At 39.2% G+C, this 116,978-nt stretch overlaps 1 protein-coding gene and 1 long non-coding RNA gene across 4 annotated transcripts; one reads left to right on the top strand and one right to left on the bottom strand.

The window, feature by feature from the left end:
* Positions 1 to 41,831: 41,831 nt before the first annotated feature.
* LOC140000750 (uncharacterized) lies at positions 41,832 to 46,777 on the bottom strand. The gene is made up of 2 exons (XR_011805942.1): positions 46,118 to 46,777; positions 41,832 to 45,926 (listed from the first exon to the last, which is right to left on the bottom strand). It is a non-coding gene; the product is annotated as an uncharacterized lncRNA (long non-coding RNA).
* Positions 46,778 to 62,070: 15,293 nt separating this feature from the next.
* On the top strand, positions 62,071 to 96,066 carry PJA2 (praja ring finger ubiquitin ligase 2). 3 transcript variants are annotated; one of them, XM_072031189.1, is made up of 10 exons: positions 62,072 to 62,255; positions 72,640 to 72,825; positions 74,887 to 75,072; positions 76,959 to 78,024; positions 81,028 to 81,186; positions 82,705 to 82,884; positions 83,900 to 84,011; positions 91,141 to 91,255; positions 91,589 to 91,707; positions 93,034 to 96,066. In XM_072031189.1, the coding sequence occupies exons 2-10, from the start codon at positions 72,693 to 72,695 to the stop codon at positions 93,082 to 93,084; spliced, it is 2,121 nt and encodes a 706-aa protein (XP_071887290.1). In that variant the 5' UTR covers positions 62,072 to 62,255; positions 72,640 to 72,692; the 3' UTR covers positions 93,085 to 96,066. The 3 variants fall into 3 exon arrangements, with proteins under 3 accessions (XP_071887292.1, XP_071887290.1, XP_071887291.1); XM_072031191.1 differs by lacking the exon at positions 82,705 to 82,884 and having other exon boundaries at positions 62,071 to 62,253; positions 72,643 to 72,825; XM_072031190.1 differs by lacking the exon at positions 82,705 to 82,884.
* Positions 96,067 to 116,978: the final 20,912 nt, after the last annotated feature.

The raw sequence follows: 116,978 nt of genomic DNA, 5'->3' as shown, positions 1-116,978 counted from the left end.
TGGGGGTCTATTGCACATGTAATGGCTATACAATCAAACGTTGAGGTACTGTTAATGAACATCCAGAGCTAAGGGCAAGGTACAGTTAAAACACCCTGACTAATCAGATACCAAAGGGACATGACACAATGGAGAATTAAGCACATAATGAAAATATCAGCAAGTTCACTGTGCACTAAATAAAAGAGGAAAATGGAAACGTGAGCTTCTTTGATGTGTTTTGCAGCCAAACTATTGAAATCTACATGGCTGTATGCAGGATCATGTAGGATCAGATGAGCATTTCAAGGGGCTTGGGGGGACAAGAGAGGGGCAGGAAGGATTGGTATACTTTCAGTGTAACCAGAGTTTAAAATTTAAATTGGTACTTGTCTTCCTTTGCAGTTTGTAACCTTTGATTCAGGAGGGAAAAGTAAATGTGAAAGTATCCAAGTGTGTCCATGACACAAAATTTCCATCATGATCTTGAGTATATGTTAGAAAATTTTTAAATCTTTTTCCATTTCTCTTTGGTCTACAGAGTAGCTGGGTGAGACGTAAATAGTGTTAAATGGAAAGGTTAGACAAAATATAGGGGTGGACATTAAAATGAGAGGAATTAAAGACCAGTTGCTCTCATCAGTCCTAACATGGTGTCACAGTTGTAGGTTAAAACAACTGTACTTTACCTCTGCCCAGTTACACATCAGACATTGTAAACTGATGCATATGAAGCAAATGTTATGGGTTAACACCTTGTTTTAACTACAGCAAAGATTTTTATTGGGTCTCTAGCCCAGGAAGGAAATAGCAAGCTAAAGGCAAAGGACCCAAATAGCACACAGTCAATAATAGCCTGCAGTAAATTTACTCGGAGAAATTAAATATATACTGTAACACATAGTTACTTAATCAATGCCAGGGAAAGTAAAGCATCTCTGAAAAGTCAAATACTTACAGCTATTTTCACCTTACAGTGAAATGGAAATTGAAGGTGAATGAGATCATGTGCCTGACATTTGTGCAGTAGGCTTTTTGGAGGGATTTTGCTGGGACTGGGTTGCAGAAGGTGTATGAAGAGCCCAGCCTCTGTGTTTTCATGAGCTGTTCTGGGGATTGCTATGTCTCCAAACAATTCTGTTTGCACCAAGGCCTGCAGAGTTTGCATCAGTTTCCTTCTCTGTCATTCCTTGGAAAATGTCTGTTACTCCTTATGCACACATCTCAGTAATTTCTGGTACCTGAAACACGTCCAGCCCTTACCTCTGAGCAATATGTGCCTGACATTACTAATTCCCGGTGGCCTCAATTCTGAATATCTGCACAGGCCACCCCTGTTAAAATAACAATAATAATAATCTACATACATTTGGTTTACTCCATTCACATTTTGCTGTACGTAGCTACACACTGCAAGCCAAAAAATTGCATCTGTTACCTCTTGCTGAGCAGAAGTCAAGACAATGTGTTTACCCTGAGGGAAAGCTAAGACCTAGCTTACCACCTGGAATGAAAGGCACATCCAAGGTGATTTTAATTCTGACAAATGCAGTCATAAGCTGCTTTGATGGAATCTGGTCACCTGGCAAGTCGGAAAGTTCAGAGGATTGCTTGCAACAGTAAGGAAAAATAACCTTTGAATTTCCTGTAGAATAGGATGGAATATTTTGAGAATATCTGTGATGCCAACAGATTTCTTTTGAAGAGCTGGATTGAGCTGTCAGCCAAAATGTAAGTCATCTTATAAAAACAGCAAGGAATTCAACTGAAATGAATAACAAAAGGAAAAAAAAAGGGGGGGGGGGGGGAGAGGGGAGAATGGAGGGGAGCAAGAAATGGTGAATTCCATTATTGCACAGTGTCTTTTTGTGGGTTTGTCCAAGTGATACCAACAAAAGATGGGCAGGAGTTGGTGACATATCCATGTTACTCTTTGCTACTGACCTTTTTCTTGTTCTGCTTAGGTGTTCACTTCTGAAAGCAGGAAACTTCTTCAGTGTGTGCAGAGTCCAGGAGACAAAACATTTTCTTTAGCTGTGTTTTCTCTTGGTCACAACAATAACTAGTCATTTTAAGTTTGGATTATATTAAGTTCTTTATGTAGTCCACAGGAAACCCTTCTGGAGTAAGAAATTACATATATCCAACATTTATGGCTCCCCATACTTGTAACACAAATCTTGCAAGGAAAGAAAGAGGGTAGAGGAACTTAAATCATTATAATCATAATTTAAATCATTAAGCATGAAATATTGTTTCAACAAAACTTATTTTCTCATTTTTCATGAGTAATTTTTGGTTACTTTTACAAAAGAAGACTGATTCTCATTAGCTGGTAAAATCATTGTACAGGTTGTTTACAGCTAATAGCGACTTTACAGTCAATATGAAACCTTTTACCATCAAAAAGGATCCATCATATTTGTCTAAGCAGCTATACTATTTGACATTAATTTTACCTACCTTTAAATGTTTTTGTTTTATTAATTAGAAAATCATTCTTCTCTACTTTTCTGATGAAGTACTTAACTTTTCTTTGTTGATGTCTGTATCTACAGAATTTATGGAAACATAGTAAATGAGATGGAATTAGAAAAAATACTTGAATAAATATTTTGGTATTTTATTCATAATTGGAAAGACAACTTTAAACAATTCATGTAATATAATGTAGTTATCTAATATCCTAATAGTTTATATTTTGAACTGACATGATAAAAACAAATTGTTGTGTATAGTTAGAAAAATGAGGCAATCAATATTCCCATAAAGTTTTTTAAAACTAGCAAGTCTTAATTTTTTCATGCTTTCATCATGTAGGTGCAGAAAGGGGAAAAGGAAAAAAAAAAAAAAAAAAAAGCCTACCTGCTTCTTAAATTCCCAATTCCCAGTAGTTTTCATAATTGTGGAATGAGTCTTAAGGCTGAACAGAATGAATAAATTAAAATGAGAAAAATATTTTATTAACATCATTAGAAGAAGCTATTCGTAACTAGAAAAGTCTGAAAAGATATACATATTATGCATGTCTCAGATTAGATTCAGTGGAAAGGATAGTTTTTACTTTGTTTCTTGCTTGGCTTTGTGACTAATTTCAGAAATAACTTCCTGACTTACCATTTTCTGATAAGCCAATACATGTCAAATTCTACAAACAGATTTACGTAAATCAGAAACCTGAATTATTCAACAGCATAGAGGTCTGTTTTCCTGCTATTCTGAAATTTCAGATATACTCTTACTAATGTTACAGAAAATGGTGGCTGATATGCCATCAAGAATGCTATAAAGCAAAGCATGTTCTGCATCCTTTTCCCTTTGATGCTCTGTATCTATCTAAAACCTGCAAGATGTTGATGCTGTAAAATAATTTACTCTTCACACTTGTTATACTTTAATAATGACTGTAGACCACCTGGTTTAACCAGTTAATTTTAGAGACAACCAGGGAATATATAGCTGTGGCTATAGCATATGGAATATGTATTTAAATGAATTATGTATTTTAAAGGCATAATAAATGAAGTAGCAAAGAAAATGATTGAGGGAGTTGACCAGTGGCCCAGACCCCAGGCTGTACTGCAGCATTTGTGCAAGATATAGCTTCTGTAATGTGTCTCTGCAGCTGATTCCAGCCACTTTATTATTATTATTATTATTATTATCATCATCATCATTATTATTGTTATAACTTTGTAATGATTTGACTGCTCTGACTAACACTTACTTTGCTACATTATTAATGCAACGTGTCCTTATACAGTCCAAAGATCAGTTGCAAAGTTCAGTAGTGAATCTTCATTGCCAGCCTCCCAACTACTGTAGTAACTCTTATATCTATGGGAACAACTGATATAGTGCAGGAGTTTTTCATTGCAAGGTGGGTTCTATTTTCATCTGTCAGAAACTGAAAGCTAACTTGGTCATCTGCAAATGTCTTCTCATGTCACTGTTTCTCCAAAAATCATAAAGATGTATTCTATAAATTTACTTTGACAAGTACAAGAAGACAATCAGAAAAAGTCAATATGGATTTACCAAAGGAAAATTGAGCTTGATCAGCTTGACTGCTTTCTACAACAACTGGCCACGTGGATGAGGGAAGGGTGGTGGATGTAACATGGATTCAGTTTGGTAAGGCTTTGGATACTGCATTCCACAGCATTCTCATTTGGAAGCTGAGTTGAAATAGACAGGATAAACAGTTGTCAGATGGACTGAAAATTGTCTGGACAGCCAGGATCTCTAGGAAGTAATCAATAGTTTGATGTCTGGCTAGAATACCTACTCATCCGGGATTACTGAGGTGTGTATTGTTCAATAACTCCATCAGGGACCTGGGTAATGGGACAGAACTCATCTGCAGCAAATTTGTAGATAATGCTAAATCCAAAGTGGCTGGCACACCAAACAGTGGTGTTACATTCCAAAGACACCTGAGAATTTTAAAGAATAAACCAACAAGGGATTGCTTCCACCACAAGAAAAGCAAAGATCTGCATCTTGGGCTGAAAAACCTCTTCCATCAATGAAGATGGGGAACCAACTGGCCGTGTAGCAGCTTTGCTGGAAAGGACCTGGGCTGCATTCAGAAGAGTATTGCCAGCAGTTCTAGGGAGGTGGTCCTCTCCCTCTCCTCAGTCCTGGTGAGGCCACATCTGGAGTATCGTGTCCAGTTCTGGGCTCCTCAGTACAAGAGGGACATGCAGCTCCTGGAGAAAGTCCAGAGGAAGGCTACAAAGATGATTCAGGGACTGGAGCACCAGTCACATGAGGACAGGCTGAGAAAACTGGGCCTGTTTAGCCTGGAAAAGAGAAGACTGAGGGAAAGCCTCATTAATGTGTACAAATATCTGAAGGAAGGGTGGATCGAACCAGTCTCTTCAGTTGTGTCCAGCGGCAGGATGAGAGGCAGTAGGCACAACTGATGCACAGGAGGTTCTGGCTCAAAATGAGAGGGCACTTTTTAATGTGACAGTGACAGAGCACTGGGACAGGTTGCCCAGAGAGGCTGTGAAGTCTCCTTCTCTGGAGATATTCAAAACCTGCCTGGATGCCATTCTGCACAATGTGCTCTAGGTGATCCTGCTTGGCAGGGTGGTTGGACTAGATGATCTTCAGAGATCTCTTCCAACCTCAGCCATTCTGTGATTCTGTGGCTGGGGGTTACAGCAGATTATGTGCCTGCAGTGCACTTTAATCCTGGACCAGTTTGATCCAGTAGATCAAGTTATCTTCCATGTGGCTAAGGTGAGACTGTGCCTAGAATACAGTGTCCAGTTTAGGGTCCCATCTACAAGCAGGATGTTGAGAAATTGGAAGGAATCCTTTGGAGGTCTACAGAGATGCCTAACAACATGTGGCATTGGAGGAACTGTAGTGAGAACTGGGCTTGCCTGACTAATCAGGCAAAGAGGAGGTAAAGAGGCTATTTAATGTCTTCCTACAAGTACCTGAGCAAGTGTTTTAAAGATGACAAAACAAATTATTCTCTATAGAAGCAGAAGGAAAGATAAGGGGCAACAGCCTTATTTCATCTTGGAAGTTCAGATTGGGCGTAAAGTTGAACTTCTTCAATAGGAGAGCAATGTAGCACTGGAAGGGGTATTGGTACCCATAGAGATGTGGAAAGCCCATCCTTAAATTTCTCAAAGCTTAGCTGTGTCACCCATTTTTATGTTCCTATAATCCTACTTCAAGCAGAAAAGAGAACTAATGACATCTGTAGGTACCCTCCAACCAACATTTTTGTGAGTCTGTGATTCCTCCAGACTATGGTTTCAGCACAGGTTATTTTAATGCTGAAGGTGGATACAGTCTTCTTCATTTCTCTCTCCACTTTTTTTCTCATGACAGCCTGGTGGGGACTATTACAGTTTTCAGTTTGTTTTTCATGATTTTATTTTCAAACTGAAAATCTTAGGTATTTTCAGATGAAACTACAGGAAGTTCCAGACCAGCTACTTTAATAAGCTGATATAGTTAGTATCACAGAATTGAAAATTGGATAATCTCAGGAGAAAAAAATATCAAACAAACAAAAAAACGAGTAATCTGAAAAAAAAAAAAAAAAAAAAAAAGATCTCTGTAATCAGTGGTACAGTATTTTATTTGGAAGAGATAACAAAAACCTAATATGTTCATAAAATGTGCTCTTAAAAATATAGTGGATAAAGAATGCAAAATCTTGGCTGTAATAGTGGGAAGAAATTTGTGTAATTTGTAACCAGGTAAAATAATTTTGGAATTGATTTGAAATTTGCAGCTGTAATCACTGCATGCAAAAGAAATTCATTCTTGTTCATTCAGTTGATGATATTGTAACACTTGAAAAATATTGAGTTGTTTTTTTCTAATTCAGATAGAGCCAAGACATCCTTCTGAAAACAAAACAGTTTCTGAATATACATTGATTATCTATTAAAATAAATGTATCTCCAGACAAACAATGTTTTTCTTTCTAAAATATTTGGTGCTGTTTAATAGAATATAGTGTAAAGGATTTAAAACTAATATTTAATATTTGTAAAAAAACTATAAAATACCACACAGTGCTCAACACCTTACATGATAAAATACATAAATCCTATTTCAGTAAGTTCTATTTTTCAGATCCTAGAAAATCTGAAAAGAAAATCTTGGTAAGGGAAAGCTGCAGTAGATGCTAAGAAAAGGAAAGCTCTCAGTTTCTAATTCTAACCTTATTAATCAACTGTGCACTGGAGCTGCACAGTGCAGTGGCATTCATACATAATGAGAAATGGGGAAATCATTCTCAGCAGACACACAGCATGGAGAGTGCTGGACTATTTTAAAAGCTCACTAATGAGGATCAGGGACTTTCTAGTTCCCTTGCAGAGTTTCTATTCTCTTTTGTTTAATTGTGCTAGTGAGGAGTACTATTAACTTTCTTCTTCAGCCCGTGCTTTACAAAGGCATGGGTAAATCCAACTGAATCAACTCCTAATTTTGTCTGTCTCACTGGTATGTACTGATGTGTACGTTGGAAATGACCTAACAAGCATCCAAAATCTTGCTTTAAGACTCTTTTAGGACCACTTGAGTACCTGGGTGATAATCTCTCAGTAAATCATGAGGAATATTTGAGCATCAAGAGATATGCTCTCCAGATGATGTTTTCAGGAAACAGGTTCGTGGATTTTTCATTCAAGGTATTAACTATCTCAGCATAAAATGATATAATATGTTGTAATATATTTTTATATGGGGAGATGTTAATTGCTGCCATTGGTCTCAGCTGGATATAGCTTAACTGTAGACTGAATGTAAGTGGAAAGAGCAAAAATTCTTTTTTATGTAATGATTACCATTGGGACACTTGGATACATGTGGATGTGACTGAGAATGCTTTTCTGGGAAGAATTACAACCAAAGGAGTTTATGCAGTAGGGTTCCAGGTGGAGCCACAGCTAACCTACCAGGTAGAGCTGCTGCTATCATAATTGCAAGTTATCTGGCTACAACAAAGCTTTGTCAATTTTTACCTGTAGCTAATTTTGGCTAAGTGAAAGGATGCAAAAATAATAGATAAATACCTTTACTTCAAATGTTATTTAAAATTTAATGAAGACATAGAATAACTTTTTTCGTAAGTACGAAAATATATACGTATATAGATATACATACAAGCACATATAGATCAAACAGTATAAAGCTAATCTAAAGTTAGGATCCACATTAATTTATATTGATCAGTTTAGTCAAATTTTCCCTACCTGTAAGTAATAGGACTATGTCAAATTCTGGCTACATAAATTATCACAATATTACCTTCACTAATATTTGTAGCAGTAATGCTCTATAATTTATTATTAAGTTAAAATGCACTAAACTTCAAATTTCAGATAACCTGAAATTGGGTTGCAAAAAATCAAACCATGTCAAGCTTGACCAGAGAACCTCTGTGTCAGTCACTACAAATTATAGTGTCGTGGGTTGATCAAACCCAGTACAACAGGGAGTGTAGGAACAGGCAAACTCATCCCTTTCTGATACCACCAAACTGAATGGTGTGGTCAGCAAGTTGAAGGGAAGGGATGCCATTCAGAGGGACCTGGACAGGCTTCAGAGGTGGACCCATACAATCACGAGTTTTAACAAGGCCAAGTGTAAGGTCTTGCACCTGGTCAGGGCAATCCCAAGCACAAATACAGGCTGGGCACAGAATGGATTGTGAATAGCCCTGAGGGTGTTGGTGGATGAGAAGCTCAACATGAGCTGGCAGTGTGTGCTTGCAGCCCAGAAAGCCAACCATAGCAACCTGGGCTGCATCAAAAGTAGCATGGTCAGCAGAGCGAGGGAAGTGATTGTCCCCTTGTACTCTGCCCTCTTAAGACCCAACCTGGAGTGCTGTATTCAGCTCTGGGACCCCCAGCACAAGGGCATAGACCTGTTAGAGTTGGTTCTGAGGAAGGCCATGAGGATGGTTATAGGACTAGTACACCTCTCCGCAGGCTGAGGGAGTTGGGGTTGTTCAGCCTGGAGAAGAGAAGGCTCCAGGAATACCTTATGGCATCCTTCCAGTACCAAAAGGGGGTCTGTGGGAAAGCTGGGGAAGGGCTCTTTGTTAGGGAGTGTTTTGGCAAAACAAGCAGTAACAGTGTTAAACTGAAAACGGGTTTAGATTAGATATAAAGAAAAAAATCTTTACTCTGAGAGCGGTGAGGCACCAGAACAGAGAAGCTGTGGATGCCCCATCCCTGGAAGTGCTCAAGGCGAGGCTGGATGGGGCTTTGAGCAACCTGCTCTAGTGGGAGGTGTCCCTACCCATGGCAGCAGGGTTGGAACTAGATGGTCTTGAAGGTCTCTTCCAACCCAAACCATTCTGTGATTCTATGATCCTTTCCAGACCTAGAGCTACATAAACCATCTGTGTTAAAGTAAGTTAATTGATTATGATCACATTTAAGAGTACCCAATAAAATTTCCGAAAGTGTTGAGTCAGTACTATCTCTGATACATGCGTAATGATGAAGTAACAGTAGAAACAAAGTTAGTTTTTAGTCAAATACAAAACCTCATGTTTATACATAGGTACAGAGTATATAGGCAGCAGGTAAATAGTTTTAATAAACTTTAATAACAGAGTATCAAAAGTGCAGGAAGATCATGATGTAAGAACAAGCTGATTAATGGAACAATTTTTTCAGCAATCTATTGAAATAAAGGGGTATATTAAAATGAACAGAAAAATGAACCATGTAATGTACTTAACTTTTAAAAAGTAAATTAAGAAAATCTCTGAGATATCAAAATAAAAGCAGATATATTAAAAGAAAACAAACAAACAAACAAAACAAAACAAAACAAAACAAACAAAAAAACCACACAAATAAGAGATAAATCACTACCCAGAGTAAAAGCTAGGAAGGAAATGGTTTAAGATTTTAAAAAAAAAAAAAAAAAAAAAAAAAAAGAAGATACAAATAGCTATATTACGTTCTGGTTTTGTTTAACTGATTCATTGATTCATTTAGTTGTGTCAGAAAAGACCACAAGGAGTTTTACAGAGACTCATGAAGTGGACTGGAAATGACAGAGGGAATTCAGTGATGATAAATGCAGCAGTAATGCACACTGAAGGGGAAAAATGAGCCACTTGTACTTCTTAAGTCTAAATTAACCGTATTAACTCACAAGGACATGGCCATTACTCTGGACAACATTACAATGAGAAACTGCAGATGGAGAAATGAAAAGATACAAACAAACATAAGAAGTGGTGATAAAGAAAATTACAGAGAAATTATCTTCAGCTAAAAAGACTGGGACAGATGCTTACTTGAAATCACTTATTGTAAGCAGATTGGTAACAGCAAACAAACAAACAAAAAAACTTTTATGTAATTAATTTCCATATTTTCTCTTTAAATATTTTCCTGACTACTTATTCATTCTTATTGATTCATATAAGCATTAAAACATACTGACTTCTGAGAAAATTGAACCTTTAAGCTTATATAGTTTCTTCCTTTTCTAAAATTTACACCTTAAACCTACTATTATTTAATTAAATACTCCATAGCTTCATTGATATTTGTTCACATTATTTTATTTTTTTAATTTTTACTATTCTAGAAAATGTTCAACAAATCATCTACATTTATTACATTTGTGTGTTCTTTATTATTGCCTTTTCTTATTACATTCAGGCTTTTTACACTAAATTTGGGTCACTATACATTTTGACAGAAATAGGAATTCAAATGAAATGTACCAAGATACATTTTAAATTCTTCTAAAGCCAATGGAAATTGGTATATTTTCAAAGTGAGAGGATTGAAAAATGAGCAATGACCAGGAAAATAAAATAAAATAAAATAAAATAAAATAAAAGACAAAAAAACACCCAGATGTTAAACACATCTTCAAGAAGATAAGTAGAAGAATATGGAAAAATATGGGAATGTAGATCTATGTGTGGAAACCTGTTCTTTACTGGCCTGATTACTTCTTGTGATGAAATGGCAGCACTGTGTACAGTTGGAGATATACTGATGTAATTTATATTGACTTCCTATGCAGTATCCCATAGCATTGTATTATCCAAACTGTGGGCTAGGAGGAGGGCCAAAAAGAAGCTCAGGGAGATCAATGAAGAAACAAGCCGAGTTTTGCACTTGTGTTCTGCAACAACAGCAGATGCAGCTGGCTAGGGAGCAGTTCTGTAGAAGGAGCTGGTGGGCAATCTGAGCAGGAGTGAGCAGTGTGCCCTTGCAACACGAGTGTAGACAGACAGACCTATAGTGGCTGTTCTTCTTTAATTGTCCAGAAGTAGAAAACCAGAATTTTGGCTTACTCTGTTTCCAGCCTAACTCAAAAATTATGAAGAACTTCTCTACATGGAAAATGAGAGAGAGAGACAGAGAGAGAAGTATTAACTCTGAAATAGTTCACTACAGCAAAAATATTGGCAAAGTGTTTTCTACATATAAGGATTGAAAAAGATTTTTTTTTTTTTTGCATGAAACAAGTAGATAATTTGCAATGCTGAAAAGACTGAAAATAACATAGGTACTTGAGCAATGTACTATGCTGGGATATAGTCACAGAGCTTGAGGCGAATTTAGAAATTACATGTTTCCTAGCTTGCTGATTCTTTATATAGTTATGGATCCTTTAATATTCATATTTGAGTAAGGTCATAGAGGTAGCATATAATGATTTATTCAAGGTTGTAGAAGTTTCAGGCCTCAACTTTGCCATATTTTTGCATTTAATTTTAAATTCTCAGTCTTTCAAAAGGTATCAATTTATTTTAAAGAAAAATAGTGCTAGTTCTTTGGTCTGATTTCAGTGCATCTGCTATGAAACAGAATGTTTGGAAATTAGAAAAGATTCAGCAGAGGGAGAAGGTGAATTTGTACAGGTATGCAAACTCTGATTTGTAGAGAATTACAAACTGTTTATCTGCAAAGAGGGGAGGATGGCATCAATGTACTCGGCAGTCCTCCAGGCTCCTACCTCCATTTCCTCCTGTGACAGAGAGTCCAATGCACTGCTCTGATGCACTCCTCCCTTCTCTTGTCAGCCGGTCCTGTCCATGCATCCACAGTTAGCCAAGCTCCTGTCATTTGCTGTGCTCTGCTGTCATGACAGCAAGAATACCCTGAGAATACCCTCAGTACAGCAATACAATACTTGTTGTTGTTTTACTGTTATTTGCATTTCCTTTGAAACGTTAAATCTGTATCTCATCCTATACCCATTCTGTAGAAAAAGCCCATTCTAAGCCTATGGATGAAAGCGTTCAGGATTTGCTAGAGCATCTTGCTGTCAGACAGCTAATTTTTTTTCTTTAATCAGGAAGCTTTAAATTTTATTAAATATACTTGTGATCTCTGCAACCAGTTTTCTATCACTATCCATCTGTGAAGAAAAGGATGAGTGAGACAAGCAGCCAGCAGTCATATTATCAGTTTTCAGGCTGCATTTTAAATCACATACAAATTAAAGAAATCTTGTTAGCAATTGTGTAATTGATTATGTTGTTTGTTCAGATCTTTTTCCTCTTAACAGTGTCACAGAGGGACTGTGATTGTATGCAGTTTGACTCAGACACAGTGATAGGTTCTATGTTTTTGCTAGCCATAAATGTATGTTAAAACTGAAGCTCAAACACCTAATTTTGTCTCCACGACTGGCAAGCACAAGGTAATTCAGTGCAAAAGAGTCTTCTACTGAGCCTGTGTGAAATAAATTACCTCCCCGAAGGTTTCATCCTAACGTCTAGTAGTCAGATACTAATTTAAACCTCAAAGAATGCAAGTTTTTAACTTTCTCAATGTTTGTTGGCCATCATTTTTAATTGTGCTACAGGCATGATTTATGTAGCAACTTTGAAAAAAACTTCTATGTATCCTTCATATCTTATGGCAATGAATTCTGTTCCTTAATTACGTGTTTCAATATCTGCAATCTTGTTTCATTGCAGGGTTTACAGCTTGTGATACCACACTACATGGACACCTTTAAAAGTAGTTTCATGAGATATACTGTTTTGTTTCCTGTGCATCTTCATACTTTGTCATTTCACATTTCCCATCATAGAATTTAGGAGATATGCAGAGAGAAAGAGGAACACCAAGGAGTAGAGAAAAATGCAGAATATTAAAAAGGTCACAACAGCATGGCACACTATTTTAATTCATAAAATGTGAGACAGTCCAAATGCTTCCTGACACCTCATTCTAATGACAAATACTGTAATAAGAAACATAAATGGCAAAATTATTCCATTCACTTGACAAAGATTATGAAAGCGGGAAGAGGTGCAAAATTAATCAGTTCTTTTTTGTATAATTTTATTCACGTAGTGGTCTTTAGACATTTTATTTAGAATGAATAAATAACATATCTAACTTAGCCATTAACTATAATAAAAGAAAATGGGGAGAGATCTTCCTTAAATTGATTATTCTAATTTTTAAATAAAAATCATTAAGGAACTAGATTATTGCTAAACCATTTTCTGCTCATTTCAGTATAACTTTCTTTCTGGCACAGTGTGTTGTATTAACTTCCTTCTTTCCAGGAAATGCTCCAGTGGAGCAAGAATCACATTTAACTTGAGAGGGCAAAATTGATCAGAACTAAATTAATAGGTTTCTTACTCTGCTTGCTAGTATGCTGCCAGACTGTTCTTCACTCTCCTAAATACACTAGAGAGAATATTTTTATTTGTGCCCAGTCATGTTTTATCCAGTTTTGAAGACAGCATCAAGCAGGATTTTTGTTAATAACGATGTCATTTTCAATGCAATCTATTTGTTGGAATGGGAACTTTGCTAACAAAACATATAGTAAGAAGAAAGTGCATGCTCTTCAAGCAGCCCCACTAACGTAGCTGCTGACACTGAACTGATTAAGAACTCTTTAACATTGCAGCTGAACCTTGACATAGACCTACCGTAGTCACCTTTTTGACTTTGTTAACTCCTGTTTGTATGTATATTGCAATTGTTTTAAGCTATTTTATCATAATGCCTGTTTACAAGACAAAACTCTGTTGGCTGTGATGAGCTTGTCCAGGTATATTACACATACATGTTGCTCAGGTGCTCCAGCCACTCATGCCTGTTGGATTTGGCCAGCCATGTTCCCTGAAGAACATGTTGAGCTCTGGGAAATGTGTGTACCTGCTCAGTGAAGAGCACAGGTGTTCATGTAGGAGATTCACTTCCTAGGGAGACTAGAATCTTAAATTACTTTTGGGAAGATTGAAAAAAAAAAAAAAAAAAGCTGCATTTCTCAGTTATCCTTTAAAACAGTCTTCATGGTAATAACATACACAAACACACACACACACACACACACACAAAAGTGAGAGAAGGATAAATAGTCTTCCTGAATATGACCCCTATGAATAAATAAGAATAGCTGGATGGATGAAATGTGATTTGAAGTTTTCTATCTGTAACCTTTACCTGACAACTCAGTCAACTAATATTCCTTTCCATCTTCTCCAAACCACTTTCTCCAGAAGAGAAGATCCTCAGGCAAACTCCTTCTTCTAGACAAACTAGACACCAGATCTGGAAACCCTGTAATTTTGAGAGAGAGAATTCAAGGAGAGTTAAGTACTTAAACACTAGTTCAGGGTTTTATGTAAGTAGCCACCTGCCTTCCAAATTCTGAACTGCTTGTAAACAGCCAAGAGGTTAGTGATACAGACAAGCATCAGGAAGAAACATCAGCTGCTAAAAGTAAATACTGATGCCTTTTCAAGACATATGTTCTGTAGTTACATTGCATCCTTTCACTGCTGGGGTAGATCTACTGAACCCCACTTTTTTATGGCAAAGTTGCCATGCCATTCATCTGAGCTGTCAAGAAAGCCCCACAAAACATGCTTGTGCGCAGTAAAAGAACTTGAACTCTGGTATAACAAAAAATCACATTTCAAGACTGCACAGTCACTGCAAGCTTAATGATTCTAAAATTACTTTCTGATTCCTTAACTTGTTTTGTATAAATTTTCCTGTCACCATGGTATTTTTAGTTTACTCTCATCCTACATGTATCTTCACCCACTTCTCTGTGCACGATGCAAGGTAAACGGGACAGAAATATAATGGAGTCTTGAGTCAAACATCTTATCTGATGTTGAGTATAAACAGGAATGGGAACAAAAAGTGCTTTCATATTGCTGGTCGAAGTTCTACAAGCTTGGGCTAAGAATGCACACAGGCTTATGATCTTTTCTCTAGCCATACTGATTCACTTGTTTTATATGTTTCTCAGACTGAGCAACAAGGCTGGCTCTCCTTGATTCTTATAACATTAAGAGGTTTTTGAGAAACAGCATACCTCTCTGTCTTTTTACCCTGTAAGGAGACATGCAAGGCTTTCCCTCTTACCTGCCAGTTTTTCTTCCTCTTAAAGAGTAAGCTGTAACACAAGCATAACAAGGCTGTGGCTATTAATCAATGTATTGATGTCTCTCACACCTTGTCTCTCACATATGATAAACAGTGGAGTGAAGTTGCTGGGTAATCTATTTCCTTCTTTATGGCAAAAACAAAGCAAGAAAGAGCTGCTAATTCCCTCACAGGGATTCCCTGGGGTGCAAGTACAATCTTGCTCAACTCCCATACTTAGCAGGTCAATGGCCATACGGGTGCCATCAATAATCACAAAACAACAAAATAATTCATGCTGGAAGGGAGTTCAGGAGATCTCCAGTCCAAATGCTTGCTCATAGCAGCTCTGAGGTCAGAGTGGTTGTCCAGGGCTTTGTGCAGCTGTGTCTGGAAAATCTCTAAGGATAGAACACACAACCTCGCTGGGCAATCTGTGGTACTGCTTAAATGTCTTCACAGGGAGAAAGGTTTTCCTTACATCTAGTCAGAGCCTCTATTGTTCTTATTTATGTCCATTGCATCTTATCTTCCTGCCATGCACTGCTGTGAAGATCCCTGCTCCATCTTCTCAACTATCTCTTTGTCAGTGTTGGTTCTTTAGTATCCCCCAAACCTGTTCTTGATGCTGAGTGAGCCCAATTTCTTTGGCCTCTTCTTATACAGCACCTGCTCCATCTACTAATCATCTTGGTGGCTATCCATTCGACTCAATACACTTGACCTTTTCTTGCATTTGGGCACCCAGAACTGGATGCAGTACACACTGATCTCAAGAATGCTGTGGAAAGGGAGATAATCCCTCCCTCTGTGATCTTGGTAATACAGCTCAAGGTAACAGTGATCTATATTGACACATGATGTTCTTCCTTCTAAGGTTCAGGACTCTGAGCTGAATGTGTGAATATCATGAGGTTCGTCTTGGCCGGTTTCTCCAGCCTGTCTAGGTCTCCATTCAATGGCAGCTCTGCAGTCCTATCCGTCTCCCCAACTCTCCAAAGAAAAGGAGATGAAATTCACACAGCCAGAAAAGCTGGCCATTTTTACTACTGCAAATAGCAGTTCTTTATAGAGAAGCTCATAATTCATGTTCATTTCCACTTGATGAGGATTCATAAACTTGTTCAGTATACCGCATCCCCCATACAAAATTGCATAAATTCTTCCTGCTCCTATACACACATGACATGGAACCCACTAAGTCATATTTTTATTCATCTGCACACATTGCAATTTGGTCAATAAAATAAACCTACTCCTCGTTTGTCAGTAAGGATTTAATATCAAGCACTTTGCACTACTGTAACCTTATAAAACTACAAGCTAGAATGTGAGCATGGGGAATAGACGTACATTGTTTAATAGTTATTTATATGAAGCATCTCATATAAATCAGTGAAAGTATTCACATAATTAAAGAGATTACAATCTAGTTCTGGAAAGCTATTATATTTGCAAAGTATTGCACACAAATTTTAGGGGTATGTTACAAGTACCAAGAAGTAATGAGATCTAAATATAATCATCCATTCTGTTATACTTTGAGATTATTTTGAAACAGAATGTTTTTTTCTTTTTCCTATTTCATGAATTCATATAAATCCATTTAGACAAATTCAACTTTTTGAAATGGACAGGCTGGATTTCAGTTATGCAAATCAAGCTACAATAACTTCATATATGTGAAATATAAATATGCATGTAGATTTGAAAACCCCTCTTTATCTCTCAGAGAAACGTTTTGAAAAGAAAAAGCCACATATCCAAAAGAAAAGACATGTAAGATCTATGAAGCACCAGTAGCAATATTCTAGATAAAATAAATAAATAAATAAAACAAATGGTAATGACTTCTCTCCAAAATGGGTTTATACACAAAGTAATTTTTCATCTCCACCTCTTCCTCCTTTTCCTCCTGCAACTACATGGACAGGGCATTGATCTTTACTGCAACTCCCTCCTCAAATAGTAGAGGCCTGTCCAGCTCCCCCAGTTTGGAAAGTCCCATTTCTTAATTCTGTAGCTCCCATCTTGAACATGGATGGTGTTTCTCCTTCCTTCTAACAAGCATTCTCCTGAGTTGTAATAATTCGTTTTTCCTTAGTGAACTTCATGAGCTTTCAAAGCTCTTCTTGCTATGCCCTGTACATTTCTCATAATTTTGCCCCTCTGTTATTGCAGCAGTGTTGTAATGCATGAAGTTTTACTAGTGTGTGGGCCCATTATCATTTGAACAACACTGCTACAACTACCAGTTCAGCCACAGCAAACTCTGGTCAGCAGAATCTGTGGAGCAGTGACTAAAAACTCTGTGTGGAGCTAGAGAAACAGCTCTGTGTGCACCTCTTACTGTCTCTTCTTAAATAAGATGACCACAGAAGCTAAGGAGAGGACAAGAGAGCTAGCATGGTGCCTTTCTGGCGCCAATAAGAGAGAATAAGAGGAATGTCAGCATTTGCTGAGAACCTTCTATCAGAGCTCAGTTTCCCCAAAGGCAGAACCAGACAGTGTGGCGCAGACTGCATCAGTCAGCAAAGACAGAATAAAGGAAAATTAAGTACTCCCTATTCCCCAGTGACTGGTGTTGGGACCCATCCTTATTACTCTCTTTATTGATGATTTGGATGAGAAAATTGAGTGCACCCTCGGTAGACACCAAGCTGGGGGGAAGTATCGATCTGACAGAGGGTAGGAAGGCTCTTCAGAGGGACCTGGTCAGGTTTGGTTGATGGACAGAGGCCAATGGGATGAGTTCTGTGTCCTACACTTTGGTCACAACAACCCCATGCAATGCTACAGGCTTGGGGCAGAGTGGCTAGAAAGCTGGACAAAGGAAAAGGATCTGGGGGTGATGGTTGACCTGAACATGAGCCAGCAGCGTGCCCAGGTTTCCAGGAAGGCCAAAGGTATCCTGGCTTGTATGAGGAATAGTGTGGCCAGCAGGAGCAGGGAGGTGATCATCCTCCTGTACTCTGCTCTCGTGAGGCCGCACCTCAAGTACTGTGTTCAGTTTTAGGCCCCTCACTGCAAGAAGGACATCGAGGCCCTGGAACGTGTCCAGAGAAGGGCAACAAAGCCGGTGAAGGGCTTGGAACACAAGTCCTGTGAGGAGCAGCTGAGGAAACTGGGGTTGTTTGGTCTGGAGAAGAGGAGAACTCTCTCTCAGGGGAGACCTCATTGCACTCTACAACTACCTGAAAGGAAGATGTGGGGAGCTGGGGGTCAGCCTCTTCTTACAGGTAACTAGCGGGAACGGCCTCAAGTTGTGCCAGAGGATGTTCCAGCTGGAAATGAGGAGACATTTATTCTCAGAAAGAGCAGTCAGGCACTGGGACGGGTTACCCAGGGAGATGGTGGTGTCACCATCCCTGGGGGTGTTTAAGAAGAGGTTGGACCTGGTGCTTAGGGACACAGTGTAGTGGGTGACATTGGTGGTAGGGGGACGGTTGGACCAGATGATCTTGGAGGTCTTTCCAGCCTTAATGATTCTACGATACTATGATAGATAACCTAGATGAGGTTATGCTATTATCCATGTTACCCCTGTTTTCCTAATCCAGCCAATATTTTCTCAGACTTTCTTGTATGGATTACAGCTGTGACTGTGACCATCGTCTGTTCACCTTCTTTTCTTCCTCTGTCCTAAATGCTTGAAAACAGTTGCTTTAAGAAAGACAATCCTTTCTCATCACAGGGTTAAAATGATATCTCAGTAGTTGCTTTCCTACTCCACCCAAGATATTAATCCCTAATTTTACAGAGTTCATCATGTTGAGGCCAGATCCTTCTTCAGAAAATAATAATGCCTCACAGGGGGTCTCCAGACTTTACTACAACAAATGCAAGTTTCCCTTCTTATTTACAGAATTTCCCCATCTACTTTCCTCATATTGGTCTCCTCTTGGTTCTCCCACAGCTACACAGAACTATTCTTTGTTTTCTGTTTTCTCCTATATTGGCTGTATTCCCCTTTGTCACTTCCTGTTTTTAATCTCTCCCTCACCTCTCTGTTCATGTTCAAGTAATACAGACCACACTCACCTTCTCAAGTTTCATTACTTTCTTCTGATGGTAATATAACTCAGATGACTCAATTACACAACATTTACCTCTTTTACATTTTAACTTCCATTTCTTTCTAATCTAGCAGTCCACTTCATTGTCACTTTCTGCCTACACTAGAGTCACTGTTGTCAGTTCTGCAAGGTCTTATCTTGCTATTACTCTTGTGTTTCAGAGGCATTTTATGAAACTGTGTATGAATGTCATTATACAAAAATAAATTGAATTGTTACTTTTGTTGTTCATTTCTGAAGAAATGTGTCTTATGGAAAAAAATATAGTCTTCGAAGTCTTCACAGGATTAGAATTTTCAGGGTGTTTTTAAGGGCGTATTTTAAGCATTGTCAACAGTGGATGAGCGCAGAAATATGTATAAAAGCTTTACATGTATATATAATTTAACCCAGTATATTGAAATAGCAACATATAAATTAGAGATAATCTGAACTAGTGGGAATTGCTATTACAGTGACTTTGTGGGGAGAAAAAAAAAAATAGACAGTTAATCAGATGAATGTTATTTTCTATCAATTGCTACAGCAACCACTTAGCTTCATAGTATTATAAAAATCTTACAAAACCCCATTAAGCAAATGGACATGCTTATGGTATTCTTGCACTTTTATTGAAAAAATGGAAGGGTCTGTAACACATACTTACTAATGTATGGTAAACCAAAATACAGGCAATCATAAGCAAGTTTGAATGCCTAAAGAATAATGGATGTTAAGTGGAATAAAAAGGTATAACTTCATATATATATAGTATAAAGAGACCCAGACTGTCACACATGAAGTCAGAGGAGGATGCAGAAATGGCATACATTTAAATATAATAACAATATTGAAAATGGTTATCAATGTGAGAAAAAAAGAAAAGTTATAAAAAAAAATAAAAAAAAATCCTGCTTCATTACATTTTAAAATACTGTAATGGAAAGAACCAAAAATACCACTTTGAGAAGATATTCACACACTTCTCCACAGAGGTGGGATAACAAATGAAGTGGCAACAAACTCCCAAAAGCAGAATAGCGGTGGAGGGCTGATATCTGATTTGGTTTCTCTCTTGCATCAGGTGCTGCAGAGATACAGGATACACCAATAGAAAAGCTTTAGATCTCCTCAGTATAATCACCTTACACAAATTTTGAATGAAGATTTCCTTTACATATAGGAGATTTGGGTCTCTGTGTATCATGTTGCAGCTCCATAAACCTTCTATGAAGCTGGAGAGAAAAGGAACGTGTGTGGTAGATGAAAAATTATTTGAAATAAATTATATAGAGTAAATTTTACAGTTGTAGGTTTGGAGATGTTGGAGTCTGTAATCTAACTTTTCTTCTACTATTATCTCATTCTTTGGAAAGAAATATTATTTCACTGTCCTGTCCCCTCAGCAGCCTGTCTCTCTCACCAAAGGTGGAGAAGAGGTGTTTCTCCTTTCGTAGTGTTGCCAAACTGCTAAGAAAGGTTGATTTAATGTCTTTGATACAAAACACGATGTGGTTGTGCTACATTGTTCTTAGAACATTTCCCCTTGGTGGCTAGACCATAAAATTTCATTTCTTCCTTTCTGTCTTCCCACCAACAGAGACCGAAACTTCCCACCAACGGAGACTGAAACTCTTGTGTAAGAGTTTACAGCTCTTTACTTTACTACATAATGCAAGAAAACACAATAACTCTTGAGGCAGAAAGGCTTTTTCTGTGCAAGCACCGGAACCACAGAAATCAAGGGACTGGCTTAAATGGCACAGTCTACATTTTGTCATTTGCAAATTTACAACACCTCTATATTTATTATTATTGTTTTTAAACCTAAGTTTTGCCCCTTGCATGAAAGAAAGAATGAGATGACCATAGCTATATTATTGCTGAAGTGTAGAGTGATTCACTAGTCTGTAAAGAGGAAATATAAATACAGCTTTAATTTTTAAAATATTCCAAAGACTGCTTGGAATTGCAGGGAAGCAGGTGCCATAATTACCCCCAAAATTGTTCTGATGCCAGCATATGTTAACAACTCAGAATAAGATACTTGTCATCATCAGTGTGTTACAGACATATCCGCACAATATAATCCATGTCAAACAATGGATTATAGGTAGCTGCTACAGGAAGGGGTTTCTATATATATCTAAAAAGAACCTTCAACAAACTATTTTTAGAATGATTCATATCATGCTTTCTGGAGTCCAGGCTTTATACAACATACCTGTTAGGAAATAGTAAGCTGCCTTGAGACACAGTATAATAGCTTTTCAATTTTTTAGCACCTTCGGAAAAGATTTCCTAAGTACTGAATGCTTCATTTAGTATGGCAGAACTTACTCTCTGACTAAAATGACCAGTTGCTCAAATGTACTTTTCAACTGATGCATAACAGCAAAAGAAAACAAGCAAAAACAACTGTAAATTATCAAAAAGAAACATGTTTATGTAAGATATCATTATGTAACTACCTGTTTTCACTGTAATACCAAGCCAAATACCATAGACCATCTGCATGCATAAAATATTTCCACCTACGTGGCATAATGCTTTGATAATCCTTTACGGACTCCTTTTTGGTTTGAAATGTGAATATGATCTAACTGATGTGCTTTCACTTTAATTTCAGTGATGATTTTGTCCTGACCAATCTCAGTTCACTGTCATTTCTTCTAGGCAAGCACATTCAAGGAAATTTGCTCTTTTAGGATTAAAAATATCCTAACCATAGGACTAAGAGCTTTTATGCATTATAGCTGTTTTACAGATGAATAATGGTAAGATTTGAGTCTATTCTTATGATACTCCTTCTAAAAACCACCAGTAAAGTTCACTAGGAGGTGGCACTCTGGCAACGAATTCCATGCAGAGATGTAATGGAGATGTTCTGCTTCATTCAGAAAAGTTGTTCTTCTCAGAACTAGCTTTAGAATTCATGGAAGACAATTGAAATTTCCATGCCAGTGAGAGCAAGATAGAGACAGCTGGTGGGATGTAATGGCCCTTTCAAATCTTAGGGTCCAAACATGAAGTATTTTATACATGCCTGTGTTCTCTTCATGGGATACTAAAAGACTTGTTCCAGTAGCTACTATTTAGGCATAGGAATGGATACTTTTTGAGAACTAGGAGTCCTCAGACTTGCATTGTTACAGAACATAATTTCTTTGCTTTTCTCAGCCTTTCTGTCTGCTGTAGTAGTGACTGTCAAGTTTTTCTTAAAAAATAAAAAATAAAAATAATAAAAATAAAAATAAAAAGGCATTTAATGATAATCTTGAAAGGACTGTTATCTGAATGTCCTTCATATGGTGGTGACAGCCTTCATGCAATCTCCATAAGACCTAGCCTTAATCTCCATAAGACATAGCTTTAGTCTTAAAGCCAGTCCCTATATCTCCTGCAGAACTGATTCTCTTTTCCCTCTTTGGCAGAACTACACATTTCATTTTAAAGAGTGGCTGTACTGTATCCTGTAATAATGAGAATTTTCCAGAAAAGGAGATAAGTAGAAAGTGGAGAGTTGAGCAACTAACTCAGTTCTAAATGATAAAAAGATAAAAAGATACTGTTCTTTTTTTGTGTGTGTTGTTTTTTCTGTTCCCAAAATGATCTTCAAAAATCAATTTTCAGCAGGTAGACATCTGGATGTATATGTCAAAATTGAGACAAGAATTATAGACCTGAAAAAACAAATCAAACAAATCAATACTTACCTAGTAGGCATTTCAACATAAATGCCTACCTTGCATGTGACACCTTCAGTTACTTATTGTGCAAGAATAATTTTTTGTATGGTTTTGTACATACATCTGCTGTTGACAGACATCAAGGCTGACCAGAGCTTTTAGCCATAGTTCTACCTGACAGTGAAGAACCGTTTATTTGTATTTGTGCAAGAATATGAACAGCAATCCCCATTCCAAATAATCTTCTAATTTTAACAAAAGACAAATGTATGGTTTTAATCTATATTTACAATTCCTGCAACATTAGTATAATTTCATCAAATTTATGACATCAGACCAGGGAGTCAAATCCTTATCTATTTTTTATAATCATTTTAAATAATATTCAAAAACTGTAATTTACTCACATCCTTATTTTTATGAATGGCATGGTTCCATCAGTCCTTCCCTTCACAATGAGCAGTACATTAATCCACTACCAGACCCAGTGACCTCAGTGGGATTTCCTCTCCAATCTAGCTTCAGTGCAGCAAAGCAAAAACATTACAGGCCTGTCCTGTGCCCTGAGTCATGAAGTTGTGATGTGAACTTCTAAAAGTAATTGTAAACAACTAAAAGTAAGCACTCATAGTAGCTAACATCAGTAAAATGATTTCAAAATCATAATTATGAGTCTACCGGTCCAGAGTAAGGAACTAAGGAGTTTCTGAGGAGTTTCAGCAGTGAGTGACATACATATTGAACTTGACCCTTTGACTCATAAGGTCCAGTCTTCTGAACAAGACTAAAGAGAAATCAGCAGTAGAAATCTGTTCCGAACACTCTATAGACTTGTCAAAAGGAGATGGCATCTTCAGTGTGGCCATACATTTAATTTTGAGGACAACTGTGGAGGTGTGACAGTGCAACAGGGGATGGAGATCTCTCAAGGTCTTTTGTTTCAGTGATTTACGTTTAAACTATCTTCAGCAAGTCTAACTTTCCCTAGATCAAACTGAAATGGAGTAATTAACTGCAGCTGTCTCCCTGAAGAGCTATGCTCTGTTTGGGCTGAGGTGAGTTCAAATGGACTATGAGAACATAAAATGAATCATAATGAATCACACCAAGTATCCTGTCCTTCCAATGCAGTATCCTATCTCAGACCTGCAGCCTAAGTGCAGATGTGTAGGGAAGCACACAAGAAAAGAGTAAACTATTAGTGATAACTCCCAAGAACAGGTCCCTGCTTCCAGTGCTTTGCAGGTCAAGAAGGCAGTGCCTTCCAGGGTGTGAGGTTTTCCTCCCATGCAGAAAAAAGCACATGAAGCTTAGGTCAAATCTAACATAATCAAACAGCACTGTTGAATTGACTTGTAATACTTGTTATAAAATAACCTAAAAAGGCATCTTTACACCTACCAAAAAACCCCTTTTTGTTGTTTGCAGATTTTCTATTACATAAAGATGTAAGATGTACATCCTCAGGTAACCATCATAAACTCTATTCAAAGATTACAAACTGTAAAATTTCACTAAGAGCCTCTAGATCATAAGTTTAGGGTAAATCACAGGTTTAGATACACCAAGTCATACTCAACTCTGTGTTACGTACTTGAAATCTCATGGATTAATTTAGCACAGACTTAGTGTGATTTTTAGAAAAGTTCACCCAGAGAGCAAATGCTTCATGTTGGATGACATATTTAAGTCCTTTATTGTTTCTGACAAATCACTTTGCTGCCAAAGCATTTGAAAAGTTCACAGCTCTTCTGTCTCCAAGGTGCAGTATATTTATCATTCAATCCTTCACTGGACTTCAAGATAAAAAAGTTCTTCAGGTTCATACTCAAAAGCATGATTATTAAATTTTCAGGCTCTAAAAAATTATAAAATTATTTCTGAAGTTATTTTTCAGTGAGTTTTGTATAAACTAGAAGTAAACAAGCTGATTGGGCAAATATCTGAATCAAGACTCAGAAGCCTTATGCCTCGCTACTGTTGACAGAGCAGCCAAAACGTTTGTGTGAATGGAGACTGCAGACCTATACATGCAGTGCAAACATTTTTGCTTTTGTATTATTCTTTCTGTGTACGCAGACATACACATCTATATTAATATGCATATATAAACACATACTGTTATGCATATATATGCATATAGATATATATAAATATTAGAAATATCTGTCAGCATTTTTGTTAACACCTGTGTTTAAAGTATTTCTGCCACTAGCTGGCCTATTCACAAAATAAGAAATGACAAAAAGCCCTGGTTGATTATCATCTAAGTTTCATGCTGTCGTATTTCCCTCACTTTTTATGAGCTCTCGAGAAATATGCTTTATAGAATGCTGAACTATAAATATACACGCACAGCTGGATGTATCACATCTTTATTAAAATAGTCTGTGATCTTTCCCTAAATTAGTTACTTTTTTATCAGCATATCAGAAGCTAAGAAGGACAAATGAAACCATATTGTACCATTTTTTTTAACTTCAGATACAATTGTTAATCTTGCCTGCTTTCCAATCAGATTTGAAAATTGTTACAAGCAAGCTTAATTACCTTTGCAATAAAAGCGATTAATTTTCTTCAGAGACTTCACCATAGCAATTCAGAAATCTATAACATATAACAATCGCTGAGACTCACGCTGTAAATGTTAGAAGGGCCATTCAAAGCACAGCATAAATAAATGACTTACTGACTAATGGAGAACTGCCTAACACAGGAGAGTCTTCATCCTTACTTGGGCGTATTTCTAATATTATAGTCTACAATGCAATAGCAGAAAAAGATAACAAGTACACTGCAGCATTTTTGATTATGCTTGGGAAAAATAATTTATTCAAACAGAGAAACCTAAATGATTGAATCACCTCTTCAGAAAATAAGAAAATCAAAAACTTCCACGGCTATTACATCCAGTATGGCTACACTGCTGTTGCCTGCTGAACTTTTCATAGACTTTAAGAAAAATGCTCTGTTTTATAGAATTCAAACACGTGAGAATTTCCCTGTGACCAAAGGAATCCCTGTAAACACAGTCATGCATGCATATGCACACCTGTGTGCACATATGCCTCACCTTCGTCCTCCCATCTGTGTTCCTTCCCTCTGCCTACCCACCCCAGAAAGGAGCTTCTCCCATGGACATTGATGCTAACATTGGTGCACAGAGTGGCTATTATCCGAGTCCCAGGAGTTCATTATTCATAACAGCTAGGGTGGAGGTGAGGGAAGGAATTATAGAGGAGGGAAGAGACAAGAAGGAAAGGAGAGGGGGTAATTATTTTCATGGAAATTGGCAGGTGATGGAAATTGGCAGGTGTAGTCCTGAACTTCTCCACTATTTCCTCTCTTCCGTTCTGTAAATGGAAGGAGAATCAAATGGTTTGTGTAGTTGAATTATATCCTGGAAAAGGCATAAAAGATTGCAGGACAAAAAGGTGCCATTGAAGAAGAGGCACAGACAGATCAGAGGTGGTGGTAAGAAAAGAGCAATGCTACGTGCAAGACTCACGTAGTGTGACTGGGCACTAGGGAGACAAATAGATAATACCTAAATGCATAATAGATAAGACATTATAAATACATAATAAATAGTACAATGGCAACTACCTACCAACGCCTACCAATTTAGCCCCTGAGTGTGAAAACAATGTTGTTTTTTGGTCTTCATGGACTTTGAGTATTTTGTAACATCAGGTTAGACTTGGATCAGAATCTTACAGCAGATTTTCTAAAAGCTCATGGGAAGTTTCAATAGTGTGCTCATGTTTGCTCAGGCAGCTACTAGATTTACTAGATTTGCATGTGCAAATATTTGAGTTCTGTGCACATTCACGGAAAAGTAGTCATACAGACTGGTATTAAAATACAGTACAGAACAGAAACTCTCACCCAACTTGATTTCAGAGTGTGCCGCTTACGGTAATGCTGTTCAGATTGTGATTAGCAGAAGTTCTAGCTTTCAGCAAAAGCCCTTGGCCTCAAGTAAGAAATGAAAGAAGTGAAGGGCATGATGCAAGACTTCTGCTTTACTTTTAATTATGTAGAATTAAAATGTTATGCCATAAGTGTTTTCAAGAATAGACCAATAGAATAGGATTTTCCACTTTTGAGCAGAAAGAGAGAAAAAACAAACAAACAAAAAACATGACAATGAGTTCCTGTAGTTTGTAACTGGACCAATCACTCATGTAATAAGATCTTTGTACAGAATGCAGGTTACATACCTAGTTTGTTGGCTATGAAAAGCAAGAGCCCTGAAAAGTTACAGGATATATTGATATATTGTTGTGGCTACAGAGGTGGGGGGAGAGGGAGACAATTTTAAATCTGCTTTACATTTTTAACCCATTAGTTCTCATCTAACAGTAAATCTATATCAAGATATTTACTGCAGTGTTTGCTTCTGCTTTTGTTTTTTTCATAAAACAAACAGCAACAAAAAATACATGAAAGTGCAGGCTTTGTAATTTTGCATTTAAAAAAAAAAAAAAGATTACTAGCTTTTGCACTATACAGGACTTTTATAAGCCATGTACAAATAATAGTGTGTTGACCAGCCACATATGAGACCTCTGTGTTTTACAATGGATGTGTGACTGATAAACATAAAAAATCTGTTTGCAATGGTTTATCTCTGGTTTACATGGCAAAATTGCTTTATGATTCTCATGTTGGCCAGTTTTTAGGAAAATGTGTCCAAACGCAGTAAGGTGACAGGCTCTTGCTGCCCATGACAATATTAATGTCAATAAACATTTTTTAAGCTTTTTCATCTGTCAGTCCAGATAGTGTCTGCCCAGTGACTGACTGCTGTTAGATACAGCAATAATTCTACAAACAAACATTGCAAGTGTCCATCTGTGTCTTACAGGCACAGTACTCATAATTCAGCAACAGTACTCGAATGAATTTTAAAGTCCCCAAGGTCTAGAATGAGGAAAGGATTGCTGGGAGAGATTACACCCCATGTTATACTAACTGATACTGTTGGGAAAAAACAAGCTACCTGACATACAATCCATTCTTCAAGTCTAAAAGAGAAACAGCAGGTTTCTTTTCAGGCTGAGAACAATTGCTATGACTGTAAACTAATTCTTTCAACCAGTTATACCAGTTATAAAACCAAGGAAAAGGAAAAAAAAAAGGGGGGGGGGGGGGGGGGGGGAGGGGAGAGGGAGGGGAGAATAAGTAGATTAAAAAAAAAGAGAGAGAGGGAGAGAGAGAGACAGTTTGCTTATATAAGGGAGCAAAGAAGCTTATTATTAACAAGGGAAAAGGTGTGATAGTCATTAGTATTTGGAGACAACATGAGAGGTCTTTGGTAGCTGGGCCCTGATAAGGGTGAGTAATTAGCTGGTGTTGGCTTGTGGAAGAAATTCTAATGCATGATAAAGCCAAGGCCTGAGTTTATAATTTTCAACCCAATGTAATTAGAATATTTTATTTTCTAGGCTACATTGACTCACTGGTTTCAGCAGTGTTATAACTGAGTGGCCCATGACAGAAGTGTATTCCAGTACTATTTTATTTTCAGCTAAAGAGGAATAAATTACTGTTTTAGCTTTCCCTCATGAAGTAGATCATCTTCCACAGTCACATCCAGTGAGCTGTTTTCCTTAGGTAATAGGTAACCAGAGATTTTCCCACACCTACCTCTTTCTTTTCTCTACACCCATTGTTCCAATGAAGATGGAAAATTTTCAACAAATAGTCCCACTGGTTTCCTCCCACAACCATCACTGACATCTGATCTACTTATTTAACAAAGTGAGTAAGAGGACTGAAGACTTTGCTTTGTTGTTTCCTCAGTTAAATGACTCTTGGAACAAATGTAGATCAGTATGTTTAGCTGAGCTCTCTACAGCCATGATTGCTAATGACACTTAGAAAAGTGTATTATCACCATAATCATAATCATTTGTTTGTATATTTTGGATTCTCTGTCAATGACAGCTGTCCACACAGAAAATGCCCAAACTCAGTGGCAATTTCTCTTTTTTAATTTGGTTTCACCATGTTCAGTCAAAGTTGCAAAGTTTTCTAATTAGCACTTAGGTACTTCAGAGTGGCTGATATGTGTAGCTCTTGTTTTTTATTGTTCTCATTGCTCATGTTGTTACTTGAACAACAGTTTAAAGCAAGTTTTTAATGACTTTCTTTTTTTTTTTTTTTTTCTCCTGCTAGAGGATAAACAATATAGTGAATAAATAAAACTTCTTGTGTAAGTAAAAGAAGTTGGAATGAACTCCTTACCAGCAAAACTGCACTAGTCCTCCTTCCACAAAGGCTTGCTTCTTGGCAAAGCACATGCCACATTTTAATTCTGCTATCTTCAGCTTAGCTCTTTGTTCCTGACCACCATATTCTGGACCTTACTAATGCTAGTATAAACTATTTTTTAGACAGATCTATTGGGCAAGGAAGGGGTGAGGAGTGAGGGTGAGAGCTGGGGGTGGGCTGTTTAAAATACAGGATATCGGCAACCATTAAAGTTTTTTTTTTTCCAGTTACAAAGGAGCAAACCTCAAGAAATGTAATTTTGAAAGTGAATGCTAAACTTCAGACATTTATAAGTAACTTTGAAAATTAGCTTTTCATATTAGCACTATGAGATAGCACTGGTAAGAAAAAATAACCATTAATCTTTTTAAATAGTATATCACCAGATGTCCTTTCTCAACTATTTGGTATCCATATGGCAGCCTTTCTTAAGTGTAAGTGTATTTGTCCATATACAAAAGCAATCTCATTGCATATTCTGGACTATCAAAACATGACAGAAAAAATGAATGTGCCCTTTTCTGTGCTCTCTTCCCTTTAAATCTTCTTCCTCAAAATAGCAGATACTTTCAACTATATATTCATGGACTGACTCCACAAGTTAATTATCAGTGTTCTGGATCATTGTAAATGAAACCTAAAGGCCAGTCCAATCTACTGAGCTGCAAGAGGAGTCATTTATTTTATAATGTATGAGATATCTAAATATACTGTCCTTCCTGTGTAATTACAGAAAGTTTTCTGATGCAATTTAGTTTCAGCTGGCTCTGTATTTGATGAAAAACTTATGTAATATAATGATGAAGTACATTAAGTATATGCATGTAATTTGCAAAACATCCGAAAAAGATGGACTATTTTGTCTGAAGGTAATAATGTCCACTATAATCACACTACACCCAGGAATATGAAAGGAATATTAGATTAAAAATACACACATATATGTATTTCAGCAAACAGATAAAAGCTAAGAGAACCAGTGCAAGTTTTGATATATATTCTTGCTGTGATAACTATTTATCTATGCCTCAGATGACTCTGTAACTCTTTCCTACAGCCAACACAACCCAAACTGTTGCTTGTACAGTTCACATTCTGCAGTCCAATGCGATTCTTAGGTGATTCGTTCTGAGTTATGTTCACAAATGGGAGGCAGAAGCTGACACCCTGACTTTGAACAGTTTGATGTTCATTTGGAACATGAGAAAAACCTCGTGGTTCTGTGATGGAGCCAAGGCAAGATTTTAAAATGCTGACTGACAGCTTTTGTGACTCACTGGGAAGTCTGCAGAGCCAGCACAGAGACGATGCAACACAACACCAGTCTTAACTGTGCTTTCACCTCAGGCTGGCAAGCAATGCAAGATTAAGCAGAACAAGTGGCATCCAAAAAGAAGCACACATAGGTAATTATGCAAAGCCAAATCTCACTCAGCAGTGGTAATACTGCTGTCCTCCAGAGATTGCTGCTTCACTATTGTATACAGAAAGGATACAGTATAAATAGCCACTCTCCAGGAACTTGCAGGCTGAAGACAGCATGCAATGCTTTGTGCAAACCAACAATCAAGGCAATGGCTAAGGCACCTATTCAAAACTATCTCCTCCAGAATGTCTGCTATAATGACTCCCACAAACTGTCCCAGAAATATATATTCCAAAATATGGAGTAATGCTAAACCAGTGATTACTGGCTATTGCCTCCTAATCATACCGTGCAGCTGCACAGAATAGTAACATTAATTTGAAGTTTATCCATGCAATAACAATGCTCCTGGAAAATGTATGCACATTGCTTCACATCAAAAATGTGCACAACTGGTCAGTCTCCCAACAGGTAAGTTTAACAGGAGCAGTAACAACTGTTTATACAAAGACAGCTTTAACGTTTGATAAAATATAATGCCTTCTTTCAAAGGAAAGGGCTACACTGATATATTCTGTTGAACAAGGTAGAGAGGCTATGGCAGCAATGACTAAAGCAATAAAGATCAATAAAAGTGACAGTACTATTCAAAAATGAATGTGATTTTCTAGTAGAACAAAATGGTTTGCAATAGGTACTATAAAATGTAATTGAAAGTTCTGTATATACCTACATTAGGGGCTCAATTCTTTGGAAAATGCTATAGTTATTCTAAATGGCAATTCATGTCTCAAAGGTACTTAAATTAATAATTGTTCAGTGCTGATTATATGAAAAATCATACTATATTTAAGAAGATTTAAGAAGTAATGAGTATTGGTTTAAGAGAAACAGAAAGTAACAGTGCTGTGGAAATCCTCATTACAAGTTATCCTGTGGACTGCTTTGGAAGCACATGCCACTGCACATTGATTACAATCAAGCTTATTTCTCTATTGTTATTAAGTAAGTACACCTATTCCTACAACGTTTACTACTACTACTGCTTCACAGCTACAACTGCCATTGATAATAATAACGCAAGGTAAGAAGAAGAGTTTAATTTAAGTAAACAATTTTCTGTTTTCTATCATGGTGCTTCTATCATTCTAGCAATTTACAGGAAGGAATAGCATAGCTAATTGATCCCTTCACAATCCAAAGACCTATTAGCCTCTAAGCTTAATTGTATATATCAGTACAGCAAAGAGCAGAAATCCTTTATTTAAAATGTTGACTTCTGAGAATTTGAAGGCAGAACAAGAGCTGACAAATAATGAAAATTGCTCAAAAGCCATTAGGTGTTATTATGAATGGAAATCTGTTCCATCTACTGCAATGAAGTGATCGTGTATGGCCTTAAATTAAATAAGATAATTGTCGTACAAACAGCGAATCCAGAAAGTGTGCTCTTTGCACTGTTTCTGCTGTCAGAAGAATTTAACAAGTGGGAACTCAAAATGAGATAATGAAAGCATTACTTAAAATTACATTATTTAAATAAGAAATGAGGCTAGTTCTCTCATGTACAGAGAGAGCACACAAGGACTTAAAAAAGAGGCCTTGAGGGATTAGTCTGCCAGCCCAATTCAGCCTCCAATGGGGGCCAAAAGGAGACAGCTAGCACAGGACAGCTAGAGTGGAGCCATGCAGAAACGTTTGGTCTCACTCCCTGCCACCTCCCAACCCCATCCCCAGCACCTCTGTGTTCAACAGCCCTGCAGGATTTTGGAGAGCAGGGCACGAGTACAGAAACTCGGCAGAAAACTCCTGATAGGCAGACAATCTCTGCATAGAGAAATTATCTCTAGGGAACAATATTTGTGTTATTTTATTAGGAAGAGAAGATTAAAGACTAGGGCTTGAATTTTATCAGTCAGATGTCCAAAATACACTTGGAGCTTTATTCTAAAAATGTGAGCAGGCTCACACAGATTTTGTAGAATGGTTTCTGCTTCCTAGGAACAAATTTCTGGTCAGTTTTGTTGAGGATGATGAATACTATATCCCGTTGAGGGACTCAGAGTCCAGGACAGCTTTACCAAGTGTCAAAAGGCCACATGTTTGTTCACAGATCCGTAGCTAACATGTGGGTTTTATCATTTACCCTTGCACAGTGATACCAGCAGCGGTCCTAATCCTGGTTTACAGGGCATACCTGCTGAGAACACTAATATGGCATCTCAATGGTAAATCAATTTTAAAGGAAGCTTTTGCAGGGGGTCTGCAGGACACAGTTTAATTATATTAAGATTAGTTTACTGTCAGCCTAACTGATAATGCTGACAGTCTCACTAAGTCAGGCAAATATCTGCATATCCGCTTCACTGAACTTGCAGAAAGAGGCCAAAATAATCAAGAACTTTCTAGATAAATTGCATGTTCCCAGTGAAAGAATGGTTAATATATCTACTTCATAGCACAGCTAAGGGGAAATGGAAGGAAAGGGAATTTACATTATTTAAATCTGGACAATATCTATTTGAAATTTGGAATTTACCTAATTTTCATCAAGTCTATGATTTACTACTACAATTCTGTACTACTATACATGGCAAACTCTTAAGAAAGGAATAAAATGAGTGTTTATATACTTTGAGGGTGAGAACCTAAATTAATATGGAAACAGAAGGAAACCCCATGGATTTCAAAGCAAAGCAAGTACTCTCAAGCAGACTCTGAACATTTGTCCTGCGCTAGCTGAATAAAGGACAGACCCAGGTATCTCAAGGGCATTCATTCCTTCAGGCACCCATGAAACAGCCTGAACATAAGAAGCTTTTCACCTTTAGGTTCATCCAGGATAAGGCAGAAAATTAGGATCACCTTTCAAAATCCTAGCTGTAGATCAAGGTACTTATAGCCCACCACTAAATCCCACTTCAGGCAATTAATCTCCTCTTGAATCTAGCCTATCTCATGTCCCCACGAGTTCTCTGAATTGTCCACCCCAGCTTTGTGGGGCCCTGGTATCTGCATTCACCAGCAGGTGCTGCAAAGGAGTTAAATGGATTAGTGACTTTTCTTCTACAGAGTAGAAGAAAACACAGAGTCTGCTCACAGTGCCTTTTTTTTTTTTTTTTTTTTTTTTTCCTTAAACCTTCAAGAATGAGTGATTCATCTCTGAGCTTCATTATATGGAGTTTTGTTGGCCTGGGGGAACTATATACATTGTCAATGCTAGGGTGAATTTTCTTAATGATACAGAAGCACAAGGCCATGAGGTAGATAAAGTAACCACTCAGATGGAAAACCTTGTGAAAAAAAATACTAGTCTCTAGGCTCAGGCAAATAATTTGAAGAAATATACAATTGAGAAAGATGGAGACTTTTTTGAAGATGCAAAATTGTAATTTGAAGTTAATATATTTTCCAAGAGTTTGAGAGAATGGTTCTAACATTAGAGATTTTCAAGCTGCTAATATAATACAATATTTATAAGATCTTTGAAATATTTTTAAGTGAATGTTTGGAAACCTTGATGATTTCATATGTTTGATAATGATAGTGTAGTAATTACAAATGATTTTGTTTCCACTGAAGATTATGAATGATCAAGACCTAGAGGAAAAGTAGTTTTTCAGAATTCAGAAGGAAAAAGGAGATATATCCAATCTGTATTACTTCTCCTTCAGATCCTTTCCAGTGGCTTATGAGCACCAGAGTGGAATTGTATGTTTTGAATTATATTTTCCTGAATGTTTCAGAAAAAAAGTATAATAATAATTAAAAAAAAAAATAAAAGTATAAAAGAAACTGTCAACTTTTTCTGAAGCAATAAAGCAAAACTGCAAAGTTCTAAGCCCAAAACTACTGTTCTGTGAAAATTGTCATCTGAAAAGCTGATCCTGGTCAAGATCTCATTATGTCAGCCACTGTCTATGGCAGAAAAACAACCATTTTACCTAGCAGGCAACAGAAGGAGAGGAAAAAAAAAATATTAAAAAATCTCTGTTATTGCAGTCATGCAATTATGTGATGTCATCCATGTATATAGATAAAATAATAAAGGTAGTAAAGGTAAAGCAAAATATGATTTTGGAAAAATCATTGAGGTCTTGCAGAAATACTGAGAAACAGATTAAATCCATGTTTCCAGTGGATGTTCAGGTGCTTCTGTAAAATTAACTTTATATATAAACACAAATCAGTGTTTAACTGCCAGATGGTTAATGAAGGCCAGCCAGGCAACTCCTATAATTCACAATAATGAGTATGGTAATGAGCCTGCATTATAAACTGAACAGCCGAGTGATACATAGTGCCTACTTGAAGTAACAAAGCATTTGAAGAGTTTGATATTAGTGAAAAATCTTGCATTTATAAACACACACACACACACGCAACAAGGGAGAGTAAGTGATAAATTTGGTTAAGCTGAATGAAAGAAAGGATCTTCAAAGTTTTTTGCAAACACTGTAAATAAATATAATTTCCATTAATAGACAGCAACTAAAATTAAAATGAAGTGACAGAAATTTAAACGTAAAATTAGTTCCACCAATGCTTCCCATAATGAACAGCTTTTCCATTCCAGTGTTTTCTGTTTTCATTGGCTTTGCTAATGGCAACACAGACTCCTACTACTTATTTAGGGCTTCATTCTTACTAAAGCTAGGTTTGGTACAACCATTTCTAGTACTTGCCTGTGATGATAGGTAGGTATAATCAATCAGCATATGCTGATATAAGATGACACTTGATGATTCTTCCTATTCTGAAGGCAAAATTGTCCCACTGTAGCCTCTGCATAATTATACTTCTTTCAAAACAAAACAAAAACAAACAAAGCAAAATAAAAAAAAACATGTAGCATTGTTTTCTCCGTTATGGAAAGGGACCAGCCTGCATCACACACAGATCATGACTCAAACACTTAGGAGATAGCAGGGTAAAAGGTGATGTTGAGCCACAGTCCTGTGCATTTTACCTGAAAGCTGATTCCGTGTGAAGGTGGTTCCACTTCCTCTGTTCATGGGTTGCCTTGGTGGGAACTGCAAGCTCTCCAGCTGTGAAAATGCTGTTGCCCTTCCTTAGACACAGACTTCTGTCTTCAGACCATGCTTGGATGGCTGCCTTTATCATTGTAGAAGATGCCTTCACCTTGACCTTCACTTTTTTTTTTTTTTCCAGCTTTTTAGCCTTCTGAAATATACAAGTGATTTAACACTTCTGTTCTGCCTTTCCTTCAGAGTAATCTCCATTGTCGCCAAAACTGCAGTAAAACAAAGGCTTCCTCTGTCTTCTTTCATTGTCATCAAGATTTTAACATCTTTTTTTACCAGTACCTACTTCATTTATTGGCTAGCTGTTCATGCTAGATATGTCCCTAAGAAGAGATAAATCACAAGGTGCTGGTATTGACATCAATCTATATCAATATGTTAATAAGGGTAGGCTCAGCAGATCTATACTGGTACCAGTTCTAACATCATTATTCTTAAAGCATTTACCCATAAAATATCTCAAAAAAGATTGTATTTGATAAAAAAAATCAATAAAAGTCTTCTATTTGGGCAATAGAAACGGAGGCTTAAATGCAAAATTTACACTGGATTCAGTAACCCATGTATCACTGCTTGAACTTCTTAATTTTTACCCAAAATTCTTGCCCTACATCTTCTTGATTGCTTAAAGCCATTCAAGTATCTGTAATTAATCAGTTTATTATCTTAATGCCAGCAACTTACAAACTTTCAGTTCATTTGGTTTGGTCTGCTTGGTCACTTCCTTACACCTCGTATAGCCATCACTGTTAGAGCCTGCAGGTTTCTCTGCAGTCTGGGCTGGTGAGAAACATGTTTGACACCATTTACTAGGAGTCAGTTTGGAAATGAAACTGCTGTTGAAAATAGACAAGTGGCACCCTGCTTCTTCAAACAGCTCTGTAATCTGCCTCCCTTTACTATTCTACATTCCTTCTTCTTACCTTTCTGTCTTGTTAGACAGATGCTGTGGCACTGTATTGTCAATAGAAAGCAGTTTAAAAAATAAAATCCTGAATAAAATACTACACCTCTGCAAAATGCATGCTCTCAGAATAAGAGTTCAATATTCCTTTTGGACTCCTTTCACAGAAAGGTATCAGGGTGCCAAAATTTTGTTTTCTTAGCCTTATCCTTGGATTAGACCCCTAGACAAAAGCCCCATTATTTTAAAGAAGTGTCAAAGCAAGAACAGTGGGGTGATCGGCTTTGTGCAGTACATTTCCTTTAGCCATACTGTTCTTCCATTTCCTTCCCCCCTCTCCTTGTCATTATTAGGCACTTCAGGACCCCACTTTTCTGTCTGCCTCATTAATCCTTTTCTTGTGTTTCATATCTTATTTCAGTCATTTCTGTACATTATTGTATGCTGTTTGTATTTGCTTGATCTGCACAGCATGCCTTCCATTACACAGTTTGTTTTCCTTTTGTTTCAAGCCATGTGGTTTCCCTGGATTCCTTTCTGGATGTTGGTTGCTTTGTTGTTTCTCAGCATTTCTACATGACTCATTTCATTTTGGCTTTTGATTCTGTTCTTCAGGTTTGGTATATATTTTAGATGTATTATATCACAAAATATGCATAATTTACTTCAAAAGTGATGACTGCCGTTATTATATTAATTGATTTACTTTTAATCTACATGTACCAAGGCAATTTTGAATATTAGCAATATGAATTCAAGCAGGACTTGATGGAAAGAGGATATTATTGTACCAGTGCTATTAAAGGACTATATAAACGCTTTTTCAATACCTTCCATATACAAACAATTTAAATAGAATACATCGAATTTGGTGACTGCAAAATTTATATGTAAATTAATGAAAAATACTAATCTTCTATAGGAGGAATAATGATTGGTTATGATTGGTATACCTCTAGGACAAACCTGAGAGGTGTTTAAAAATCCTATCAGTAATAATCTGCAAGATTTCAGTAGCTGCCTAAGAAAAGGGTCATATAAGAAGGATAATACATTACTGACTGAAATAGTTTAAAAGCAACTTCGGACAGAAATCTTTATCCAAAATACTGATGTGTTAGCTTTGTTTTCTTCCTTTACTGCACATCTACCATTCCAACTTTCTCCCCCTTTTGTTTTTTCTTATTCCCCCTCCTTTTATCTCCCTCTTCTTCTTAAGATTTCTCTATTTCTCATTTTATTTCTAGGTACTGATTGCTCTGAGACCCTTTTAATACACTACAGGTCTTTTATCACATTTTGGTTTTACAAAAAGGAGGAAAGAAAATGAAACAAAACAAAATGAAAGAATGGCATGGACATCTAAGACATCACCTTGAATCAGTGTTCCAATGACAGAAACTCTCAGTTTCATAGAACTATACGAACCCTTCTCAGCATCATTTTTCCCTGAGTTGTTTTTTATCTTGTTAGAACATATACGCATTGTTTTCTGGTTCACATGCATTTTCCCATTTGATTGAAGTAATAATCTGTTGCATTCTAATCCTAATGTATTTATAGGAGTACACACTACTACTACCACTACCAGAGACATTTTCTAATACATTTTATATATTGTGTGTATGATATTTTGTAAAATATAATGTATAAATTTTTGAAGAAATATAATTAACCTCATGGAGAACAAAATTAATGGTGCTGCTGCTATTGTTATTATGTTTGTGTAATGAGCTTGGGTGTCCTGGTAATGTTGTGCTATGTACAAATACAGAGAAAACAAGCTGCCTTTGTTTTGAAGAACTTAGAATATATACATTTCATTCAGGTATACATGTTCCACTATAAAGTGACATGGGTTTTCTATACTAAGTTATTTGTAAATAAATTATGTCCATACTGAATGACTCAATACAAAATATTTTTAAAGGGAAATTCAATGGGATTTAGTATCACTACATGGGATTTTAGACTGTGGGATATGGTCTCCCTTGAAATTCAAGCCTCGTGATTTGTAAAATCATATTTTATTAAATGTTCAGAGTTGTGAACCTAAAATAAGTTGTCATTGTTGCCTTTCAGTGTTATTGGTATAATCAACTTGCTGTGTTTGAGGGAAGTAAGGGATAAGCTATTTTTTCTTTAATGCCTTTCTAAATTTTCTGACATACTTCGATTGAATACACATGATCATATTTTCTTTACCTTTCAGACATTTTTACTCAGACCATTGCCTGTTAGAATGGAATAAGAGATGAGTATAACTATCTCATAAAAACAGTGTTATTTTTTCAAGAGCATTAATTACTGTATATATAATTTAAAATGTTTAAAATTAATTGTGACGGATAGGAGAAAATTAAAAATGGATTCAGAATACAGACTTTCTTGTATGTAATTTGTGAAGGAGGAAAGCAGGAGAAAAGATTGTTTGCTGTCTTATAATGATTAGATAAAAAGCAAGAATAATTACCAGCTCAGTGGGTAGGCTGGTACAAAGGAAGAAACACTCATCAAGCAGTTGTTTTTTCAGCTTCGGCAGATTGTGCACATAAACACACACACACACACCCCTTGGTGAGTTTTGCTATCCTGTAAAATCTAATGAATTATCTTCATGGCACATTTTGATGAATTTTGTTCCATATGATTGGTTGATGCCACTTCAGTTTTTAAATTGTCTCAGACTTTACTAGTAGCTGCCATTCAAATTAAGGTTAACAAGGTAGGTACAGAAAAGACAAGTGTATTTTCCCAAGTCTTTCCAAATCAAGCTTGTTACCAGCATGAAATACAATGATGACTCTATGAATAATTCTTAATAATCTCGAGTATAAAATGCAGACCAATCTGGAGAAACTGCAGTGACATAAGCTTCTGTTTCCCCACTTAGTATTCTGGAGTTAGTTCACATCAGATATTATTTCTTTTATCAACTATTTATTCAAGTAAATTTCAAAGTAGACCTAGGAGTTCTGCAAATATGGTACAGAGTAAACACATTAATATTAAACACTATGTTATTGTATCAGAATTTCCTTGATGTACCTAATATTCTTTGTCAAAATGCTCTGAAGGGTATTGCATACATGGCTCACCAGGACAGGACATTTGGAAAAACAGGTTACAGAAATCCTGACGTGGTATCCAAGACAGCAATGACCAAATCAATACAAAAGACCAAATTATATATTTGAATATAACAACATAATTACACAGAAGAAATGCTGAATTAAACTGTCACCATGGAGGAAATAAAGAAGCGAGTGTTGAATGCAACTCCCTGCTCTAAAAAAATAAAAATAAAAAAAATAATAAAAAAAAAATCTTGAGCAGCCAGTAGTAACGCAAATACAGAATTAGGCTTTTCAAGTAGAATAGTTGAATGGCTACAGCCCAGCTGAACAATGCATGTCTGCTAGCAGTAAAATTCACCCATGAGGGTTGCACAGATTCTTGAGTCTGAATCCAACAAAACACTAAGCTCCCTGTCTCCTATGGCTTTTGAGGTTTCAAATGGCTACAATTCTTGTTTGTGTGGTGGACATCATTACATGTAAGAAGAAGAGTTGACATTAGCAGAAAGTAACACTGAAAACATACCAGCAAAGACTGGAGATGAGGAGCAGGATTTTAAAAGTGTCCATCTTCCAGTCATTTCCTCCTAGCAATAAGCATTGGGACTGCAGATTCAAGGGTTAATGTCAGGACAGCAGAAACACTGAAATTCAAGGTTAATATCACCTTGGTATCAAAGCAAGCTTTAACATCGTTTGTCCCATGTCTTCTGTTCTCTGTCGCTTAAACCAATGCTTTATTCTCTTTAAACAAGAGTAATGTGCAATATAAGCCCAAGACTGTGCATACTCTTTCATTCCTTCTCTTTCATTCCTTTTTTTTTCTCCTAGCTCCATAAAAACTTTCATGTCCTGTAATAGCTTAAGGAACAAAACTATTTTTCCACTAAAATATACGGTATAATTTAATTAATAGACTGACCATGCTTCTTTAAATGAAAGATCAAAATTATGTACCTAATCCCTTTCTCATTGGTACCAATTTTAAACCAATCCTGTGTGTATTGTATGACATTTTGCTGCTATATCAGTTTGTTCTTCTCAGGGAGGCACAGCTCATGCTTGAATTTAAATAAATCTTTGAAGTTAGAAACACTCAGACCCAGAATTTGTTACAGGAAAATGCCCAGCAGCTGAATGATTTCCAGATATTTCTTTGTTTAAAAATAAACTCGTCTCTCACCCATAGCTAGCATTACGGTAGGGAGAAGAGATGGGTGTGAAGCATAAGACAATAATCCTTGAGCAGATGAGGAAAGCAAAAGATTTTCCCAAAACAGAAGTATAATCTGTCTTCTATCATCTCACATAATCTATGCAAATTTGCACTGTTCAGCAGACCAGTAAATGTGGTCACACTAAAGATGGATGTTCCATGCAGGGAAAGGCAATGCTTATCCAGATGCTGCAAAGCTATCTTAATTTGTGGCTCCTTTAGACCAAGAACAAGGCAGATTGCCCGCAACCATAACTACTAGTTCAAATGTCAAACTTCTGTCTTAAATGTATTACAGAGGCGGCAGTAGCTGACAGGCAATCCAAGTGTAGAGGATAAGTGGATAATGGAAATTCCAGGAGAGATCCTTTACAACAGTTGAGGAATGCCAAAGGTGAAAAGAAAAGCTAAAGTCACTTGGGTGAGAATGTTTGTGAATACTGCTGTGACAATGCTGTAAATAGCGCAAATTCAGTATTGTTTCTGTCATCTTCCTGTTCCCCTGCCAGCCTTGAAATTCACAATTCTTTTCCATTTTTGCCTACATTACTGGAAATGCACACTACGGCAACAACATCAAGTGAACATATGATCCATTCAGCAAAAAATAAGAAAAGTAGCCATGGATTCTCAGGTACTGTCTCATGTCCAAATGCACAGAAATTCTACTGCTTGCCAAGGTAATACAGAAAGCTGTAAGACCCTTTTATTTATGGTGGTCCTACATAGTCAGTCCTTCAAGAGTCAGCACCAGTGCCTGTTGGGCTCACGGGGCCAGGTGGCAGAACACAACACTTCAAATAGCTCTAAATCGTGCACTGTTTTGTGTGGCATGTTTGGATACAGTAATGCCAATGGAGAGATCTGACCTCACGTTGCTTCTGGAAGGTCATTCCCATTTGTACAAGTCACCATTGAGGGAGCAAGTGAAGATTTATTTACTTTTCCTTTTTATCTAAGAAGTTGGACAGGAGAGCTGCGGAAATTTTTAGAGAAGTCCTGCTGTGAAGCACATGGGTAGGACAGAACAGCTCAGCTAGACAGCATCATTTTTAAAATGAATTCCCTTGTTTAATGTGAGTTTTAACCATTATCACACTGACAGCTGGGGTGCTGAATAAGCCTGTTTGTGATATGAACTTGCATTTGCATGTGTACGTGCTTATGTGTAATTTACATAGGTTTTTTTGAAATACATCACAATTTGCATCACTTTTTCTAAAGTGCTTGCAATATACCAGATGGAATAATTGTGTTACTTGTCTAAGGATTACTTTAAAACAAGATCTAGTACAGTGTTTTATTTATAATGACAGAGAAAAATAAAAAGACATGAAGGATCTGTATGAAATACTATTTTATTTTATCACAGTTCTCATATGACATTTTACCTCTGTGAACAATTGTTGCTCATCTTCTCTCTGGACTGAAAAACACCTTTCTGCATATCCCAGGTTGCATTATAACAAGGTCAAATGCCCTCTATAAGCACAAAATATAGAAATGGTCATTGGAAATGTCATGCTCCAACAACAGTCTCAGTTTCTTCAAAAGAAAATACAAGTACACCTGCAGCAAATGGTTTAAGGAGAAAAAATATTGTTTAAGAAAAATCTATGTTTTATGAAGAAGAGCTCAGTATATCTGAGTCCACTTTAAATGAGCTTCTTGAAGAGAAACTTAACTACATGTAGATTGGCTTCAGACATCTTCCTTCAGATACCCACACTACCTCTTAAAAAGCCGTACCGGGCACTTTTACAAAACATTAAAGCAAAAGTATCCCCCAGTTTTGCTGCAGAGTACACTGACCAGAAGACAGACTGATATGCTTTACACACAAAAATAAAATTGCCAAAGACATCTCCTTACACCACCTGATCCTCTCACAAAGCTGTGTGAAGTTAACCAAAGTCTAAATTTTAATTGCTATTATTATACTTCCCCCTGTAACTTCTGAAGGCCTAAAAAGTGCAAGCCCACCTACACACCTCTTCCTGGTATGCTAAGCATAAGCTCTCTCCTCAGATGGAAAGAAATAAGCAAGGCTCTGCAGACTGTCACATAGCTAAAATGATGACAGTACTCCATGTGTTTTATAGATTCTTTGGAGGAGGTTCCACATCTTTTAAGATTTGCATAATCTGCAGGAAAAACAAGGGCAAATAATCCTTCTGAAACTGTTTTGCTAGGCTATCCTAAGAAAAGGAATGGAATTACTAAAAATTGTTCTAAGAACTTCTGGAGAAGCTAACAACCTTACAAAGTATCACATCACCCAGCTTCTTTGCCCAAATGAACTATAACTTTTGCAAATAGATTTTGACTATAAATGCATTTATTTTAATTAAAATTTGCAGTAGATTAGGGATGAGGTAATCTGTGTATTTGTTGTAAATTTAAACAAATTACTGCCTTACTTCTGGTATACGTAACTATTTTCACATATGCTCCTTAGAATTTTATAGTGATTTCCTGTATAACAGTGCTGAGTCACAAGGACATCACTATTCATGGATACAAGCACTGAAAATGAGATACTCCTTTCCGGCAGCAAATAGCAGATCATGTCTTTTTCATCATTTATCTCTCCTTAGTATTTACCTACAATGCAAGCAAAATTTATGTAAGAAAACAAATATAAAGTCCTAAAGCAAGTCTTCTTAAAAAAACACCACTAAAAGATACCATGTTCACTCTGCAGAAATGATGCCAAAGGCAACAGCTGTAAAAATCTATCATTCCTCATGTTTTTGTGAAGCTGAGAATATGTATAGACTATTAGCTTGAGTGTCATGCCACTATTCCTGAATACAGCAGTATTATTCAGAGGGAATTAGCTGTAACTATACCAGTAGGAGGGTATTTGCATGATGAAAGGAGTACAGATGTTCAAAAAGACTTTTTAACGTTTGGGGAACTGAGAGTTTGTTAGACCAAATCTGTAGCAAACTGGTACTGGTGTTCTTTCTTTTAAAGGCAGTACTGCATATAGCAGTAGGATAACACACGTGTAACACACAGCATCGACAAAATATAGGAAAAGCTTAATTTACAGTGCTATTTTACTTTAAACACTACTTTTGCAAAGCAGCTTTCATTTTCCCAGGAAGGCCATTCCGTTTTGTTTTGTTTCTGATTAAAATGCTCAGAAAAAATAGCTTATCCTGGAAGAATCTCTTTGGAAAAATTTATGTTTTCTAGGTAGACACAGTCCTAGTCAGAATATTTGTTCAAGAAAACATGAGGAGACTAAACACCCGTGGGGAGATCAGGAACAAATTGTTTGGATGTCAGGACAGCACTCTGCTGCCTTCTTGACTTTTTCTAACTCCTACCCATTCCTCCCTTATTGATAGCAGTAATTTGCAGACTGTAAAGTATGACCTTTGGAACAGCACCAGCACTGGGCACCACAGCTGTTACCCGACCTCTGCTCCCAGTAATGAGACCAGTCAACTTTTGGAAGATAGGGACGGTAAGGAAGAGCAAGATAGCTATGAAATAAACAGTCTACAGCACAGAGCCATCTGTCAGCCACTTTGGTAAAATGTTTCTCGGTTTCAATGCCCTGATTGCTTGTGATTAACATACTTTGCCTCTCTCTCAATCCATCATCTGTAAGGAGAAAACACTCTACACAGAGAGTAACAACAAAAGGTATAGACTGCAGAAAACATATAAAATGTAATTTAGTGAATAAATTATTCTATCACAGATAGAATTGAGGCAGAAAGCAACCAGAGGCACTGACAAGGGAAAAGGGGTATGTTATACAATACAGTCTGAAAGAAGGTGGGATGTGTTAAGTTAGCAAGATACAGATGGCAGGAAATGTAGAGAAGAAAACGATGACATTAATGGCTTGCACAGTCTGCAAAGGAAAAAAAAAAAAAAAAAAGGAAGCAGGTTGAAAAAAAAAAAAAGAAAGGAAGACAGAAAGAAAACAGAAGTGATGCTGCAGAGGCAAGTTAGAGGTTATATACATGAGGTAAACTGCAGAAAATCCGTATAGATTTTTATAAGGAGGAGGTGGTTTTGAGCTGTATTCTTAAAGGACCAGGGAGTCATTTCAAGGTGATCTGCTTCTATTCTTAGTCTGAGCGATAAGATTGGTTGCGGTGTTCTGCAGGTAAGAAGATGAAAGAGGAGGACTTAGACAAAAAGGTAATAAAAGGGAAATAAAGGGAATGTAAAGACAAATAGGCCTGAGGATTTCAATGCTGTTGGACACTGCATCGGACCAGAATGCACGCTGACAGTGGGAAAAGAAGCACAGTTTGGCATCTTGGACTCCATGGCTAAGTGAAGTCAGAGACAAGTAAAGCTGCCGCATAGAGTTCTCCTTACTTCGTAATATGACATCTATAGCATTTTCCAAGATTAATTCCAAAATGAAGCCAGCAAACCAAGCAGCAACAGAACACAAATAAATCTTGCCAGCTATCCGCACTATCTGCTAATTGTGAATGGGTTCTGCAACTGCCAGAATGTGCATTAATCAGATTCCAACATTATTTAACAACCTCTGGGTTTAACAACCTATCTCTAGTCTAAAAATATATCTTGAGTATGAAACAGCATAGTATAATTAAAAATTTCCTGAAGTAATACATAGTGTTTACATTTGTATTTTACACAGTATAGCCTCAACACTTCTGAATATTGATGTTTTCACCATGTGCTTGCCTCCTGCAAGACCAAACACTTTGGAGTATCCAGAAGTCAGTAAGAAACAGTATAAGTCTAAGAAAGAGTTAATGTACTACTGACATACGTATTATTTCTAGCTCTCTCACACTTCTTAGTAGACTGAAGTTGTGTTTTGTTGCTTTAATGATATTTACTCAGCTAAAGAATTGTATGCAAACTTTGTTCTGCAGTTAAAAAAAATCACATTTCTAAAATAAATTTCTTACCAGTTTTTCAAAAGTGCCTTTTTCCCTTCTTGGAAACACACCTGATATTTATTTTGTTTTCAGCTTCCTGGTTTACAGACTTCTCAGCATATTAACTTTTTGGCCTTTCAGACATATGTCTGTTGACCTTATGTACTGTTGCCTTTATGAGTTTTTACCATATGTCCGGATCCCACAGCAACTGCATCAGTGGATTACCGCAAAGGCGGTAGAGATAAGAAGTGACATCATGCACCATTGTTACGGCCCTTGCTAACTCAGCAACACAAACATCCACGCATTCAGACACTTGATGGATTTCCTCTCCGTGCTGTGCTCCAGCTGTAGCTGACACGACTTACAGGGCGGTCATCGAATTACCCGCACGCTGAATTCTCCAGTAGCAGTTCTAATTCTGATATGAAACGCTCCTGTTAGGTATTTATGTGGTACGCTGAGAGCTGTAATCTCTATGTGTAATCCTCTTTCTGTGGTGACGTAGCGTTTGAGTTGGACGCCTGATACAGTGTTCCTCTCGTCTATGGACAAAAAAAAAAAAAAAGGCAGCTAAATCATCACAGGGTCATAAAATTACTGCTGAAATATTAAGCTGTTTGGATCACAATACTGATACTTTCCATGTTCAAAACAAAGCATAACAAAATAAAACAAAATGAAACAAACAAAAAACCAAACAAACAGGGCATGAATTATGTTTCCCAATCCCTACCCTTGGAGAAGTGAACGTGTTAGGTATGTTTATCAAAAAGCCGTGGCACTCTGCTCACAGAAGGGCGTGCAAGTGCCGCACACGCACAGGTCTCCCCATTACCCTTCACTACTCCTGTGTGTGTGTGCAGTGGCCCTGAACTTCACGCCCTTTGCAAGAAAAGCCCAGAAGCAGAAGTTCTGTCCATAAGGGTGTCTTTTTCCCAGCCCCGTGTCACACTCAGCACCCCACACACACAGCAAGGGAAATCCTCGCCTCCCCGGGGCGGCCTCCCCCGGCCCCCCGCTCACAAAATGGCGCCCCCGGGCCCAGGAGGCGGGGGTGGGGAAGGGGGGGGGCGGCTGGGCCCGGCCGGGTCTCTCCCCTGGTCGCTTTCCGAAGGGCTTTTGGGACGGGCTGACCCCTTCCCCTTCCTTTGGGGCCGATCAGGGGCATCAGCGGCTGCCACAGCAGCCTCGCGGCGCCACCTTGCGGGCGGCGGGGCCGGGGGAAGGGAGGGAGGGAGGGAGGGCGGCCGGGGGCGCGGCGCCCTGAGGAGAGTCTCGGGGATGGCAGCAGCCCCCGGGGGGGCACCGGGCAGGGCTGTAGCTCGCTTTTTTTTGCAGCCCTGCCCGCTGGCTCCAAGCTCTGCTAAGGCGTCCCGGTGGGGCTGTGGTTCTCTGGAGGTGAAGGTGTCTTTGGTTTTCCCTTGGCTGCCCCCTTGGAGGGTTAGTGTGGGGGGCGGCCAGCTGGTGTTGCCTCTGCACCTCTGCAACCCAAGAGCTCGATGTGGTGCTCAATGCCTTCGTCTCTGGAGGAAACCTCACGGCTTTGTGTCATTTAGTAGCTGGATGCTTTGGAGCATCATGGTAATCCATCGGCTGTGTGAGATACTTAGCTTGATCCTTTGGTATTAGCCTTCCTTCTTGGAAATGGAAGGGGTAACCTGCCTGTGGGGCTGTGCTGGAAACTGTGGCAGGGCTGGCTAACAGGCCCACCAGGCAGCACAGCAACTCACATCTTGGCCCTCCGCACACCGACAGCTGCAGCACATGGGGGCACGGGCCTCCAGCACCATAACAGGCTGCAATTTGAACAGGAATCTGCAGGAGGAGAGCTGACCATCACTGAGAGGTTGCAGGAACACGCTGCGTGCTGAATGCTTTGGAAAAAGCCATTCCACTTCAAAAATCTTCACTGAGCATATGCGTCCAGTCACAAGCAAACATTCTCACATTAGTCTGTTGTGCTGTAAGAATTCCCTTGACCTGCCTCGGTATCTTTGTACATCATGAGCTCTTCAGGACTAGGACAAACAGCCGTGTTTTGTTCTGTCTAAGAAAGGAAACAGAAAACACACAATAGTTGATAACAGATAATAAAAATATTGACATGGTGTTATCATGTGTACATATTCCCAAGGGCTAAGGAATTTTTCCAGATCTGTACATGTCTGGAAACCAGAGATGCTTGCAAATGTTCTCTGTTTTTAAAATGCCAATTCTTCACTGTGAAAACCTCCACAGAAATGTTCCAATTCAGGATGAATAAATATATAAATAAATAAATATTAATAGATAAAGTAACTAAGGTATTTGAAAGTTCAGTAATTTTGGAAAGCAATGTTTTATATTCTTCTGTATAGTATTTTTTTTCCTTTTTTTTTTTTTTTTTTTTTTTTTTCCACATTCGGAATCTATTTGTGGAGATCTGCTAATATTGTGAGATATCTCCTCTTATTTTATTAGAATTTTCTTTGTAATAGTGGACTTTGTGTTTTCTACATTCACTATGGACAGAGAGCTTCTAAAACCTGCAAATTATCTGCATATTACAATGTTGCACAGTATTGCAGTATGTTCCCTGGTTTATTTTTATAAGCAATAAAACATGGGAAATTCTGCAAGCCAGCTTTCTCTGTGATTTGTTGGTTAATTTCTCTCTAAAGCCTTTTTCTGAGGGTAGATAGGGAGTCTAGTACCACCACATTTATTTTCTCTTCTGATTTATGCATGGACAATTGTACTGGATCTCATTCTTTAATGTTATCTCTGGGACACACACAGGACTGACTGCTGTCTCGTCAAATCTGCCCAGTGCTGCAACTTCTTAATCAGAGCTGACCGGTAACTTTTCCATATACTTGGAGGGTGGAAAATACCTGAACTTAACATGCTTATAAAGGTAGAATGGTTGCTGGTAGACTTCTCTATGTTGAAACTGAATGAGTTGTTGCTGCAATGAAAACATTCTTCACTACTTAGTTTTCAGATCATATATTAAAATATTGTTACTGAGAAAATAAACACATTATGTTGGAAAGAGTCAGGAAGCAGTAAAAAGAGATAAAGAAAGTTGAGCATAAATTTTCATGTTACAGCAATTGTTTTAAGTGAGATAATTGTGTTTTGTATCCTTATTAACTGGCTCAGTTTGAATAAGCAATCTGACTGGCCAGGGAAGATTAAGAGCTCAATAAATAAAAAAATATTCAGGTTGTGTATGTATTCCACTTTCTTTGCCAGAAAACAAATTAGCTTTAAACATGTAATAGAATAAATAAAATAGGCTTGGCTTTTGTAGTAGGATCTGAAAGGGTTATAGAATTTAGACAGACCTTTCAGATTCTGCTAACAATCTCCTGAAGTTTTACATGGAAAAGATATGGCCACACTCAGGAGTTTCAGGAGGATAGGGTAGTGTCTTACAATCAATAGTATAGTAGGTTATCAACAAACATAACAAGATGGCTTGATTGGTGGTTGGTCAATATGTATATCCAGTTTAATATTTTCAAGTTGTCATACACAATGACTGTATAAAAATCAATTACTTTTTTCTTCAAGATTTAGCAAAATTGCCATCTGGTTTGCTAGTTACATCAATAAAATATTACAGGTGCTGTTACTGAAACAGAATGAAGATAAGTAGCAAGATAATTCCTATAATAGCTCCTAGACAGATTTTTGTTGCCCAAAAAAAATCAATCTCCAGCAAATGAATTATGCCATCCTATTTATTTTTTGAAAGCTTACATTCTGAATGTTCAGACCCTGTGCTAATTATGATGTTTGTATCATTTTAAAATCAGTTGTTCTATGAAGACAAGTACTGACGGGTCTGGTCTCCTGTGGATGAAAAAAATGATGCTGAACTAACATGGGAGTTATCTGATGTGGGGCACACTATGCTGCTCTCTTCTCAGTGAAATCTGTCCTACTCACTACCTTCAAAACACACAGAAACCTTAAAACTCTGAGGCAGACAGACAAAAAATATGGATTAATTAGGAAAGCAAACTGCAGACATGTCAAGTTTTACCATGGAATTTGAGTATTATAACTTTCTACTAGTTTGGCAACATCATTTTGGGGATCTGTTTGCTTTTAAACGAAGTGATATCTGAGAACTGTCAGATTTTACTTTCTTCATAAACCAGCTTTCATTACAAAATATTTGCCTTTCTTAGACTTATTTTAATAAAAGGGATAAAAATGTCAGTGGAAAACCATCAACTTCATTTCCAGTTCCAACACGAGTGCACACTTTGTAACTTCAGCCAGACTACATACCTGATACGTTTCTGCTGTGCGGTTCTGAGTAAGGAGGACTCTGTGGTGGTGTTTTTTTTTGTGCAGGAATGTTATCAGTGCTAGGCAGTTGTCCTGAGTTCCCTAGGGTGGTAACAGCTGAGGCTACATAACTACAGGCTGGATATCTATAGGGAGACATCCAAATTCCTTCATAGCTATTTGCTTGAAAAACTCATTCAAACACTACCTGTAAACACTACCTGTATAGTGTACACTACTCTTGTAGTGTAAAAATTCAGGTAGTCTTGATTTTGAGAAGAACTGCACACTGGAAGTTATGAGAGGCTAGAACCTATTAAATGTAAACTACCTATTTTGGTGCTAAAGGGACTTTCATGCCTATCTCAAGCCTGTATGAAAATCTTAATCATAATGTCTACTGGTCAGATCACCATAGGTGATAAGGCATTCACCATCTAAAATATGTTTATTAGGGCCTTTGTTAAACTAGGACATATTTTGGTACATATGGTTGTGGACATAGTTAAAAAATTCTTTACAGCACCCAAATTCAGTAACAGTAAAATGCTATAATAATGAGAAAAAAAAAAAAAAAAAAAAAAGATCCCAAGTCCTACGCAGTAGTTTCCCTCACTCTACAGTCTGGAGATTTCATAACTTGAGTATTGAAGACTGGAAATGGAAAAAAAAAAAAAAAAAAAAAAAAAAAGCTCTGTTCATTCTACCTAGAAAAAAAAAAAAATCAATTTTCTTGTTGACACAGACATACACATCCTCACAAAAAGCAGGCAGTTTCGAACTAATCTTTTTTTTTTTTTTTTTTTTTAATATTTTCTGAACAACCGTTGCATATTAGACTTTGAAATACATGCTTGCCCCAACTAAATGACTCATAGTTTTTTGCTAGGTTAGGATCCAGTCATTACCCAGAGCACCTACTAAATGAAAGAATGTCTTAACACATTAGACCTGCCTTCTCTCCTTCAAGAAGGAGAAAAAAGTATCTTGAGCAATTGTGTATTCAAGAGTGTCAATAAAAAAAAGCTGAAAAAAAAACATCGTTTGGAACTTGGAAAAATAAAAAGTCCCAACTTTAATGTCAGTTATACAAATACAACTCCCAGGATCGTACTGTCTTTGCCAAAAATATAGTCAGAAGTAAAAATGCATCAACACTGTCTATTCTTCAGCTTGCATCTCGGCACTTTAGAGCAGAATTTGGTTCAATATTTATAAATATATCTGACAGATCACCAATAAGCTAAGACAAACTTCCCTTCCATGATGGGTTAAGCTAAAATACCAGGCTGTGAGCTGAAGTTCTTGAGACACAGGCACATTTTCCATTACCTCAGGAAAGGTATTCTTTATCTTCTCTGAGCTTGGGCATGGTAATCTTTATCTTCTCAGACAGAGCAGCAAAAATCCTTGTACTGTGCAAATTCAGAAGACACTTTTATTGAGCTTTATAGGAGATAGAGACTTTTCCAAAACTTTTGCTCCTTGTCCTTGATTAGGCTAAGATTTATTTTTTATTTTAATGATTTCCATGGTACCAAGAATGTTAACATAGCAGACCTCATAAATCATTCTGCTCCTAACAGATTAAAACTCATTATTTATCTCTAGAGAGCTCTGGGCCAGGGCAGATTGGCAGAGGTGCAGGACTGGGTGCAGACACAGCTGCTGCACATCTTTGGTGTTGCTCAGACAAAGGCCAGCCCCACAGCCACAGTGGAGAAGCTGCCCCCGAGGGAAAGGAAGAGAAAGTCCTTGCTTTTAGCTTCCTTCACTCCAACTCTCAGGGAAAGAGAAGCTCACCATGGACACAGGTCCAGGCCTCAACTAATAGCCTTGACTTTGTCAACTCAGAGCCAGAAGGGGGGCATGCTCACAGAACTGCCAAATGAGACCATGTGCCAAAATTTTTGAGATGTAACACACGCATACACACACTGTACTTCAGTCAGCTCCAGTGGACACTGACTGAGTTATTCCAATTAATCTGGGCTTTGGTATTAGAAATATTTTTTATTCTATTCTGAAGAACAAAAATTAACCATTTTGGAGCAAATGCTAGGTCTTTCCAGTTCTGCTGCTTAGCTTACTATAAAGTATCAAAACTGTAAACTTTTAGAATGAGCACCCAAAACATCTTTGTATATATTTAAAAACTAATCCTATTGTCATTTCATTTTTTGAGCTGACAAACTTGATCAATCATTGTGACAGTATTCATTTCTGTAGCTGTGCTTACAGCATGCTTGTCACCACTATATTGTACTACAGTATTAGACTGATAAATCTCAGAAATTTGGTAGAGGGAATCAGTCTTGCCTATTTATAAGCTTTTACCTCACTCCTTTGTTGCATTTCTCATGCATATTTTTAAAGTTTGTTGTGTGCCAAAAATATATCAAGTTCAAGGCAACAGAAGTAACTTCTACAGTAGATGAAGCGTAAATTGAAAAGCAAGTAGTTATCTTTCAGCAGTGTACTCTTTTTTTTTTTTTTCCTCCTCCTTCACAACAGAAAAAGTTTATTGCATCTGTTTAATTGTACTGTAATTTAGGAAGAAAGTCCAGGGAGCACTTTCCAAAGCTGACCACAAGCGTAAAAAATACAGGAATCTAGGGAGACAGTAGCTTTTGCCTTTTTCATGTATAGACATCCATACATCTGTTTGAATGTTTACCTGATAAGGAATGTTTTCCTGACTAAAGACCTTCAAATTTTAAGCTTAGTGTGGGCTGTGTTGACCAATAAACAGGCATTATGTTTGTATATTGATTAGGAGAGTCCCAGGTCTGTATCTCTAACTAGCAAAACTCCTATTTGTATAGTAACTTTTGTGGAATTTCATGGTTTGTTTGTCTCTTTGTTTGTTTCTTTTTTTGTTGTTTTGTTTTGTTGGTGGTTTTTGTTTGTTTGTTGATGTTTTCATTTATTTTGCTTTGGTTTTAGAATACAGCACTGTTTGCTAGAATGTAAACAGATTTAACTCATCACTAATGAATGAAATGAATTAATCTGAGATTTGCACAGAATTGAAGTTATAAAATGTTTTTATTTATAGAATACTTAAGACTATAGAAAGGATGTGTGCAGTATTTTGTTCATACTTTATAGCTTGAGCATGGTGTGCTACTTTATTGTGAGATATAAATACATGCAATTTAGAGTATATTCAGCCTCTTTAATGAAACTTTAATTTGTTTCAGTTGCCCTGGGAATTTTTCAGTAGTTATGTTTCATTTACTACCCTTAGTTATCCTGCAGAGCTCATTTTTTTTTTTAAACCCATACCAAAAGATGCATTAGGAGGCCTGGGCAATAGAAGCATGACCAACTCACTAATACATAGAATGTAATTGATACAAGTTCCCACCTTACATTTAAGAACATATGTAGTTTTAACAAAATGTTGCCTAATTAACCTCTATATTCACTAAGAGTACATGAGGTCAGAGTTGATAATCCCAGAAATCTGTGTTTGTAGTTTAGATTCAGTGGGTGGCAAAGACAGTAAAAGGCTCAAATGGTGTCATGAAAATTCACAGCCTCTTCAAAATACATGAGAAAACTGTCATAAGCAGGAACAGGGATTTCTCCCCACCCCATTTTCTTATGAGGCGTAGATAAAATCACTGTTACTACACTGACACGTAACTAGTTAGTTGCAAGTAACTGCAATATAAAAGATACAGTTATAAGGAATTAGGTTATCAGCTATGACTAAAAGCTACATCTCGCCATTAAAGCATTTTTTATATGGTTATTCTTTAATAACTAGTTTCACTTTTCAGACAGGTTTCAGGACTTTTTGATGCCTTGTAGCCATGTTTTAGCATCTGAGTAGATTATCTGGGCTCTGTGACTTATTGCAGGTGACCTGGAATAAAATAATTTTCCATTTGTTCCCACTTTTTTTTTTCTTTTTTTTTTTTTTTTTTTTTGGGGGGGGGGGGAGAGGATAAAAAAAGGTCTGAAATAGCAGATAGCTTATATAGAATATAGTAGGCTGAGCCCTAGTGCTGTGGAAAGAACAATAAGTGATTTAGGCATATGAAAGAGAAAATATTTTTATTAGGGTAGTTTAAAACCTTTGATTACTTGTTTATTCTTCTATTTTGTTGATTCAAATACAGATAGAAATGTTTTGTTACAAAGAAATTCCCATTCTGAAACAAGGCCAAACATGATAAAATTTTTCAGATCTCTTTTGCAGTGACACCAGGAATCAAAGGACCTCAGGGAAGTACTCTGAAGTACAAAGGTAGAGGTAATACTGTCATAATGGAAAAAAAATATAATATTTTAATCAATTAAAATATTGATTATTGAATTAAAATATTTTATTCAATAAAATAATTTTAAATCTCAAATTCTGATCATGGACTTGTAATCCTTCTTTCCATACTTATGGCAATGCAGTTATTATTTATCCTATTGTAAACCTAAACCTTATATACATTATGTATGTAAAGAACAAGGTATATCTTGTAACATCCTAATCCTTGTTCGTAAGCATAGCTACTGATAATATTACTTATAAGCAAGGCTACTTTGCAGCAATACATCTTGCCTAATTTTACAATGTTTCAGCAAAATTATTTTAGCTAACTTAAAATGTTCTGCCTTCATTTTATTAAAATGAATCTTTTCCTGTTCTTGAGTGGCAGGTGAATTTTAGCACAATGGGCTTGCCTTAAGATTATCTGCTTTCCACTGGAACACAAAAAGCTTTCATTCATTTATACCCATCTGAGTTTGGGGGGAGTGGGGGGATGTACCTGCAAGCAAGCAGCACACACAGGACCCTGTCCCCAAGGGGCACAGCACCATCCTCTCCTGCCCTGGGGCTGGCAGAGCCAGCAAGCCCTGGTACAGGCCCACAGGAAACATCCCCAGGCCACCAGCACATGCACATCCACTTTCCCCATCCCCAACGCAGCCCCTCTGCCTGCCCGGCACCCCTGCTCACACACCAGGCCTCTTGCCCCCCACATGGGGTCCCTGCTCACCCACTGCTCCCATTTGGGGCTGGCTGCGCACACCAGTGCCCACATACTCATCCCACCAGCACCCGCACTCACAACACCCTGAGTAACAGCACGGTCCCCTGTGCTGGGCCAGCTCAAAGTTTGCTGGTGAATGTGGGTCCCCCACAAATGCCACGGGCAGAATCAGGTGCTGCCTCCAGTCCTTCCTCCTTTACCCTTAGCTTCCCAACAGAACAGGTCCCGATCAGATAACCTTGCTGGGTAAGTCTTCTCACCCTTTCCCATGCCCTCATCAGTCTATGTGGCTGACCAGGTTTCTTTGCCATCACTGCCTGCCTTATCCTTTGCTGGTCATTTTTGTGTCCCTGTGTTTTCTTGTTTATGGTTTCTTCCTTTTGTTATTACCCTTTGTTGCACTGAAAAATATCCTTGACCAAACAGCTGTAAAGCAGCAGATGCTCTCCCTCCACATACTTAAAGTTTGCAAAAGAATTTTTTAGAGGAACATACCAACACATTGTTTTTCATGTCTGCCTTTTACTACTCTGTCATATTTTTATTTGAATTCCTCTAGGAAAGTGGATGAACTTGATGGATGACCATAATATTCCTCTCCTGTTATAAAGCCTAATAATCGAGAGTTGGGAAAAGAGGTGACACTCTGGATGTGGTGGTGTTCTGTATGTTCGTGATAGGCATGGCACCAGTACGTCCAGCTACAGCTTGGCTTCCTGAGCAAAAAGCTTGATTTGAATATCACCAACATCGAAAACATTACAAAATTCTGTGTGGCTCTCCCTTATATACATGTTAAATAATGCACGCATGTCAAATCTTCCTACAAAATCACAAAATGGCTTGAGCTGGAAGGGACTTGAGCTGAGTTTGTTTTGTGTGTGACAATAATCGTTGAGTGATCTCCCTGTCCTTATCTTGACCTTTAAGCCCCTTTCCATCATATTTTTCCCCCTTTCTCTTTGAGGAGGAGGAGGGAGTAAGAGAGGGGCTGTGGTGGAGCTCAGCTGTCCAGCTGAGTAAAACCACCACAGGCATCCACAACTTCTCTGGGAAACCTGCTTCAGTGTTTCTAGGAAGAAATCTAAATATCTAATCTAAATCTACCCTTTTAAAGTTTAAAACTTTTATTCCTGCCCTATTACAATACCCCCTGACAAAGAGTCCCTCCCCAACTTTTCTGTAGGCCCCTTTTAGGTACTGGAAGGCTGCTATAAGGTCTCCCTGAGGCCTGCTCTTCTCCAGGCTGAACAACCCCAACCCACTCAGCCTGTCTTCATAGGAGAGGTGCTCCAGCCCTCTGACCATTCTTTGTGGCCCTTCTCTGGACTTGTTTGAATACATCCATATCCTTCTTGTGCTGGGGTCCCCAGAGCTGAATGCAATGCTCCAGGGGAGTCTCATGCAAGTGGAGCAGAAGAGGACAATCACCTCCCTTGCCCTGCTGGCCACGCTGCTTTTGCTGCAGCCCGGGGTACAGTTGGCTTTCTGGGCTGCAAACATGGATTGCCAGCTCATGTTGAGCTTTTTGTCTACCAGCACTCCCAGGCCATTCTCCTTAGGGCTGCTTTCAATCCATTCTCCACCCAGCCTGTATTTGTGCTTGGGATTGCCCTGGCCAAGTTGCAGGACTTTGCACTTGGCTTCGTTAAAATTCCTGATATCTGCACAGACTCACCTCTCAAACCTGTCCAGGTCCCTCCCTTCCCTTCAGCATGTCGACTGCTCTGCACAGCTTGGTGCCATCAGCAAACTGGCTGAGGATGAACTCACTCCCACTGTCCATGTCACTGACAAAGATATTGAATGATGCTGGCTCTGATACTAATCCTGAGGAACACCACTCATTATGGATCTCCATTTGGACATTGAGACATTGACCACAACTCTGAGTACAACTATCCTGCCAATCCCTTACCCAGCAAGTGGTCCATCTGTCAAATCCATGTCTCTCCAATTTTGAGACAAGGGTGTCATGTGGGACAGTTACAAACACTTCACACAAGTCCAGGTGTTTATTGATGTTTATTTATGTATTTATTTAATCTTTTGAATACCATATGAATGACAGCATGGATGCTTCAGCAGTGTGAAGGTGTCTTATTCAATCACTTAAAATACATTAGAAAGAAGCTGTTAGTCCACAGATATTTGGATTATGTCTTTACTGCAATATAATCATCAATCAGAAAAGCAAATTTTCACGAAGAATTCACTGCTGCTTCCCCGCTGAGGACACAATCTCAAGATGTTTGCACAGTGGTAGGATCCTTCCAATTGGACTGATTGTTTCTGCCAAATCTCTTTATATTTGCATGGTGTGCTGGGTTGATGTACCAAGAAGAGTACTCACAGAGGCTAATTTTAACCCATGGTGATTAATTTTTCCTTTTTCTTCATATACCAATCTGTAGGGTGGCTCTGTAAGAGGGTAATTTGCAACATGAGCCTAACTTGAAGATCTGTATCCTCTGCTGCTGAGGCATCTAGGCTCTACTGGTTGTAGAGGCAGTCTACAAACACTAGCCTATCTTGATCTTTCTCAGGAATTCACATTGCCTCAACACACCTGAGTTTGGCCTGTCTGTCTATCAATCTGTCTACATACATACTTATCAGTACACTTTCATAATGGTCTTGAACTCTGTTCAGCCAGGCCACTCTTCTTCCACTCTGGCTCATCTTTTGCCATGTGGGGAAGGCCTGCTCCTGTGCCTTTAGAGTTTCTTTCTTGAAGCGTGTTCAGCCTTCCTGGACTCCTTTGCCCCTCAGGACTGCCTTCTGGGTTGTTGCATTAAGGGGTGTAGCCGATTAAGCGTTATGGGCCCAGCTGGATTCAGGGTACTGAGCTATCACAATCACAGATTCACCAATAACACATTAACCATTAGGGGGCTGGTTGGATTCAGAGCACTGAACTACCATGGTCACGGATTCACCAATAACATATAACCACCCTTTAGTTGCGTTTGATGAGAACCGTCACAACTATGAACAATGCAATCCAGTGCAATTTATTACAGCAACAGGTACACAGGTTCTTTGGATTGCCGGCAATAGTGACTGTCTGCAAAAGCAAGCTAGCATGCATGAAATACACAGGTGACACAGGTGTGCAGCCTGGAGATTAATGTATTAAAAGGCACAAAGACTCTATAGAGATTTCTAAGTTTCCGTGGAGACACACGGTATAACCAAGTGTTCAGATCTCACCCAAAGGTGTCCCAGTTTGGGGGGAAGAGAGGCTCAGCCCGTCGACTGATTCCAGGGGTCAGGAGGTCCTTGGGATGGTATATTTCCTTGGGATGGTATCTCTCCTGGTGGTGGTATCTTCCCTAATGATGGTATCTTCCCTGACATTCCCTCTCTCTTAGGCCGATTTATATTATTTTCTATCGTTTAGGTGGAGCTTGAGTGACTCTGCTCAAGCATATCTTAGCTATGATTGGTGAAAAGTTCTCCCATCTCCGTTTAATCTACCCTGTGACTATAGTCACTCAAGCTTTATGACATCTGGAATATGTCGGGGATATCACGTACATTCTCAGAATGAGTTTTATCAAGTGTATGTACATTGTGTAGGGATGCTAAACGTTTCACCATAAACCAAATTTTAACGTACAAACTAATTGTCAGTATAAAGCATAATACAGTGAGTGTAAACAGAACAACAACAGGGTGAAGCATCTTGTTGAAGATTCCTGTGGAAGCTGGTGACCATCCAAACAAAGTGTCCCACCAACTGTGTCTTTCATCTCTCTTCACTCTTTCCATCACTCTGTGTATTTCTTGTACATCATGATGGACAGTAATCAGAGTCTTTTGTCCGTTTTCTCAAACTTGTGTCATCAGCCGCTTCAAGTCCTCATGCACCAGCAATTTTTTCAGTAAGGTGAGGTTCATTCCAGTAAAAGTAGGCAGCAGATCATGAAGCAGAATATAATTGGACACAATAAATTGATGAAAGGTGACAGGAGCTGTGTAACTAAAACCACATCCTAGAATTTTGGTAAAATTACACAAAAATTACAAAAAAAAATACACACAAAAAAAAAAAAACAACACAATTATTAGAGTGATCACTTGTATTTACAATAGTATTATCTATGACTATAGAATCACAATGGGTTCTCATGCAAACACAGCATTTCCCAATATATAGAAGTACAGTTTCAAGGGTTTCATTAGGATGTATCTCAAAGTGGCAAATACTTTGTTCAGTGTCAAGACAAATGTCTTGGGTGTGTTACTCTCACAGATGAAGCCTTTTTGTTCACACACAATACATGCAATTGTTTGCCACTTTCCTCCCTTTTGATGGGCCCATACTTTATGCTGCTCAGGATAAAGTATAGTTCCATTACAATTGAGTCCTACTGCAATGACTGGATATACATCGTATATGGTGGCATTGCTTATACTAAGTATAAAGGCAACAATTTTACCATTTTCTGCATAATAGGTAAAATTGACTAATTGCCACCATGCTTGAAACTCCTTTTCAAATTCTGAAGCATTATCCCAAATCAGTTTTCGAATTTCAGTGGGCAAAGTTTCTCCTTCTCTAATGATAGCTGCTGCTACAGATTGTATCCATAACTGCACTTGGATGCAGCTCAAGGCAAGGGAGGTATTGCCTTGAGTTTTTCCAAGGGAATTTACAATTAATTGATGATCATTTTTTTCAATTTGTATTGGTTTTTCCAATTTCCTTAGGTCATCTGTAGTAGCAGTTATTCTACTCATTAGGACCTCAGCATCAATGCCATTTAATATACCTAATCCTATTCCCAACAACACAATTGCATCTACCCTTTTTAAAGATCAGCTAGGGTTAAAGAGGACTTGTTGTTGTCCCACATTTTTAATTATGTGAGGACCAGGGTTGAAGATGGAAGGACTTAGACCAATGGGAGGCCGAGTTGGTTCATTTTCAAATATCTGCGGGGGCAGAGGCTTCTAATTCTTTGCAGTCGATGATGTTTCTGTATTACCCATAAATTCAGATAGTAACTCTGTGCCTCTGTAACCCCAAAGTACACAATTACAGGTTTAGTGAAAGTAAAATTGTACCAGCAATCAAAATTTGGTTCAGTTATTTTGGTACAATCAGTACTATAACGTTGTGATCTGGTAGAATCTGCATGAACTGTCCTAATTTCAGTCGGCCTATTGTAAGTGGATCCGTTAGTTATTCAGCAACCAATTTGTATTGTCTGGCCAGACATGGCTTGAAGTTCAGCCATTCTTAGGGAACCATTCCAACTCCATTCATCTTTTGAAAATACTTTATCCCCATGTAAAACTAAAGCAGAGAGATTTGGATCCTTTTTGTTCTGAGGTGTTCTGATTGCGCTATACCGTGATAATGCCTGGTTAGATGCCACGGTGAAACACCTCAGCTCCATGCACAACCCCAGTAGCTAAGTTTCCTTTAAGGTCTGTAATTGCATTAAGGTCAGGGTAAAGCATAGCATTAGTAATCCAAACTGTTGATTCGTCATCCTCCAGCTGTCCATACACAGTTCACTCAGGATTCCTGTGAACACAAAAGAAAATAAAATATGCTTGGTTGTATTCAACCAGCAGGGTTAGATAGAGGGTGAAATAGCAATCTTTGACTTCCCATGTGCAGAGATATTTGGGAGTAGTTAGCTCCATTGCTACCGTTAGATGCACAGAAGGTTTTCACTATCTCTGCCATGTTTGAACTGCGGCAGTCAAAGGTGTAGTGTTAGCATTCAGCTGTCTGTAATCCACCGTAAAATGCCATTGCCTGGTTGGTTTCTTTACCGGCCACACTGGTGAATTGTAAGGTGAGTGGGTCCTTTTAATAATGCCTCGTTCTTCCAATTCTGTTACCACCCTGTCAATCCCCGTAAGTGCTGCTGCTGACAACAGATATTGCCGACCATTAATGATTTTAGCAGGGGATAAGAGTATGGATGTTTGTAACAGACTCAGTCTCACTGCGCCTGAATCCCTTTGATGTGTCATGAAACTCCACACAGTTCCATCAGGGAGTTTCCACATACAGCCACGCAGCATGTCAAATCCTAAAATATTAGTATATGCAGCACCAACTAATACTTCTACCCTTGTTAATTTTCATTCCTCTGGCAGCCAGAGTGAAATTTTTGCAGTGGGGCATTGTTTTTCCACACCATCGATCCCTGTGAATTTAACCCTGTGTTGATCAGGTGTTATGCTCAGGGTTTGTCCTGTCTCACGTGTAACTACTGACATTTGGGTCCTGTGTGACAATAAGAAAAATTACCAATATTTTTGGGGGTCCAAAGGGAATGGCAATGATAGGGTCGGAGTGTTCATAAGAAAGCCATTGAATTGCTAATACCTGCCTAGCAGGGTGGCTCACTGCCCTCCCCAGGGATAGGAGGGTTTTTTTTTGCTGAGCTTCTGCCTCCTCAGTTGGGCTTGGTGCAGAAGTTGCAGTTTCCTTAAGGGCTGGGGGTTTTCTGGTTAGGCGATTCTCCCCAGCTGGAATATTTTTCTTACTCAGAAGTTGGACTAATGTACGGAGGTCCTCCATAGAGGCACCACACAAGAATGGTCGGAGTACACCCAAAGCTAGGGCCTTATGCTACAATTCACCCTGTTCCCTATTAGGTTTGAACCTCTTTGAATTTGGGGTTTCTGGGATTCCGAGTGTGGATTTGGTAGACTCACCAAGAGTGGTCTTGGGACTTAATACTAGATGAACTTATCCAGCCCATTGAGTGTCTGTACTTGTCTATGCCTTGTACAAATTCACTCCAGGTGGGAATGGGGGAGTTTGGATTCCACCTATGACCACGATCATCATCCCTACGAGCAGCTAGTATGCAATCCTGCATATTCGCTACAAACATCTTAAGATAATCAGGGAGTCCACGGATGACAGAGGTTAATTGACCCGGGTCAATAGGAGCTAACATTGGGGATTTCCTGAATTCATCTCTTTCATATATCACCTGAATGCCCTGATGGTGGTATCCCCCCCAACATCCCCTCTCTCTTAGGCCAATTTATATTATTTTCTGTCTTTTAGGTGGAGCGTGAGTGGCTCTGCTCAAGCATATCTTTAGCTATGATTGGTGAAAATTTCCCCCATCTCCGTTTAAAGTAATAGGCTTCTAGAAGTTCAGGGCGCATGCTCAGTGAGGGGTGGTCGCACCTTGGAGGCGGGTAGCTTTTGGGATGGAGGTGTGTTTTGGTATTACAATGATATTATAATGAGCTAAAGTGCACCGGGGTACCCAGCCCCGCCCCTCCCCGCCCCGCCCCGCCCCCGGCCCCGCGGCCGGCCGGGCTCACACCGCCCCTTCCCACATACCCCCTCCTAGGTCCCGCCCCCCGCCTCTGATTGGCCACTGCGCCTTCTCCCTGGCCTGCCATTGGCTGCCGCCGGCCGCCCGTAGGGGTAGGGCTGGTGGCGCGCCCGCGGCGGCGGTGGCGGCTCCGGGACGGGTGCTGGGGAAGTGTCCCCGTGCCCCGCGGCAGCAGCGGCAGCAGCAGCAGTGCCAGCGTCACACTGCGCCGGGGCGATGCGGCTGTGAGAGGGGCGCCGTGGGGACAGGCTGCCTGGGTGTGAGTACGGCCGGGCTGCCAGCTGGGCTCTCTGGGGTTGTGCACGCACTCGGGGCGGCAGGCGTGAAATTTGCCGCTCAGGTTCTCATCACAGTGCTTCTGAGCAGTGCTCTGGGCAAAGCGCAGCGAGCAAATTGATGCGTTCGCTGGTGCGTTAGCGAGCCCTCTGCGCTGCTGTGGATGGGGCTGTAAAACTCGGGCAGAGCTCACTACAGTGCTGTAGGGAGGCCTCGGCAGCCTGCTGCTTACACACTCAGTGGTGTGTTTGGGCAGGTCCCGGTTGTGTTTGTCACCTGAAACTGATACGAACACCTTAAAAACTCAGTTCATTTTAGCGTTGTTTCAAGATATTATACAAAAGCCTTTGAACGTGTCCTAAATATAAATCCACATCGCTGGGGGAGGGCAATGCTTGCTCAGAGCACTGGTGGGGGAGCGATGCTCTGCATGTCCCTAAGACACCTGCAGGCATGAGCTCCGCGTGGGGCTTTCTGACAGCGTTTGGGGTTTGGGCCTGTGTGCCCCAACTGGCACGAATCGCCCTTAATGCTGTGTTTGACAGGAACATCCTGAAGTGCTCGGAGTAACGCTGTACTTGTTTAGTACAGGGGCGCTTCCTGAGCTGTCAAACTTCTGCTCCCTCAAAGGCCAGTCTGCTTGGCTGTTTCCGTGGTACCTGTGGAGCAGGTTGTAAGTTATTTATACTGGAAACAGAGGTAATTATTAACAAGCTTGTACCGATGAGTGGAATAATCTGTAAGGACAGCAGAGTGGGCACACGAATTCCTCGAAGCCTGTGTCACCGTGGAGGAAGATGTTTGGAGATCCTGCTGCCAATAGTATTTAATGTTCTGAGCAGTTGTTTTGAAACAGCTTTTCCAATCTGATTAATTTCAAGCGTGATATTCTGGTACCATTATGCAGTGTTTCAGGTAGCCAAGTGCGTGACTATGGAAGCGGAAAGAATTCCAACTGGCACATACTTGTGTTCTTTCATAGGTATTTAAAATTATTAAAAAGTGGTCTGAAAAGTCTCTGGTGTTTTAGCTGCTAAAATACACTCTGGTTTTCGTGTATTGCTTCAACATCTGCAACATCTTTGTGTTAGATGCTGTGCAGGAAGAAAAAATCCAAGGTGTTAACTGATTGAATATAAAATGACGTAACTACTTGATAACATAGAAAAGCAAAGTACAGAGAAACGCATCTGATGCTGATGGTGGACTGCGGATGATTGCTCAGGAGATTAGTGGTAATCAGCTACACCAAAATGTCCTTCCCCATCAGCTTAGTGTCAGAGGTTAAATAAACCTGAAATAATCAAGAGAAGTTTCCATAACTCGAATGGTTTCTAAACATCAGCAAAAGCCCAAATAAACCTTTTGTTTTAATGGCTCTGTGGTTGACATTGCATCATAAACAGGCACGTCTCCATCAAATGTTTGGTGAGCAAGATATTTGTAGCTTGGTAGCAGCTTCAGAAAACTGGCCAGGTATGAATTTTAAGCGGTTCTTCCAGTCAGGAGTCTGCAACAGTAATTTTTTTGACTCTTAAAAATTGACTCCTAGCTACTAAATCTATAACGTGTCTCTAAGACTGGCATAAGAGGCTTTCGGTGAAAGGCGATTGTTTTTTAAAAGGAGACAACAAGAAAATCAAGTATTTGTACCATACCCAGTGTAATTGTTTCCATCTCATAGAGCACTTCAGAAGTTTGTGAGAAGTAAAATGAGAAGATGTGCAGGAGATTTTTCCCTCTCTGCTGTAGTAAAGGATGACGTGAACCCCATTTCTATGCTCTTGTAGCATATACATCTGGAGTTCAGGTGGGCTCTCCTGGGGGGTGGTAGGGCCGTGGGAGTGGGGGGGACCTCAGGAGGGTCCAGCCCAGCCGCTCTGCTCTGCCAGCACTGGGTGTTTGTATGAGCCCTGCTCTCTGGGCTGCAGCATGACAATCTTCATCCCCCCCTTCCCCCCCTGCAATCCCTCTAAGCCGTATGGTGTTACTGCAGGTAGAAACATTTCCCTTTTGTCGCTTGTGTTGTTTCTGAATGTCAGGGAAGTCTTCCTTGCTGCAATTTAAGACCAACTTCTTTTTTTTTTTTTTTTTTCCCCCTCTGTGTGTGTATGGGCAGGTATGGTGTTTAAAGCTCTTTGCAGAATGCTAGATCCAGTTTTAACACTGATCAGCACAGAAGGATTGCTTTGCATGCCTTGCAGCCCTCACTCTAATACCTAATAAACTTGGTTGCTGTTTGCTGCGACGGAGCAGGAGTATTGACTGGTGTAACATGTGGGCCTCTGCAGTCCTGTGGAGCTGCACATCACCCATTATTCTTGCTTTGGCAGTTTGCTCCATTGCTTAACCCCACCTGACAGCAATGTCCTGCTCTTCTCTTTTTCTCAATCTCTCCCCAGGTGCATTAGGATCACTTCACATTATACTTCTGAACTTCAAAAATCTGAAAGGCCCAACCAACTTCAGGAGAGCTCTCCTGTCTGTCAGCTGAATCAGAGGCTTTTGTTAGCCCTGTATCCAAGGAACACAGTACTGCTTGTGAAAGGAAAATGTTGTTCAAAACAGTGAGTTTTCACTGCTCTTTGGGGAAAAAACAAAAAACAAGCAAACAAAAAAAACACTTCTGAAAACTGCTTTCGGTACTTCTTGTAGCAGATGAGGGTTCATTCGGTTTTGGGTTAACTTGAATTTAATAGAGGCAGTTATGTAAGATGAGAGAGATGACAATGGAAAAATACATCTTTGGGCATGATCTGCTGCTGACTTGTATCACTCCGAAGAGTTTCGAGCACTTGAACTTCCACCCTGTGATTCTGTTGTCATCTCCTTTTTGCTGTGTTTGCAGGGAGAGGGGAAGTGACTGTTCCAACTTCTTAACGTATGTTGAGGTTACCTACACTGACAAAACATAAACCTGAACCTTCTCTGCTTAAACTGTTCAAAAAGTTTTTGACACTTTGTTTAGTTCTGGCTTCTACTTGTGGCCTTTTCAGCTCTAAAGAGATGCATCCTCATCTCAGAAGTTTGTAATTGGAACTGAAATTGAAAATCACAGTATGAAAGTCAGAGGCAAAGGGAAAAGAGGATGGATTGGGGTGGGGGAAGGCTTTGGTGGTGTTCGCTTAGTGCACAAGTAATTCTGAGTGTGAGAGAAAAGGAGATAAACCGTGTGCTGGCGGTCTGAAAAAAAAGGAGTGAATTTCTGGATATCAAATTAAAAACAGGAGATGAGAACTCCTTCCACACCGTTATTTTGGTACACGTTCAGCGTGTGAAGATTGCAGTGCTGGGAAAGGAAGGGAGGAGAGACGCACGGGTTTGGCAGGTGGCTGGGATGGAGCTCGCCGTCCCGCAGCATCCCACGCAGCGCTGTGCCCTGCACCTGCGGCCCCAGGCCCCAGTTGTTTTGTCTGCAGTGGGGCAGAGCTGGCACAGCACCAGGGCTGGCCCCCAGCCCTACAGAGCCAGCAGGATGGGGTGGGCAGCCCGAGGGGGGCAGGCACCAAGGCAGCTGGCCCAAACTTCCCAAAGCAACATTTGGGGAAGGGGCTCTTGTTAGGGAAGCGCCTGTCCCCCCATGCAACTGCGACACATTGAGGCCCTCCTTCCCGAGACATGGACAAAATTTACTCCTTGTTGGAAAGGACAGAGTAATTGATTTCTCCTTTTTCTTCTGCACAGTCTTTGCTTTTCTTTTCCTCTGATTAGACCGCTCCTGATCTTAACCATGAGTTGTTTTGTTGTGTGTTTTTTTTTTTGCCATCCTATTTTCTCACCCTGTCCTGCGAAGGGGGAGTGAGACAGCGGTGTGGTGGAGCTGATCTGCCCATCAGTTGTTAAACCACTGTACACATCACTGCAGGGGTTGCTGCCAAAGCTAGGCTTCTTATTTTTGAAGCTGTAATGCTCATTTTGTAAGGCAGGGTGGGACTTGTTCTTAATTGGTTAGTGCATGCGATACATACACCATCCTTATCTTTAAAAGCTTTTAGTGCTTCAGTTCCTTAATCTTTCCTGTCTCTTGAGTTGAGTTTTAATGTAGAATTTCTGCTGAAGCTATTCCTCGGGATAAAAACTGGAAAAGCAATTATTATGGTAAGCCAGAGCTGGCAGTTGGTAGGACAGATTTGCATGTCCTACCAAAGTCAGGGTTGAGTCAAAGTCAAGGCAGAGGAAAGTGATGCGTTCAGACTATTTTCAGTTCTGTCTCACTTTACAAGAAAGTAAAGTGAGTGAGTCTCACTTTACAAGAAAGTAAAGTGAGTGGGGCTAAAATATGAGCAAGGGAGTGTGAAGAAACCAGGCATAATGCAGAAGTTGAACACATGTTTGGACCAGCTAACTGGTAGGAGGACAGTGGAAAAATCAGTGCTGGAATGGTTACAGATCAGTACTCAGTGGAGAGTTGATGGCTAAGGGATGCAGGAATTTGGTAGCAGTGTTTGTGGTTTGCCGGTGATTCCTGCTTCTGGCTGTTTGCTTCTCGCTCTGTTCTGTCACGGCAGCTGTGCTGATGCAACTGTCATCTAAGCATAAAAAAATGGAAAAAAAAAAAGACCTTAATGAGGGGGGATTTGGTGAAGCTTAGTAAGTTCAGTTGGTCCAATTTACAGCTTGGCAGCCAGCTATGGTAACCACATCTGAAGCAGCATCAGAACAAGCCTGCCTGACCCTGGCAGCTTGTCTGCAGTGAACAGAGAGCGGTGCAGGGGATTCTCTGCACCCATGTTGGCTGGAAAAGCCTGGGTGAAGCTTAGGAGTCATGCAGGATCTTCAGCTTTAGGAGAATGTCTAGGGATAGAAAGGGGCTGTGTCAAGATGCTGGTTTGTAGCAGCTCACCAGTTCTGACTCAGACCCATTCTACATGGGAGGTGGTGACTGGGATCCACTTGCAAAGGGAGTTCTGGACTTGAACTAGTTCTGTGTTTCTCCCTTTTGCATCTTAACTAAATACCAATTGCCCTGTGGCTATATTTAAAGCATTTTGTTCAAAGCAACCATTTAGAGTTTCCTGCATATATTTGAATTCACTGTTACTTGTGCAGTACCAGTGCCTGTTCCCCTTAAAGAACTTTGGCAAACTTTTTTACAATTTGGATAGAGTTGTGATTGTATATGCTGAGTATCAGCATATACATCATTAATTGATATTAAGGGTATGCAGTCAATGCCCTAGATATTAACCATCTTCTTTTAGTGTGCCTATTGACTAATGCAGAAATAGAACTATTTGTATGATTATGCCTTAATGGATTGCAATATATCAGAAAATAAATTTTGCACTTACGGCACAAAAATGAATATATAAAACTGCACATTTTCAGAAAAATCCTAAATGGAAACTGTATTTAGTATTAAAGTGTAAAGAAGCCACTATCAATTGAAACATCTCATTGGTGTTCTTTCCCTCTATTTTGCTATTTGCAAAGTGATTCAGATCAGTATCAGAATATTTTGCAGTGGCCTTTCTTCTAGGAGTCTTTCATTTTAAAGTATGTGTGTGTGGGGGATAACTTCTTTTTGTTTGCTAGTAGTATTTGGTTTTGTTCATATATTTATTACCTTCTTAGGCAATTCCAAGGGATGCCTGCTCTGTTAACATAGTCTAATACATGAGCATTTGTATGGTATTATGCTTTCTAAGACAAATTGTATTCATCAGCAAGAAAAAAATAGGAGTGTTAAGCCTTCCTCAAATTCATCTGTAGACCTCTGCTGTTGACACAAAAAGCTTTTTTTTCTGAAACAGCATTTTAGGATTTCTGTCATCTAAATCGTTGATTACTTTTGCCTAAAATACATATGGTTAGGAATGTGCTTCATCCATGATCACCAAGCATTACCATGCTATTAAATCTCTAGGAAATGGTATAGTTTTGGATGTCTCCTTTTCCTTCCGTCTGTTCCTCTGTTTTCCCAAAGAACAATCTTGGTGCTCTATCTGATTTAATACTCCTTGGAAACTGGGACCTTGGTGCAGTGTAAGGGTGTGCTGGACCTGAGTCCATCTCTTCCCTTTCTGCCCCAGTAATGCCCAGCCTTCCTCTCTTTGCCTGTTTCCAGATGCCTGCCTGTGTGCTGCAGCTCTTATTGTCCATCCGCAGTTATTGAAGAGAGAAGGATAAGCTCAGTCTGGCTCTGACCTCTTTACCCTCCTGCTGCTGGAGCTGAAAGGCCATGCAGCAAGCCCTGTTGCAGGGAGCGTGGGGAGGGCCATCTGTGAGGGCACACAGAGCAGACACTGAGGGAAGCATCTCAGAAGTGTGAGAACCTAATTCTGGTACTGCATGCGCATAGGATCACATTGCCACCCGGTGTTGTTATTTTACTGTCACTAGCATCGATCCTGCTTATATCAAAATTGATAGTCAGGCTTGTAGTGCCCATTAGGTACAAACACGTTGGCACCAAGTGTGCGTGCGTGCTTCTAAGCTAAGAGTTTAGTTTAAATGACTTCACAGGGCTCTTCACAATTAATTATTTGATGTGTTCTTGGAGTTCAAAAAATATAAACTTGATGTAGGTAGTGTTTTCATTAGCTCTCTAAATAACGTTAAATGCTGAATAATTTTTGTCATTCAAGTGGACAAGGTGACAAAAAGCATCTTTTTTCTTCACAAATAAACATTCAGATATCTTTAATCGCCTGTACTGTATTTCCAAAGTTAGGCCCACAGTGGAGGAACAAATACATGGTTCATATTTGCAGAAGGGATCCTTTACACTACTGGGTTCCTGGAGACCTAAATTGGTCAGTCTGTTTGGAGGTGTGTTGCCTTCAGGGGGCAGTGGCGACCTGGTTCAGGGACGGCACGGCGACCAACCCCAGGCCGCTCGGTCCATCGGCTCACAGACACCAATGTGGTGGATGGCAAATGGCATTTATTGTCGAGTCACATGGCGTTATACACCCGAGGCCCATAGCCGTCACTTCTGCTTGCTTACATCACAGACCACGCGCTACTGTCCATCAAGGGAGGGACTCCACCTTTCCGTACAGCGCCACATCTTCTGGCCGCCAGACCCTAACTACCCACAGAAGTGTAACCAGGTGATGTTTCAGACGTTAATGAAGTCATTGCTTTCCGCAATCTGAGCTTTTCATTGTGCATTTTGGGAACCACTCTCCTGGGTTCTGTGTCTTCCTTAAATCCATATCCAATAATTTTAAACTTCTCTGCTTAATAACTGCTGTTAATGAGCCTTTGAGGAGTTCAGGTGACAGTAGTATCCTTCTGAAACAATGGAGGTATGGGTATAAACATCTTTAGCTTGACATGTAATTAATGTCTTTAGCCTGTTTCACATGCCTCAATTACTTAATCACTGGTTTGTGGCATCAGAAGAGAAGCACATCCTCTCATCCTTGCCTTGGGTATTATGAAGATATATCCAAGAGTTCGCTTTTGCAGAACTCTGTCTAGTCAGCAGCAGTTGAATGTGTTTTGAACAGGCCTAGAAAACTGAGCTTTGTCTGCCAGGTAGAGCAATGGCCACTTCTATGGTTGGCTTAGCTGGGGGAAGAAACTGAGAAAATTTATTACGTGTTGCAAGGAACTTGACTGTGCGAAGGATTGCTTGCAGACAGGTGTATAGATTTAGATGCCTAAATGCTGCCCGTTTGAGGCATGTAGGTTCCTTATATTGTTAACTAGGTAGATCTTTCCTCTTGCCTTAATCCAAATGTGAAATCCAAACATGCAGTAAAAGGTGAAAGCTTTCACTATTTTGATCTAATAAACCTCTTTCAGGACAGAATAGCTGCATGATGTATCTTTTAAGAACAACTGAATACAAGATGTATATTCTGCATATGGAGGAATTACTTGGGGAAAAAAAAAGGCATTGCATCCAGCTTTAAAGGTTTTACTTGCTGTGAACATCAATCACAGAATCACAGAATTTCTAGGTTGGAAGAGACCTCAAGATCATCGAGTCCAACCTCTGAGCTAACACTAACAGTCCCCACTAAACCATATCCCTAAGCTCTACATCTAAATGTCTTTTAAAGACTTCCAGGGATGGTGACTCCACCACTTCCCTGGGCAGCCTGTTCCAACGTCTAACAACCCTTTCGGTAAAGAAGTTCTTCCTAACATCCAACCTAAAACTCCCCTGGTGCATCTTAAGCCCATTCCCCCTCGTGCTGTCACCAGGCACGTGGGAGAACAGACCAACCCCCACCTCGCTACAGCCTCCTTTAAGGTATCTGTAAAGAGCAATAAGGTCGCCCCTGAGCCTCCTTTTCTCCAGGCTGAACAAGCCCAGCTCCCTCAGCCGCTCCTCGTAGGACTTGTTCTCCAGGCCCCTCACCAGCTTCGTCGCCCTTCTCTGGACTCGCTCAAGCACCTCGATGTCCTTCTTGTAGCGAGGGGCCCAAAACTGAACACAGTACTCGAGGTGCGGCCTCACCAGAGCCGAGTACAGGGGGACGATCACCTCCCTAGCCCTGCTGACCACACTGTTTCTTATGCAAGTCAGGATGCTGTTGGCCTTCTTGGCCACCTGAGCACACTGCTGGCTCATATTCAGCCGACTGTCCACCATCACTCCCAGGTCCTTCTCTGCCAGGCAGCTTTCCAACCACTCATCTCCCAGCCTGTAGCTCTGCTTGGGGTTATTGCGCCCCAGGTGCAGGACCCGGCACTTGGCCTAGTTGAACTTCATGCAGTTGACCTCAGCCTATCAGTGCAGCCTATCCAGATCCTCCTGCAGAGCCTTCCTTCCCTCGAGCAGATCGACACACGCGCATAGCTTGGTGTCATCTGCAAACTTACTGAGGGTGCACTCAATGCCCTCATCCAGATCATCGATGAAGATATTAAAGAGGACCGGCCCCAGCACCGAGCCCTGGGGAACGCCACTAGTGACCGGCCTCCAACTGGACTTGACTCCATTCACCACGACTCTTTGGGCCCGGCTATCCAGCCAGTTTCTAACCCAACGAAGCGTACGCCAGTCCAAGCCAAGAGCAGCCAGTTTCTTGAGGAGAATGCTGTGGGAGACGGTGTCAAAAGCCTTGCTGAAGTCAAGGTAGACCACACCCACAGCCTTTCCCTCGTCCACCCAGCGCGTCACTTTGTCATAGAAGGAGATCACGTTCGTCAAGCAGGATCTGCCTTCCATAAACCCATACTGACTGGGCCTGATCGCCTGCTTGCCCTGCAAGTGCCGCGTGATGACACTCAAGATAATCTGCTCCATGAGCTTCCCTGGCACTGAGGTCAAACTGACCGGCCTGTAGTTCCCCGGGTCTGCCCTCCGGCCCTTCTTGTAGATGGGCGTCACGTTTGCTAGCCGCCAGTCAACTGGGACCTCCCCCGGTAGCCAGGACTGCTGATAAATGATGGATAGGGGCTTGGCCAGCTCCTCTACCCGTTCTCTCAGTACCCTTGGGTGGATCCCATCCGGCCCCATCGACTTGTGCACATCCAAGTGCCGTACCAGGTCACCAACCATTTCTTCGTGGATAGTGAGGGCCACATCCCCTTCCACCAGCTCAGGGTACCGGGTATCCAGACAACAACCCGTATGGCCGCTAAAGACTGAGGCAAAGAAGGCATTAAGCCTTCTAATTGAAGGCATTCAATTTTTAAAAATAAAAAATAAAGAGTTGAATTCCAGGAGTTTGACTCTCTTGGGTGGACATCTGTTCATGAAGAATACTGATGTTTTAGAGAACAAACTAAAACAAACTAACAATTAAGTAGTGTCACTGTGTTTACACTTTTTTGTTGTTGTTTCAACCAGTTGAAGTAGTATGGTAATAACAGGAATCATACATGGGCTGTTGCCTTGTATGGCCATGCCTGAACTATGTAATGCACTTGGACTTCTCTTCTAGAAGGTGCAATTTGATTATTTGTGCTTTTCCTGTCACGTGGACAAGACAGCTAGTGCTAGCTGTATTGTGCTGCATTAACTGAAATCTCTTCTGTTATAACACTCAGAAATGTCTTGCAAGATGACATATGTATCATGGTGTAGAGGCGTATCACATCCAAAGAAGAAATGAGGTCGTGTAGTATCTGAACTTAATTTCAGTTTTTTGTTAAGTCTGTTACTTGCTTCAAGCATGTTAAGACGAGGGAAATACTGGTACTTGTCAATATTTAGTGTAGATCAGAATCCTGTTATGTGCTTTCATATATACACAGAGCATGTTAAGTTCTTAAAAAAAACGTATGTTAGTGAATTTCAAAACTTCAGTGAAGAGAAACGGGAAATTCCTTGCTAAAACAGAGGAAAAAAACAATCAAACTGGGGAGGAAGAAAACTTTAAGATAATGCTGTCTGACACAGTCTTCTTGTTTGTTTCTTCTTTTGTTTGGTTTTGTTTTTCTTCCTCCATAACCTTGTCTAGCAGCGGGCCAAGAAGCTGGAAAACCTGCGTTGCCAAAACCAGTAGGTGGTATTATGGATAGAAGGTCTGAAACAAGACGTCCTTATATCAGCATTATGCCATCTTTGAATTGCCAAGATGGATGTGTATGCCAACACAGTGGAGAACACAAGAGATTGAACAATGTTCAGGAAGAGACTTCTTCACGTATGTGCATCTCTCTGTATATATTCCATTTAACTGCAACTTGAGGTGCTTGGGGGTGGGGAAGGGAAGGTGCACAGGAAAATGTGGAGAAGGGAAGAGAGTAGCCACATAGTAGTATGTATAAACTACTATTTAAATGTTTTCAGAGAAGGAAACTTAACATGAAGGCATATCGAAGTATTATCTGTTTTGCATTTTAATTTTGCTAGAAGTGCATTCCTCATTGAGTTAATGCATGCTAACCAATTATATAATCATAATGCTACAGAATTCCAATTATTTTGTCTTTGAGGCAAATTAATCCTTTGTAGAAAATGTCATTTGGAAGGGAATTCCTATTTTAACCTTTCAGTAGAACTAGACTGTGAAGCATTTGACGTATCATAGACCAGGTTGCTATGTAATCTTTGTCAACCTCACAGTAGTTACTTAGATTTGTCTCTTTTTTTTTTTATTATTTTTTTTAATTATTTTTCCTGTAGGGAAGATCACGCAAAATGTTTCAACTTTCTTCACAAATCTTTGAAGTTCAGATTGCTAGGAAATGTTTTCTGAATTGTTGTGCAGCCAATTAGAGACAAATGCTTGTAGGAGGTTGTGTCTGAACCTCTTAAGACAGTAGCTTCTACTAGAAGCTGTACTTTATAATAAATAGGTAGTCTTCTTCTATTTGCTTCTTCAGTTAAAGCTTTTAAGGGATTATGTGATTTTTCTGTAAGTACAGCCCCAGGAAAAATACTTCATTATTTTTTCCTTGCATTTTATTTTTTATGATTTACATTATGTAGGCAGCACCAAAATTAGTTTCCTGTATCTGAGACTAGCAAAATGATAACTTCAATGGTGATGCTAATTTAAACAACAAAACAACAGCTTAAGGTCTTGGACAGTTGGTACATGTGCAGCTGTATTTTTTGGGTAGTCTTCATATTGCAAGTACAAGCTTTACTTGTGAGTACGCTACTGAAAGCTGCGTAAAGCAACCACTAATCAACAGTATCTTTGCATACAGATGTTCTCTTTTTAAGAGTAATCAAGAGTTTAATTTAACAGCCAGGAAAAATAAAGCTTTCATATTTTTCCCTGAAGTTTGGACGACTTTGTTAATAGCTTTAAACTTTATTCTCCTTAAATGTAATGTGCCCTTTTCAGTTTGAGTTTCAAGAATGGAAGAGATACTATGTTAACGCTATATGTAGTAAAGATTAAAAAAATGACACAGAAGGACATGAGATAACCATTGAACATCTGAAATACTGAACTTCTAATTACATATGTACAAGCACCATCCTTGGATTACAATCTTTTGTGTTAGATTACCTATAGCTGATAACTACTGCTATACTAGCAACTCACCTTACATTGGCAGCTTTCCCCCACTGTTTTTCAAGTTTTTGTGTAGCTCTTGAAAATTTTAGCAGGAAATACAGATTAAGATCCAAAAACAGGGAATACTACTTTGGTAACAGGAATCATACATCATGGGCTGTTGCCTTGTATGGCCATGCCTGAACTATGTAATGCACTTGGACTTCTCTTCTAGAAGGTGCAATTTGATTATTTGTGCTTTTCCTGTCATGTGGACAAGACAGCTAGTGCTAGTTGTATTGTGCTGCATTAACTGAAATCTCTTCTGTTATAACACTCAGAAATGTCTTGCAAGATGACATATGTATCATGGTGTAGAGGCGTATCACATCCAAAGGAAAAATGAGGTCGTGTAGTATCTGGACTTAATTTCAGTTTTTTGTTAAGTCTGTTACTTGCTTCAAGCATGTTAAGACGAGGGAAATACTGGTACTTGTCAATATTTAGTGTAGATCAGAATCCTGTTATGTGCTTTCATATATACACAGAGCATGTTAAGTTCTTAAAAAAAACGTATGTTAGTGAATTTCAAAACTTCAGTGAAGAGAAACGGGAAATTCCTTGCTAAAACAGAGGAAAAAACAATCAAACTGGGGAGGAAGAAAACTTTAAGATAATGCTGTCTGACACAGTCTTCTTGTTTGTTTCTTCTTTTGTTTGGTTTTGTTTTTCTTCCTCCATAACCTTGTCTAGCAGTGGGCCAAGAAGCTGGAAAACCTGCGTTGCCAAAACCAGTAGGTGGTACTATGGATAGAAGGTCTGAAACAAGACGTCCTTATATCAGCATTATGCCATCTTTGAATTGCCAAGATGGATGTGTATGCCAACACAGTGGAGAACACAAGAGATTGAACAATGTTCAGGAAGAGACTTCTTCACGTATGTGCATCTCTCTGTATATATTCCATTTAACTGCAACTTGAGGTGCTTGGGGGTGGGGAAGGGAAGGCAGAAGTTATGTTGGAATTAGTTTAAGCCTGTATGACACCTTAAAAAGCTCTCGTTTGTTTATACCAGTTGGGCCATTTTCTTTTTTTTTTTTTTTTGGCTTAATGAATATCAAATGAATATCATTAGTGTTCACTAAATTGTCTGATGCAAGTACTTAAAAAATTTAAGTTGGTATTAATGGACTTGGAAATTTAACTACCAGAGAAAAACATTAAAACAATGCATTGTAAGGACTCCATAACATGCTACGTTAAGAACAGGCAGAGGTAGGAAATCATGTAAAATAATAACCATTCCAGGGTTTAAAATAAAAGGGAAAACAGAACAGCTTAACACCTGAGGCTGCCAGGCACCTCTGCCCAAGCAGAGTGACCTAAAGCAGGTAACCAAGGACTGTGTCAAATCAGGTTTTGAATATCCCCAAGAATATATCCTTTTACCAATCTTGCATGGTTGCTTAGTTGCATTTAAGGTGTCAGGTCAATTAATAAAGAAATATGCAGCTCATTTTAGTTAGCAGTGACCCGGCACGAAACAGAAATAAATCAATCCAAAATGTTTCTCAAAGAAATCTGAAAAGCTGTGATAGGAAAAGAGATCAAATAAACAAGCATTTTGTTGTTCGTTAATGTAGAAAACAAGTCTCTCTTAGAATTTACATGCACAGCAATCATTACAAACAAGGAGATAATACTGTCTAAAAGGCACATTTTTAATGACTCCTAAATTAAGAGCTGGCACAGCTCTGAGTAACTGAAATAAAAAGGTGGTAGTGTCATAGAGGTGGAGCTACAAATAAAATAAAGCCATACAGAGATGATTCACTTCACCTAAGTGTCCAGGAACAATGGTGTATTATAAATTTGATAGTAGTATAGTATTAACTTTAAAAAAAAAAAAAAAAAAAGAGACAGCAGTTAGAAAACAGTCTACAAAGGAGAGAGAAAATGTTACTTTAGAAGTTCTGAGGCTATGAGGCTATGCATGTTTCAGTGTTTTTCTCTTGTAGTTAAATTTCCAAGTCTGTTAATACCAACTTAAAATTTTTAAGTACTTGCATCAAGTAATGCAAGCCACTGTATGTCCAGAAACAGTTTGAAGCTTACAGATGACTTGAAATAAACATTCATTTTGTTGTGCTAGTAACAAACATATTTTTACCTTCTTTTACCTTGCCGCTGAGTCTGATATTTATTGTCCCTTTTATGCAAGAGTTGTTCAAGTGTAATATAACCAAACAGAATTTGCAGTGATGGTAACTACCATCTGTAAATTCCACGTTCATCTCTGCTATTATTGTCTTCTCATGAAGAGTTGCACTCACAGCTGCATGTACAAAATACAATGTTATTAGTATGTAATTTATTGGAGCAATAAATGGCTTTATCTGAGTGTGGCAGGAGGCACAATTCAGCTGGTTAATGAATGGTTAGTTCATTTTTTTTGCATGTGGAAAGAAATGTTGCAGCTCCTTAAATCCTCTAGTGTATTTCAGGTTTCCTGTTCTCATCTTAAAATTCCATTTTAATTAAACAATGTAAGGATGCTGCTTGTGAGCATGCTTCCTTAATATTTGTCTTTTGCTGTTGCATGCTGAGCTGAAATTGTATCATTTAATTTTTTTAGGCTTGATTTATAGAAATAAGACTAAATATATTAATGAAGGATGACTATGTCTCTGCTAAATGCATCATCAAATTGCATCACATTCTCAGTAAACTACCTTTTTCATGAGCAGATTTTATAATTGAGAATGTCTCCATTGTTTTTGGTATTTTTTTTCCTAATGTATTTTCTTGCAACTTTCTGTGTAGGTTCCAGGCCATTAGTTCAACTTCCTTCATGTTTATGGGATGAGATACTGTTAAAAAATATTGCAACTGGAGAACCTGTTTGTCAGACTAATTTGAGCCGAATTTTAGAGACAAGCACTTTACCAGTTTCTCTAGCTTCTTATGAAGTGGAAGGCAACCAAATCACAGGGAACATTCAGAATCCTGATAAAAATTCTGAACACGTCACTGAACATGCTTCTGGAGTGTCTAATGATTTGAATGGTCACAATGGAATTGCTTTTGTAAACATCGATTCTTATGAGCCAGATAGCAGTGATGGAGAAGATGATGATGGACAAGACCAGGTATGTTTGGGAAGAGAAGGAGCAGGTGTATTTCAGGAAGCACTAGATGACGTAGTTTCTGAGTTAGGAAAAACTATAGAGGCTTTCACTGACTTAGAGTCCCAATTGTCCACTCTCAGCTGCAGAATTTCTAGAGAATGTTGTAAGGAAGTGAGACCAGTGCCTTTAACAAGATATTTGAGCACAGATTCAGACATGAACCATTCAAACAACAAAACACTTAAAAAATCCCCTGCCGAAGATCAAGCCATACCAAAAAGTAATGTGACTGGTGACAGTCATGAAACACAACAGATAAATCTAGTAGATACTGAAATTTGTACCCCTGTAACAACTTATAATGAATTAAACCTCAGTGATGACGAGGCTGAACAAGGAAATCCACCTGAGCTAGTAGTGAGACCTAAAATAAAGCAAAATCCCAGAAGCCGGTTGGAGAGAGAGACTCATCTGTCTGGTGATGATGAAGAAAGCAAAAGCACTTCTAATAGGGGAAGTGAAACTGCTAAAATCCAGCAAGGCTATGATAAGCGTACATGGAGAAACGACAACGAAGAATTGAGTTTTGCTATGTTCCTCAAATCCGAAGAGTACACAGATTCTCAAAAGAACACTAGCACAGACCTAAGGAGAGACACAACAGCTCAAGAACAAAATGATGACTTAAATGACAGCAATTTTTGGGATGCGCTTGAATGCTGCAGCAGACACTTACCACAGCCCCTCAAAGATGAAGACAGGTAAAGTACCATTTTTATATTTGTATTGTGCTGAATTGTATGTGTAAGTAATGCGCACATCTTCATAATTTGTCAGCAAATGGGACATAGTAACTCGAGGAATTTTAGAATGTAGTCATAAAATGAAATGCTGATTTATCCCTTCAGCTCTCCTTCAGCCCTCTCCAAGGCAATCTAAAGAAACGGTACTTATGGCATTGTAGCAAATTAATACGATTTAAATATTTTTCTTTGTAAAAAACAGTGGAGTTGGGTGCATAAGAATTACATGAGGAAAGTACTGTTTTTTGCTTGAATATTTTTCCTTTAAAAAAAAATCATGGGGACACAAATGTAAAATGCAGCCTTGTAGTATTATTGTATACAGATATATATACTATAGATCATTTATCTTGAACTTTTAGTTTTCAGTCTGTTTTTTTATATTCTAATACTGTGATAGTTAATATGATATCTTTTTTTTTTTGGCAGAGAACTCAGTAAAGAACGGTATCTTAGATCATGAGTGAAACTTTAAAATGTATTTGTGGAAACATTTGTCTTACATCGCTGTCTTAGTTCTTTTAATGATCATTAAAAAATTTATGTGGGAGTTGATAGAAGTTACCCAAAACCAAGTAAAAATGTAAAACCAAATAAAAATGTATGTGTAATATCTAAAGATGGGAGAAAGGAGAACACCAATTGGTGCTGGCTTTTTCCTCACTATATTAATACCAACTTTCCTTTTGTGTAGGGTCAAATTACCTTAACACTCAGGAAGGCTACTACTTCTCTTATTTTTAAAGAGAGGATGGAGGAGAGAAGGAAGACCTTGTTCAACATGCTTTTTGGCAAATTACTGTTCTTTTCCTGAGAGTTTCCCTCAAGATTTGTTATTTTCAGGATTTTTTTGAAGTCAAATATACTGTCATGCAGAATATTGATATTCTTTTCAGACTTTGTGAAAAAATTCTTCTTTGTCATCTCTGAAGAATAATTTGATAGAGTTGGTTAATACCGCGTTTTTAATTAATTTTTAATTAAGGTTCTTCAGATGAGTGGGTGTTTCCAAAATAACTATGAATGAATATTGTTTCAGAAGTACAGATTCCAGGCTACAGCCTGGATGCCAGGAGCAGTATTCAGGCTTCCTTCTGTTTTGGATTGTCTACCCAAAAGGTAGACTGATTTGAATAAACCTTATATTGATGAACTTTATTCACATGAGGGTAATTAAGCACTTTTCGCTGTGAATTAAAATTAACTAAATGATCTGTTTGAGAGTGGGGAAAAAAATGCATTTAACCCTCTGTTTTTGGTAAATGTGGTAGTGCTTCCTTGCTTTAGTGTTTTTTCTCTTTTTTTCTTCTAGTTTGTTTTCATCTGTGTGCATCTGTTTGCTGCTAGGTTTCATAAGTTTAGTAGCCTGTGTTACCACAGACTTTGTGGAGAAAATAACATGAAAAATCGGCATAAATTCTTATCCTTTAAATATTGCAGAGTCTTGGTTATAAGAGAAGAAAATCTCTAAGGCATTGTAAACTGTTAGTAGACATTATTTTACTTTTTTTCTATTGAACATACAGGTGGACTTGCAAGTGAATCCTTTCCTTCCCTGTAAGGTTTACTTTTTTAACATTTTCATTGCTATATAATATTTTTTTCTACTTGTGAAATGCTGCTGCTAGAAGATTAAAATGCAGTGGAGGAAACAGACAATACTGTACAGTTATAGTGCTGGTTTCCATGATGGAGTGATAGCTTGTTGTAACAGGACATGAGAGAAATATAGATTGGATTTGAAAAAGTGACTGTGTTCTTCATGATGGAAATTACTGACCTACTAAATAGGAAGCATGCATATTCTTTAACTTAAACATAATCTGTGTTTACCCTCAAAAGATGTGCTCTTATAAGGTAAGCTGTCAGTGTCTACTCTGTACTGAGACTTTTCAACTTTTACAAGGTGAAATTTTGTGTTTAAATGGTTAGTCCATATTTAAGTGTTCAAAAATGTTTATGTAGCTGTATAAAGAGCAGAGCTGGCATGTCAGACTGTATCGTGCAACTCAAGTTTCACTTTTCAACCCGGAGAGAAGTTCACCATCCTGATGGCTGCAGCGTGGGGCTTCAGCTCTCATTTATCCCTTGAGGAAATGCCCAGCTGTTGTGGTGGTAGCATGTATAGACTGTATGAGGAAGAGGAAGCCTTGCCTAGTTGCTAGATACATGTGTGTGCTGAACTGGGAGGGTCGCGGTGGGTCCCTAGGGAGGGCAAGGGTGATAGAACAAGGAGCATGTCCTTTACCTCCCACCCTGTAGTGCTGGGATCATGTGGCAAGGACAGGCCAGTTTGGCTAGAAGGTCTGCTTCCAGAAAGTCCACGTGCTAAGTTAACATGTCATGTTTTGGCAAGTGACAAGTCTATATGTAACTCAATAATCACTAAGGGAAGCTCTGCATCTTTGTAGAATTTGGCATAGTTAAATCCTAAGTTTTGAAATATACGCATGCAAAGTTCTTGCATTGTGTGTTCTGAATGACTGTAGACATAACCTTTTTTCTATTTTGAATTAGTGTATGTGTGTTAACTTTAATGAGAATTTTATAGGCAGAATATTGGAACAAAGTTGACTACCAACATAATTGATATTACTATAATCTGTGTTGGAAATCATTACTAGATTATTTTTTTAAAAAAGGACAGTTCTCAGTCTCTGGGTTAGCCTTACAGTATGTTGATCTTTTAGAAGGGGAAGTACAAAAACATCAACGTTCAACTTCAGTGGGTGAAATGCAGCATGAATTGTACCTGGAAAAATTTAGTACCATTCATCTGTTCTGCTGGTGGGTTAATTATATACCTAATACATTTATAAATACCAAAAAATTATTATAGAAAAGTAGCCTACACTGACAACAAAGCTTTGTACAAAAGCAGGAGGACACAATGTTTGTATGTTTGTTTTCTTTCCACTAACGCATTGGTTAAATTAACACTTTGCTTTGTTTATATTGCAGCTCAGAATGTAGTGATGGAGAATGGTCTGCATCTGGGCCTTTTTGTTTTGCTGCTGCAGCGAAGTCCGTAAGTGATGAGAGCTGGGGGACGCTCCCAGGCAGGGAGGAACGTGAGCCTGAAGAGGTAGAAGTGTATATAGGCTCTGGTTTAGGTGGAAGGTATGTTTTTATTTCACTAAGTAACTTGTTCCTGTCAGCTCTGACATCATCAGTAACACAGTAGCCATGTGACTGTGGATAGAATAAAATAAATTCTAAAGGTGCTCACTATCTTAGCAGTAACCACTTGCTTACATCATAATAACCACAGTAGTTACTCATTTAAAATCAAACGAAAAATGACCTGTCATACAAACAATACTGACTATTTTATGAAAGGTACAGAAATAATAAGAGGGCACTGACATTCCAATAATGAGGAAAAAGTAGCACCTATAAGGATAACAGGCTAGATATACTGACTTTAAAATGCCAGGTAAGACAAGCTAATTGTAAAGAGGCATACGTTATACATCTTCTGATACGGCATAGTACTCCTTGCAGAACTGTTTGTCCCTGCTTTTCATAATCCAGTGAATGGAACTGCTACTTCTTATTTCTGCAGCCCTATCAGTGATTAAAGTACACTGGAAAAAAAAAAAAAAAGAAACTGTAAGCTCTCAGCAAGCAAATACTTCCAATCATTCATTGCATGTTTTTTAAAGTGTCTGCCAATGTTGCAAGACAAAACTTGTAGCTATAAATAGGCAAGGAAAATATTTCTAGGCATCTAATACTGACCTTTGATTCTTAGTTTGAGTGCTTGTAGTGCAACAAGTCATGCCTAAGTGTTCTTTCTCCTGCTTCTACTCTTAGGCAGATGGTATCCAGCACCAAGCAGTCCAGATTTATTACTGCCTTGCTAGTATTGCTGTCTCCTGAGGTTTGAAAAATTAGCATGGCTTTATGAAAAGTAATCTGTTTCAGAACAGCAGCAATGGAGCTGTTTGTCCTTTAACTTTCTGTGTGTGAATAGCCTGCAAATATACCCATTTCTAAAATGATTCCTCATCAGAAGACAAATAAACAGGAAAGTAGGATTTGCAGTGCTGTGGTTCTAAACATCCTGGTGACTTGTGCTCCTCTAGAGAATCAAAGAAAAAGAAACCTTTCTCCTCACGTACGTGTCTTCTCTTACAAATAATATCTCTGCATTTAGGCCAAGCTTTCCCCATGGAAGGCTGTTCTAGGGAGTTGAGAGAGCGTTTATTTTTTTTGCCTTAAGAGCTTAGATGAATAAGGAAGTTGGTACCGAATCAGCTGTGGCAGGGATACTGCCTGTACTGGAGAAAATGCAAAGCAAGTCCCCTTACTATGCTGCTGGCCTTGAGTATTACAAAAATAATTTTGCCACAGAATCATGTATCTTACTAAGTTCTTAGTCTGTATGGGTTAGTTGATACCACTAGGACTTTTTTTCCCCACAGCCAACATTAAATCCCCAGTCTAGGACTCTGTAGTCTGTGAAATGCAGCTTCAGCTGTTGATGTAAAATGTGTACCCTCTTGTATATATTTGTAAATTATAATCTGTAATATGTGTACCCACTGGTATATATTTGTAAGTTCTCCTAACTTTTTAGTATTAGCTCTTTGATTTTTTTGAAAGGGGAAAAAAAACACTTTTATTTGTTTGAAGGGAACTCCCACCTTTGGAGGAAGTGGAGTTTCCTTTTTTACAGTACCCTGAAGAAAGTAGCAGTGATGAGGAAAATCATCTAGTTAGTGAATTTGTGCATCCTGGCTTATTTATTTTGGATGGAAACAACAACCTTGAGGATGACTCCAGTGTGAGTGAGGACCTGGATGTGGAGTGGAGGTGTGTATGCCTCTTGTAGTTTTCTGCATTAATTTTGAAGGTTTTGTAGTTACTGTTTTCTTTATCATGAAAGACGTCAAAATACATGTGGCTATCAGTACGCATATGCTTCAAAGGCTGATAATCTGATTTTTAAGTTTTAAGGTACTGCAAGTGTTATGTTTCCTTTAATGAAGGAAGAAGAATGTAGATCTGCTAAATCAGTCTTATCTGAGAAAATTCTGGTGCACTAAGATGGATGGGTATACTTATTCAATTGGTTTTTCAAGATAAGAGTAGTGGAAGTATAAAAGAAAGTAAAGTAATATGAATGTAGTCAACATTCAAGTCAGTAAAGCATTTTAACTGTGGTCTTTTCCTGTTTTGCACTTGGTACAATTCAGATACTGTACTTTTTGTTTCTCTTTGGAACGATATTTGCTTACCTAACATCATAATTTTGAATATTTCAGTCAATCTTGTGTCATTATTGCAATATTCTTCATCAATTGCATCAATCTTCATCAATTGCAATAATTTTTATTGCAATTATTCTTCTCAATTAGAGAAGTCCTGCAAATAGTAGGAAGAAAGCAATCAAAGCCGCTTGCAAAGCCTAATCCTCGAATAATGTTTGGTTTGGTTTAAAGTGAAAGTAAGCTAGAGGGAGTGTTTTTCAGTCAGATTTAAAGCTGCTTCTCTTCTACTTAATAATATAACAAATTGACTGTCAAGCACTTCAGAGCAAAGCTCACCTCAAATTCATCTGAGGTCTGCACTGCTGTGACTGTAGCACTGTGCTGGGTGCAGACACTGATAGTGGGGATGCTGGTTCCAGCTGGGCCCTGCAGCCAAGATGAGAGCTGTCTGGGTGGGTGTCTGGCAGCCAGCCAAGGTCAGAGCTGCCTCCATAACCACCTTGTGAGATAATACGCGCTCATTAACAGGTGATGTGCAACAACTTAATGTGCCCAGCCCTCATCTTGTTATATTAACTTTGTAATGTTAACCATGCTTCCTAACTCATGTTCTACAGACTGCTGGATGAGTTTAATGAAGGCCTGGGAGTTGCTCAAGCCATTTCATCTGTGGACCCCCAGTTTATCACGTATGTGGCACTAGAGGAACGCTTAGCACAAGCTATGGAGGTATTAAAACACAGCAATTTAATTTTGTGTGAAATAAAACCAGAGCCCTTTGTTCTTGTGTTTTGTTTTGTTTTTAGTATGCAAATATTCAGGTCATTAAGTTTCAGATTCTCTTTTTTTAAAATCTAGATATGAAAGGGTTCAGGCCTTATTTCAATCAGTGTTTGGGGAAAAAGTAGGAATTGTACATGTGTTCTTGGTAGTATTATATAAGTGGCGTTGTGACAAGTTTTTTCTTATTCAGAAGTTGACTGAGAACTAAAAAACTACTTTCTCGGTCCATCTTGAATTTTCAGATATGCAAACTTGAAAATAAAGCTGTTGTAAGTGATACAGAGCAAGAAGTTATGATCAGCACTACTTTGAGAACTTTATTTTCTCTTAGAGGAAAAAAGATAGTAATTTCTGCAAGTATAAACATATCATGTAAATTGCTCTAAAGATGTTGCTAAATTCCCTACATACCAAAAGAAAGTTTATACATGAATCTGTACCTATAGATTATCCCAGCTTTTTTTTAAAGAGCTTTAATGGAAGTCTTATTTTTTATACTTCACCACAAGATTTTTCTGGTGTCTTGGCTCCATATGTATTTTTAAAATCCTGTTTATCTTTACCTTACACTAATAGATTTCATTTTATACTTTGGGTAAATAAACTGTCATGGTTACATGGTTACAATCTTTGTTTTCCTGTTTGTTTTTTCTTGAGTTACATGATGATGGTCACTGCCAGAATAAATATGGAGCTAGCTGAAATTCAGCTTGATGCAATGTGACAATTCCTGCACTGCTAGAAATCTTCCCTGCAGAATATTTTCCAAAATAAGAGTTAAGTGTTTGGTAGACATAATACGGTGCTGCAACAATTAAATTGAATGCTTTTTTTTTTTTATGTGAAGTTTAGAGGGCAGCAAGGGGCAGCTTGGCAACTGGCTTTTAGTTAAAAGGGGTGAGTAGGGCAGGCTGTGTCATAGGATGCTTGCAGGCACAATTCCAAGGACACTTTAAAATATTTTCTAAAGCTGGCTGTCAGTGGAAACAATCATAAAGCTTTTTTCTTTCCTCATAGATAGCAGTGAAATCAAACATTTTGTGAATTTTCTAAGGGGATTAAAAGCTTGTTCCCTGAAGTTGGCAGTCATTGAATTTCCGCGTATTGTGCATCCCTCAAGGTATATGGGAGGTTAGCATTATTTATGATAGAGTACCACAGGGTCCTCTTCAGCTTTGTAGGATCTTGTTAGTGTTACTTATCTGGAGATGTATCAAAACTGTTTATCGATGTGTCTGTTGATATCCTTATTGTAAAAGCAGTATTTTGAAGTTGTATGGGGAAAATCTATGCCCTTTTCATAAGCTGCCAGTTCTCACCACATCAGACAAGGGAGAACTATAGAAGCAGTTGACCTCCTCCTTAACACCAAAGAAAGGATCTGTGTAGAGAGGGGAAACTAATCCCATCCTTTTTTATCCGTATGTTAACACTTGAAGAGGTGACTTGAGGTTATTACAGATCTGACACTTTGTTTCTCATTACTGTGCAGCAACATTCTGTAGCTCTTCTGCCAGAAGAAATGTGTGGACTTCTGTCAGGCTGACCTGTAAACACAGCTGTAGGTGAATATATGTATGAGGAGCTGCTGTAATTATGTTAGTGTCTCCAGGAACTGAGCGCTGTTGAACTTGCGTGGCAAGCAGTTAGATAACTACAAAAGTAGTTATTCTCTGGAGCCTGTGGATCAGGTCGCTCTGGGTATTGGACAAGAGGGAAAGCCAATTTTCTGAAATAGTATTACTACTTGAAATTAGCACTCGAATCTCTGAAACTTTATGGTGAGCATAAGAAGTCTGGCATAATTGGAATTAGTCAACAGGAAATAACTGCTCCATAAGAAGTTTCTAGTCTTGAGAGTGTAAGGGGAATTACATTAGTGTCATACTTGGGTAGATCCTTAATTGTTTTTATATATAATGCTCTCAATCTATATCCTTTAGAAAGTGTGCTGGTACTATCTGTGTGTCAATTTCTGTACTGTTGGCACAAAACAAAATACTCTGTAAGAAAATCTAGAATATCTGTTGCCCGAAATAGCTAGATGTCTTGCAACAGCTGATTAATATATCTGCTCCTTGCCTTTCCTGAATATAGTGTGTCCTTTTAGTTCAAATCCATCAGTATTCTTCTTTCTTCAAAATTTTGACTTAAGAAGCAACTTTTAAAGGTGATATTCTTGATATTTTCATATTTTTATTTGACTAAACAGAATTAATATCATTTCTCTTAAGGGTTATTAACTACCTTATCTATCCATCCAGAATTAATTTTGATTGTTTGAGATCGTATCTTTTAACAATCACAGCAAGATGTAGGATATAATGTTTTCTGGACTTGTGAATGGCTATTCTGATATAATCTGTATTAATAAAATATGATGTGACCTTATCTCTCACTGGATTAACAAAGACTAGAAATTTGTGTGTGAAAGCTGGAACAGCAACCTCTAAATAAACTTCCCTGGTAATCAGGCAGCTGTAGACGTAGAATGTAGAATTCCGTTCAACAAATATAAAAATGAGAAATCGTTCACTGGAACAGTGAATGACATAAATGTCATAATGTTACAAAGCCTCTTCCTTATCTTTCTCACTGTGGTCACAGTGCTTGGTCAGAAATCCAAAATGCGGAATACAGAACTTTTTTTTTGGTGGTGTGGGGAAGAACCTTATTTAAAAATAAATAAATTTTTGTGATGTGAAGAACAAACTGAAGGCTTCAAGTTTGAATAAGAGACTCTTGAAAATATCTTCTCTAAAACTAGAAAATTCAATTTTTGATGCAATACTTCTTAATACAGTCTTTTTATTCATTATATAGGAAATGTAATACAACAATTTTTGTTCTGCAGTTTCAATTAACTGTACATGTATATCAGGTAAAGAGATCACTATGAAGGATATCCTAGGTACTAACGTCAAGGTGATGAGGCTTTAGAGCTCTGAAGGATACAAGAATTAAAATGCCAGTAATGAAGAATAAAGATGTGATTCTATGCTTCTCATTTCCCTCCCCAAGAGTAAAGGGAGTGATTTCATCTGTTCTTGACATAGCGCATTTTATTTTGGAGATCAGGACTTGTTCTGTTTTTGCTAGGCATTTTTCTTGCTTATTCTACAGGGAGATTTGGTTCCAGTTCACTAGATACCTTTCCTGCTTGTTGTACATCTTTTGCTTTCACCTTGCAGATTTTACTGCTTGCATGTGTTTTTCCTTTCCCTGTATGAACAACTTTCCCTGTTTGAACCCAGGCATATTATCTGTGTATTTATAACAACTTTCCAATAGAATACTTGTTCTTGTTGTGGTATTTGTAGTCCAAGTATTCAAAAATACTTTCACCTAGTTGTCAGTTACAGTGTTTTAGTGTTTAGTGTTATTTAGATCTGTCTTTAGGGCCAACATGTTATTTAAATCTTGCTTAGTCTGATTCTACCTTACACAAGATGTGCACTGCACCTCTGCTTCTGTTGTGACTTTAAACTAACCCATTTGTTTCTTGGGTGATGAGGTATTGTTGCACCAGAGGTTTCCTAATACAGAAGTCTAAGTTTTAGCTAGCTTAAAGTACTGTGTCTCTGAAAAAGATGAAATAATGCCCTCATGCTTAAAAAGGGGGGGGGGAAAGGAAAGCCTGGGGAACTACACACCAGTCAGTCTCACCTGTATGCCCAGCAAGGTCATGGAGCTTGCTTTCCCTGCAAGCTATGGAAAATAGAGGTGACTGGTGACAGCCATCATAGCTTCAAAAAGGGCAAATCTTGCCTGACAAATTTGGTGACCTTCTACAATGGGTTTACAGCACTGGTGTATGAGGAAAGCAACTGATGTCATCTATCTGGGCTTATGCAAAGCACTTCATACAGTCCTGCATGACATCCATGTCTAAAATGGAGATAAATGGATGTGATGGATGGACTATTCAGTGGATAAGGAATTGCTTCTATGTTTGCACTGGAAAAGCTGTGATCAGTAGCTCAATGTCCAGGTGAAGACTAGTGACGTGGTGTTCCTCAGGGGTCTGAATTAGGACCAGTATTACTGAACACTTGTCAGCAGCATGGACAGTGAGATTGAGTGTAGTCAGTAAGTTTGTGGATGATGACAAGCTCAGTGGTATGGCTGACAAATTGGAGTGAAGGGACGCCCTCAAGGGGAATCTTGACAGGCTTGAGAGGTGGACTTCTGCAAACCTCATGAAGTTCAACAAAGTCAAGTGCAAGGTCCTTCATCTGTGCTGGAGCAATCACCAGTGTCAGTGGGTGGTGATGGGTGATGATGTCAGGTTGGGTGATGAATGAATTGAGAGTAGACCTGTGGAGAAGGACTTGGGGATACTGGTGAGCAAAAAAAAAAAAAAAGAAGAGAAGACTCCAGGAAGACCTTAAAGTGGCTTTCCAGTACCACAGGAAAGGTGGGGAGGGACTTCTTACCAGGGAATGTAGTGACAGAACAAGGGGTAATGATATAAAACTAAAAGAGGCTAGCTTCAGATTAGACATGAAGATGAAATTCTCCACTCAGAGGGTGATGAGGCCCTGGCACAGGCTGCCCAGAGAAGCTGTGGATGCCCCATCCCTGGAGGTGTTCAAGGCCAGGCTGGATGGGGCTTTGGGCAACCTGGTCTGGTGGGAGGTGTCCCTGCCCATGGCAGGGGGTTAGAGTTAGAAAGTCATGAAGGTCCCTTCCAACCCAAACCATTCTCTTTCTCTGTTTTGGTGAACAGGTTGGATTGAGTTCTTAATTAAAACATTAAAAATTTGTCCAAAAACTGTGACCTTATTCAGCCTGTTACTGATTTACTTAATCCCCCTTTGTAAGTCCCACACAGCTCTGTTACCTAAAGAAACTAGTAAATTCTTCAACCAGACAGCTCACCTGTGATGACATTACTTGTTATTGTAGTCTATTATAGTTCAGTTTTCTGGGGAAAAAAAAACAAAAAACTATCCAGCAAAACAAATTTGCTATACCTGGGTGATGAGGGAAGGGAGAATTCTGTCACAACTGTGAGATCTGGAAGGGAGAAAAAGCAAATGCATATTAAAAGCAATCAAAAAAAAAGCCATGTTCTATAAGACTCTTGGGTTCTGCTAAGTAGTTTGTCCTTAATGATCTATGTATGTGTTTTTTGTTTTTTTTTTTTTTTTTTTTTTTTACTATCACTTTTTAAAGAAGTAACTTAACTGGGAGTGTTAGAGTATCAGTATAGAGCAGGTGGGGTGTGCCTGCACTGTTAGTGGTTTTAATTTCTTAGTATTTCCTGTGCTGGTACATAGCTGTGAGGTGCTCACACACCTGTAGCCCATAACACCCCTGGTTTTAGTAGTGTCCAACATGTGGCTTATGGAACATGGAGCAGTAAACAGTCACATATGAAATAAGAGAAAATTAGGGTATCTCTGAAGCCTTGAAACCAAAGTTAGAAAAGTTATAAAATGGACCTTTCTTTGGTTTGCTTTTTTTGAAGATGTAGTTTTAAACATCACTTCAAGTCATTGTGAGGCTTTCCATCTGTGGTGCTTGTTATGTAGCTTTCAAAAAGCAAACAGTACAATGTAAATTGTTTTCTGTTTTGTTGTGCTAATATTGGATATAGGCACGGAGGTTTGACACAGGTAATACTGCATCCTTCTGTCTGCCTTGGAGCTTATCTAGCTTTTCCAGCTGTAGTATTTAATTAGATTAACTACAATACTACTACCTACAAGTTATTCTCAGACCTTCACAGCAGTAGCAAAATACCATTGCAAATACTGAAGTTATCCTAATGGTAGTAAGGCAGCATTGTCTGTTGTGGCAGAACAGAACGGTTTTAAGCTGTTGAATTTGAGGAAGGTACTTGTTTTGCAGGTAGGCTTGTGTACTCCACCACACCGAACTGTTCCAGGGTTTGCTTTAAACTGGCATTTCTAGTGAGAATATTTGTGGCAGTAGGAGCTTGAAGTATTTGTTAGCTCATGCTGATCTGTGTTGCCACAAATATTTGACTGTAGGTGTAAAGCTGTTAGCTGGAATGGTTGCTGGAGCTACCTTGCCACTCTGACAAGAGCAGATATGTAGTCAGGCTGCAGCTGATAACCTTCTGTAAAGATCCAGAGGAAAGACTCTTGAAAGTAACCCAATATTTCTTTTTTTTTTTTTTTTTTTTTTTCAGTTTGTTTTTCAGTTATTAGGTAAACCACTGACACTATAAAAATGGCAGTTTCTCTTAAAATTCTTGCCTGGAAGTTTGTCTATTAGAATAAATGCATTTCATCCTGATTAGAACAGAAAGTAGTTGTACTTGAGGGCTGTGCATAGTTCATTCGGGATATGAACTCAGTGCTTACGTGTTTGTAGCTCTTCAGTTTGTTTAGTCTGCTGTATTGATTGCTTCATCAGGTATATCTTGTACATTTCTTAGAACCTGGATTTGCTATATTTGCTTTCTTGCTATGCTTTTTTTTTTTTTTTTTTTTTTTTTTTTGCTGAAGATCCTTTCCCTTCCAGTGTCTTAGGTGGTTGAATGTATGATATAAACATCAAATTGGTCCGCTTTGGCATTGGATTCATAGTGGTTTTGTATGATGAAAAATGAGATTTTAAGTTTCAAAACAGGATGAATTCAAAGAGCAGGCTATCTTACACAGATGAGAAACATCTCTGTGGATCCTGCTTTTTTCCTGAATGCTTCCATTGAGAATGCTTACATTAGCCCAGGTACATGATATTTTTCATATCTGAGTAATGCTGTAGTTGAAGCCAAGAAACAAATTAATAAACTTTTCCTTCCGGAACATGAAATGTAATGAAATGTACTGGCAAGTTTTATTGCATTTTTGACTTGTTCTCTTTTCTGAAATTTTGTAACACGAGCAAACATTCATTACAGAATAAGTTGTGAGTCTGTCCTGATATTCTGAGAAGTCTTAAAAACAAGCTGTTACTGTTTTGACCTTCCGTTTCAGCTCATTCATTACAAAAATAAAAATGATGTAATGCTTAGTCTGACAGGGTTTCTTTTCTTATTTGTTTTTATATGGAAAAATGTAAAGTGAGTAAGAATTTGGTCTCTGCTCACCCTTTTCAGAACGCTCTGGCACATTTGGAATCTCTTGCAGTTGATGATCAACAGGCGCATCCACCAGCTCCTAAAGAAAGCATAGATTGTCTGCCACAGATTATCATCACAGATGACCGTAATGGTATGGACAAAACAATTAAGAATTAATTTCTGTAAAGTTTATAAGAACAAACTTAGCTTTTTATATTAGCATAGATATAGTATTTTAATGTACAATGCAGCTGACAAGGCTGTTGTAAGGTTTTGAATTTTGATCTAGACTGAATATAACCTTGGTCAGTTTGGAAAATTAATCTTCAGTAAGTGTGATTGTATTTCATAATTATTGCATTATTGATAATTCTGGTATATATTGTTTTTAGCTTCAGTTAATGTTAGATGTAAAAATAAAAATAATAATAAAAAAAAAAAACAACACCCAAAACCTAATGCTTTTTCTATTTCATGGCTGTAGGTCAAGACCAGTGTTGCTGTACTATCTGCTTCAGTGAATATGTGAAAGATGAAATCATAACAGAGCTACCCTGTCATCATTTGTTTCACAAGCTCTGTGTCACTCTTTGGTTACAGAAGGTAATTGAAACAGGATGGTTTGTTTTTTTTTTGAGTACTTGTGTTCTAGTAGGAAACCTATTAAAACCTGTAGAAAAAGTAGGAGGAAATGCCATGAAATAACTACCTGTTATTTATATGCACTATGGGACCAAGCTCTAATGCAAATGAGGAGATTAATTTATATCCATAATCACCTGAAGGGGAATGACCTGGCCTTTGTTAGGCATGGGTGTTAATAATGTAAATATTATTCGTATAAATAAACTGATTACTATAAATCCTTAAATCTGAATGCTTATTTATGTAGACTGGAGTGTAGTGGTGTTTTAATGGGAGAGGACTTTTGTGTGGAAAAAGTTGGTTTGCTTTCAGTAAGAATGAAGAAGACAGATGCTATACTTCACTTGGTTAAGAGAAGTTTTCTTTACTATACCCCTCCTTGAAGTGAAGATAATGGCTTGGTTTTCTCTGAAGAGAACCAAGTATCTGTCCTGCCTGTCCTGCCAGAATGTGTCAGGCCCAATTGTTTTAACAGATAATCTTGAAGAAATAAAGAGGAAGTAAGAATCTGCTGGAGTACATGTAGACTAATTTACAATGTGAACCTATAGTAAACCAATTGCATTAGATTTTTTAATCATTTGTAATTAGTTTTTCCCTCAAAATATTGAGCATCATGCTGAGATGAGACTAAAAACTGTAATTGATTTACTAGTATTTTTGTCCACACACTTGCACCCTGCTTTACAGACAGAATGAACCTGGACTTGATGGCTCTCAAATAGTTTGTTAGAAATAGTGCTGAGCATACAAGGTAATGCATCACTTCCTCAGGAACTAAACAAAAAAGGCTAATTGATTCAGACTAGGGAGATCAGATGACCTGTAGCATGAATTCTTGGTGGGTTTATATTTTTTGTACCATGACAGTGTTGATTTCAAGGTAAATATTGCTTGTATTACACCTTACTTTTTTCTGCTGCCACAGTAAACTGCTCTTGCTGATGACTATGATGTAATACTTTTGTTAGATTTGGGTTGTACAAAGTTTTTCATTGGAGTAATGGGGCAAACATAAGAGTTCCCAAATGTAAAATCCTCACTTTGAAGAAGACCTTGCTCGAGTCTGATGTAACTTTCATATACCTGGTATAAGAACAAAATGCACCTTTCATCAGAGATACGAGATTTCTTAGCTCCAGTTATCTGTCCTGTCAAGTGTGGCTTTGAGACAGTACTGTTGTTAAGACATTTAATACTTTGTAGATCATAACCTTCAGCTTTTCAATGAAACTGAATGCAAACTATGTGAATGACCCACTTTTTTTCCTCTCTTTCTTGTAGTCGGGAACATGCCCTATTTGTCGCCACGTGCTTGCACCCGTGGATCCTTAAACAGCTGCTACAACTGCTCCCTTTCTATCTGATAATGAATCTTCCATCTTCTGTTCAGAATGTTACAAGAGCTCCAAACTCTAGCATCTGAAATGAAGTCTCCTTCGCCAAAATAAAAATGTTAAATTTGCCTGTTAAATTACAAAAAAAAAAGAAAAAACAATTATATATAAAATATTACATGTAAAATACTTCATATGTTATATATTTAAGTTTAAGAAGAAGATGCTAGAATTTATAAACTTATTTAGGTTTGCAATACTTTAAATTTCTAAAGTCTGAAGCTTGTATTATGATAAATTTGTCCAAACAGATAATTAATGTGGCACTGTCTCTCTAAGTTTCTGCAACTGCAGTGCAGTTGTAGCTTACTGAAGTTATGCTTATCTGTTTTTCACAACTGATCTATTTGCCAATAACTGACTGTAATGGATGTCTTTTTTACATCAAATGCAAAGATCTTCTTTGACAACAGTATAGTTTGGTTTCACTGGAAATAAGTTTCACCGAGAAACGCTATCTTACCCCTTTATTCTATATAAACTTTCTTCATACTATCAGAAATGCTGTTATATTGCTGATACCTGGACTTTTTTTTACAAATGCTAATACTATTTTTAAGACTAGGTCCTGAATAAGTATATGAACTTTGGAACTTCAATACACGATATTCTTAATTTCTAAGAGGCTGAATCCATAAAAGCTGGGCAGCTGTTTCCTTCAAGTTCTGCTTAAATTCCACTGTATTAAGTAGGTCTCCTGCACTTTCTCCTTCATGCACACCCTCTCACTATTAGATGTATTTATTTTTTCTTATATGTAAGGGGTGGGTTTACTTTCCTAAAACAGTTGTAATTAAAATATTTTTCTTTTAGAGTCTTAAATCTGAACAAAGTAGTAAGAACATTACCTACCTAATAGCCATGTATTCAAATGTATTTTTCAATTAAGATAACTCCAATGAAGCTATTTCAGAAATTAAAGAATGTTTCTAGCGTTTGTACTTGTTTCAGTAGGTTATGCTATACTTAATGTTCTAAAGGAGAAAAGACTAGTTTCTAGAACGTATTTCTCTAAATAATACTATATGTCCCTTAAAGTTTTTTTTGTATACTGAAGTTACTCTTAGAGTGCAGGAAGTTAAGATTTTGATCTGTGGATATGTACTAATACCTGTGCAAATCTCTTCTGTGGCTCTTGGATAGACATGTGATTCCTGCAGTGGGAATAATATAAAAGGGATCGTGTCCAAACAGTCATAAAACAATTAGTTTCTTCCAGTAACTATTAGCTTGAATGAAGCTCTTGGAAAGGAAGAGTGATTGAGAAAGTATTACAGTAGCTCTTCCTTAGTGCTTAGATTATTGCTGTCATCAGTGTCATTCCTTACAAATATATCTTTTTTTTTTTTTTTTTTCTTTAAATAGTGGTCAAAGACAGTAACACTTGTTTTATTTTGAGGGATACACTCTAGTGTAGTTTTTGGAGTGCAGCAGAACAAAGAATGGATAGCAGCTGACATTGGTATACTTGTGAGAATTTAGATGATGCAGTTCCAAACTGTGGAGTACAAGGAAACGCCAACAATTGGATATTGGTGAAAAGTGGTAGAAGCATGGTTAGTACAGCTCCTTATTTTTTGTAGTAAAACTCTATAGTCCCTGCAGTTGCCATCAGCAGGATTGGGGAAAATGTGACAAGGAACATATGCTGAACATATGCTTACAGGCATGCTCACTGGGACACTTCATTCTCTTCCAAGAAGCACTATAATTTTTCCATATCTCTATTAGAAACCAGTGCTGAATGATCTGTAACTACCCAGTACTCCAGATGATAAAGAGTTAATGCTGCCCTTAATGTTGTTCCAGGATCTTTAGGGGATGTAGGTACATTTCAGACAAAGTATAAATGAAGACATTCATATTCCCAGCTGGGGGAGGAAGCAGACCAGCAGAAGGGTGAGTTTTACTGCCTAATAATATCAGACTTGTTCTTGAGGGTGTTATCAGTAGCTTCACTCTGCAGCAACTGCAGGTACTTAAACCAGTCTGTGTTCTGTTTCAGTCTGGACAGTACAGTATAGCACAGTGTGCAGGTCTTCGTTTAATCCCTTAAGAACAGTGTTTTGTAAAGAGGATTACTCTAGCTTCTGGGGCAAAATCTGGAAGTGCTCTTGCTAGTTTGATTCCAGGCTTACCCAGTAGTGTTGAGTTAAGAAAGAAGCAGCTGTTGGGCTTTTTCCCTCCTTGTCTATTGCTGGCCTCAGTACTGGAATCTTCCAATTTGTAAACAACCAATAAAAAACTGCCTGAGAAATGTGTTCAAAGCTTTGTTTGTTCAAATTTAACTTGAGTGTAGAGGCATCACTTACAGATGAAAGACCTTCAGCAGGGTGTCTGAAAAGTATATGTTAGGTCATGCTCAGGTTCCCAGAATTGTCCTGCAACACCTAGGAAGAATCATGATCCAGAAATTTGGATTATTTGTCCAAATGTCTGACTTTTGGGTACATAAAATTGCATCAGATTGCTGTGCAGACTAAGTGGTTCATGCTTCAAATTTAAAATTGTTTGGTTAAAGTGGGCCTAGTTCATCTGTAGGCCTTGCAAAGTATAATGTTTTCCTAAGAAAAAAATAAAAAAAAAAAAAAATAATTTGCTCAAAGGGAGTTCTCTGGTAAACTTTCTAGCTACTGGAAGAAAATGTTTGCTATGTCATGTAAAACCAAATATTCAAGGGGAATGAAGAAGCAAATGTTAAAAACAAGCTTGCTACTACTAAATGTTTGTATTGTCTTTATATGCACTGGTAAACTGGAAGCATCTACATTAGAAGTCTAAAGGAGACCATAACAGTGGATAGACAAATTACCTATTTAGAATAATTTCTAAGAAATCCAAAAATCATTGTGCAAAAAGTTTCTTCATGATGCAAATTGTTTATTAAACATAATAAAGCACTTTCTTTCTAAATTCAAAATGTGGAGTGTTTTGGATATTTTGCTTAAAACAAATAGTCTTTTTGTTTTGTTTGCTCCTTTCTAATTTTGGCAGATTTTTAATCTCTTTCAGCTATTAGATGTGCAGGCAACATATATTTTGTAAACGCATGTAGTGAAAGCAGCTAACTTAACATGAAGAAAACCTCCTTCAAGTTGAAGGGGTAGTTATGTTTAGTTGTGGCAGTGCACGTCTTATGATTTCAGTTCAGGTTACTTGGGATGCTGCCTGTTAACACTCACAGCTCTGGAGATGCCTGCTTTAAATTACAGAAGGTTCCTGTTTCACTCCCTCCATCCCTCTATGCTTTGTTGTTCAGTGCTTAACAACATCTGGAGGAGGCAGTGGTGGGGGCTGTTTTATTGGTAAGAGCTGCAAAAATATGATTCTTGTCTTATTTTTTTCAGTCCTGGCTCAGATTGGAAGTGCTGAGCTGAAGCTCTTGCTACAGGCAGTTTTTCTTCTACCCGAGTTCACCAGCCGTGGCTATTCCAGGGCTCTGCACCAGTGACTCCACTTATCGAGTGGCACTTGGTGTGCGGTTAGCTCTGGTGCTCGACGGCCTCATAGCCTCAGCATGTGGTGCCACTTTGTCCCTTGAATTTTCATACTTCGTCTAAAGTAAATCTGCCCTCGGCGTTCTGCATGCATGCAATGGTGCCATGCATCCTGCCTGAAAGTACAGCTCAAGTGCATCAGTGTTCAGGCTCAGCTCTCCAGGCCTGGATTCAGTGAGCATCAGAGTGACATTTTGTTCGGTGAGGGAACTATCTGCTCCGTATCTTATGAGACTTGGCCATAAAACAAACAAACAAATCTCAGCCTAGCAGAGTGCAAAACCCAAACAATCTTTTTCTATTTCGAGTGAGCAGTCCTTTCCTGCTCTGAGCATGTTCAGGATATTTTCTTTGCATTGCTTTTTAAAAGATTTTTGAAAGATATTTGCACAGGAGTTATCAGGGCTGATCAATAGAGCTTTAAACTAGATTTGAAGGGGGAAGGGGATAAAAATAGCCTCTCTGGTGATACGCTATATGACAGCACGCCAAAATTTGAAGGCCTGTGTAACAGTGAGGCCCATCAGCCAGCTCTGTGAGGTGCCAGGTACTTCGGAGCAGATTTGAAGTGTTTCTACACCAACGCACACAGCGTGAGGGACAAGCAAGAGGAGCTCGGAGCCATGGCTCAGTCCCAGAGCCACAACATTTTCCTGCTTGACGAACCTATCTCCTATGATAAAGTGACACGCTGGGTGGATGAGGGAAAGGCTGTGAATGTGGTCTACCTTGACTACAGTAAGGCTTTTGACACTGTTACCCACAATATTCTCCTCAAGAAACTGGCTTCTTGGGGCTTGGACTGGCATACGCTTCACTGGTTTAAAAACTGGCAGGATAGCCGGGCCCAGAAAGTTGTGGGGAATAGAGCCAAATCCAGTTGGAGGCCAGTCACTAGTGGCATTCCTCAGGTTTTAGTACTGGGCCAGTCCTCTTTAACATTTTTATCAATGACCTGGATGAGGGGATCGAGTGGATAGTGTTAGGTCAGAGGTTGGACTCAGTGATCTTGGAGGTCTATTCGAACCTAGATGATTTTGTGATTCTGTGAATATTGTTGGTGTAAGCAGATCTGGTGGGAAGAGTCCTGTGACTGGTATGTCATGATGGATGGTTACAGGCTCTTCAGAAGGGATAGTCAGGGCAGGTGAGGCAGGGTGGTGGTGCTGCATGTAACGGAGGGGCTAAGCTGTACCGAGCTTGCAGATGATGATGATATGTTTGAGAGCCTCTGGGTAAGGATTAAGGGACAAACCGATAAAGCAGGTATTCACAGAATCACAGAATTTCTGGGTTGGAAGAGACCTCAAGATCATCGAGTCCAACCACTGACCTAACACTAACAGTCCCCACTAAACCATATCCCTAAGCTCTACATCTAAACGTCTTTTAAAGACCTCCAGGGATGGTGACTCCACCACCTCCCTGGGCAGCCCATTCCAATGCCTAACAACCCTTTCGGTAAAGAAGTTCTTCCTAACATCCAACCTAAAACTCCCCTGGTGCAACTTAAGCCCATTCCCCCTCGTCCTGTCACCAGGCACGTGGGAGAACAGGCCAACCCCCACCTCGCTACAGCCTCCTTTGAGGTACCTGTAGAGAGCAATAAGGTCGCCCCTGAGCCTCCTCTTCTCCAGGCTGAACAAGCCCAGCTTCCTCAGCCGCTCCTCGTAGGACTTGTTCTCCAGGCCCCTCACCAGCTTCGTCGCCCTTCTCTGAACCTGCTCAAGCACCTCGATGTCCTTCTTGTAGCGAGGGGCCCAAAACTGAATGCAGTACTCGAGGTGCGGCCTCACCAGAGCCGAGTACAGGGGGACGATCACCTCCCTAGCCCTGCTGGTCACAGTGTTTCTGATACAAGCCAGGATGCCGTTGGCCTTCTTGGCCACCTGAGCACACTGCTGGCTCATATTCAGCTGACTATCAACCATCACTCCCAGGTCCTTCTCCACGTGGCAGCTTTCCAACCACTCATCTCCCAGCCTGTAGTTCTGCTTGGGGTTATTGCATCCCAGGCGCAGGACCCGGCACTTGGCCTTGTTGAACTTCATGCAGTTGCCCTCAGCCCATCAGTGCAGCCTATCCAGATCCTCCTGCAGAGCCTTCCTACCCTTGAGCAGATCAACACAGGCACCTAACTTGGTGTCATCTGCGAACTTACCGAGGGTGCACTCAATGCCCTCATACAGATCATCGATGAAGATATTAATGAGGACTGGCTCCTCATTAATATCTTCATGTCTTCATATCTTCATATCTTAATGTCTGCCCTCCGGCCCTTCTTGTAGATGGGCATCACGTTTGCTAGCCGCCAGTCAACTGGGACCTCCCCCGATAGCCAGGACTGCTGATAAATGATGGATAGGGGCTTGGCCAGCTCCTCTGCCACTTCTCTCAGTACCCTTGGGTGGATCCCATCTGACCCCATCGACTTGCGCACATCCAAGTGCTGTTGCAGGTCGCCAACCATTTCCTCCTGGATAGTGAGGGCCACATTCTGCTCCCCATCCCCTTCCACCAGCTCAGGGTACTGGGTATCCAGAGAACAACCGGTATTGCCGCTAAAGACTGAGGCAAAGAAGGCATTAAGCGCCTCCACCTTTTCCTCATCTTTTGTAACTAAGTTTCCCGCCATATCTAGTAAAGGATGGAGATTTTCCTTAGTCCTCCTTTTTGTGTTGATGTATTTATAAAAACATTTTTTGTTATTTTTAACGGCAGTAGCCAGATTGAGCTCCAGATGAGCTTTGGCCTTTCTAATTTTGTCCCTGCACAACCTCGCAACATCCTTATAGTCCTCCCTAGTGGCCCGCCCTCTTTTCCAAAGATTATAAACCCTCTTTTTTCTCCTAAACTCAAACCACAATTCTCTGTTCAGCCAGGCTGGTCTTCTTCCCCTCCGGCTCGTCTTTGGGCACGTGGGGACAGACCGTACCTGCGCCATTAAGATTTCCTTCTTGAAGAGCGCCCACCCTTCCTGGACTCCTCTGCCCTTTAGAACCACCTCCCAAGGCTACAACCAGTGTCCTTAGCAGTACAAAGTTAGCCCTCCGGAAGTCCAATACAGCGGTTTTACTGGTCCCCTTCCTGGCCTCGCCAAGAATAGAGAACTCCACCATTTCGTGGTCACTCTGCCCAAGACAGCTCCCGACAATCACATCCTCCACCAGTCCTTCTCTATTTGTGAAGAGAAGGTCTAGTGGGGCACCACCCCTTGTAGGCTCACTAGCCAGCTGCGTCAGGAAGCTATCTTCCACGCTCTCCAGAAACCTCCTAGACTGCTTTCTCTGGGCTGTGTTGTGCTTCTAGGATATGTCAGGGAAGTTGAAGTCCCCCACAAGAACAACCACCGACGATTTCGCAACTTCTGTCAGCTGCCTGTAGAACTCCTCATCCGTCTCCTCATCCTGGTTCGGCGGTCTATAGCAGACCCCGACCAGGACGCTAGCCTTGTTGGCCTTCCCGCTGATCCTAACCCAAACGGACTCGACCTTGTCATTCCCAGCCTCAACTTCTACAACATCGAAAGATTCTCTAATGTAGAGAGCCATAAAGGCTCTCGAGGTATTGTTGGGGCAGTCTACTACGTGCCACCCGGATGGGATGATGACACCGATGAGTTATACAGAACTAAAAGAAACTGCTCCATGAGTGGCCCTTGTCCTTATGGATTACTTCAACATGCCAAATGTTAACTGGGAATACCACACAGCTGATAGGAACAGGAGATTCCTAAAACACCTTGGTGATAACTTCCTGGTACAGGTACTAAGGGAGCCGATGAGGAAAGGTGCCCTCCTAGATCTGCTGTTGTTTGTACACAGAGAGGGCCTTGTGGGTGGAGTGGTGATAAGGCCATCCTGGCCATAGCGACCACATGGTAGTTGGGTTGCAAATCGTTGGTGATAGAAGGAAAACTGCCACCAAAACTTCAACCGTGGGTATGGGGATGTCCTAGTTTCAGCTGGGATAGAGTTGATATTCTTCCTAGTAGCTGGTGTGGTGCTGTGTTTTGAATTTAGGATGAGAATAATGCTGATAACACACTGATGATTTAGTTATTGCAGAGCAGTGCTCGCACAGAACCAAGGACTTTTCAGCTTCTGGTGCTGCCCTGCCAGCGAGGAGGCTGGGGGTGCACCAAGAACTGGGAGGGGACACAGCCAGGACAGCTGGCCCAAGCTGGCCAGAGGGATGTCCCATACTGTGTGGTGTTGTGCTCAGCAATAAAAGCTGGGGGGGAGTTGGCCAGGGAGGGCTGCCACTGCTTAGGTTCTGACTGGGCATCGGTCAGCAAGTGGTAAGTAATTGTATAGTGCATCAACTGCCTTATAAGTTCTTTTATCATTAGTATTTTTTCCCTTTGTTTTCTGTCCTTTTAAACTGTCTTTATCTCAGCCCATGATATTTTTGCCCCCCCCCTCCCCTTTTTTTTTCTCACAATTCTCTCCCCAGTCCCACTGTTGAGGAGGAGCAAGCAAACAGCTGTGTGGTGCTTAGCTGCCTGCTGGGTTACACCACAGCAAGTGAGAGCTGACTTCAGGCTGCTGAGGGAACTTGTTAGTAAGGTCCTCTGCAAAACTGCTTTTGGAGATGTTGGTGACTGTTAGTGCTAGTCACTTTTTAAGTGCCACCTCATAAGAGCACAGGAGCAGGTGATTCCAAAATGTTGGAAATCAAGAAGGTGGGGCAGAAGGCTACTGAAAGCAAGTGTATGTGGAAAAAGCTTAATTAGAGTTGAAACTGGCCAGTACTTTGTTGGACAATAAAAAGGGCTTATCATCACTGAAAGAAGTGTCTGTGGTAAGTTTGTTCTAGCCCAAGAAGCCAAGCAGAAAACAAAATTAATAATAATAATAATAATAATAATAATAATAATCCTTGTTTGTCTGGCTGTTCTTTTACCTTGAAAAAAAATAATATATATATTATATATATATATACACGTAATATATAAAAATTATATATTTATATATACTTTTTTTTCTATTTGATGCTTTTTTTCTTGAGGCAGAGGTAACAAAGTTTTTTTGAAAACTGAAGGTGTCCAAAGAGTGCCTTTTTTAAATTGATTATGTGTGTTTGTTTTTTTCCATAGTGAACCGTAGATCAGTCAGCAAATATTAGTGGATAGAGCTGTATTAACACAGGAGAGAAACCAGGTGACAGTCATTTCTATGTATCCTTCAGCTGTGTAAATTTAATATCAAAGGTAAAATCAGTGATCAGGAGTCCCGAGGTGCCCCCAGCTGTTATTGTTATTTCTGCTACCTAGTCATTTAAATCCTGTCCAAGCTATCCAAAACAGAATTTGGCAACTGTCAGAATCAAGGGAATATAAGGCTTCAACATGTTGTCATGAGCTCATGTATAAATCCTCAAATACACCATAAAGTAATAATTAAAAACCAAAAAGTTCTCTTTCCTATGTGTGAGAGTAAAATCTGTCAGATGATTTTAAGTGGTGGAAAGGACGATATTTTGCTGAGAAAATTATATATTTGTACAGATGTAATTTTAATATATGCTTTCAAGATATATTTCCAGGTACGTTATCTTTTGTTTTGAACTTGCAAAATTATCAGTCCTAAAAAGGCTCATTGTGTTTTAGTGAATTAATTTAAGACTATCGCTGTAAATGACACATTTTAAAGCAGCAGCATCAGACTTACATTTATTCTTTCATAAAACAAATGTACACAGCCATAGGAATTCCATTGCACATTCTCCTTTTAATAGGGCAGTCTTTCAGTGTGACAGAGTAATGCTGTGAGCACATCTGAATTGATACTGTAAATTTAGTGCTATAGGTGAATTTGTTGCTGTAGGTATTCCGATCTGAAAAATGTCAAAGATAGGAGAAAAACAAAAGAGTTCCATAATTTGAGTTTTACTTTATCTCTTTGTTTCTCTAATCTACACTTCCACCTGCATTTTGTGTTGTGTGTTTTAGGATATTCACAAGAGAAAAGAGATAGGAAAATACATTGGTCGTGTAGTACTTTAGTCAATATGGTGCATGCAAACAACTAAGACACATCATTATTTTGGCAAGAGAAGGAATATTATGGGGAGAATAAGCCTTTTTTCTTCATAGGCTAATAAGCAAAATCTATACTTACAGATCTTCGTTGTCCTAAAATTCCACATAACTGATTTTTCTCAGTGTTAAGCCTCTCAGTAGATAATTACCTTGTTTTGAGGTGTATATCATAAGAAAAAGCAACTAATGATGGTTATTAATTAGTAAGTATGAGAGTTTAATGATGGGCCAAAATTCAAAGGGCACAATTTTCATCCATACCAGAGTTATATTGTGCTCTTGAGGCATAGAAAAAGCTTTTAGGAATAAGTAAAGATTTACTAGGCAACAAAAAGGAAATATAGTGTAAACAGGATTACAGTCCAGTTGTGGGTGTTTTTGTTTGTTTGTTTGTTTGTTTATTTTTGGTTGGCTGGTTGGTTGTTTTTCTTAATCAGATTTTGAAACAAAGTAAAAACAAGCCTTTTTCTCAGCTGTGAAGCAGAACTGTCTTCAGCTTGCCAAACCCAAGCCTCTAAGAAGGTTTCAAGGAAGTCAATTAAAATTAATATAGTGGGAAGAATACATTTTCAAAGTAAGGTTGGGAATTTTATGTCAGATTTTCCAACTGAAAAGAAGCAATGGCTAATTAAGTGTTCTAACCATGGTGGTAAGATTAATAACAGGTAGGAGCTGGAGGTTGTTTTATAGCTGCATGATATAGCAAGAAAATCTGTGAGATTAAAAATTACGGCAGTCAGTCTTTATTGTATACTGAATACTGTGACCTGTTAATGCACAAGATCATCTCTGTCAGAGTAGAAAGGTTTCACCATGTATTAGTGGAATTCTCCCTTCTTACTAAAACCAGACATGCACAAAATACTTTTCTAATGCTACTTTAATGTTATGGCAGGAAGATGTTAGCTGCAGAAACACTGACTCAGATTTGAAAATACTGTGCATATTCCAGCCTGTTTGCTAGTAGGTGGATCCTATTTCAAGGTGCTAGTTTTTGATTTTCTAGTCAAAGGAAAATGTTCTTGTTAGCAGTGCTTTAAGTAAACTCCTCTTAAGCTGTATCAATGAAATGCTCTGGAATCTGTATAGAGCCAGATCTGTGGTTACATCTGTCTTTGTCTTCTTTATTGTATTACATGTCTGAATGACAAGCCATGTAGGAAGGGAGAAATTTTTGCTTTTAAGATTAAGAAGGGGACTTAGTCCTCATTATTTATATTAAAGCCATGTTGGTCCTTGAGACTCTGTCAGACCTATTTTTCTGCCTGTGTGAAAGATAACCAAATGGGCTAACTCAAAGCAAATATAAAATTCTGGATTCTAACGTGCAGTAAGGCAAGCAAGACCTATGGCAAGCGCAGGAGCCTGCCAATTAGCAGCCAAACAGTTACAGCATCTATAAATGTTGTCTAGCACATGCCACACTGCAATGATATCTGTAATCATCTCAAACCCTTCGGGCCTCACGTTGGATGTCAAGAGGACAGTTGTGGTTTAGTCCTGGTGGGCAGCTGAGCACCACACAGCTGCTCCTCACACACTGCCCAGGTGAGGTAGGGAGAGAGTTGGAAAGGTGAAAGTGTGAGAACTCATGGGCTGAAATAAAGGCAGCTCTCTAGTATAGCAAAAGCCACGTGCTCAAGTGATGCCAAGCAGGGAATCCATTCTCTGCTTCCCATCAGCAGGCAGGTGTGCTGCCACTCACAGCAAAGCAGGGCTCATCACACATAATGGTTTCTTGGGAAGAAAAACTCCAGCACTTTGAACATCCCCCCCTTCCTCTTTCTTTACCCCAGATTTTATTGCTAAGCACAACACCACAGGGTATGGGTCACCTCTTCGGCCATCCTAGGCTCACTGTCCAGGCTGTCTCCCCTCCCAGCTCCTGGTGCACCCCCAGCCTCCTGCTGACAGGGCAGCACCAGAGGCCGAAAAGGCCTTGGCTCTGTGGGAGTACTGCTCTGCAACAGCTAAAAGCGTTGGTGTGTTATCACCACTGTTTTCCTCATAAATTCAAAACACAGCATTGTGTGAGCCTCTACAAAGAAAATCAACCGTCCTAGCCAAAACCATGACAGGAGGTTGTTTCTGAACTGTGAGCGTTTGGAATAAGAGCAAGAATCGTCTTTTAAACAGAGAGGTGATGAAGAACAACAGGTGGTCTTCAGTAGTCTGTGGTACCCACAGCCCACCTTCAGTTTTGTTTCTCCCTGTGACAGAGCAAGTATCTTGCTTGAAGTTTTTTGGACAAATTCCTAATTCACTGCTTCTTTGAACTTTCATTGAAGAAAGAGCATTTAGATCCTTTCCCTTCATGCAGTTTTCTTCTGAGTCTAGATGGTGGAAAAAGGGGAAATGGGAACAGAGGAAATGTAGTCTTTTCAGTGAATCTAAATAACCCACCTTACCAGTCAGGACCAAAGCCAGTTGCGAAATAAAAGGGAGGAAGGCCAAAAGAAGAGCTCCACAACTCTGCTTTTTGCACAAAGTGTGTAAGGTCAGCAGGCACTGTTCTCTGGACCACTGCACTCTCCCAGCACTGCAGGAAAGGTGCAGCCCAATCACTACAACACATTCAGCACTCCCTGGGTCTAAATATTAATGTGTGAGAGTTTTATTTCTGATGAGGAGGCATAGCTTGCATGTATTTGGTGACAGGGACACAGAGAAGGGTGTCAGTGTGCCCTGAAGGATGGTCCAGTGCCATGTTCGTAGTGCACACATCACCTGCAGAAATGTCTCTGTCATGAAATATAACAGCTCCTTTGGGATGTTTTACTGCATACTCTACTACTGTTATTTGTTTAGCACATCTAATCAGAAGAATGAAGCATCACTAAATTTGTTGAAAAGGTGTTTTCTGTTCTGTTTCTGAAAATGGTTTGATGAATGAAAGTATTATTAAACTAGTTAGGTGTATCTTTGCTAGTATAGTCAATGCATGTTAGTGCAAAAGTATCTGAAGATACTTTCTCCTGTGTATTAGAGAAGGAAAATCATTCTGTGCATAATTCAGGCAGAGATAATCAAAGGAAACATCTAGATGTTTCATTTCCATAATTAACATATATTCAGATAGTAGTTTATATTTCTGAACAATTGTAAGTTCTTATTGGTATGGTTTTGGTTTTGTACTTGGCATGCTAGTATTTTTAGCAATTATACATCTTCTACCCTTTTTTATGCATGCCATTAAACATCCAAGGCAGATGACCACATTCCTTCCCATCTACCTTCTGCATTTTGAAGTTACTGTCAAGTTAGTATGATCTGCTAACCTGCATTAACATTCTGTTTGCCTTGTTACACTGCAGTTTGTAAGACACTGGAGAGCACTAGATAGTCCCAGCTTCTCTAGAATAACAGAAGAACAGGTGCAATCAGGGAGCATACTGCAATGCAGGGTAGCAGCTCGTCAGATTTTGGACATTATTTCCTCAAGGAAAAAAAAGGTGAGCAAGTCAATGCTGATCATTTCCAGGTTTCTGTAGCTTTTGCTGCATAATTTCAGTGCTCACTGGATAACCATCTGCATACTAAGAGATAATACCACAGTATAATAACACAGTATCTGAATAAAGATTTTTTCTCATGTCTGGCTCATATTAAAGCTCAGGAGATGAACTAGAAATCCTTTCAGGACATTCAGGATTTGCATTATTCAAATGGAAATATATCAAACTTCTTAAAACATTGTGGGATAATGTTACATTGGGTTAACAAAAACAAACAAACAAACTACATTTAATCATATATATTTATTTTAGCTACAATTAGAAGTGGTCTTGATCTATCATTCTTTATTAAGAAAAGCTATTTATGTCTTTCTGTATTACATTAAGATTTGATGACAATCTAGTTCTTCAAAATTTTTGCCATTCTCCCTATACATAAAACTCAAATATATTTGCAGTCACCAAATGAAAGAGGCCATTGTTTTTACAACACACACATCCTCATTTAGAGGAAAACAACTTTTTTTTTTTTTTTTCAAGATTGAACAATGAGAGAGCAAGAAAGTTGCTGAGCCTTCTTCTGTTTCCTTAAATCAGTAAGTCTCTTCGCCTCTGTATGTATGAAAATTTGTTGTATGTTGTAATGACTGATCTTGCAAAACATCAGAGTATGAATTAGAATGGCAAAACTTGCTGAGAGATGTTGTGAGAGTTCAGTCTGAAATCCCAAATTATATAGCCACTGCAAAGATGGCTATATGCTTGCAAGTATTTCCATCTTTTTCTGTGCTACTTGGAAAACTAATGAAGAAAGTTAGCATTAGGTGCTCAAGTGTTAGCCTTCCAGCCTTTAAATGACTTCATCATGGGCATATTATGTTTTCTTAGCCATGACCAGTATCATTATTAACTTTTTCTCTGAGAATCTATGTAGCATAACTGAGTAGTGGTTTATAACTCAAAGTGGAGAAGCAGTAGGTTAAAAGCTGTCCTTCAATAACTAAATATGAAGAATACAGTGTGGAGGGGAAAAGAAAAGCTAGGTAATTTTCTAGTAGTTAAAATAACAATTCCATTGCCAGTTTTGTGGCTCCTTTTCAAGCAGTGTTCCCACAGAAGTCAGACAACTGAAGTCATATTTGAATTTATTTAAAAATTTCTTCACAGTAGCGTTATTCAGTGCAAAATTACAGTTCTTCTAAAAGCATTTGTTTGCCACTGACTTTGCCATTTTTTTTCCTAAGTTATTCATAAAACTCTAGATTGTGGCTTTTATAATTTTGACCTGGTTAAATTATAGAATGCCAGGTGAAGCATTAGGGATCGTTGTGAGAAGTACTTACAGGAAAAAAAAATAAAAATAAAAATCGTCTCCTAATTGCTTGTATAAACCAGGATAGGATTACACACAGCATTAGGCGAGGACTGTGCAGCAAGGGTGGATGGGCTATGGCAGACAGAAATGCCTGCAAAACAAACATTTTGCATAAAAATGGTCAGTCTTTGCCTGCCAGCTCTCTTACTGTTATCAGATTGCAGAGCAGCAGAGACAGCATGGGAGAGGTTCCAGGAAGAATGAGAAGGAGGACAAGGCAGAAGCTTTATGGGGTTTGACAGGTAGTTTTGCAGAGGCATTATTATATCAGAAGGCATCTTGTTGCTTGAGACAGAAGTCTCTCCAGCACTACACAATAGTGCGCTTTACACATTTGCTATTGCATTTTGTCTTGTAAAACATTTAATTTCAAAAGTCATCCTGTTTTAAGTATCAAGTCTGTTTTAAGTCATGCTGGTTTAAAGAGAGCTGGGACTCTGAGCTGAGTCTTCTGGCTTATTCCCCTAGCATACCCCTTTTCTCTGGAACCCACTGGCAGCTGGTTTGTGCATAAAGACCCTCAAAGGTGGCCTTTACGTCTGCATGTATCCACCAGGGACTTAATGTGCATCACTGTGGGACAGTATGCTCTAACAGATAATCACAGAACACTGCTTTTATGCTATCCAAACCACAGCCCCAGTGTGACAGAACCAACATTTATTGAAGCAGACAAGGAGGGTTTGTGGAGCACAGAGTGGGAGACCACACGACCACGGGCATGGCCCAGGCTGTTACATGGCAGGGATATTCACAGGTCTCTGCAGCCCCTCTGCCGAGTGCTGCCTGCCCTGCAGCACTCTGTGGGTTCAGCTGGAGATGTCTCATGTGGAGCAACAGTACCTTGCAGTACCTTGACTCCTTCCCAAACAGGTAGCGGAAAGGAGATTTTGATGCCCAAAAAGGGCTTTGAGCCAATGGTCAGTTTTGTGTCAAAAATGTATGTGCCCTTCTGAGGGTTTTAAAAGACAAAAAAGGTGTTTTTGTTTCAGTAGTATGTTGCAATATCTGGAAGGAAGAATAAGCTCTAATCTATTATGTTGGAAGTCATTAAATAGATGGATTAGTGTTTAGATTTGTGTGTTTACAAACTGGTGCAATTCTGTGGTGATTGTATTGACAATATAATTTCAAAATAACTAAATGCAATTACATTTTTACAAGTGCAAGTAAGTTGCAGCATCTGCTTTCACTGTTACTAATGTACAATGTGCATCCATGCATATATGTACATAGGAGAGAACAATCAAATGTTGACACTAAGATGAGAAAGCAGTGGAAACAGATGGCTCATTCACTTAAACACATATTCATGTCAACTTCAGTAGAATAAAAATTCCTGATACACTTTTTTGTATATGTTTATATATGAATATGAGTGTGTGTGTATAGGGTTGCCCTTAAAACATTTGCCTTGTCTTGGTCAGTCTGAACTTTTTCTCAGCAGTACATATATTAAATATTATTTTAATATTTTTTAATAAAAATGAGTACAGCAGCAACTATTTTATTTGTACTAACATCTCAAGATACAGCAGCATTTTGTGTTCTTGTTTAATCTTTTATGGCTAGAATGTATACCTAAGCCTAAGTCTACATAAATGTACTTATCACCTGCATGTGTGAATACTTAATTGACAACTAGAATATATCTGGGATAACTTCATATTGCTGTATTTCTGAAAAGAGTTTTAAATGTGTTCATCTTGCAACACTATCACTTCAGCTTTTTATTCTCTATTCATTTGAGAAGCAGCAGGATACTGAAACTGGAGCTTTAAACAGACAGGGCAAAAGTGGGTATTCTCTTGATTTCCCGATTTATTGGATAATTTCTTTTCTATGTATTTTCTTTAATATAGCCATCAATAGCTATCATCTCTCTGGGTGTCAGTTAAAATGGCTTTGCCTGATCACCCTGCCTCTGAGGTAAGGACCACATCTGACCATTAGATTTGTCTCAAATCGAACATAATTATGTTATTCTCAAAAGGAGATGACTTGGGCAGCAATCTTTAATGTATTTTAATCTATATGATTTGCCAAGTCACCTAAATTAAGTAGTAAAATCAAATTCCAGTTCAGATGAATCCCTGAAATAATTACCATCTGTGGTTTGCAATTCCACAAGCAAACAGTAGCCATGTAGCAGCAAACATGTGACCATGGGCATTGCACATGAAACTTCATTTTCAAAACCTCAGCTATATGTACAATGAACCTGTTGACAAGCTGCTCTTGCAATCTGCTGGAAGCTTGGTGTAATAGTCCCACAGATCACCTGCAAAGCCAGCTAACAAACCCACTGCTAAATGGAATTAAACAACAGGCACCAGAAACTAGTGTTGAACACTGTCTGGAAAACATGCAACGGCCACAGGACACATTGTCACAGATCATGAACATTTATTAAAGTATAGCATAGGAGGAATGGAAAGAAATGAGGACTACTCTTTCAAGTTGTTTTGTATATGAAAAATACCACCTCAAACACAGTTTAATAACATGTAAACATTTAGGGGCAGTTGATGTTTCCTGCATGATACGTTTTTAAAGGAAATTTCTGTTATCTGGTTTGCAGTGTGTAACCAAAAAAATGCAAAGTAAGTTACTACTGTGAACCCACAAAAGTCCTCAGTAGTGCTCTGGCACCATTAAGTACTAACTTTCTGCATATGTGCATTGAGAAGAATGTAGTTCATAATAAATAATCGATAAAGCATGAATTCAGCATTTGCTTGAAACAAGAGCATAAGTGTTTGAGTGTTGGAAACTACAAGCTTGAATTTGTCCTGTACTGTTCTGGCATGTTGTTTTATCATATTAAGAAGGGAAATATGAGCACTACTTGGTAACTACATCCATTACACTCCTCTGAGCAAATGACTTTGGTTTTGGTTTTGGGTCTTGCTGACAGTCTGCACAGACACAGAGGCAGACTGTGTGTGGTTAGGTTCCCCTGCACACAAGCTTCAATTTGTGCCCAGCGTGCACTCCTGCTGGGCCTGGGCGGTCTCCTTCCCACTGACAAGGTCATTCCCACTTGGAGGACCTCAGTGTTAGTGCTGCTCTTTTAGCCTTCCCTTTCATTAGGACTGCACATGATGATGGCATTTTTCCATCTCCATGTTATTATATTTCAGTTATTTCATAATTCACATAGGACTAAATTAATCTTTTTACTTTGAATCTAAGGTGTTTAAAGCAGGATTTACTTTGGGCTATTGTAAGTCTCATCTGTATAAACAGATCAGAATTTTTTCTTCCTTTTTTTCCCTCCAGCTAGTGTGAGGAAAGTGCCCGCCGCTCTGCCCTGCCCTGCGTCGCCTGTCCGCGCTGTTCTCCTGGCAGCCAGGCACCGATTGCTTTGTCTCTGCCCAGAGCTGCAAGCACTGGCCTGAGCACTCTCATGGGATGCATCAGGAGCAGCAAACTGATTATGTGACAAAATCACCCAAAGTCCGGTTTTTAGAACACTTATTCAGCAAAGAGCAGGACAGATAGGGTCCTGTTTTCTCCTTGGTAGGGAAAGTCCTAAGTCATCTCCGTGATGCTGAGCAGCTTGATCCGGTTTCACATTGCTGTCTGTAGCTGACACACTCCACCTGGGAGCTGAGTATAGCAGCCAGGGGTTTGTTCCTACTTGAGATTTCTGTTTGCAGATGGAGGGAGATTCAAGTTGAAGCTATGTTTCCATTTTCATTATTTTCCTTGTTGCTGTTTGGCACCATTGGTATGCTCACGTACATTAACATTGTGGAAAAGAGTGATGGGAGAGGGTTTCTAAATGGCATGGTTTCAGTTGCCCATACAGCAACTGTCTTTAGTTGCCAGTGTTTGCAGTCATTTTAGACAGGATGTAAATTCTGTTAAAAGGGTACTTTTATATTTGAAAATCTGCAGGCTAGGAACAATTTCTTTACAATTCATGCACATTTATGTATTCACTGCTCTGTAAACTAAAGAGCACAAAGCAAGTTCTCCTGCCTTCAGTGTTTAGATCTGGAGATCACATAGTCACTTGACATGCCCAAAGATGAGCCAGCATGGAAAAAGACCTGCCTGGCTGAACAGAGAGTTGTGTCTTGAGCTTAGGAGAAAACAGAGGGTTTATAATCTTTGGAAAAGAGGGCGGGCCACTCAGGAGGACTATAAGGATGTTGCAAGGCTGTGCAGGGACAAAATCAAAAAGGCCAAAGCTCATCTGGAGCTCAATCTGGCTACTGCCATTAAAGATAACAAAAGATGTTTTTATAAATACATCAACACAAAAAGGAGGACTAAGGAAAATCTCCATCCTTTACTGGATGTGGGGAAAAACTTAGTGACAAAAGATGAGGAAAAGGCTGAGGTGCTTAATGACTTCTTTTCTTCAGTCTTTAGTGGCAAATCCAGTTGTTCTCTGGATACCCAGTACCCTGAGCTGGTGGAAGGGGATGGGGAGCAGGATGTGGCCCTCACTATCCACGAAGAAATGGTTGGTGACCTGCTACGGCACTTGGATGTGCGCAAGACGATGGGGCCGGATGGGATCCACCCAAGGGTACTGAGAGAACTGGCAGAAGAGCTGGCCAAGCCCCTATCCATCATTTATTAGCAGTCCTGGCTATCGGGGGAGGTCCCAGCTGACTGGTGGCTAGCAAACGTGACGCCCATCTACAAGAAGGGCCAGAGGGCAGACCCGGGGAACTACAGGCCTGTCAGTTTGACCTCAGTGCCAGGGAAGCTCATGGAGCAGATTATCTTGAGAGTCATCATGCGGCACTTGCAGGGCAAGCAGGAGATCAGGCCCAGTCAGTATGGGTTTATGGAAGGCAGATCCTGCTTGACGAACGTGATCTCCTTCTATGACAAAGTGACATGCTGGGTGGATGAGGGAAAGGCTGTGGATGTGGTCTACCTTGACTTCAGCAAGGCTTTTGACAGTTTCCCACAGCATTCTCCTCAACAAACTGGCTTCTCGTGGCTTACGTTTCACTGGGTTAGAAACTGGCTGGATAGCCGGGCCCAAAGAGTCGTGGTAAATGGAGTCAAGTCCAGTTGGAGCCAGTCACTAGTGGCGTTCCCCAGGGCTCGGTGCTGGGGCCGGTCCTCTTTAATATCTTCATCGATGATCTGGATGAGGGCATTGAGTGCACCCTCAGTAAGTCTGCAGATGACACCAAGCTATGCGCGTGTCAATCTGCTCGAGGGTAGGAAGGCTCTGCAGGAGGATCTGGATAGGCTGCACTGATGGGCTGAGGTCAACTGCATGAAGTTCAACAAGGCCAAGTGCCGGGTCCTGCACCTGGGGCGCAATAACCCCCAGCAGAGCTACAGGCTGGGAGATGAGTGGTTGGAGAGCTGCCTGGCAGAGAAGGACCTGGGAGTGATGGTGGACAGTCAGCTGAATATGAGCCAGCAGTGTGCTCAGGTGGCCAAGAAGGCCAACGGCATCCTGGCTTGTATCAGAAGTAGTGTGACCAGCAGGGCTAGGGAGGTGATCGTCCCCCTGGACTCGGCTCTGGTGAGGCCGCACCTCGAGTACTGTGTTCAGTTTTGGGCCCCTCACTACAAGAAGGACATGGAGGTGCTTGAGCGGGTCCACAGAAGGGCGACGAAGCTGGTGAGGGGCCTGGAGAATAAGTCCTACGAGGAGTGACTGAGGGAGCTGGGCGGCTCAGGAGCGACCTTATTGCTCTCTACAGGTACCTCAAAGGAGGCTGTAGTGAGGTGGGGGTTGGTCTGTTCTCCCACGTGCCTGGTGACAGGACGAGGGGGAATGGGCTAAAGTTGCGCCAGGGGAGTTTTAGGTTGGATGTTAGGAAGAACTTCTTTACCGAAAGGGTTGTTAGACATTGGAACAGGCTGCCCAGGGAAGTGGTGGAGTCACCATCCCTGGAAGTCTTTAAAAGGCATTTAGATGTAGAGATATGGTTTAGTGGAGGATGTGGTAGTGTTAAGTCAGAGGTTGGACTCGATGATCTTGGAGGTCTCTTCCAACCTAGACAATTCTGTGATTCTGAGGTCTCACTGTCCTCTGAGGCCAAACACCTCTCTCTGTCTTGCTCTCATTCATACTGTTCCAGTACTGACAGCACAGCAGTGTAGACTGTAGTCCTTGACAGTCCTTTAGCTCAAAATTATTTTTGACTGTGGTTTTCTGGACAAATTTAATACTTTTTACCTTCACATGCCTAAGAAGAGACTAATGAGGCTTACTTTAACATCTGAACTGTAGTGTTCATTCTGTGTGAGCTATAGTAAACTATTCCAGTATTTCTGCAAGAAATTACATATCTTGTTCAACTGGAGTTTCACGTATACAAACTAACAAAGAGGTTTCTTTTTAGTGATATTTGACATCCTATTAAGGACTTCTGAGACCTGTGACTAACATTATGACAAATTATATGACTTTGTCCCAAGAGCCATTTTGAACTTAATATCATTCCAATTTGTTTTTCATTATTTCTAAGGACCTTCTTTTCTCTCAGATGCCTTATATCTATTTTACTTCTAACTATATTAGGAAAAAGATCATTGCAGAAGCATACCTTTACAGATGCATAAATTATTTTTTCAGAGTATCTGAAATGTGAGCCTTAAATCTCACAGAGACAAGAACAGCTTCCATGAGATGTTGACATGGGGTGCCTGTCTGCAGTGTCATACCAAAATTGGATGGGGAATGTGTGGTCCCCCAGCTGTACCTCTTGCAGGGCTGCCAGCAGCACGCTGTTTTGACTGGGCTCAACTTCATGGAATCACAGAACCATGGAAATTCCTGAGTAGGAAGGGACCCACAAGGATCACTGAGTCCAACTCCTGGCACCACACAGGACCACACAAAAATCAGACTGTGTGCCTGAGAGCGTTGTCCAAACTCTTGAACTCTGGCAGGCCCACTGCCCTGGGGAGCCTGTCCCAGTGCCCGACCACCCTCTGGGTGCAGAACCTTTCCCTGACCCCTGTCCCAGCTCCATGCCGTTCCCTCAGGTCCTTAAGTGTTTTAATATGTGGTACTGCTGATGCCAGTTAGCATTATATCTGAAGATATCATCCAGAACCAAAACAGGCTGAAGACTATGTCACTGTGAGTTAAAATGGCTTTATAGCAAAAAATCTCTCTTTGTGTGTGTGTGTGTGTGTGCGCGCGCCTCTTTTCTCACATTTTTCTTAGGAAAAGAAATTTAAGATTAGAAGTGGTAATGAAATCTCGCCCAGAGCTGAACATAGTTACAGGATGCTTAAGCCCAGGCTCCTGAAGATGTACTTCTTTTATCTATTGCTCAATACCGAAGTTCAATAGTGTATTCAGAATTCAGTTTTCATTTCTGTATCCATGGATTTTCGCCTCCACTTTTCACCTTCTCCGAACATCCCAGAGAAAAGTAAAAGTCTGTGGCAGTGGCTGCTAGGAGGAAATATAAAAAAAGGTTAGGGGAAAAAAATTAACTCACATTAAGCTGCAATATAATTCCTCCTTTGTATGAGGCAATTAGGAAACACTTCATGGAACCTGAAAAACGTGACTGGGTACAAGAGCATCCCACACACTGGTGAGTGTTTGTGTCTCTAAATGTTGCATCCAGTGAAAGGTGTACGTGTATATATAATGGCTCACAAGGATGTGTATCAAAAGTAACTGCAATCTTTAACAAACATATCGATATAAAATTTTATATATATATATTTTTTTTTTCATATGACTGGAATGTTCTGTTCATCGTACCTATGCTCATTTTTGCTGTTTAAATGTGTAAGTGACTTTCTGTGTAAAATGAAATAGTGATTTTTTGAAATGGAACATACCTGAAAACGCAGGTATTTGTTTATTTATTTAATGTAACTTTGTTGTTGCCATTGGTCTGGTTCATCTTAAAAAAGAATTGTTCTTATATTTGTAATGAAAAGAAGAAAAATGAACCAAATTCAGCCAAACTGTATTGTATTCAATCTGTTTACCCTCAGTTTATTCTGGCATATTATGTCCAGGTAATGCACTTCATATTTAAGTCTTAGCCAAATAAGTCTCTGCAGCTATAGAAAAGATGTCATACTGTCCTTATCAGTCCTGTGATGAACACCATCAAGAAAAGGAAGAAATCATTGAGATGAAACTTGTAAAATGGTTTTGCTACAAGCAAGGAAAGTGAAAGATAGATGGCACATATCTATATTACATCTCTTGTAAAAGCAGTAGTAAGTTAAATGCTTTTCATTAACTCTTTGGTTATTATCATGTTTTTTAGTACTACGACATGAATGAGGTGAAGGTATTTTTTGAAAACAGGACTGACTTTGCAGGAAAAGTGGAAGACAGTGGAACATGAATATGTTATTTGTCTTTCACTGTCCTCCAGCCTTTGCATCTTTTGACTATACAGTGCAGTGAAGACATTGTTAATGTTGGATTTACTTATAAGTTCCTTGAAAATGCATTCTGGATTTGGAAAGCAGGACAAATTAGTTTTGTGTGGATATAGTATATTTCTCCAGGAATAGTAAAGATGAGCAAAATACAATTCATCCTCATGTGTGAACAAGTGGAAAGCCATTGGACCAGTGTTGCCAAAAAGGCAGAAGATAAAGCATGTCAGTGATCTGAAGTTGTGGCACCCCTACAAACATCCATCATTTTGGAGTTTGCTCCAGCAGTGAGCAGATTTATTCCCCCACTCTGCCCAGGTAAGAGATTTTGGCAGGAGAGGAGGAGCATCCTCTCTTCTCAGCTTTTCCTCTGCCTTGCCATCATTGCCTATTCTCTCCCAAACAACTTTTTCTCCCTTACCTCATAGTACAGAGAGAGAGTGACACAAATGCAGGGAGAGGTCCTATGTAGAGGTGTAGGCGGCTTTGTTTATTAAATAGGCAGCTCTGCCTATGTACTAACAGTTTGGTCAGGGAATCCTTCTGAGATGTATTTGTGGAATGCAAGTGCCAAAACATTTTGGTGTTGAGAGGTGTATTCAAAGTCATTTGATTTCCTTCAGTGGGAAAAAAGGGTGTGAGGGGAAGTTTTCCTTCAGCTATCTATGCTATTGAGTGCTTCTGGAAAAACAAACAGAACTTTGTGTGGAGTAAAACTGATTTGCTTGTTTGTACATAGTACACAAAGTACGTAGCATTAAGGTAGCTGCTTGATTCCAGAGCAGCAAGACAAAACCTAAACTTTGGTCTCTGCAGTTCTTAGAAGCTCCCAGACATAGCACACTGGCACATAAAGGCTGCAAGGACAGCAAACTCCAGAAACTTCTGGTCCCAGGTGCTGGGGTAGAGCCTGTCGGCAAGAAGATCCCATACACAGAAAGAGTGGTGAAAGTGAGGGTCTGCCCCTTGAACAACACACAGGATGTGGAGTTATTGTTCTGGTTGCAGCTCTCAATGGTTGCATTTCATCAGCTTATTAACAGAAAATCATTAGCAGAGATCTTGCAAGATCTTGCAAGGCAAATTATAGCATAAGCCACCTGAAACCAT

The sequence above is a fragment of the Anas platyrhynchos genome, chromosome Z (assembly GCF_047663525.1).
Source record: "Anas platyrhynchos isolate ZD024472 breed Pekin duck chromosome Z, IASCAAS_PekinDuck_T2T, whole genome shotgun sequence".
Classification (NCBI taxonomy): domain Eukaryota; kingdom Metazoa; phylum Chordata; class Aves; order Anseriformes; family Anatidae; genus Anas; species Anas platyrhynchos.
Note: the sequence above shows the minus strand (reverse complement) of the source record. Positions and strands in the feature narration are given on the sequence as shown.

Excerpts from the sequence above, each read along its gene's own strand:
- PJA2 (XM_072031189.1), top strand. The coding sequence starts at position 72,693 with ATGGATAGAAGGTCTGAAACAAGACGTCCTTATATCAGCATTATGCCA. Across the intron at positions 78,025-81,027 it reads CCCCTCAAAGATGAAGACAG|CTCAGAATGTAGTGATGGAG; the intron begins GTAAAGTACCAT and ends TTTATATTGCAG. Across the intron at positions 91,256-91,588 it reads CATCACAGATGACCGTAATG|GTCAAGACCAGTGTTGCTGT; the intron begins GTATGGACAAAA and ends TCATGGCTGTAG.